The 121,896-nt window shown below is 37.4% G+C and overlaps 5 protein-coding genes and 3 long non-coding RNA genes across 15 annotated transcripts in view; 7 read left to right on the top strand and 1 right to left on the bottom strand.

The window, feature by feature from the left end:
* Nucleotides 1-895: 895 nt before the first annotated feature.
* Nucleotides 896-16,484, top strand: LOC109091212 (pyridoxal kinase-like). Its single transcript, XM_042761404.1, has 11 exons — nt 896-1,269; nt 5,136-5,190; nt 8,716-8,820; nt 11,495-11,578; nt 12,181-12,215; nt 12,348-12,433; nt 12,674-12,719; nt 12,993-13,104; nt 13,306-13,442; nt 13,531-13,597; nt 14,686-16,484. The coding sequence occupies exons 1-11, from the start codon at nt 1,189-1,191 to the stop codon at nt 14,796-14,798; spliced, it is 921 nt and encodes a 306-aa protein (XP_042617338.1). The 5' UTR covers nt 896-1,188; the 3' UTR covers nt 14,799-16,484.
* Nucleotides 16,485-19,722: 3,238 nt separating this feature from the next.
* LOC122134067 (1-acyl-sn-glycerol-3-phosphate acyltransferase gamma-like) lies at nt 19,723-40,337 on the top strand. Of its 7 annotated transcripts, none has more exons than XM_042761352.1 (10): nt 19,723-19,911; nt 31,392-31,450; nt 31,895-32,138; nt 33,126-33,295; nt 34,366-34,527; nt 35,521-35,674; nt 37,364-37,466; nt 37,766-37,840; nt 37,961-38,160; nt 39,077-40,337. In XM_042761352.1, the coding sequence occupies exons 3-10, from the start codon at nt 31,961-31,963 to the stop codon at nt 39,166-39,168; spliced, it is 1,134 nt and encodes a 377-aa protein (XP_042617286.1). In that variant the 5' UTR covers nt 19,723-19,911; nt 31,392-31,450; nt 31,895-31,960; the 3' UTR covers nt 39,169-40,337. The 7 variants fall into 7 exon arrangements, with proteins under 7 accessions (XP_042617286.1, XP_042617268.1, XP_042617289.1 ...); XM_042761334.1 differs by having other exon boundaries at nt 31,892-32,138; XM_042761355.1 differs by lacking the exon at nt 19,723-19,911 and adding an exon at nt 28,534-28,654 and having other exon boundaries at nt 31,892-32,138.
* A 3,198-nt stretch (nt 40,338-43,535) lies between these two features.
* On the top strand, nt 43,536-45,464 carry LOC109067616 (leukemia-associated protein 7-like). The gene is made up of 2 exons (XM_019084531.2): nt 43,536-43,919; nt 44,729-45,464. The coding sequence occupies exons 1-2, from the start codon at nt 43,620-43,622 to the stop codon at nt 44,933-44,935; spliced, it is 507 nt and encodes a 168-aa protein (XP_018940076.1). The 5' UTR covers nt 43,536-43,619; the 3' UTR covers nt 44,936-45,464.
* A 13,823-nt stretch (nt 45,465-59,287) lies between these two features.
* Nucleotides 59,288-61,235, top strand: LOC122145761. The gene is made up of 2 exons (XR_006160561.1): nt 59,288-60,174; nt 60,819-61,235. It is a non-coding gene; the product is annotated as an uncharacterized LOC122145761 (long non-coding RNA).
* A 33,645-nt stretch (nt 61,236-94,880) lies between these two features.
* Nucleotides 94,881-107,651, top strand: LOC109095937. 2 transcript variants are annotated; one of them, XR_006160557.1, is made up of 3 exons: nt 94,881-95,014; nt 105,608-105,662; nt 107,286-107,651. It is a non-coding gene; the product is annotated as an uncharacterized LOC109095937 (long non-coding RNA). The 2 variants fall into 2 exon arrangements; XR_006160560.1 differs by lacking the exon at nt 94,881-95,014 and adding an exon at nt 95,021-99,332.
* Nucleotides 105,273-110,841, bottom strand: LOC122145756. The gene is made up of 3 exons (XR_006160552.1): nt 110,585-110,841; nt 106,490-106,654; nt 105,273-106,047 (listed from the first exon to the last, which is right to left on the bottom strand). It is a non-coding gene; the product is annotated as an uncharacterized LOC122145756 (long non-coding RNA).
* Nucleotides 110,842-111,496: 655 nt separating this feature from the next.
* LOC109095878 (SPRY domain-containing protein 7-like) lies at nt 111,497-116,470 on the top strand. The gene is made up of 5 exons (XM_019109559.2): nt 111,497-112,754; nt 113,174-113,290; nt 113,394-113,560; nt 113,923-114,025; nt 115,314-116,470. The coding sequence occupies exons 1-5, from the start codon at nt 112,649-112,651 to the stop codon at nt 115,409-115,411; spliced, it is 591 nt and encodes a 196-aa protein (XP_018965104.1). The 5' UTR covers nt 111,497-112,648; the 3' UTR covers nt 115,412-116,470.
* A 1,129-nt stretch (nt 116,471-117,599) lies between these two features.
* LOC109095845 (importin subunit alpha-4-like) overlaps nt 117,600-121,896 on the top strand; it is a 17,361-nt gene continuing 13,064 nt past the window's right edge. Inside the window, exon 1 of the mRNA XM_019109511.2 lies at nt 117,600-117,755. Coding sequence (XP_018965056.2) covers nt 117,687-117,755 — 69 coding nt within the window. The 5' untranslated portion in view covers nt 117,600-117,686. The remainder of the gene's footprint in view (nt 117,756-121,896) is intronic.

Raw genomic sequence — 121,896 nt, 5'->3', positions numbered from 1 at the left:
TCTATATCTCCCAATAATGTCTTAAGATATTTATATGCTTAGTATTATGATATATCAATATAATGCAATGCAGTACACAGATAATTGAGAGATGTACAAAGAAACATTACTCAAAAGCCTGATGTATCATATTTGACACTCACATTTTAACATGATTTTAAGAAAATGGATAGTTAAGTAAACTTAAGTTGTCATCTTAAAATATTAATATCAGTTTAAACAATTGTTTTATACTTTATTAAATTTACTTAATTAAAATCAGTAAAGATTTGACAGCAAAATGACAAATGTACTACGACCTGAAGGTAGACATTTTTACAATTATACCAAAAGGCCTTTTACTTTCTAAAAAAGCACAATTATAATTAATTTGGTGGTTTAGGGACATATGAAGTAGGTAGTATTAAACTTTTTGTTCAAGGGAAACTAAACGACAAATTGTTATTTCAAACTATTTACTAAAGAAAAAAAAGAATAAAGCAACTGAATTCATTTCTCATGGATGGACAGAATTAAAATTCAGAAAGAGGCAGATAGACATCACAGACTGCCGACAGTTGTGACGTCAAACATCGCTCATTCACGGCTTGACGTCATCGCTGACTGCGCTAATGATTGGAGGATTCTAGAGCGCGTCTTTGTGTAGAAGGACCCCACTTCTGCAACACTACAGACCTCGGTTTATTGCGCTTATGCATCCCTGTATAACAGGTCATTTCTCAAGGTGTGCACAAACTACAAAAATAAGTGAAAGGCAACAAATACATATATTTATCTTTAATATAATTCCAACATCTGCTAATACTCATAATTCCCAATGCAATCTGGATTTATCGAGGCTTCTCCTCGGTTTACATGATAGATTCACGATGATTTCATCAGCCCATTCTTCTCTACCTGAATGCATGTTAAATATAGCTCACGGTGTTACTAATAGCGGGCTCGAGCGTCGTCGTGATGTCAGTGGACTTTAGGTGCCCCCTCAGGATGCCTGAGTAGATGCGCTCGCCGCCAATGAGAGTCTCCAGTGTGACTGTCCTTCATTTCTCTGGCTGCCTAGAGAACTTGCCGTCACGGATCCTAATTTGGATGTGAAAAGGGGAAGAGAAGCACCTCTCCGGTTCGCCGCTGCCCCTCCGTCGCGTGACATTCTGGAGCGTCTACGAGAGCTTTAACTGCGCGCGCGACATGGAGTGCCGAGTGCTGTCGATTCAGAGTCATGTCGTGAGAGGATACGTGGGCAATAAATCTGCATCCTTTCCGTTACAGGTGAGCATCGTTCCTCGGAGGCTCGCGGCACGATACGCTCGTGATTATCATGTTACAGTGCGTGACAGGCTTGCTGGCGGAGAAAGGGAAGGTCACATGCTCAGTATTCCCTTGCATGCTGTTCTTGTGCAATTTGAGATATTTATGTAGTGAACTTCCCTCATCCCGAGTCTAGACGGTTTCATTCCCAGAACTTGGCATCTTGATTAAAATATGTTCCTATTGATAGTAACTTGGCTAATTGATGGCCACAGACACTCAAAGCTCTGGTCCCCGTTGCACTGAGACCGGCGACTAGCGGCTGTCACTAGTGACTCTGCCGTTAACCATCACCAGAAATAACTCGGATATCATTGGATCTCGGTTTCTGAAAGATAACTTGTTATGAGGGATCGCAACGCGTCCAAACTATTAAACCAGGCTCATTAGATTTTGAATGGCTCCAGCTGTCATACCTTCTTATGACTCGAGCCCTTCTTCTGCATGCTCGCGCTGGCTTACGTTTCCGAGACTGACGTCACAGCCGGGAGGCTCAATTCCAGCAGAATCGTGACTTTTCTCTCTCTCTCTCTCTCTTCAAAGACTCTTCCAGCCGCGTCTAAAACCCACGCTCGTGCATCCTGCATTTAAATGTTTCAATTTTAAACGTCTGAGAGTTTCAGTTTTACGTTTGAGTTCCCATGCAAACACCCCAAATCTGTGCATGTGAATACTATTAATAGAACTAATACTAATAGTAAATGCAGTTAACCTTTTATTTTCCCTCAGAATATGTTCCTGTGATTATTTGACATAACCAAATTCCAGTAGACATTCAGACTAAAGCTTTAACTTTTCTGGCTTATTTGCATAATGCATCATCTTTTGAGATCTTGAACTTGAAACCAACAATACCTGTGTTATTAGAGTGATTTTTTTAAAGAAGCTATTGATTTAAAAGCATATATTAGACACCTAAACTTTATTAATCATTGTTGATTTACACAATGGATTGAACCTAGCAGGATAGAAAAGCAGTTAAAGTTACTCATAATAACCATATGAATGTGGAATATGAATGACCAAATGCTACTTATAGTGCTGCTTCAAAGAGTATGTGAAATTACCCTATTACCCTTCCTTTCAGATTCTTTTAATGTTTCCCTGGACATAACCTAACCTCAGTAGGCCAATATTATAAAAGTGTTTACTTTCGTAATACTATGACTCATTTGTGTTATGCAGCACCTTTTGCGGTCTCTGGCTTAAAAGCAGCTAATATGCATGGGTTGTCATTTAGGAAGTTAAAAGCATATGCTAGACTTTCGGAAATATGTGGTGGTCAAGCACAGAGATGGGACCAAGTCACACATGTGCAAGTCTCAAGTAAGTCTCAAGTCTTAACCTTCAAGTCTCAAGTAAGTCCCAAGTATTTTTTTCTTGGGCAAGTCAAGTCAAGTCAAGTCACAAGCTATGTCAAGTCAAGTCAAGTCAAGTCCTAGTAGGTCAAGTCAAGTCCAAGTCAAGTCACCTTACTATTGTAATTTTACCTGCAGAATCTGATCTTAATAAAGTGAAAAGACAAGATATAAGTAACTGTCAGTAAATTAAAATAATTTGGATTTGCATTGTAAATACTCTTGTTCAGTAAAAAAACATCATGGAATCAAACAAAATTGTAACTTCATAAAATTATTTATTTTTCACTTCTGCCAACAGTGTTTGAAATGTTTTAAATTTTCAATATTGAGTCCATAAAACAAATAACAGCTTAACATCCAACAGACTCCTCTCTGAACACCTCCCTCTCTCTCTCTCTCAAACACAGTTTACATACAACATTAAACTTTGTTACATTTCTCCTCTCTCTCACACACACTCACTCTCTCACACAGACACTCACTCTCTCTCTCACACACACACACACACACACACACACACACACACACTCACTCTCGCTCTCTCTCTCACACACACACTTACTCTCGCTCTCTCTCTCTCTCTCTCTCTCTCTCTCTCTCTCTCTCTCACTCAGAGTATATCCATAAATCATTACCTCTTTTACAAGGTATTGCACTTGCAAAATATAAGATTCAAGATTGTTTATTTTTATTTAAAGGAATTAATTAATTATAAAAGCAATTTAAGGGAATAAAGAAAAAGAAAGAAAGGCTTATTGTATTAGTGAAATAATTGTAACTATCTGCAACTAATGTTTTATTTTTAATTATGCATGCATTGTCTCTAAATTAATAAAGAACATTATAGCATATTTTCAATTCAAAAAGGCAAAATGTAATAAATAAATAAAAATGTTAAATGTTTATCTACTTAAATTTTACTAGGCATTCGTTCACTTTCTTTAATCATCTTGACAATGATGAGCTAGACCGCTGAACTTTTAGTCTTCCTAACAACAAACAGAGCGGTGCATAGTCCTAATGGAGTTCATCAGAGAAGCATCAAGAATATAAAATATTTTGCAGTGAATCTCTTATTTGCATCTTAAGTTTATTGCCAATAATAATGACAGTTTTGTGCAAGTGTGGAACTCGGTGAGCTCGCGCAAAACACATCTTTAGCGCAGCGACTCATTTGCACGTCTTTGATTGGCCAATGCGTTCAACAGACATGTATGTGATTGGCTAAAATGCTCAACGCTGCAAAAGCACGTCGTGAGTACTTTTAATGCAAAGGGAAAATATATATATATAAAACTGTAATATGCACTTTTCATGATTAGGTAATCGCGGCCAGCTGTAGTCTTATTCACATTTGTTTTTCTGATTAATTGTTTTGCTCTATGAGAAAGACAAGGTAACAAAATATTCGGGGCTTTACTATAAACATTAACAAAGCCCCCTTCGCCCAGCCCTAGCGCAGCCCCTGCAAGAAACGAGTTTTTTTGACGGCCTGCTAGCGGATCGTTAGGAAAGATTAGATGAATGTGATCATTTATTTTTGGGCCTGAAATCGCTGATACAACCTTTAATGGCTACTTTAGCTATTATTACATTAGCTAACTACCAATTAACCAGATAACATTAACAAATTGACAAGCACTTACTGGGCAGAATGGCTCTTCAGATGACGGACGAAATTGGAGGTTGTCGTCTGGCTGTCCGAGATTTGTATGTTGCATGTCTTGCAAAGCGCTGTTCTTCTTTTGCCATCTTGCAAAAAAATCTTGAAGCCAAAAGCGATGACCCTCGGTACCCCTCCGGCTGACATGTTGATGTGACGTGATATCTGATCTAAGTGGGCGTGGTGTGCGTAAGGTACGAGAGGGCATGACTGATGATAGTGTCGTGATCCAGTCATGACAACGCTATTCTCAGCCTGCGCTGCAGCCAAGTAATCAACTGTATTTTTAAAAATAATTTATATATTTTATATTCACTACTGAAAACATGATGTGATTAACACTCAAGTCATTCAAGTCATCGTGTCTCAAGTCAAGTCAAGTCCCGAGTCTTTAACTTCCAAGTCCGAGCCAAAGTCTCAAGTATTTTATTTTTTGTCAAGTCAAGTCACAAGTCATAAAATAGCGACTCGAGTCGACTCGAGTCCAAGTCACCAAGTCACAAGTCCCCATCTCTGGTCAAGCACAGACACTTAAACGATATATACAGTAGCTAGATTATTTACAAAAAGGATGGAGCCTAGCAGAATAGAAACTGTGTTAAGGTTACCAGGTGCTCAATAAAGGACTGAGTTGATTTTGATGTTTTGATCTGATAAAATCATATTGTGTAAGAATAGGATATATTCTTATTCTGACCATCACAGGCCCTTGTGATTATTGCATTGAGTACTTTATGTATCTGTGTCACTCTCTGAACGAACTTCTTTTCATGTGTGTGTGTGTGTGTGTATGTGTTTATCAGGTCTTGGGGTTTGAGGTAGACTCGATCAACTCTGTTCAGTTCTCCAACCACACAGGTAGGCTTACACAAACATTCTGCTGATTTTTGGAGATCAGCTTGTCACAGTGATACAGTGTCGTTTGAAAGCATTTTAGATCAAAGTAATTGTGAGGTTCGCTTAGTTAAAGAGTCTCAAAATATGTTCAATGTTGTGGAAGCATATTTGTTACTATGATGTCGCACATGCACTGATGAATAGAATGTGTTACTGTATGATGTCATAATTGGAGCCTGATGGAATGAAAATTTGAAAATGTGTTAAACAGCACAATTGAGACTGGTACTGCCTGGACTGATCAGGTTATGAACATGTGATTAAAAATATACTTATTATAATGACTTTGATTAGTAATGCTTACTAAATAAACAAATTATGAACATTGGCTGAATTGAAACAGTTTCTGAACATTCCAGCCAGTCACAGTGTGCTTAATTTGCATGTAAGTGTTTGAGGTATTAGGGAATTTTTATCCTGATGGTTTTTTTGATTTACGATCGGATATCACTTGTGTCGAGCGCCCAAATGCATTTTCATATTGATTCAGTAAATTTCATTTGCAAATGCACTGTAGTGCCCCTTGACCTCTTTCTTCAACAATGTTAAACTGTCTTACTGTCATGCTTCATTGAAGTGCTAAATGCATATTCCATTCACATGTTGTGACAGTTCATTATGATCTGTGTGTGAAAAGTGTAGTTAGTGAGCTGTCCAGACAGACCAGGCACTGATCCCTGTACATCAAGAGAGTAGAAGTATTGTGATATGTTTTCTCCTCTTTGGATAGTGTACTTCAAATATGATCCTTTAAAACATATCCTGTTATGTTTTGATTGAGACCTTTTTGCTTAAGGGCAGAATACTGCTCATTTCTTTGTTCCTTTTTTTTACTGCCCATCATGCTCTCCAACATGACACAAAAGGTTTGGGGGTTTTTTAATAGTGAAGAGAAAAAGCACTAAAAATAAAGCATTGTATTCCAAGCCTTCTGAAGTATTCACATTCAGATTTTGCAATGGGTTCAAATTGGTCACATAAATTTGGTTTGAAAGTGATTTTTGTGTGAGCTGTGCTTCATACATCGCTGCATGATTGACAACAGACAATGGACCCTTTTTTTTCCACAGAATTTTGTTAATGTTACTGCACCTTGACTTCAGAAGACTTGGACTATATTGTATGATTTTCATGGGCTACTTGCTTTATAATGGTTATTTTCAGTCTGAAATCTCCTATACAGATTCATTTACATTTGATTATGAATGAAGGTGACATCCTTTAAATTTCTTTCTGAACTGTCCCTTTAAAGAAGTCTGTGTGAGAGAGAAAAATTGATATAGTACTAGAAAAGTTCCCTCTGGTGACCCAGAACTGGTATGTATGCACAGGTGTCACATGTTTATTTGTCACTGCTAAATGTCCCAACACTATTTCTGGATCAGCATCTTATAAACGCATCCCATTTCAAAGCACATAAGTAGAATAACCCCTACCGGCCTCGGATCAGTAGTCTTAACAACACGTGGCACAACCTACTGTAGGCTGTTGCCCTGTGACCGGCCTCCCTCTCTGCTTGGATGCTTTCTTCTCCTCAGGGCTCTAACGTTGTCTTTTGCCACTTGAGTTAGTTTTTTCAAAATTATTTAAGCCTGTAGACAGAGGGACACAGACTCATGCGCTGCTGGCTTACTAAGTATTTCCTAACCAGCAGCTAACCGAGTACCAGGAGTCTGACTGCTGCACTGCGGAGAGATTCTTGTTGGGATTTGTGAAGTTGTAGTCATGTAGAACGAGTCTTCAGCAGTCCCAGCAGTACTGTGGTTTCAGCACATGGCTAATTGAAGTCATGGGTAACTGGTTTAGAGTGGAGTGGATGGGCGGGGGGATTGGGGGGGGGGGTCCATGATGTTACTTCATGCTAAAGAAAATGTATATAATTTATATTATTAATCGAAAATGTTTAATTTATCCTTTTATAAAATTTTATAATTTATGGTAGGAATGCAATATATTGGCACCATATGGGTCCTTTGATGTTGGCAGTTTGATCATTATTGGCCAATATTAGATATTTCCCCACGATACTATTATGAGCCCTTTTTTCTCATTCAATTATGATACTTTTTTTTAATAGCACATTTTGAAAGGAAAATTTGTCCAACTTCCATTGCTCACTTTGATTACACCACTAAATAGTAAAATAGTTTTTTAGTGGTGTATTGTGAAATATTACAATTTAAAATGACTGTTTTCCATTTTAATGTATTTAAAAATGTAATTCAATAATGTTACGGCAAATTAATTAATTTACTCAGTTTTTAGCAGCCATTACTCTTTTGTGTCACATGGTCATTCAGAAATCATTCTAATATGCTGATTTAGGGCTCAAGAAACATTTCTTATTATGCTTAATATGTTTGTGAAGAGAAGACTTTTTGCATCCTTGCTGAAAAAAATAATCAAATAAATAAATAAACTTACTGACCCCAAACTTTTGAACAGTAGTCAGTGTAATTATCATTGTATCATTATCAGTGCATCCTTACGTTTTCGAAATTTTGAATTCTATTAGTTTACTCGTTACTTTATAGGGGTGACAGCATCCATTGACCTGTTCATTGGCCATGTCTCGTTAATATACAAACATTAACTTGGTTTATGAAACATCAGACTGAGCTGCAGCACTCATTTTTCTTCCAGCCACATTTAGAATTAAATTCTTACTCGACACACACCATGTGTTAATGATGATAAGTAATAGTAATTATTCAGTGAAATTTTTGGTAATCAGCATCTAAAAGTACTTTCTGCCTGTTGATGTGACAGCAAGGAGATCTCCAAACTGGACCGTCCCTCTAGCACTTTATAGTTTGACCTTGGATATATTTTTACAGGTTATGACGTCCAGAACTTCATCTCTGTACAGAACATCAATGGGCACTGCAAAGCCTTATGGGTAGAAACAGCATGCACCTCATGTGGCATCTTCTCAAAGCTTTCCTGATCGTGATTTGGTGTGAAATAGAGTAACTGCATGATACGTTTGGGTGAAGTGACTGGGATTAGAGGTTTTGTGGTTCCAGCCGAGAGGCTCTGCAGAGTTGCGGCAGCAGAAAATGATGACGACAGACACCCATCTTATCAAAGATTTCCCTTTGCAGTCATCTTCTCCCCATAACACACACACACACATACACGTATCAAGGCTACAATGATGGGTCTTTTTCATCCAGCCCCTCAGGCTTTCCTGTGTCCTGTTTCTTAGCAACTAGAAACATACCATGTGACCAGCTCGGTGACTCACCTGAATTGTGACATCACAGCTGCCGCAGCAACAGCAATGGTGTCTGACAAAGTGGTGGCGCTTCTGTCCGTAGCCCATAGATATGTGAGAGCAGACAGATGATCAGACGCGGGAAGTGACATATGCCCAAATGAGATCTTCATGCTCGTAGCATCTCGAACGTCAGCGGCCTCTCTGAATCACTGCTGGATATTGAGTCTGATTTCTGTGTTTTTGATCTGTGATCTGTCTTTACTCAGGGTACTCTCACTGGAAGGGACAGGTCTTGACTGCAGATGAGCTTCATGTCCTGTATGAAGGGATCAAACTCAACAACGTCAACCACTATGACTATGTACTTACAGGTCAGTTCTTTGACTGTCATTCATGCTAATGCATCTCTGTTTGACACATTACTATGGATTATTTGCATGCTTAGTAATTTATTGAGCGAAGGGATGAAAAATATGGAATGATGTAATTCTGTGATGGCATAAAGTAATGCACACGGGCCGTATGTGGGACCCTAGAGGCCCTGGGACAGCCTGGCACCATATCTAAAGGTCATAATATCATCGAGACGGGCCTATTTGTCTGTGTAGATATCTTCAGCTACAGGCAATTTTGGTTCTTCTGTGGGTTTCTAGAAAATAAACTGTTGAGAGTGGGAGAAAGTGTTTGAACATTTTACATTTCAGTTGATTTAATTTCATTGCTGATATTTTACATATACCAAATATACACATTTTCCATAAAACAAAGTTTTCATAAATTATTTTTATTTTTTTCCAGTATTTCACACGTTTTGCGTAATTTGTCAAAATTACAACTTGATTTTAAGAGATTTGTAATAAAAAGTTTTATTTATCATTATCATATCTCATATTTAATCTCAAGCATTGTAATAAGGTACACCGAATTTTGATATCTTGATATCTATATCTATATATATTTTGATATCAGAATTGTTGGTTGTGGATGACACCACAGCTATACAAACTTTTTTGAATTTTTTTTTAAATACACTACCATTCAAAGTTTGGGTTTTTTGAAAGAAATCTCTTATACTCATCAAGACTACATTTATTTAATCAAAAATACTGTTAAACTGTAATATTGTGAAATATTATTCAAATTTAAATAACTGTTTTATTTTAAGATAAAATGATTTTCAAGCTGATTGTCACATGATCCTTCAGAAATCATTCTGATATGCTGATTTGCTGCTCAAGAAACATTTCTTATTATTATCAGTGTTAAAACAGTTGTGCTGCTTGCTATTTTTGTGGAAACTTAATGTATTTTATTATAGATTTTCATAGCTTAGATTTTGAAATCTGGAACAAGGGTAAAATAATCAAATAAATAAATACAGGTCAAAACGTTTACAGTTTTAAAATGTTCAAATTAGATTTATTAAAATCAGCCTGGTATGTAAAACATGCCAGGCACTGAAGAAGATCCCATAGGAGCCAAATTCAACATTGTGGCATTGAGTATCTCATTGGCAAGCCCCCCCCCCTTTTCTTTAGAAAATCAAATAACTTAGTTGATTTGTTTGTATTGTGCATCCAGTAGGTTTGTGTCGTGTTGTCTGGAGTCAGAGAGGAAGTGAACACATCTCTCACTCCTCCTCTAACAACGCCGGGGGACTGTAGAGGACACAGGGTCATAGAGCTGCAGGTCTCGCACCAGCACCGGAGAAATATTGTGCTCTATTGAGTGCATCAGCAAGCGAGAAGTCTCTGGTGCATGGGCTCTCCTTTACCATCACCTTGAGGAGAGAAGGAAGAGAGGAAAGCACAGAATGGCTAAAGAGGAAAGGGAGAAAGGAGAACATAGGAATAGAGAGCCATGTGAGACCTTTTCACACACTTTTAAACAGTAAAAATACGTTTAGCTCCGCCTGAACTTAAATAAGATATAAAGTGCATATGTATCGGGATTATTTTATTTTGCTTTAGTTGTTTTGTGGCTTTTTTGTGTGTGCGCTTCCGTTCAAAAAATGATTTATTTTTAATTGAAAGAAATTAATGCTTTTATTCAGCAAGTATGCATTAAATTGATCAAAATTTAAAGTTTGTGTTGCAGAAGATTTCTATTATAAATAAATGCTGTTCATCTGAACTTTATATTCATCAACAAATCTTGAAAACAGTATTACTGTTTCCACAAAAATATGAAGCAGCACAACTTTTTTCAATATTGAAATTAAGAAATGTTTATTGAGCAGCAAATCAGCGTATTACAGTGATTTCTGAAGGATCATGTGACACTGAAGACTGGAGTAATGATGCTGAAAACTCAGCTTTGCCATCACAGGAATAAATTACATATTAAGATATATTAAAATGGAAAACAATGATTTCAATAAGTGTAATAACATTTCACAGTATTACTGTTTGTACTGTATATTTGTTCAAATAAATACAGCCTTTGTGAACATAAGAGACTTCTTGTACCAACCCCAAACTTTTCAACTGCAGTGTATTTACTTTTAACATCAAAACCAGACCATTTAAAAATCTCAAGAAAAAGTGCTTCTCTTGTATTGACCGTTTAATAAAATGAGTTGATTTTGGTGGTTGTCTGTCTCTCTGTGTCCCACCTGTATGTTGATTATCTATCCTAACTAATGCCTAGGCTCTATTTCTAGTGCACTATTTCTAATCCCGGGGAGCAGTTGGGGGTTCAGTGTCTTGCTCAAGGGCACCTTAGTCGTGGTATTCCCGGCCCGAGACTCGAACCCACAACCTTAGTGTTTGGAGTCAAACTCTGTAACCATTAGGCCATGACTTCACACATAACAAGGAGTATATTGTGGTGTGCTGATTATATTCAGACTTCTGAGATAAAATAATTTCTTCAAGAATTTATGGCAAAGACGGCATAATTCTGATACTATTTCACCCACAAATTCCCTGTATTGTAGTAATAACCACTGGTGGCCGGTATCGTTCGAAATATTGCATCCACCTTACTGGTTTTAAAAACAGAAGCAAAGTATTGATCAAAGCTCTTCTCTCTCTATTACTGCAGGTTACACTAGAGATACATCGTTTCTGGAGATGGTGGTTGACATTGTTCAAGAGCTGAAGAGGGCCAATCCTAACCTTGTATATGGTAAGTGTTTTTCAGTTTCTTTCGTCCCAGGTTAACAAAAGCTGCAGATAAGAGTGTGTTTATATAACACCATCAATCAAATTTAATTTTTTTTAAACCCAATTAATACTTGTATTCAGCCAGGATGCATTGCATTGCTCAAAAGTGACAGTAAAGACATTTATAATGTCACAAAAGATTTCCTTTTCAAATAAATGCTGTTCTTTTGAACTTTATTGTTGATCAAAGAATCATAATGTATCAGTTTCCACTAAAATATTTAGCAGCACAGCTGTTTTCAACATTGATGATAATAAGAAATGTTTCTTGAGCATCCAATCAGCATATAAGAATGATTTCTGAAGGATCATGTTAAACTTAAAACTATAATAATGATGAAAAAAATACATCTTCACAACACAAATAAAAAACACTTTTTATGTAATATTTAAAATTCTAATATTTCTTATTTTTTGATCAAATAAATGCAGCCTTGGTGAGCATAAGAGACTTCCTTCAAAGACATTAAAAATATTTATTCTTCGCGACACCAGACTTTTGAACGCTAGGGTACGTTAACCTTTCACATTAATCTGTAACTTGATTTACTCTGTTTTTCTCAGTTTGTGACCCTGTCTTGGGTGACCACGGTTCAATGGTAAGTTAACTTGTGTTCTTGTTCCTCTCATTCAGTTCTTTTGTGGTCTGACCCATCCTGTTCACTATATAAGAAATAGAATTCGGAAAAATTGTGACATTTATTTTTCATAGTACTCTTTGTCTTTTGCAGTATGTTCCTCAGAATCTCCATCCTGTGTACAAAAATAAAGTGGTACCTGTGGCTGATATCATCACACCCAACCAGTTTGAGGCTGAGTGAGTAGAATACCTCCTCTCAACAGCTTTGTGTGTGTTATTTTGTGATTGGCTGTTTCTGTGCCGCAAATGTCAAACCTCTAGCTAGCCCCTCACCGGCTTCAGTATGACAGAAGAGTGATATTGTAGTTCCCTCTAGTGGTCAGCTGTGGATTTACCCATAAATCTTCAGTGCCTCACAGCTGTTCACATCACACTGATGTGCGTTCAACTCTTCTAACTCCATCTTCCTTATTCCAGGTTGTTGACAGGGAAGAATATCAGCACAGAGAAAGATGCTGTTGAGGTGAGTTTAAATGCATAATGCCCTCATAACACCCTTAAAAATGGGAGGCAGAAATAAATGTCTGAATATAAATTATATGCAATTTGTAGACAGTTATCTGCATTTTTTTTTAGAACTTTTGAAAATTAAAACAAAGTACATTGCTGTTCATGTGTTACTTGCCCCCGATCGAAGTCTCTGACTGTGTGTGTGGGTGTGTGTGTGTGTGTGTGTGTGTGTGTGTGTGTGTGTGTGTGTGGGTGTGTGTGTGTGTGTGCGTGTGTGTGTGTTCAGGTGATGGACCTGCTGCATAAGATGGGTCCAGACACTGTGGTCATCACCAGCTCTGATCTGCCCCCTCGTCTCGGAGACAGATTCCTGGTGTCTTTTGGAAGTCAGCGCATTTGTAAGTGTGTGTGCTTCCCGTGCAACTCAAAATTGCTTTGTCATGAATTTATTGGAATGCATATGAATTCATATATTTTTATATTTATTTTTTAAATATTTATTTGAACTGCCTACATGGGATTGTGTAGCCTAGTGGTTAAAGATCAGGGCTGGTTCATGAATGATAAGTTCTTGTGAAGAAATAACCATGTTTCTGCAGTGATGCCGGATGGTACAAGGAAGACCCAGCGGATCCGAATAGAGGTGCCGAAGGTGGACGCAGTGTTTGTGGGGACCGGTGATCTATTTGCTGCTATGCTGTTGGCCTGGACTCACCATTACCCAACAGACCTCAAAGTACAGCATATTAAATCAATATGCAATAAATGCATCGCAGTGATCATGCAGCATAGTCTCTTTCTCACTGTTATTCTGTTCTTCGCAGACAGCATGTGAGAAGACGTTCTCCGTCATGCACCATGTCATTCAGAGGACTATATCTTATGCCCATGGTAAAATAACAGCTACATTTTTTTTTTTTATATGTGTATGCATGGCATAGGGTTGTCAATATAACATTTTCGGCATCAGGTGATACCAGCAACAAAAACTAATATATTAGTGAACATACTCTTGTATTTTGAAAAAGGGTAAACAATATAGCATTAACAAATTAAAGCCTTCAAGTACTTTTCATTTAAGTAAACATTGTTTTATTTTTTTCAAGTAATTAAGTCAATAATAAAACAAAGAACAAAAATACAAATAAATAAGCAGTGCTTGATGTTTTTCAGGTACTTTGCAACAATGTGAAGTAATGAAATCCATTAAATAATCAAAAATTGGGGAAAATATTATATTTGTAATTATATTCAGTATTTTTCGATTACTGTTAAACTATTAAAATGATAAAATCTTGATCAAAACAGAATATTTACTGATGCATATGTTTGGTTAACAGTTATGGCCATTGAAAAGTCTAAGCATGTATTTCATACATCACTACCATTTTTATGTCATATACACTACCGTTTGGGTTCAGTAGGATTTTTTTTGTAAAGAAATTAATACTTATATTAAGCAAGAACACATTAAATTGATCAAAAGTGACGGTAAAGGCATTTATAATGTTACAAAATATTTCCATTTCAAATAATTGCTGTTCTTTTGAACTTTATAGTCAATATATCACAGTTTCCAGAAAAATATTAAGCTGCACAGCTGTTTTGAACATTGATGATAATAAGAATATTAGAATGATTTCTGAAGGATCATGTGACCCTGAAGACTGAAGTAATGATGCTGAAAATTCAGGTTCACAGGAATAAATGAAATTTTTTTAAATAATAAAATAGAAAACATTTATTTTAAATGGTAATAACATTTCACAATATTGTCTAGTTTTTACTGTTTTTTTTTTTTTTTTTTTTTTTTTTTTATCAAATAAATGTAGCCTTGGTGAGCATGAAAGGCTTCTTTCAAAAACATTACAAGATCTTACCGACCCCTAACTTTAAGCAGTAGTGTATGTAAATGAATGAGTCACAATAAGCTTGTTTCAATGAAATGCATCTTCTCTCTCTCTCTCTTGTATTTTCAGAGATGGCAGGTCCTGGTAGAAGACCAAGCCCTTCCCAGCTGGAGTTACGGATGGTCCAGAGTAAAGCTGACATAGAGGATCCAGCCATAGTCATGGAGGCCACTGTTCTATAGAGCCGCCACACACCACACCACATCTCATCCACACATCTCACCCTCCGCTCACAACTGCACAATGTATAGATGTTGTACATTTTGATATGTAATGTGACATTGCCTTAGAATCTCAGCCAGAGCACAACAGTTCCATTTCAAGAGATTCAGCAGGGTACAGCCAAACAAGCGAAAGAAAGAGAGCCATCGCGCTCCGAGAGAGTGTAATACAGAGAAAAGAGAAGGGAAGAAGAGAATGGGAGAGATGATCAGCCCTCTCTCATTCACACTTTTTTGTGCATCTTCACCATCTCTGTCTCTCTCTCTCTCTTTCTCTCGAAGCTCCTCAAGAACTCCGGTTCGTCCTGCACATAAAGCCCAGTCTCTGACATTTCCAGACCAGGTCAGTTATATAACTAAACTGCCATTAATCTAGTGAGGACCAAAATTAATTAACATTAATATAGGTGTGTCGCTTTGGACACTCTATGATTTTTAAGTCCGAGCAGTTCAGTAACAAACACAGAAAACAAAACCTGGAGTCTCTCAAAAACTGTCTGGGTCATATTTGAGCCCAGAATCAAAAGATCAAAATAAGATATTTATTGCATAAAGGAAAACGAAGGATATTATTAAGACATTAAGATTTTGTGTGTGTATATCTTTTTTTTATTATTATTGTACTATTTTCCCCAGTTTTCTGTTGCTCACTGAAATGTGAAAAATATCCTTATATCTTTTTTTTAATTTTATATAATTATATATAATGTTATTTATATATCATTTTAATTCTATAGTTATGTTCTTTTCTATTTATATTCTTTTCTATATAGATTTTTTCAAAAAATTTTAGCCAGACAGGATTAAGATTTTTTTTTTTTTTTCAGTGATGAAATGTGATTATTTGTCACATTGCAAACAACGTTGGGGACTAAACATATTTTCTTTATCAAAATCGAATTCTGTGTTTTTATCTTTTGATTTGGGTATTAAGTATGGCTTTGACTTTTCTTTGTGAGATTTACCCAGAAAGCTTTGCTCACTGCAGTTCTTGATAAGATACTTGAATCTGGAAAAGATATGCTGTAGCCAACCTCAAAAATGAACAAGTACGTTGTTAAATGTGTATTACAGACCCAAAGCACTCATCTGTGTGGAAAGTCCTACTTGTGTCTAAAATGTGTATTTTATTGTTTATTTTTTGTGACTATTTTCTTCCGAAAAGGGAGATTTTATTGAAGAGATGCGCTGCTGTATTTTGTGACTTGATGTTTTTGGTGAGAGATACTGTAATGATTTTTGGCCTTGCTCACATGTATGATTTTATTCTCGTTCCATTGATTTCATTTTACATTGAGCATTTATAAATGCAGAAGTCTGAGCATTTCACTTCATGTTTGTTTGTCAGTGTAACTAACATTATCATGTCATCTGCTTTGAACTGATTGTATTTGCATTGATAATCTACTTGTTTTTACAAGCAGAAGAGACTTTAAAGTAGTTTTAAATTTTTATTTGATAGTATTTTCATATCTTAAAAGGAAAAGACTTGTATGAAGTCTAAAGTTCTGGGGAATTAATGCCTTGATTAACAGTAGCTGTGTGTGTGTGTGTGCTAGTCTGGTGACCTGCTGTGTCAGAGAACATGGTGCCTCTCGGTTACAGTGCTGTGAAAGATAATAAAAGGCAGATGAGTTATATATTTAATCCGACTTGTTCTCCTTTGTTCAGTTCATAAGGAGATTGATTCTGGCAACTGTGTGTCGTATGTCTGTTTATATCTCTGTTTGATCCATTCTCCATGACACTCAGCAGTTATATGTGGATTTCTCAAGTTTTATTTTTGTTTTATGTTTGACTAACTAATGCTCTTCCAAAACTAATCACATTTCTTTTATCCATCTTTTCATCATTTCTGAGTTGCATTCGTATTTTAAACACTCAAAATTCCTCCTGACTGAATCTCACAAACACATATCCATGTCACATTTAACTCCAAAATCAAAAGAAAAAAGGAGAGGGAACAAAAAAGACATGGAAAAAAAAAACATTTGCTTGAAGAAACAAAGCCTATTTTAGGACCATTATATTTTGGGGGGATTTGTAATATTGTTTTTGGTGCCAAACATTTTATTGTAATACAATGATTGATTACATTTAAATCAGCATTAATTAGTTCGACAAAAAAAAAAAAAAAAAATGATGTATAAGTATTTTATTACAAGTTTTTTTTTTTTTTTTTTTTTTTTTTGCATTACCGAAATGATATATTTTATTGTCATGGAAATAGTTTTAGAATTAAAAAAGTAATGATTGTAAAAAAAAAAAAAAAAAAAATGCTAAATTTATACAGTATTTCAGGCCTACGAGTGCTCAGAAAGTTTCACCGAAATATGACCAGGATATGTTCTATAATGAGATTCATCCCTCTTCATCTACTCCAGTTTCTAGCTCTTCATATTATTTTCCTTAGCAAAAAGAAAAAAGATGGCCATGTGCAGGACTAATCAGGGGTCAGCAGCATTGGTCTGAGGGGCATGTGCTTCAGCTTTTCATTAGTTACTGAGCTGTAATCAAACTTCTTATGTGTACTTGTACATTGTGTATATGTACGTGTGAATGACAAATGGGTGGTTCTGCTGTGAGTGTGCGAGTATTTGTGTTCTCTGAATAAATGGGGGAGGGAAGTAAAATAAGAAAAGCCAAGTCTAGTCTTTGTGAGGTGAGTATACAAACGATCATGACACCACTGAATGAACTGTACTGGTACCATTTGCTAATGGCACTTGCTCAAGTGCAACTAAACAGGTTTAGTTTAGCACAAAATGTCCACTTCTGCATGAAGATGACTTGGTGAACCTTATCGTCTGCAGCAAAATGTTCATGGTAACTTTATGTAAAGCAAAAGTGTGTTAGTTTTTACCTTTATATTGGTTACCTTTATATTGGTCTATGTACATTTGATGAGTAGGTACGAATTCCCACAAAAATTGCTTTACAGCACCAACAAATACACAAAACTACATACAGTTGCTTTAAATATACCAACAACATGCTTACAATGAAAGCACACTTGTGTTTATTGTTAACTGAACAACGAGTGTGTCCTGTCCTGAAAAAACTAAACCTAGTCAGAACCTCATGATGACTAAAAAGGTAAAGGTAGATGTATCTCACTCTGTTAGTGGGCAGCCAAATATTCGGTATCACAGTGATGTCTAGTGCATTCCCTTAGGGAAGTGTGGCCAAGAACTAAATTTTTGTTTGTTCTGTATACATAATGTTTGTAAATTGTATAAATTGTGTGCTGTCTGTTGTAAGACTGTGGCTCAAAGATGACCAAATGATGCTGAGCTCCTAGTGGACGGAGCTTCTATTGGCAGAGAAAAACTATTCCACTACCATTATTTAGGCCATAAACAAATATAGGTCCCTTCTTTTTTTTTAACTGATGTCCTGACTCCATATGATAATCGTTTGGACCTATACGTCATGTATATGTCGTCATCTGTAGTTCACAGAGTTTTGTATAATTAGCTGCCTTCCATTACAAGGCTTTCAATGCCTTACAGCATGTACAAAAGCATTTCAGGCCTACTAGTGCTCGGAAAAATCCAGCTATTTGTCAAGTTAGTTGCGACTTCCATCTCCGACTTTTTAAGTGAGTGAAGGTTTTATTATTTAATTTTTGTTGCATTTCATTTCATTTTCACATAGACTGAGGTGTGAGACGGAAGAGTTTCCGAGGATGTTCGTGATGTAGGATGAAACAACTTTAGAAAATGATGGAATTTGACAGAAATGGGTCTCAGTGTGAATCATTATTTCATCTGTAAAATGAGTGTTTAAAACCACTGTGCTTGCTGTCCACAACAGTACTGTTTAATAGAAGATTCTACAGCAAGAGTACATGACAATACACTTGAAACTTGTGTCGTCCTGACAGAACGCCAAATATGAATTTCAGTGATATCATAATAGACAGTATGACGTAGGCATCATTCTACTTCTCTGTAAATATGTCTGTCTCTCTTAACAGTTCTTATAGTGACATGTCAGTGCTTCATGATTCATTTTGATTCCCTCTTTGTTGACATGGTTGGTATAGTATCAGAAATCATGTTTGTTTGTTTTTTATGTCCTTTCTTTGATCTTCCATTCTGAATGGGGTCAGAAAAAACAATAAAGAATAAACGTTTGGTAAAGTTTTTAGTGCTTTGTTTTCATATTCTGAATATTTTATATTATATATAACAAAGATTGTAGTGTACAAATCCACATTTATATTATATGTATGTTATAATGCAATAAAGGAAAACAAAGTATTATATTACATTTTGAATGTGTGTTTCTTTGGGTAGGGAGAGGGTTTTAAGAAAAACACCATTTCTAATGAGTCAGGTTAAGGCTGCTCTGTGAAGACTTAAAATTCTGTTTAAAGACAATGCAGCAAAAAAAGCCATACTAAAACATTGCAGCTCTGACACTACTTTGGTAGTGCGGCTACAAACTTTGTTGTTGTCATAATGGTGTATATACAGTATGCCATTGTTTTTCATGTGTATATACTCACAAATTCATTATTAAAAATGAATAATTGTGCAGTTCTGGTGCTGATTTAGGCGTCTTCACATAGCCAAGTTAAGGCTGTTCTGTGCCAGCTCAAAATTCAGTGTAAAGACATGATGCCACATAAAAGCCAGACTAAATTATGCCTGCTCTGAGCCACTATGCAAGTGCACATGCTGCCTCTGTGCAGTAAATCCATGGAATAAATGCAACTGCTGCACCGCCATCGAGGCAAAGTTATTTTAAAGAAGACTAACTGAAAGTCTAAAACACTAACAAACGTCTTTTGTCATTTTATCGATTAGGTCAGGGTCTTACAGGAGGCTGAGAGGAGTGGTGGAACTACTAAACGCCATTGTTTCCAGTCGAAGAGGGGAGGTTATCGGACAGGAAGTCCCATGACTAGATGCAATGTGTGTGTGTGTGGTGCGTGGATTGATAACGACACGTCTGAGCAGCAGCACAGAGTCTTAGATACAAGTTTCCGACAGCTTTATCATATTGCATCGCATTAAGCAGAAGAGCACGAATCCTTCACGCAGATCCACTGATGACATTTAAGCAGGTAATGCACGCGCATGCAATGTACCGCTGCTCGGGCTAGATGATGACTGTACACTGAACCCGGTTAATAACCATCCTGACTGCTGTTGTTAACGTTGACAGGCGGTTACATGCGTCCATTGCACAATCGTGTGTTTTCTCCGCTTATTGTATCATTTTGCATTTGTATTGGATGTCTGTTTTGATGTTGTGCACGGGCTCGAGGGTTCCCCTGTACTGCAGTGGCAGGTGTTGTGCCGAAATTCGACTCTCCCTGCCAGAATTCGACTGCCCTCCGCGTGCACGCGCATGGCGTCATTTGTTGGTGCGGCCAAATAATTTTCATTTCATATTAATTTCATTTTATTTATTATGTAGTTACTGCATCCTTATGTGGATAAACATTATTTGTTGAATTTATTAAAAACAGTGATTTGTTTTATTTGTATGAAATTCAATTTAAAAATGACGAATATAATTAAATAAATTAATAATAATAATAATAATAATAATAAGAACTCCCACGCTGTTTGCTCTGTAAAAAACATTTTCAACCCAAGTTACACCATAGAACGTTCAAGAAAACTGATCGGAGGCTTCATAAGCCTCTTTTTTTTTTCTCTCTTTTTTTTTGTACAAAGCACAATTACTTGATTCATTTATGTGACTCACACTCAGTAGGCCTATGCAGGTTATAATATGTATGTGACTAATTTGCATTTTTGCAGATATATTTTGTAAAATATCTACAGTAAGTGCTATGGGCTGTTATGTGGACTGCAAGGTGTGGGTATGTTGGCATGGATGTCAAAGAGTGGCTTGTATGTGTGTAAGTTACTAATGTGTGTGCATGTAATTTTGGAGAGAGAGAGAAGTTCTGTACCACAAATACTAGCACTGTGTATACAGTGGAGCTTTGCTGGCATCTAATGGGAAAAAGTTTGGTACTTCCCTAAAAAATTCTTACAGAAAGCTAATTTTTTGAGGTATATCAACATGCAAAACACAGTTTGTTTAGATTTATTGCTTTGATTTCCCAGCAGATTTTGAGTTCCATGCGTACCCAACACACACACTTTTTGTTTCACTTTTTTTTTTTTTTTTTTGCGCAATAATCTGCCAAAGGTCAAACTTAAGTTTGTGCTCTAAAGCTTTAATGTTTTATGACCGTTTTTGTCACAGACATTTTTGTCCTCTAAGGACCATCATTTTAAAAATGATGCAAAAATGATGCACAAGGGTTAAATTACTGCAGTATGTCAGCATGTCTGTGGATGGCATACTCATTCCAAAAAAGGGAAACCTGGATTCCAATGTTGAAGGATTTGATTTTACTAAGCAATACAATGTAACATCTATTCCCATGTTTAATTTCTATTAGTGCAATATAATCCCATGTGCAATCAATTCTGCTTATTTCTGTACATATATTATTCTCATTTCTGCTGCATATTAACCCCTGCCAAAGCATAGCAAATGTAAGATCCATTTTACAACAATACACTTGCTGAAATGGGGCTGCCCTCCCCAGATCCACTGTACAGGTTCACAAGCACATCACATTCATGCTGGTGATTTCTGGCTATGGATAGTGTTTGCTGAGAAGATACAAGGACAAGATTTCTGTTTGGGCAGTATTATTTCAGCAGTATCAGTTCACCTGCCAAAAATATACTGCTATTTACAGAAGACATTTCTGGCCGTGAAGTGTGTTTGATGAGAAGATTGTGACTTAAGCTTCAAAGTCTCTTATGGTCACCAAAGCTGTCTTTTATTTGATAAACAGATATTTACAAAAATATTGTAAAAAATCATTACAATACAGAAATATTTTATGTTATAATTATACAAAAAAAAATTAATTCCCATCATCACAAATCCAAACTTCAATCACAAATAATCCATTATAAATCATCACAATAACATTCACAAATCAATAAAATTGTTTCTTATTATTATAAGAAACATTTGTGATTATCAATGTTGAAAACAGTTGTGTAGCTTATTTGTGTGGAAATCGTGATACATTTGACTTCCATATTCTTTGAATAGAAATAGAGCATTCTGTTTAGGGGTGCATGATAAATATCGGCCGATAATTGATGTGCATCTCATCAGTAAAGCCGGTTCTCTAATCAGCGGTAAATTCCATCAGGTGCATGATGTCACATAGAGCAGCTGTTACTACACAGAGCCGTTGTTAACTGACAAGCTGCGCAAATCCACGCTGATAATGAATGAGATGCACATTAATTATCGGCCGATATTTATCGTGCACCCCTAATTCTATTTTTAAATAATTTTAATATAACAATGTAATGTGTCTTACTGTCTTTTATGATAAATCAACTAAATACATTAATTTAAATTATTTGTTGTCAATTCTCATTACAAGACCCATTACTCAACTAGTTTTAAAGCTGACATTTCTTCACTATGCCCATTTAACTAACTTATCATACATATATACACACACATCCATTCATTTACATCCATAAAAAAAAAAAATAACAAAACCTATGGCTGGTTTATTAAAAAAGTGCTTAGACCTGAATGTTTGATGTAACTTGAGTGGAAAAGATTGATTTCAAAAAGCTTTGAAGAGTAAACAGTGCAGAACGTCATTTGTAAAAAATTGAATTAAAAAAAGTTCAGTATATTCTCAATACATTTAATAAACAATTTTTATCCGCATAAGGATTCAATAACTACATAAAATAAATAAAATTAAATGAAAGGGCAACACAAACAAACCGATTTCAGCAAATTATGTCATGCACGTGTTTGCGGAGGGCAGTCGGATTCTGGCAGGGAGTCGAAATTCAGCACAACACGGGTTTATAGTGCACTTCATACAGCTCGCTGGTTAGAAACCAATGTTTGACAGTGCACAGAACACCCATTTAAGATTTTCCTCCATTTGCATGAGCTGATGTTTATCTTGTTCAATCAGCAGTCGTTTGCATTTGCATGGCTTTAAAATTTTTGAAGATAAACAATGTTTATGGCTCGGTTGCCGTGTGTCATTCCCGACCTGCGTGCACGTCATTGTGGTGTGATTTTGGGGGTTAGTAGAGTTCAGATGCATTGCTGGGCTGTTGCCTTCAGTTTAGTTGATGAGTGGTTTTTACTCATGCACAGTGATTAATATTAGTCATATTTTTGTATAATTCCAGCACATATCTCTCATTTTTAAAAGGTTTTTTTTAACTCCAGTTCCGGTTTCATTAACAATACCAGAATATATGCGGCGTTCAGTTATGTTAACAGTTCTCAAACTTGATTTGCTGTACTGAGTACTGAACACCTTACTAAAATATTCCTCCAAATTCAGCCACTGTTGTAGCATACTACCTTTGTTATTTTTGCCATACTGCAGAAATAGTAATAGTAGTATGCTATTCCATATTCAGCCAGTGTTTCCTGCACTACTTGAATTTACAGCAAAACCAGAGTTGCCTGATTCAAGAACCAAGCACTCTGCATCATTTCTTTTTAGTCAATCAAAGCTTCAATCAATTTCAAGTCAAGTCCAGTCAATTTCAGGCTTTTGTTGGCCTTAATTAGCTGTCAGTGAACGTTAAATCAGGCAATAATCATGTAGTGTCTTTATGGACCAGCTTGGTTTCAGTGAATCAAAAGCATGTATGAATCAGTTGGAGCGGTTCTTGAGTAATTCACTTAATTGCATTTCAGGGCTCACTTGATGAGTTTGTATCTACATTAATGTATGAATGAATTTTACCTCTTTTTCTGTGTTTTAATTTCAGTAAAATATTAGGGCTAATGAATTAATGGGTTGCAAAAGCAAAATTTTGTTAAGGGATCTGTTTCAATACTTCAAACCCTATCTTTTACTATGTGCAATTCATTTATACTTTGGACTTAATCCAAACCTGCCATTCTTTGCCAGCCAAATGGAACATGCACAACATTAGTAATCCTCTTTCATTAGAGCAATAATGAATCGGCTCACAATTAAAGCTGTTATTGAATCAGCTCATTTTGACCAGATTCAATTAGAAATCAAGTTGTTTAAAATAAATGTATAGTTCTTTTTAAATTGGAGTACTTTTTGTTTGTGCCAGAACAGTGTGTTATTGCATGTCATTGGGAGTATTTTTAAATAGGATATTTATTTTTTATTCTTTTATGTCACAGTATATCCATGACACTGCTCTGTTTCAATCCTTTCTAACCTTACCTTTAATCCGATACAGGTTGTTAATTAAACCTAACACTATTACTTTGCGCCTGAGGTAGATAACAGCAACCCAATCCACCATCTTAATTGGGGGCATGTAGTCATATTATTTTTGTTGGCCAACTTCGTTTTTCATGATTAGAATGTGGGTCAGAGGTTTGTAACCGTGATGCCTTGACATTATTCTCTTAACAGCTCCCTGCTTTCTTTGGACAGCAAACATGCCATTTATCTTCTGTTTTGTAAAAAGGGCTTGACTGAGATGCACCATAATGGCTTTTGTTTTGTTTGTTTCAGCCACAGGAGGCTCTTATTTTTTATATGGCCGTTGGTCTGTTTCAGGCTAGTTGGGTCGGGGAGGTTTGAGATAATAAGGAAGTAATGTTTTTGTGTGCGGGCGATAGAAACAGTCTCAATTGATATCATCAAACACTGTAAGTGGATCAGTGGTGAGAATTATGTGCTGCTAAATGCCTTTTTACATCATTTTTTAAGATTATTTGCAATACTATGTCTATATTTTAGGAAACATAATGGAGTTGGAAATCTCCTCACCACAGCAACCCAGTTGAACAGATCTGGGGTTTCATCCAAATGTTGTTGAATTGCTGCTGCATTGACCACAATGTTGGAAAAGCCAGTAATGTTGTGCAGTATTGTATTGGTAAAGACTTTGTAATTAAAATCAACACAATTTAATACATTTTGTTGGTTTTCCTTAATAAATGGGGCTTTTTTTTGCATTTCATTTTGCTAATTTTCTCAGTAGAGAAAAGGTTTTATCCATTTGAAATACAAAGACAGCTTCAAGACTGTTGAATATGTGCTTCTGTAGAAGGTGTCCATCCATGTTTATCATCAAGATGTAGATGTCATTCGTAGTGCATTATGGGATTTGTAGTTCATTAATTAATATTCAGATGTTAAATGCACAGGTTTGTATTTTTTTCTTATTAAGCCAATCGATGGTTGACTTTCCAAAGAGTGCAGACACTGTAGCTCGGTGGTGGTAAGGACAACTATTTAGAAATGTCACCTTTAAAAAAAGCATTCTAGCATGAAAGCCCTTTTTGCAGCATTCGTTTCAATTCAGTGGTAAGCCACTGTAGCTGGCAAGTTGGTTGACAAAGTGAGCATATGCATGGGCAGGTAACTTGTTTGTTTGTTTGTTTTTGTTTATAAATGCCAATGAGTGGGTGCTAATTGGCATATGTTTTTGTGCTTGTGAGACTCTGTACTAGGACTGGAAGCACACTGTGCACTGGCCCACTGAGAATTATTGACCACTGAGTCCCTTATAATGATGGTGATGTTCAGTCTGCCAAAGCTAGAGACCAAAAGCACAATTCCTGCCTGTTGTTAATGTTCATCATTTGTATGCATTTTTGATGAGTCTAGAATTTGCCGAGACACAGTAGCAAAGTTAACTGACATTTTCCATTAAATATCTAAGTCAGTATCTAAGGGGAGCTCTTGTAAAAATTGCAGTTGAAAGGATATTAATGTATGTACAGAAGAATATTTATCTTAAAGTGTTTTTGGTGGTTTAAATTTGGAATGATAATGTCTTTGTTCAACCCATAGATAATTTTGGGAACTCTGTTTATTGTTCTGTCAAGAATGTATCAAGTTCCTAGTATTTATAAAATTTTATAAAAATGGAAAGTGATAGCAGACATGCTGTAATATAATGAGATGTATTATTTTTTTCCACCATTGCATTTCTTTTTAACTAGAAGACAACTTAAAGGAATAGTTTACCCAAAACTACAACAATTAAAGTAGTCATCATTTACTCACCCTCTTGTCATTTCCACCCTGTATGATTTACTTTTTCTTCTGTGGAGCCAAAATCTGTGGCAGCTGTACTATGAGTCAGTGGGGTTCAACAATATCTTTGTTTGTGTTACAACATGAGGATGAGGAAAGTATGACTAGAATATAATTTTCTGTCACAGCTTGCCCTGCTCACCCCTGCTATTTCACCAGTTGTTTAAATAATTTTTAGAAGTGTTTGTTTATTTGTATGTATGTGTAAGATTAGGGCTGCACGATATATCGAAATATGTAATATTTGTAAATATCGCAATATGCATATCGCAAGGGCGTGCGATATCTGAATCATTTTAATAATAGGCTATAATCGAGCTTAAGGCTTAAATCAAAACGTTGCAAAAGGTCAAAGTTTTAGTTTGACACATATAGCAGAGAATTGCTTGACGTTAAAAAGAGATAAGTGCAATAAGTTGCAGGAAACAACTCGTTGCCGTCTCGTCTTGCTGTCTGACTCACACCTGAAGCACGCGCATAAGCCACATCTCGCACAGTGTATCTTTAGTTCTGCCGCACACGTGCAAAGCGCCCTCACACACACAGAGACGCGTTTAAATTTAATTCATACAGTGAACACAATGCAGTGTTATTTTACACTTTATTATTACATTTCTGTACCTGAATACTACTGTTTATTTTATCTATGCTTGTAAATTGTGTATTTCTTTTTCTTTTCTTATTTTACTGACTGTTCACTTACCTTTAATCATGTTTGAAATTTCTCACACTATAGTTTTTGCTGTGGTAAATGAAGAAGTACTTAAAGTGTATGGAAAGCAATGTCACAATGATATAAAATTAGTCTCATTCATTTTTTTGTCTGTATTTTCACACTGACATTAAAATTACATTTTCTGATTTGTGACATATTTTATGCACTGCTAAAACACTGCTGGTTGTAGTGATTGTAGCTTTTCCATTGTAGTGCTGGTTGTAGTGATTCTTTTCCAAGAAAGATTGTGAAACAAATTGGTGTTATAATTTTCATTTTTAAATATTTTAAAATATAATTGAAATTGATTTTACACACTTTAAGCAATATCGTATCGCATATCGAATATCGCATTTTTTTTAACAAGGTATCGCATAATCACATTTTTCTTCAATATCACACAGCCCTACAGAGACTGATTAGATTATAGATTTAGACATCTTGACCTCAGCTGCAGTTCAGTAAGCTGCTTTGGTCTAATATGGCTCATAATGTATGGGTTTTATGCTACACACCTTATCAGGCGAAGTCTTTAAAAGATATTGAAGAAGGCTCTTTAGCACAGCTGTGCACAGGACGTTGCACATTCAAGAAAACGTGGACTTTCCGAAAGGGTTTTCCTATTGATTACAGCACAGCAACAAAAGATCAACTCACATCACATAATTTACCCCTAGTTTCACGTTTTGAAGTAAGGCTCTTTTACTCCTTTCTGTCCTCATATTTCCCAGGTGGTCATCACTTCAGAAAGGTGATTATTCTTTGTCTTCTTTTCCCCAAGCATGGATTTAGGAGCACTGAGGTATTTTCCTGAGACCATGCCGGTCTTTTTCATTTGAGAAACCGCCATCATTGCACATAAATTCCTGGATGCAGTTATGCTGACCTCTCTGAAATTGGAAGAATTGAGGAATCGGAGTTATAATGCAGGGATCGCCTGCATAGTACAGACAAGACAGACAAAGATGAAAGAAGACAATAATGCGATAAAAGTGAGCACCAGAAGCAGAACATGTATAAAATAAAAACGGAAGTGCTCTAAGGACTCTATTTTGTGGCACATTGTGTTCTCTCTCTGTGCCATTAATGCAGTTGTGCATTCATGACTTTGGGCCACAACCTGCCTGATCTTCTCTGTCACCACCTCATCTAAACTGGACTTAGGGCCTTGTCGACCTTGGATGCCAAGAACGAGTCCAGCATGCTACAGCACCCACAAGTCGCGAGAACCACTACCAAAACATATCATGCCTCCTTGTACAAAATCTTTTAAATGCCCGAGAGTGGCCTTGTCCCTAGAGGCTCTTCCTGGTGGCTAAAGGAAGTCACCACTGTTCTGTCCCACTTAGCTCAATCCTGAAGTTGATGTAAATGCGATGTGACATATCCAGGGTGCTGCTCCATAGTGCTAATCATTGGTAATCTGATCCAGAGGAGATTAGAGAAGAGGAGGGAACACAGGATGCTGAGAACGGCTCTCTCTGGCTTAACAGAAGGTGGCTGCTATGCCCATGTTATGCTGTAGTATTGTTGCGTCTTGCTAAGGATTCGCTAACCAGAACTGTTTTGAATTTGGGCCAGCGATTCAAGTTGGAGTACAGCATCGGAAGACTCACTTTACCTCCACTGGTGTGTGGTTTTGAGTGGTGCTGCCACCTTTATCAAGTTTTGTTCCTGCTTGCATCATCTTAAAAGTGCTCTCCTTCTGCGGGATTAGCATTAGCATGTGGCTGTAGGCAAAGTGAGACCTGGCGCCTCGTTCAGCTTTTTAAAAGGATTTCTTGGCCAAATATTTTCAAGAGTACTTTCTGTACTTTCATTCATCTGTCTCCAAGCTTGACGAGAACAGAACCACCTGTCCATTTTTGAACGAATCCAGAGGCAGCTAATTTCATAATTATTCTGCTTTGAAGGCCCATCACCAGAAGCGGAGATGCTGAACCAGGGGGCTGTGATGATCTTCACAGGGATCTGTGGGGCGTTAGTGGTCATGGCAGTGGCCTACTACGCCTACTGGTGAGTCCAGCTAACGGTGATCCAAAGCAACAGTGGATTGATTAGGCCACCTGCAGCTTATGTAATGGGTTATTGGATGGGACACAGGCAGAGGTCAAAAGACTTTAATTTGTTAGTTTGACGTTATTTGCACACCTGTCATGTTTGAGGGCGTCTAGGGCACTATGGTGACCTCCTGTTGCTCAGTTGTCTCAAGAATGACTGAAAGGCCATGCGGTGTCTGTTTCATTTTTTTTTGCCTGTATATTCTTTTCTTTAAAGCTTCACAGAGTGTCAAACAGGCTGATAGCAAATGTGCCTGTTGTATAAGAACCACCCTTTTGTGGTAAAAATTCATCCACTCCATTTATTTTCCCCATGAATCAGAAATAGTGTCTCAAGATAATCTGTTCAGGATTGTACTCCAAAGTGACATCACTTTGAATAGGCCCCGCCCACAACTGTTAACAATGTCTTGTGAGCGTGACTGTGATATACATTGTAATCAGATTTTATTTTGGCAGACTATGTGAAGCAGGAGCTGTAAAAGCACAGCCCTCTTCTGGAAAAGTGGGCGGGGAACAGCAGCTCATTTGCATTTAAAGACACATGCATGAAAACAGCATGTTTTTGCTTCTGTTAAAAAAAATATTAATTTTCAGCCTGGAATAATAATCTGTGGGTTACTCTGATCTGAAACTTCACAGACACATTCTAGGGACCTGAGGCTTATATTATAAGATGCATAATAGGTCCCCTTTAAGTATCTTTGATATACCTTTTCAGAGCCTTTTGACACCATTTGATGCCTTTGTATTAGAAACTGGAACATTAAGATAATTTCAAACATAATGCTCTAGAGAGTTAAATAAATGAATGAATACAAAAAGATGTAAACAGAATCTGAAAAGTTAGAGCTAATTTCACATACAGCACACAGTGAATATGACGGGAATATGACATAGTGGCCAACTGGATATAGTGCATCATAGTTTGAAATCAAGGATTTCAAGTTTGTCAGTTGTGCAGACCATTGAACAGGCTACAAATGAACACTTCAGTAGATCTCACCGCTGAATTTGACTGCTGAGTTTGCAAGATTTCTGATACTGGGTATTCAGAGATTGGTTTAAATGGGAATTTGCTGATTACTAACGGTGGATGAAAAAGTAGTAAAACGTTTGCCTTTGTTACTAAAAATACACAATACTTTTTGTGCACTGTTTACTTGTTTATCAGCTCTGTATAGGCTAATAATTTAAAATTTAAACCGAGACAGTAAACTAATAAAGTTTATAATATAATAAATGCCAATAATAAAAAGTTTATCGATCCCGGGACTAGTTTGTGCTCACACAGAAGGCACTCTGGCAATTTTCCGAGATCAAGACGCTGTATGAAAGGGACTTTAGTGTATAAGTCTACTGTTGCTCATATTTCTTATTGGCTGAGAAAGTACTCTGCTCTAAGGAGCTGATCAGGTGATCCTTTAGAAATCATATACACACTCCCCCTCACACACCTAGTGCAACACACCAGCTTGTTACGAGGGTTTTGGCATTTAGAGCACACACACTTTGGTAGGGTTCCAAAGTTTACATAAGTTTGTGCAGTAATAAATAGCAGGACAGAGTTCAACTTCCTTTCGCACCCTTCCTTTTCTTCCCTCAGTCGGTCTTCGTGTGAGGTTAGAGCTGTTTGTGTTTGGTTTGCCTTGGCTGATGTTGGTGCAGGAACCGAAACTTTGTAGGTATACATTTTTACTCTCTGCCCACAGGTTGTAACGTGATTGTTTTGTGTTTATTTGAAAAGGCATGTAGATTTGGCAGATTGGGTTCAGTATCATTGTTTATCATTGTAAGGCATCGTTCAGATTAGATCTCAAAACTCTCCTAATCGGGGATTTTTCAAACAGCAGGTATCTGATTATGTTGGCCTGAATGTATGGCTTGTTGGGCTGAATTGTTGGTTTACACTTTGAAATGATATCAGTTATTGTTGTAGGATGGTTGACTGAACTGAACTCTGTTATCAGAGTCGACACATACTGACAGAGAAAATGATAGTATTGATGGGGTCAGACACAGCTCTTGCAGGTTATGAGATGGCCAACTTCATCCTGAGTATCAGATAAACCTGCAAGGAAGCACTGAGCTTCAGTCCTCTCTTTTCATTTGGTTAAGCAGTGCTTTAAAAGATTATTTGGCAAATAAATTTGCTGAAGCACTCATTTTGTTAAAGTAGTAATCCAGTCTTTTGCATGCAGTTGTTGTGTTGTTATCGGATTAAGCGGTGCTGGGAGATTAAAGCTTGATAAGCTTTCAAAATCGATTTGAAACCCGAGACCTTCAGATCCAATGAGAGCGTTTTTTTCAGAGTGGGATTTTTGTACATGACAAGTCACGTTGAGATGCTGCCTGCTATATAGTAATGGAGTGAGAGATACAGTTGGGGGAAAAGGGGTTGCACAAATGAGGCAGTCATTGCATGCAAGAGAGCGAAATTGGAGGAGGTGTTTGGAGTTCCTCCAACTGGGTGAGAGGGTGTGTGTTTGTGCAGTGCTGGTGCATATGGAGTTTTTTTGGTGCCCAAGGGCCTGTAGTCATGAACTCTCGCCTACTTTACAGTGGATTTTCATATCTTGGAACAGGATGTGGAAGTAAAAATAAACAGGACTAAATGTGTTGCTGGTTACGGTTGCATTCACAGCTGGGGCTGCCTGCAATCTCTAAATGTGCTCTGTCTCATTTTCTCTCAGGTCGGTGGTACTAAGTGAAGGGCCGTGTAAAAGAGGATTGTAGAGACAAACCCGCTGTGGTGAGTAAACATCCATTCATGATATTGATGTGGATAACTGAGATGATAATACTTTATAACAAATTAAACATGAGTTTGAGAGGACAACTGGTTTGACTGATGCAAATTCCATGATTCTCGTGCAAATGCTACCAATAATATATAGATCAGCACTAATATTTGTGTATTTATTCATAAAAGAATGATTGAAAGTTTAATGTTGTGTTTATATGTTAATATATTTTGTGTAACTGACACAATGATTAGCTATGTTGTTTATTTTTGCTTGGTCAACTAAATAGTTTAGTTATGTTGCAAACCTTTGCTTTGAAAGTCTATATAGCAAACTTTTTAAGAATTGTCTGATCAATCCATGTAAATTTTGTGGGGGGGAAAACAATGTGTTTAAAAAATGTACAACAAATCCTGTTTGGTGTCGTCTCTGTCTCTTTTGTCTTCCAGCAGTGTGTGTGGGAGCGTGTGTGTGTGTGGGGGGGTGAGTGAGTGAGTGTGTGGAAGGGGCTCTCAGTCATGGGTGTGGTGGCGTGGCTGAAGAGCCTGTTCATACTGCAGCTCTTGATTGGCTTTGTGTTCGTGGTGAGCGGCCTCATTATCAACTTCACCCAGCTGTGTACCTGTGTGCTGTGGCCCATCAACAAACAGCTGTACCGCAAGATCAACACCAGACTCTCCTACTCGCTATGGAGCCGTGAGTCGTTGTTTTGCCTCAGCTCAGTGTTTTTACAGATCTGTATAGCAAGTTCATTTTTGTTTACCTTGTTAATGAGAACATTTTAGGTGCTCTTAAGTGCATTTATTCCAGAGCTGGGTACCTATTACTGTAATATGTAAAGCATTTGTGAATGGATATCACTTAATGTTTTTAAAAAAAAAATGTCTTTAACCCTTAAAGTGGGCAAGGTCCCACATTTGGGATTTTTATTTCTGTGACCCTGGGGAGTACGGTCACGGATTTAGAATGTTCAGTGACATCACATAACTGCCAAATTCGAGCTGTGCTTTCACGCTTTGGCTGGCGATGAGCCCGAGATGGACGAGCTCAGTGTTTGTCATGTAATCACAACTATGCAGTTTTTCACACATTTAAATAAACATAAGTACTAGTAAAACAATACATTTAGACTTGCAGAATACACACTGATGTCTATGGAGGCAGGAATAACAATCCATTCCAATGTAATTTGTCCACGTGTTTTATTCATATCAGATAAACAGAGTGTAAGTAACTATAAAGTTCACTTTATTATTCTCCCAGTTCACCGGCCACTTACTTGCATGTATTTTGGGAGAAACTGATGAATTCACGTGCTGTAAATTCGACTGACAGTACTCTGAACTGCAGCGCGAACAAACATGGCAGCACCCGTCTCATTATAGATCAAGATAATTTATAAAGGTTTTTATATGACAAACCACACTCACGTGTGAAAAAAACATATTTAAAGCGATACATCTGTCATACAGTGTTATTATGGCTGCGGTGTGTCACGTGACAAGCATCAGTTGAAATTTATTTGCATTTACATTTGTTCATTTAGCAGAAGCTTTTATCTGGAGCAATTTATAGATGAGAATTGGCAACAAATTGCATGGCGCTTGTCACAATATAGATCTTTCTAACGCACCTGGCATCATAACACCTGCTTGACACACTTTTATAATGCTTTCTTAACAGAGTTGGTGATGCTGTTAGAGTGGTGGTCTGGCACCGAGTGCACACTCTACACCGATCAGGCCACCGTGGATAAGTTTGGTAAAGAGCATGTCATTATCATCCTTAATCACAACTATGAGATCGACTTCCTGTGTGGCTGGACCATGTGTGAGAGATACGGCGTACTGGGGGTGAGTCCTGACGAGCAGTGAAGACAACGTAGCGAAGTGGGAAGTTGTGAAGGATGGTGTTAGCTTTGAGGTGTGACAGTCATGTAGGCCTGTGTCTCAAAACTTTGTGAGCTGAATCACTGTCGACTTGCATCCGAACTAAAATGGAAGCTGATGAATGTGTGACTAGCTGCTTTGATGTAGCTTCTACAACAGAAAAGTGTGCAAATGATGCAAAAAGCATTCTGCACACAATTTAATATGGATGTTAGAATGTGGCTATGATACTATTATGAAGAATAAAAATCAGGTCACACATGGATACTGGGTGAAATAATTATTTAATTATGTGGAGTTGTTTCCCATCAGTACGTGCATGCAGTGAAACTAGTATTGAGAACGAAGGTCATCACAGTATCTTTTAGAATTTCATTTGGCTGAAAATACATTCATGAAAGAGCATAATTCTGCTATATACAATATGAGACATTAGACACCTGCATATGCTTTGTGCAGTGCCATTTTATTATATATGTGTGTGTTTGTGTGTGTGTACATGTATTCTGTATTTATTAATATTTTGAATTGCCTTTTTTATTTTTATTTAAAGTAGGCACATAATAAATGTCCTAAATTCTTTGTCCTTTTAAATCTTTCTATTTAGCTTTTATTTAATGTCAGGTTAAGTGATTTTAGTATGTCAACATTTATTTATTTTTATTTACTTTCAAATAAAAAAAAAGTTGCCAAGGTAACATTTAAAATTTATTTAAACTTTTGTTTTTATTTATAATTTTGTTTTATTTAAATGAACTACAATGCTTTTTAGTAGTTTTAGTTAACAATAGCAAAAACTGCAGTCATCATCCATTTTTGTTCTGTGTTTAGAAATCGTAGTCATCATGAGGATCAATCCCAAGAGATCAGTTTGACTTTTCTCTCTTGCATGAGTTCTGATGTTGGATTTATTTGTTTTGATTGAGTGGCTGATTTGAATTCTTCTCTATCCTCTCTCCCTTCCTCTCTGATTCCTTTTTTGCATTTTCAAACCTCCCTTTATTTTGATTTTTTGTTTTTTTTTTCTTATCCAGAGTTCTAAGGTTCTGGCTAAACACGAACTGCTGAAAGTTCCTCTGATCGGCTGGACGTGGTACTTCTTGGAAATAGTTTTCTGTAAGCGGAAGTGGGAGGAGGACAGAGATACTGTCTTCAGTGGGCTGAACCGGCTCCGAGATTACCCAGAATATATGTGGGTGAGTACAATGAGCGATTAGGATGCTCTAATGACCTGATAATTAAGCAGAGCTTTAAGAGTGACTAAAGCCTTTTCTCTTTACCGTGGTGATGTGTACTGAGTATGCGATGAGTTGTTGCTGTCAAATGTAGGGCTAACCACAACCTCAGATGAACCTTGCAAATCTCAAAACCCATGCAAATGTCCTTTAAGGGTTCAGAACAATTGAATTTTTGATAGGCAGTTTTTGGTTAACCAGTACTTCAGTCTTTTTCCTTTTTGTGTGGATGTATTAAATGTTTTAAATTGTAGTTTTTGGTGAATTATATGTTTTCACAGTTTAAAAGCATGTGATGTTGCAGTTCCTAATAAAATTACTTTAACTCAATTTGCATTTGGAGCTTGGTGTTACTTTTGTCCTGTGCTTGGACAACATATGCACATAAACTGCAAACGAAGCTCAGTAAAAGTGTGTTGACATTTAAACAAGGCACAGAGACTGCAAAAAATAATAATAATGGAATGGAAGTCACAAAAAAGTGAGAATGCAAAGCAAACATTTCCCCATATTCAGTTCACAAGAAAACAGTTTTCTCTTTTAAAGACTGCAAAAAAAAACATATTGAAATAATTTCTGACCTTGTGTCATAAAGCACAATTACAGAGGCGGAGTCATGTCTTAATTCATATTTTTCCCTCATGCCTCTCTTGCTAACCATTTTAACTTAATGAAGCCAAGCAATCAAGCTGTACCTCAAACATTTGGTGTCATTCTTGTTAGATGTGGTAGTTTAGTATGTTTATTTATTTATTTATTCTGTCATCATATTAATTGGATGTGGGTCAGTGTTACTAGACATGCACGTGACTCCAGCGGTGAGGTCACTTATGACGTGCTCCGTTTGGAAGTTTCCGATGGCAGCAAGAGGCAGGGATTATGAAGTGATAGGATTAATGTGTTTAACATTGACCCGGGAGTTACAATCCTCTGGTGTGTGTGTGTGTTTGGCAGTTCCTGCTGTACTGTGAAGGAACAAGATTTACGGAAAAGAAACATGAGATAAGCATGCAGGTGGCTGAGAGTAAGGGCCTTCCAAAACTGAAGTACCACCTGCTGCCCCGCACCAAAGGATTCACCACTACACTGCAATGCCTCAAGGGAACAGGTCAGACGAAAGTTTCTGCACACTTCATCACTGTCACAGAGCTGCTGTGTGTTATCCTGTTAAGAGTCAAACATTGCCTCCTGGGTGGGTAGTCCTGGATGGACAGGAGTGAAGAAAATACAAATGGTTGTGAAGTGTCTCAACGGGACATGTCCAAACCCATAAGCTGGCCCTTTTCTTGGTGCTTTTTTGTATTTCCTCATGACTGGTGTCTAATAATAATGTCCAAGTATGAGTGAGTGACCCTAGACAGAGTGCAGTTATCCGCAACATGATGCTGCTAGTGGTTATGGTGATAACTAATAATATTCTTCCTGAAATTTGCATGTCCCCAGAATACTCTTGACACCTCAGTGGTCAAGAGACTCTTCTGTCTGTGACCTGCTATCTGCATCTGAATATAGGCTGAGAGTTTACACTGTATTTTTAGGTATGCACTACCGTATAAAAGTTTGGGGTTGGTAAGATTTTTTATTTTTTTCACCAAGGCAGCATTTGTTTGATCAAAAATACAGCAAATACAATAATATTGTGAAATATTGTTACAATTTAAAGTAACTTTTATATTTAATATATTTTAAAATGCAATTCATTCCTGTGCATCCAAAGCATCATTACTCCAGTCTTCAGTGTCACATGATTCTTCAGAAATCATTCTAATATGCTGATTTGCTGCTCAAGAAGCAATTCTTAATATTAAAACTGCTCAATGTTTTTGCGATTTGCTTTATTTTCAAGTTCAAATCAACTGAATTTGAAGTCGATTCTTTGTACCAATCTAGATCTTTACTATCACTTTTGATCAATTAAATGCTGAAAAATAATGTAAAAATATCATCTTAACCCAAACTTTTGATTATTGTGTAAATAAAACAAGCCATTGTGGTCCAGTATTATTTATGTGATTATTGAGTGTGTAACTCTCTTTTTAGATATGAAACAATATGATGTCATCAATATACATGCCACAATATGATGCTTATTACAATAATTTAAGTGTGTGATGCATGTCTAGTATTGTGACTCTGTTCTGTGATGCTTTATAATTCACCAGTAATTGCTGTTATAGGACATCACTTGCTAATTGCTTGTTTCAAGATTGTTCTTTCCCCTAAAGAGGTGACTGAAATGGACTGGAGAACTTGATTTGACTGCAGATGGGCCATCATGAATGTGTGCAGCCATGCTGCACTGCTTTCCATCATCCTGATTTTCATGCCAATTATGCTTAATTCATACTCTATTGAGCTTTCTCCTCTCTTATGCTGCCATGAATGATATGTGGTGCTCTGAATCTCTAATTACACTAGAAACATTATTTATTTTAGGAGTTCTCCTAAAAAATTGTCATTATTTGCTTGCTATAATGTCATTCCAAACCTGTTTGACTGACTGACTTTGTTCCTTGGAACACAAAAGAAGATATTTTTAAGAATGTATCGGTCTCTCTTGTCCATTCAAAGTTTTCAAGCTTCTAAAAGGATGCAAAAGCTATGAAAAAGTGGTCCGTGCTACTCATTCACTTTATTTACAGTATTTAGAATTTATATGATTATGGCTTTGTGTGAGGAAAAGACAGAAAATTAAAAAAATAGTTCACCCAAAAATGAAAGTTCTTTCATCATCTACACTGTATTTTTGAAACATTCCATTCCATAACATCAAAATGTATTTGTTCTGTTTCAATAGTGAAAGCTGTATATGATGTCACACTGAACTTCAAAGACAAGCAGAACCCAACCCTGCTGGGCATCGTTAACGGGAAGAAATACAAAGCAGACATGAGCATCAGGTGAGTCACAGAGCTGAAGTTAACTATTTTTTAATTCGTTTAATAGATTAGCTGCTTTACTTCCTAAATCTGACATGAGATTTGAATTGAAGGTGGATGTATCATGATAAATGACTGTAAGTGTCCAGGTTTTGTGTCTTACTGCTGACCTGAGATCTCCTTAAATATTTGGATTAAGGTTGGAACTAAGAGGATCTGTACCTAGCTAAGCACCTCCTCTGCTGTGTGCTGCTTGCGGGTACAGCGCCCTCTGTTGGAGTCTGTCATGTGCTGCTCTGACCCCTCTGTTCTGTTGGCAGGCGCTTCCCTGTGGAGGAGATTCCTGATGATGAGAAGGAGTGTGCTGACTGGTTGCATAAGCTCTACCAAGAGAAGGTATAAAGCTCAGGCTTTAGATGAACTGGCCTTTTTGAGTTTGATTGCTTTATTTGAACTTTTATATCTGATTTATTGGATTGATGTGTGCTGCAATTTATCCCACATTTCTGTGTTTCGGATGCATTACAAGAACACTATGAGAAGGAGGGCTGTTTCCCTGGCCCCACCATCAAACCCAAACGTCGAGTCTGGACACTGCTGAACTTCCTGTTTTGGGCTACTCTCCTGCTTTCTCCGCTTATTAATTTTGCCTGGGACGTCTTTGTCAGTGGCTCTCCCCTCCTCATCATTGGCTTTATGATCTTCCTCATTGTCGGTCAGTCGTTGTTTTCTTAGTCATAGTGGTTTGAAGTTTTTGTAGCTTATTCATAAAACCCCATGAATTGTAGATTACAAGGGCTATTTATTCATATCTGTTAGCATAGACATCTGTGTGGTTGTGTACATTTATGATGACAAAATTAGCTTTCAGTACAAACACACATTTAAGTGCCAAAATTCTTTTTTACTGAAACAGAATTCAAAATAACATTTTACATTTAGCTGAAAACCAAAACTTGAATGTAAAATTTGCGTAATTGAACTCCGTCTGCTGTTCAGTGTGTTGTACACTCTGATGATAAACCTGATGTATTATATATATATATATATATATATATATATATATATATATATATATATATATATATATATATATATATATATATATACATATATATTCAGTATTTTAGGCAAACAAATTTTGAGTATTGCTTAAGCATCATTTTTGGACATGATAAAGTGCATCCACAAAAGATGACATGTTTACCTGTTGTAGCTTATCAAAGTTGTATGCATGAAACAGACACAGTCAAAACATATAATATTTTTCAGCTAAAACCATATACATATCGAGATTAATCTGTGTGTCCTTAGCTTTCTTGATGATTGTCCTATTATTGTATATTTTTTATTTACTTGCTCTCACAGCCATTCATTGATTTGGTGGTTTTGCCATGTTTGACTATGGCACAAACTTAAAGCTATTTACTATTAAAAGAAATAACCTTCAGTCTGCACCAAAACATGAAAGTAATCTGCAAGTATATGAGGTAAACTTGCATACTGTAAAAAGAAGATAAGATTAAAACATAAATAAATTAATGACATATATGAGATAAGGGTCAGAGTTGATTTCACTAGTTTATCCCTCGACTGATGTGACTTCCCTGTCACCGTTTCTCTCTCCGCAGCTTCTGTAGCAGTTCGTCGGCTCATCGGTGTAACCGAAGTGAAGAAGACAGGATCCAGCTACGGCAACATAGAGGCCAAGAAGGAGAACTGAACATTTTCACCGTGTCAACACCGTGTGGCCACTGTAACGCTCACCCTGCAGTCCAGCCTCAGGCACAGAGCTGCCCTGTGTGCAGTTATCATTCTTTTTACAAAAAAAAAGTCATTAAAAAAAAACGAATTAAATAATAAAATCTCAGCATTGGGAGGTGTATAGGGATATAACTATAGATTTAACTTAATACGCTAGTCTATAAAACATTATGATTGTTTTTATGAACCAACTAAATGGGAAATAGAGGAGAAGAAACACTCGTCAGCTGTGGATTGATGATGAAATGCTCGTCTTCTCCAGCGGAGAAAGATGAGATGAACTAGAGACTAACCACTGGTACTAATCAACCTATCAGTGACTTATCACTCCTGTTTAGCCCCGCCCTTTAACATCATAAGACCCGCCCATTTCCCAAACAAGCCCACTTGTTGTCATAGTTCTTCATTCATATTTATCATCTCTGGAAGTGGTTTGTAACACTTCCTTCTCTGCATTTACAAAATTAGTAGCAGTTTCTTCACAACATTCCTCTCTGGATCTTCACCCAAAGCCACACCGAGTCACTCAAACTGATTTTCTGCGATCAGAATTTCACATCACGGGCCGGCAAAGCATGCTGCAGTTGAGGAAGACAAACAGCGCAGCCGATCAGCAATGATGGTCACGACGGCCCCCACCCAACAAATGAACTGTTGTAGATCTTTGGTCTGTTGCAAAAACTTGGTCTGTTGAAAACTGTTCAGTGTGGCCAACTTGACCGTAATTGAAATGGATTGAGCAGGATTACTAAGGAAAAGCATGTCTTCTGTAACTTTACTCCCATTTTTGAGACCTTTTCGCAATGGTGTCTTAACCCACTATGTCACCATTGTGTTACTGGCTATGCTGAATAAGCGATATGTGTTTTCTACCAATTCACTTAGAGCATCTCTTTAGTTAGTCTGCAGTTTTGTCAACAAATTAAAAGCCCATGGACCATGATTCAGTTGCCCAACCTCTCTAGCCATGTGTAACTAATGAAATAAAGGGGTTGAAGAGTGAGATTCTGAGAGTAGCTGAATGACCAAGAACTAAACTCTCAGTTTCATTCAATAAAGAAAGATTGTGAAACCTGTTTACTGTGAACTGAAGACACTAATGGTTTGTAAATAAACTCTAGAAGATTCTTCTTGACCCAAATCCATCTGAATTCACAGCACCTTTACACTTAATTTAAATTGATCTCTCAATTTTTGTCGCCCACTGTTTTTAATGTGCAACTTTGTACTTTTTCATGGTGAAACAGGAAACGACCCACGCAAGCCTTAACGGAACAGAACAGTGCGGCTTCGTTTGGTGTGTGCTTGGGCAGTCGTGTGTGGTTGTGATTCTCACATGTTGTGCAGGTTTGCTGACCTTCAAATCGTGTAGATCACAGATACTTTTCGTAAGAAAGAGCTTCAGATGCAGTGATATGGGTTTGGAAGATCTGTGGAAGATCTGCATGACACAAGTGTAGCAAGTGTGAGATAATACTGTTGAAAGACAAAAATCAATGTAATGTACTGGTGAGGTTTTATAGTACGCTTGCTGATCCGGGATTGTAGTAAAGACCAGTAGTACAAACAGGGTGGGACTCTGAGTGAAGATCAGTTCTTGTACTCTAATGCTGTTATGAACGTGACACCTGATCTGGAGCCGGAATTCCCACTGCTTTTAATAAATGTTGCTACTGTATACTGAAGAATAGGACTGACAAGATTGAGTTATTAGAGCACAGACCGAGTGGTGGGCTTCGGAACAGATGCTAAATGTTATTGAGAGAGTGTCTGACTTGCTTTCAAATCCAAAAAAGCGGTATGTGAATGGAGACGGAGTAGAACTAAAAATTTAGTCTGTTAAAATCACCACAACTTTTTTGTGTATTTTCTTTCAGATCAATTAAAGCATTCAGTGTATGAGTGGAACAGGAGTTGTTTCATTTCATTCAATGAATAACCAGGTAGACTATAGGAATGGGCTGTTTATATATGATTATAATGAAAGATGCATTAACTGATCACAACTTTGTAATGAATAGAACCTAAAGAAGAAGAAAAAAAAGTGGTCCACTTATTAATAACTGGGATAGGTTGCTAGACAAGTATACAGGTGCTGGTCATATAATTAGAATATCATCAATAAGCTGATTTATTTAACTAATTCCATTCAAAAAGTGAAACTTGTATATTATATTCATTCATTACACACAGACTGATATATTTCAAATATTTATTTCAAATAATATTAAAGATTATAACTGACAACTAAGGAAAATCCCAAATTCAGTATCTCAGAAAGTTAGAAAATTGTGAAAAGGTTCAATATTGAAGACACCTGGTACCACACTCTAATCAGCTAATTAACTCAAAACACCTGCAAAGGCCTTTAAATGGTCTCTCAGTCTAGTTTTGTAGGCTACACAATCATGGGGAAGACTGCTGACTTGACAGTTGTCCAAAAGATGACCATTGACACCTTGGACAAGGAGGGCAAGACACAAAAGGTCATTGCAAAAGAGGCTGGCTGTTCACAGAGCTCTGTGTCCAAGCACATTAATAGAGAGGCAAATAGAAGGAAAAGATGTGGTAGAAAAAAGTGTACAAGCAATAGGGATAACCGCACCCTGGAGAGGATTGTGAAACAAAACCCATTAAAAAATGTGGGGGAGATTCACAAAAAGTGGACTGCAGCTGGAGTCAGTGCTTCAAGAACCACTACGCACAGACGTATGCAAGACTTGGGTTTCAGCTGTCGCATTCCTTGTGTCAAGCCACTCTTGAACAACAGAGAGCGTCAGAAGCGTCTCGCTTCAAAAAGGACTGGACTGCTGCTGAGCAGTCCAAAGTTATGTTCTCTGATGAAAGTAAATTTTGCATTTCCTTTGGAAATCAGGGTCCCAGAGTCTGGAGGAAGAGAGGAGAGGCACACAATCCACGTTGCTTGAGGTCCAGTGTAAAGTTTCCCACAGTCAGTGATGGTTTGGGGTGCCATGTCATCTGCTGGTGTTGGTCCACTGTGTTTTCTGAGGTCCAAGGTCAACGCAGCCGTATACCAGGAAGTTTTAAAGCACTTCATGCTTCCTGCTGCTGACCAACTTTATGGAGATGCAGATTTAATTTTCCAACAGGACTTGGCACCTGCACACAGTGCCAAAGCTACCAGTACCATAACACCTGAGCAGTGCCACAGATTGATCGACTCCATGCCACGCCACATTGCTGCAGTAATTCAGGCATAAGGAGCCCCAACTAAGTATTTAGTGCTGTACATGCTCATACTTTTCATGTTCATACTTTTCAGTTGGCCAAGATTTCTAAAAATCCTGTCTTTGTATTGGTCTTAAGTAATATTCTCATTTTCTGAGATACTGAATTTGGGATTTTCCTTAGTTGTCAGTTATAATCATCAAAATTAAAAGAAATAAACATTTGAAATATATCAGTCTGTGTGTAATGAATGAATATAATATAAAAGTTTCACTTTTTGAATGGAATTAGTGAAATAAATCAGCTTATTGATGATATTCTAATTATATGACCAGCACCTGTATATAATCCAACAACCAACAGTAAAACGTTTTGAATTTGCGTCTAATGAAACCTTATGATGAGGGCATAGCCTACATTTAAATGCCTTGAGTTATGTAGAAAAACTAACTTATTTAATTTTTTGATGACTTATGAAATGTAGATAGTAGTAATGAATAAGTGTTTAAAATGTTGACACTTTCCATCAAAGAAATGTTGGATACTTTAATTTCCGATCAAATGTCATATTTTGAGTGTTTGTGTTGCGAAATGCAAGCATTGCCTGTTGACGGTATCAGCTGTGATCTCTTCGCGCGAATCGTGTGACGGTCGCATGAGGTCATGTTTTAATGCAAAAAAAAAAATAAATAAAAAAAATAACAGCGGTATCAAGAGCCACACCATTATTAATACATTCACCAAATGAGCTGCTGGTGAAAAACTCTTAAACTAGATCTGGCAGCAAGCTTAGGTTAGGCTTAAGTTTTTTTTTCCCAATAGGGTAAACAATAAATTAAGGCTTTAAAATGCTACCCGTTTCTGTTGTGTGTGTGTGTTTATTCAAAGCGTTTTATCACCTCGGTTAATTGCTTTTTCTGAGCACCTCGATAGAGGAGGCAGGACTATCAGGTCACATTTGCATGTGTAAGCAAACGCTCATCCATTCCAAACACAAACAATGGGGAAGTCGTTAAAGAAACCGTTTGTCCCAAAAAAAAAAAAAAAAAAAAAAAAACACTTGTCGCGTTGTTTCGACCAGAGCCTCGTCTCTCTCTCTCTCTCTCTCTCTCTCTCTCTCCCTCTCCATCCCTCTCTGCAGCTCTCTCTCTCGCTCTCTCTCCCTCTCTCAACAGTGACTCTGCTCAAGTCTGCAGATCTGTCCTTGACCAGGTTGCAGAGATGGGGCTCTGCTCTTTAACGCATCAGATCGACGCTTTAAACATCCTCAATGAACTGCAAGCTCACGCGACGACCATTAATAGAGATAGCGAGGGCCCGTGTTCAGGTGCTTTACCGGCCGGCAAAGAAGCCGTTCGCCCGGGCGATGTGATGATGGAGCCCCGCAGGCTGAAGACGATCGCGGAGAGAGCGCGAGAGAGCTGCCTCACGCGACTGCTCGAGATTCTCACGCGCCTCATTTCTATAGAGGAAGACTTTATTATAGACGCGTCTTACGGAAGGAGATTGCTGAAACGTAAGGTAAGATGTTTTTGATGGAGTCTAGATGTAATTTCTGTGCGGTAACGTCTCAGTTGAGAAATTATCACGTTTATTATGTTGGATTTGTACTGCATTAGCATTTGAATCTAATAGGAAAGGCAGTTTAAACTATCGAATAACGCAAATGTAAGTATGGGAACTAGATAATGTAATATATATATATATATATATATATATATATATATATATATATATATATATATAGAGCTTCAAAGTAGCCCCTCTTTTATCTAGATACCAGCTCTGCAGGTGCGTCCTGGGATGCTTTGTAAACAATAGGAACAGAACTCTTTTGTGTTGTCTGCTTTTTCCTAACCAGTTTGTTTTAACCATTCATATCTATAGCTATATATCAATATGTATACGCACACAAATAATAATGTATTAAAATAAATATTTAGTGAAGTGTCTCCAAACATTTGTCCGGTTCTGTGGATGCTAAACTCATTTGTCCTTGTTTGCATGTGATTATATTTATAGCTAAGCTCTGTTTTAATTAAAAGAAGATTAAAGTTTGCACAGCACAGCTCCAAAATTATTAAAAATCTTTATGTTCTCACCACAGGTGATGTTTTGAGTCTAAAATCTTGTCTTATGAAGAGCTTTTAGGTTAGAAATGTCACGTATGGTGAGAACATTAATAAATATTTTTATACTTTTGGAGCTGTGCTGTGCCAACTCCGATCTTCCTTTATGCAACTATTTGTGGTTGTGGCTTTAACCTGTTAGACGTGTACACTTGAAACTCTTTTTTTTAATTAGCCATATTTGTGTTATCTCTTTTTCAGGACAGTGTTGACCTGAAGAACATATGCTTGAGAATGGCTATTGCAGAAGGTGGTTCTCGCTCGGACAGAGACTTGAGGGAACTTCGGGACTGTCTTCGACTTATTGTGGGTGACCTACTCACATATGTGCGAGAGGAAAACAATCTCTCATCCACTGAAACAACTCACAAACTGAGGGAGCTTTCTAACTCCTTCCCTGATATCTGAAGATTGGTAGATTTCACTTTGTGAACTCTAAGGAACTACCTCAGATGAGATAAAGCAGATCTAAATAACGAGACACTACTTTTTTCTAAGGAAATATAAAAAAGCCCATGAACTATCTGTGAATCATCGATCATTTTTGACAAGTGTGATTATGCTTCATATTCTGGTTGAAGGTGTCGATCTTCACGAGAAGTGTTTTGCCATGAAAGCTGTTCTGTAGAATTGTCAATACTTAAGCAACAACATTCTCTCAACACATACCAGTATCATGCGTCTGTGCTCAGCTGACTACAAGTAAAACAAGTCCAATAGATGATGATGGTGGTGCATTCAATCTCAGCTCAGCGGGTGGGATGGCTGTCACACCCCAGGATGGGCTGGTGTGGCCCCCTTTGTCACCTGCTAAAAAGAAAGTGTTAAGGAGTGAATTGGGTGGGGGAAGATATGCATTTGTATATGTGAATTCTAGTGTTATGACATCACAGTGTAACTATGTTCCAAATAAAATCATTTTCAGTGTTACAACAAACACACTTAGTCCTGAATATATGATTATGAATCAAGGTTTGAACATTTCGAAATCAATATAGGTGTGTGCAAATGATATGAACTGCAGCATGTGTAGAATCCTCTCTTGTCACTAGATGGTGCACAAAACCAGCTTTTCACTAATATAAACATCTCGTGCTCCACTTTCTGAAGATAATTCAAGTGTTTTTGGAAGTCTAATGTGAATGAACAGGGATGCTCTGGGCCAAAAATTAGAATATTAGAGAATTTCATATTAAACAAAATAGCAAAGTAGAACAAAATATAAATTCAAGTGGTATTTATTTTAAAGAAACATGAAAAATGCTAAACGTTGTTAAAAGTTAAAAGTTGTTTTAAATTATGAAATATATGGTTTAGACTTAAAGTAGCCTATTTTGGATGCTTTGTGGTCTAGAATAGTAATTTAAGACTGTTAAGAAGAACTTAAATTATAAGCAATCTTGTATTATTTTTAACAGAAGAACTATTTTGTTATGTAATGTATATTTTAAAATGACAAGTACAAAATCAAGATGTAATCTTAGATTGCATTTCATTTTCGTCTCCCTTTGATTGTAACTATTGTTTTTACTGAAGAAGACACAGTTCTTAAATTGTGGTTCATTCATTTAAATTCATTTAATGCAATCCCAATTTAAAAAAATCAAGAAGTTTTGTCATAACAGATAGCCTATAGTTTAATCAGTTAGCAGAAATACAAGAAATATGTTATATTGTGGGGGGGAATTCGTTAAAAAAGTAAAAAAAAAAGAAAAAAGAAACACTCATTTAGGATGAATAGACTTTCGAGACTGTCGATATCAAGTCTGATCAGTAGAGGACGCCATACACACATTTTATGTGCTCTGTGACTCCACAAAACCACTCAGACAGACACAAAATCACTCAGTTCGGAGAATCCATTAGATGGCATCATGTGTCATCTGAATCACATCTTAAATTGGCTTATTATGTGTGAAAGCTGCAAGATTCCTTTACTCATGAGTATTAACAGAAGTAAACGTTTTTTTCCAGATTTAAGATTTACCATCCAACAGAGAAAGTGTTGATGACCACTTAAAACTGAACTTAAAACAGCAGAGTCAGTTAAAACTTTTCATTTTACCTATAATATCCGTAAATGTTAGAAAACCCTTGGCGAAGTTTTCTACTAGTTTTTAAAGATTTTCTCAAGTGGTTAATAATCTGAATAAATAAACCGCTTTTACTAGCCTATATAAAGATAGCCTACTACTGCAAGTTACTTGTCAAAAGTATTTAATTTCTTTTAACAGTATTTTCCCTCCAAAACATAGCATGTAAGATGCATATTTTGTAAGTAAGTATACCTTCATTCTTTTTTGAGGCCCATCACAAACTTTCTGAGCAGTGTGTTTGAAATCTTATGTCCTAAGGCTGGTCCCTTATGATGTTGTTGTTTGCTGTTGTTTAGCATCTACTTCCACAAGACCGCAAGCCCAGGCTCGTGGAGGTCTGGGTTGAACCACTGTGGGCTCTTGACAGGCCAGTGAGAAGCCAGCGCCGCGGCTACAGACAGTGTCTAGCAGGATGGATGGCTGGGGTATTACATCACTTCCTGGGACATGACGAGAGCAGACTCAGACAGATGAGTAAAAGGATGAGTGCTGTATGACAAGAAGACCAGAGGAGAAGGCCAGGCATTGTTGGGGGTCCGTGTCTTTGTCTTAAGAAAAAACACAAAACAAAAAAACAATGTGGGCGAAAGAGAGTCATTGTTGACATTTAATTCTTGTGTCTTAAATGTATTTCTACAGACTTGTGCTTGATTGTCTTGTTTTGATTTTTCCACAACATTCAAAGACCGATATATTCAAATGGAAAACAGTTAAATTGTAATATATCATAATACAACATTATTACTAAAAATTTTAACACACACACACACACACACACACATACATATACATATATATATATATATGTGTGTGTGTGTGTGTGTGCATATATACGTATGTATGTGTATATATATATATATATTATCTGATTTGCTTAATAAATAAAAAAAATATAACAAAATATCTGATCTTCTTAATATGTGTATGTATGAATGTATATATGTTTATCATTAATCATTCATTACTGTGTGTGTGTGTGTGTGTGTGTGTATCAACAGTGAAAAAGTGTCATGCAAAAATCTTTATCATTAATCAGTCATTACTGAAATTAATAGACTTTAAAAAATTAAACTTACCTATTTAAAATTTTGGTTAAAATCTATGTTATATGTTTAGATTCACTAGCAGCTATACTGCAGGTTAAAAAAAAACCCTTCTTATTTGTCCCTAGGGGGTGTATATTATTACCTAAATTGTCCAATTTCTTTACTGGCCATGGCAGCTTTTTTTTTTCTTTTTCTATCAGTGTGTAACAAATATATGATTTTAGTTCACAAATTTTTCATCATTTATAAATGATCAAATTTTAGGACATATGTGTTTGAAACCAGCATACAAAACCATTGGACATTATGCTTTAATCCGTGATTTAAAGCCTTACATTTAGCAAGATACAGCCATTGTGACAGTTCCATCTGTGAAACTTGCCCTGGTCTTCATCATCTACATTTTTTTTCTTTTTTCTTTCGACTTTCACTAATTCGCCCTCCGTTTTCTCATGGGCTGTCATACAGCAGACATGATGTGTATGTTCCTGTGGGGTCATGTTGTTCCCTCAATTTTTTCTTTCTATTTGTCTCTCCCCTCTTTATTTTTCCTCTGATGCAGAGCCAGATGAGGACTCTGGGGTGGTTGTGAGAGCGGGGGGACTGCCTGGAAATGTGTGTGTGTGTGTATGTGTGTGTGTGTGAAACTGTGAAACCTCACCCTGCGAGTGGGTGGTGGATGATGACCCCTTCCTCTCCAGCACTGTGTGTGTGTGGTGTCCTCGGCCCCTAGACATCTATCTCTGGGGCTCAATCTCACACTGAATAGAACCTCCACTGTGTTTCACTGCGGGGCTTTCCCGCACGCTTCACTCTCAATGTATGATTCATTATCCAATCAGAGGGAGGCTGACGCATCCGTGAGTGATCTTATCGAACCCGGGTGCCCACGTTCAGCCTTCCTTATGCTCCCTCTACTAAAGAAACAGAATTGATAGAGTTATTTTTAGTTCTGAGAATCTTAAAATAGGCTCTGAAGGGTGTGGTGGGACCTCACGATCACGGCCTGCAGCTGAAATGAAATAGGCTTGAATGAAGTCACGAGAATCTTCGTGACTTGTACGTTTCATGGTTTTGAGATTTGTGATGTTTTCTGCTCTGCTTGATGTTTTCATAGAAGCTGAATAGGAGAGATTAGGAGCCAGTTTTGAGGGTTACGCATTCCTAAAGGTTCTTTTTTATTTTTTGCAGTTGTGTCAGCTACAAAGAACCCTCAACAACCGTTTTTGTATAATATATGCATTGACTTTTGGCATCCAATCCAATTCCAAATTTTCCAAATCTATAACTATATGTAAATTCTAATAGATCACATGTCATTATAATAAAATTATTTTAAATTAACAAATTTATATGTATACTGTAAAGTTGGGATGTTTGCATGTATAACCCTGTTACATAAAAAAATAATAAAACATTCCATAAACACTCAAGAATTAATATCATGTGGACACTTTCTACAACATGGCAGAGAGACAAATCATTTATCTTGTCCCTTTTTTCAGTTAATACTCAAATTGTGACTATTTAACCCTGTTATGCAAAAAACAAACAAACAAACAAACAATCAAACAAACAAAAAAACTAGCAAATATATTCTACCAAAGTATGTAAAGTCCTTACTGAGTGATTTAGACCTAATTTGAAAACTATTCTGGTTTGAGTTGACTGTATGGTTCGTAAATATATTTCTGTTTCTGGGTTATTTAAAGCACCAGAGTATAGATGGTTAGACCTATATAATAAAAAGGTCTTTGTGTATAAGTTAAAAAGGCTCTCTTTTGACGTCAGACTGTTTTTTCCCCCCGAAAGAATATAATGCTTGCATTGTGAATTTAAGTCTTACCTTCAATCCAAAGCACATTTGTTTTTCTCTCTGAAATTTGTGTGATAGTAATGTTTCCATTACTATGGGCTCGCTTCCCATCAGAATGGCCTCTGACTCTTTTGTGAGTAAGTCTGTCATTATGAGAAAACAGGAAACTGATGGCCACTATTGTGCTTGGACTCATGAAGGGTCATCACAACACTTCTTTAAATGTTTTATTGAAGGATTTAAAACTAGCAAATATATTCTACCAAAGTATGTAAAGTCCTTACTGAGTGATTTAGACCAAATTAGAAAACTATTCTGGTTTGAGTTGACTGTATGGTTCTTAAATATATTTCTGTTTCTGGGCTCTTTAAAGCACCAGAGTATATATGGTTAGACCTATATTATAAAAAGGTTCTGTGTGTATAAGTTAAAAAGGTTCTCTTTTGACATCAGAATGTTTTTCCCCCTGAAAAAATATAATGCTTGCATTGTGAATTTAAGTCTTACCTTCAATCCAAAGCACATTTGTTTTCTCTCTGAAATTTGTGTGATAGTAATGTTTCCATTACTATGGGCTCGCTTCCCATCAGAATGGCCTCTGACTCTTTTGTGAGTAAGTCTGTCATTATGAGAAAACAGGAAACTGATGGCCACTATTGTGCTTGGACTCATGAAGGGTCATCACAACACTTCTTTAAATGTTTTTATTGAACGTTTATAGGTGTTTAAGGAAACTAGCAAAATATTTCTTAACAAAGTATGTAAAGTCCTTAATGAGTGATTTAGACCAATTAGAAAAACTATTCTGGTTTGAGTTGACTATATGGTTCTTAAATATATTTCTGTTTCTGGGCTCTTTTAAAGCACCAGAGTATATATGGTGACCTATATTATAAAAAGGTTCTGTGTGTATAAGTTAAAAAGGTTCTCTTTTGACATCAGAATGTTTTTCCCCCTGAAAAAATATAATGCTTGCATTGTGAATTTAAGTCTTACCTTCAATCCAAAGCACATTTGTTTTTCTCTCTGAAATTTGTGTGATAGTAATGTTTCCATTACTATGGGCTCGCTTCCCATCAGAATGGCCTCTGACTCTTTTGTGAGTAACTCTGTCATTATGAGAAAACAGGAAACTGATGGCCACTATTGTGCTTGGACTCATGAAGGGTCATCACAACACTTCTTTAAATGTTTTAATGAGGGATTTGTGGCTACAGTACTTTTTAGTTGTTGTTTTAAGGAAAAGTTAAAAAATGACTAAAGTCTAAATCCTGAGTTTTCAGTATATATAGAGAGAGAGAAAACTTAAATTCTCATGACATATATTCTAACTATTCTATAACTTTAGAATAAAAAGTAATGATTGTATAATATTAGTTAATGTTCTTGGTGAATGTTATTATAAAATGTTCCTGATAAAGTGTACCTTTTTTATACTGGGGGTCCCTAAATTGGCTGTGAGTCGGAGTGGGAGGTAAAGATTCAAAGTGCCTGGTTTTAAATGTAAGACCATTTTTCAAATTTAAACTGAATTATATTTTGAGGTTAATAGCTTTTTGAATGGATATTCTGAACTCTGAACTCTAAACTCTGTTGTTTCCAATTGGGATTAGGATGAAATCGTGTCTAAACTGCAGCCGTAAACTGCTTTCAGAGTTATTTGGCCCTGACTTGACTCCATCTGTGCAGGGTCACACACTAAGAACAGGTTTTCTTGTCTGTGTGTGTGTGTGATTGGTTTCATATTTGCATTATAAAAGCAGTGCACTAAAAATGCAAAACAAGTGACACACAGTCATAGTCGCATAATTGAGATTCATTATCAGCATGAGTCAAGCGTAGGGAAGAACCCTTTTCTCTGCTTGAGAATATGATGTAATGCAGTGCTGAGGTCATTCTGTGGTTGCCATGGCATCACCTTGGGAATGTGCATCTGAGGTATCAAACCAAGCTTTTGTAACCCAGTGGCAATACAGGGTTAAAATTACTTTAAAATTGTATTAAAATAGTGTAATATCCCTTTAAGAAAAAAAAACAGCCAAAATAGTGTAATATCCCTTAGGAAGAAATCAGCCAATCAGGAGTGATAGTTCCTCCCCTAGCTGAACATGATTGACAGGAGACGAGGCAAATTGCGTGATTCAACCATGCGCGCGAGTATGTGAGAGAAAGAGAGAAGACGAGCACGATTGATGGCGACGGGAAACGAGAGGAAATTTACAGATATAAAGTTAACAGAGTGATAAAAGTGAGTGTATTAGCAAGCTAAAGAACCAACACAGAAGACAGAATAAGGAGGAGCAACCGAGAGTTTGGAAAACTCCGTTTTCCACCTGTATTTGTCTCGGTAAGCTAGTGAACTGCATGATGTTAATATCGCTTGCTAACTGTGATACAAAGCTTATAAAGAGTACAGAAATAGTAAGCTGATATTTAAGTTACTTGAACACAGCTGTTTATTGTTCATTTGATTTGTTTTAATTAAAAGCTTAGTGAATTACACAGCATTTCTATTGAAGGGAATGTTATAAAAAAATACTATATGGTTTCTATGATGATTTTATTTTAATGTTGTGAGTGGAAATGTTAAACTTTAATGTTTAAATTCTGCTTTGAGTAGATAAAACATTTTGTTTAAAAAGGGTACTAAAATAAGAGTATTAATATTGCAACTACAGCTATGTGTTGCAACTTAATTTATGTAGAGCCTGTATTGTTTACAGTTTTTCTCTAATCCAAGGATATAAGAGTATGCCATTTTTGTTGATTTATTATCAGCTGTTATTAATTAAGTATAAGGTTGTGTATGTTATATTCTAGAAATTGAGTTGAGATTTGAAGTTGAACTAAAGTGTGATAAATAGGCCTGAACATGTGATCATTTAGTGTTATGCAGCATGTGATTCTTAATGTTACATGGTTGTTATGCTTTAGTATGTCTGTTGTACAACATATATAGAACATTATTTTAAATTTCCTGTTTGAAATAAACAGGTCAGGTCTTATGAACAGAGTGAAAACTACTTGGAAGATCCTTCTCTATCGATGGCAAGCCTCCCAGTGTGATTGTGAAGAGACGCAGACCAACTCATCGAACGTTTCCTCTGGTGGTAGGAAAGTATCAGTCGCCTGAGCTGGTACCCACTTTCATCCAAGTGCAAACTTCCTTTTAAAAGGAGGAACTGTCACAGAACTGGTGACACACACTTTTGACACCGAACTATTGACAGGATTGATTAATACAGAAAGTGATCACAAAACAGACTTTACCGACTACAAAAAGGACAAAATCAGAGACTCATTTTTTAAAGGGCCCATTTTTTATTTTTTTCATATACATGTTATACAATTGTGTTTCAACTGTTATTTGCAACTTAATGTGAGTAAAAGTTACTGGTTACTACTTACCTGGTCTGATATTTCCTTTTATGGGTACAGTTTATATCACTTAGCTCCTTTCGAACCTAGCACAGTGTAAGCTTACGTTTAGTGTGTATCACGGTTACATAAACTTGGCGAGCCAGCCAGGAGCTTTGTGAGTAGACTGTTGCCATACAGGAAAGCAAGTTAGAGCGCCACCTGCAGATAACACTTTGAATTGCATTTTTTTTAGTTAAAAGTTAGAAAATTTCAGGGTTGAGTGTTACACCTGTAAAATGGAGATTGTTGAGAACGAAAATATCAAAGTACCAAATTCAGTCATAGTAAGTGGGTTATCCTACACCCCTATAGATGAGGAGATTTTCGATTACTTAAAGCAATGGGGGTCAATCAGTAGGATCTTTAAGATTGAGAATCCTGAGTCTGAATATCACAAACAAGCCATCATCGAGTTTAAATCAGGTGCAACACTGCAGTCACTTGAAACTATACTGCCGCTAGATAGACCCACTTCTGAGGACTCCAATGTCATACACCACGTAAAAACACTAGCTAGTGTTCACAGCAGCAAACTAGGCACTGAAGTCACTCACACTTTTCTGTCTGAACTTAGAAACATAGCCAGATTAAGTGGTGTGTAATTTGAGGACATGTTGCAAGGGGAGTTGACAAGGATTACAGAAACTATTGGAGCACAGGCCCCAGTGGAACAAGTAGAGACAGTTCATGAGCCAACTCCGCCAGTGAGTGAAAGGATAGAGCCCATCTTACCTATGACTCAAGCTCAGCCCAGACCCACACCAGCTCAACTGGGACAACATCATAACTCCACTGAAACTCCACTGAAACTCCACTTAACCCTCACTCCACTGGTGAATTAAGTCAAACTGTTGGTGAAAGACAGTCTTACATTGAACCAACAGCTACATTCACTCCATCTGTTATGAGGGATCCCATGCCTAACTTTACCTTATCTCCTGATCACCTCAGCACACCTGAAGTTCAACGGGTAGTGGTGGAACACATTGTGAAAAAGTGCAGAAATTTCATCTCAATTGCACTCACCGGCCAAATTGAGGATTTTCTCAGGAAAAAGTCCCTTGCCCGAACTATGAGGTGGATTATGAAACCTGGCGAACCAGTGTTGACTTCTACTTGACTGATCCCACTGTTTCTCATTCGCAGTTGGTGAGAAGAATTGTTGATAGCCTTTTACCCCCTGCTGCTAATGTAGTGAAGCCTTTAGATCGTCATGCTACTCCACAAGATTACCTGAGTTTGCTTGACTCTGCATATGCAACTGTAGAGGATGGTGATGAGTTATTTGCAAAATTTCTTAACACTCACCAGAATTCAGGTGAGAAACCATCTACCTACCTTCATAGACTGCAGTCATCCTTGAGTGCCGTTGTGAAAAGGAGGGCTGTTAGTGCCAGTGATGCAGACAGACAGCTTCTCAAACAGTTCTGTAGAGGGTGTTGGGACAATACAGTGATCACAACTCTCCAGCTGGAACAGAGACAAAATAAACCACCCACCTTCTCAGAGTTTTTGTTGTTGTTGCGGACTGAAGAGGATAAGCGAGCCGCCAAGGCAAGTCGAATGAAGCATCACCTCGGATTCACAAAAACAAAAGCCCAGGCTAATGCACAAGCTGTGTGTGTCGATGGAATCCCTGATTATGACATGAAAATCCAAGATAACAGTATACCTTCGACCATGAAACAGATTCAAAAACAGATAGCTGACCTCCAAGCTCAGATTGCTGCTTTCATCAGTTTCCAAGGGAGAGAAAGCAGTGAGAAATAAAGTGCCTAATGCTCAGAGGGCTAAGCCAAAAGAGAGCCAGCCTGTGTCTCAGAAGCAGTCCTCAGCTCAGTTTGTGACCACTAAGAGACCACGGCCTTGGTACTGTTTTAAATGTGGGGAAGATGGTCACATAATTACCAGCTGCAGTAACCCTGCTAATCCTGTGCTGGTTGACGCTAAAAGAAAAGAGCTAAAACAAAATCAACAGGCTTGGGATGAGAAGACTGCATCAAGCAACCCCTCCACTTTAAACTAGAAGCGGTTCCTGTGGAAGGACGATCAGGAACCGAAAAACAGAAAAGTCCTCAAGAAAAGCTTAAAACCAAAGCAATATTGAAAAAACAGGAAGTAAAACAAGCCAGGAGTGTCCCAAAAGGACTTGTTGGACGAAAGAGCACAGCTAATGTTGAAGTTGGTGGAGTCGGGTGCAACTGCTTACTCGATACAGGTTCGCAGGTTACCACCATATCCCAGTCGTTCTACAATGACCATCTGTTAGAGTACATAATCAAACCTGTGAGTGACATATTAGAGGTTGAAGGAGCTAATGGCGAACCTGTCCCTTACGCTGGATATGTTGCGATAAATCTGAAGTTTCCTAAAGAGTTTATCGCTTCAGAACCAGAAGTAGAAACTCTAGCTTTGATAGTACCAGACACTCGCTCAAACAGCAGTATACCAGTACTCATTGGGACGAACACTCTGGACCCTCTTTATGAAGAGTACTGTGATGACAACACTCTCAGATCTACCACATTTTGTGGTTATGCCCAAGTACTCAGAACCCTGCAGCTACGACACCAGCAACGCTTCGGTGGTAGACTAGGACCAGTAAAACTCAGAGGCAGGACACCTGCCACAATCCCTGCTGGTGAGAAGGTCATACTACAAGGAGTTGCTGGTGCAAGAACCATTACCAATGAGTCATGGGTGTTGTTGGAGCCTCCATCGATGTCATCCTTACCTGGTGGAATCTTCACAGACTGTTGTCTTATCACCATGCCAACTCAACATCCTTACAAGGTACCTGTAATACTGAGAAACGAAACGGAACATGATATAACACTACCAACTAACTGTATCATTGCTGAGCTAGCAGTAGTTCAAGACATTTTGCAAGATGCTCATCCTTTTGAAAAACCTACTAACCCAGATGAAGAATCATTTCCTTCTGATAATCAGCGAGATGCAGCCACCTCTAGTCGAAAAGAGAAAAAACTGGAGCTTGACTTTGGCGATTCACCCACTTTCTGAGGAGTGGAAGACAAGAATAATCGAGAAGCTAAATAACTACTCTGATGTTTTCGCTCATCATGACCTTGACTTCGGTCACACAACAAAAGTCAAACATCACATTCGTCTGAAAGATGAAATGCCATTCAAACAGCGACCTCGCCCAATACATCCACAAGATTTTGAAGCAGTGCACCGCCATCTCAAAACCCTTCTTGACGCTGGAGTTATCAGGGAATCTGAGTCCCCCCCTTTTCATCACCAATTGTAGTCGTCAAAAAGAAGAATGGTGATATCAGACTGTGTGTAGACTACAGAAAGCTAAACCTCCAAACTATCAGGGACGCATATGCTCTACCTAATTTAGAGGAGTCGTTTTCTGCACTCAGTGGGTCTCAATGGTTTTCTGTAATGGATCTAAAATCTGGATACTACCAGATCGAGATGGAGGAAAGCGACAAACAAAAAACTGCCTTTGTCTGCCCTCTAGGGTTTTGGGAATGGAACCGCATGCCACAAGGGATAACGAATGCACCCTCCACATTTCAGCGTTTGATGGAGAAGTGCATGGGTGATATGCATTTGAGGGAAGTGCTCGTTTTCCTTGATGACTTGATTGTTTTCTCAAAGTCTTTGGAAGAACATGAAAAACGACTGATCAGTGTCTTGAACCGACTAAGAGATAGTGGCCTTAAGCTATCACCAGAAAAGTGCTGTTTCTTCCAAACATCAGTACGTTACTTAGGGCACATTGTATCAAGGAACGGAGTTGAGACAGATCCAGAAAAGGTTAAAGCACTCAAGACCTGGCCGAGACCTCAGACCCTGAAAGAATTAAAATCCTTCCTGGGTTTCTCTGGTTACTATCGGAGATTTTGTACAAGATTATGCCAAGATTGTGAAGCCTTTGACCAACCTGACTGCTGGTTATCCACCAACTCAAAGGAGAAACAAGCCAACCCAACCACCTGGCAAATACTTTCACCCCAAGGAGCCTTTTGCGGAAAGATGGACCTCTGCTTGTCAGCAGGCTTTCGAGAACATCATAGACAAGCTCACATCGTCCCCTGTGTTAGGATTTGCAAATCCTAAATTACCATATACCCTTCACACAGATGCCAGTACAACTGGACTTGGAGCGGCATTGTATCAGGAACAGGATGGACAGAGCCGTGTCATTGCCTACGCCAGTAGAGGATTATCACGCAGTGAGGCAAGATACCCAGCGCATAAGTTGGAATTTTTTAGCCTTAAAGTGGGCTATCACTGAAAAAATTCCACGACTACTTGTACGGTAACTACTTCCAAGTTGTCACTGACAATAATCCGCTGAGGTATATACTTACCACTGCTAAACTAGATGCCACTAGCTATCGTTGGCTAGCTTCACTGTCCACTTTTACGTTTGACATCACATATCGGGCAGGCAAGCAGAACCAGGATGCTGACGGGTTGTCAAGGAGGCCTCATGGTGATTTAATAAATGACAACCAGTCTCAGGGTGAAAGTCAGAGGATACATGAGTTCACTTCTCACCATCTAAATCCTGAGAGCAATGATTTCTGCTGCAAAGAAACAGTCAGGGCGGCCTGTCAGTGCCATATTCTTGTTTGTGGTGAGGAAGACTTCACTAATCCCTGCTTAGTAGAGTCTCTAGCTATACATCCAGAGGCCGTCCCTACTGAGTTTGAGGAGGAAGGATTCCCAAGTCTTCTTACAGTTCCAAACTACAGCACAGATGAGCTAGCAAAACTACAACGAGCAGACCCAGTTATCAGAAACATCATAGAATGTATTCAGTCCCAAGAACCTGTACCTACCAGTTGCAAGGCTGAGTCACCAGAGTTTCAGCTGATGCTCAGGGAGAGGAGTCGTCTTGAATTGAAGGATGACCTATTGTACAGGAGACGACAGTGTGACAATAGACCAGTTTTCCAACTTGTTCTGCCACATGTGTTAAGGTCATCAGTACTTACCAGTCTCCATAACCAGATGGGACATATGGGTATTGAACGTACTCTTGAGCTGGTTAGGTCAAGGTTCTATTGGCCAAAAATGGCTTCTGATATTGAGACAAAGATCAAGAACTGTGAGAAAAGTCAGCCAGAGAAAGCTGCACCTCTGGTCAATATCCACACCAGCAGGCCAATGGAACTGGTTTGTATGGAATTTTTGTCTTTGGAACCGGATAGTCATAACACCAAAGATATCCTGGTTATCACCGACCACTTTACACGGTATGCAGTGGCCATTCCAACGAGAGATCAAAAGGCCAGCACAGTTGCCAAATGTCTATGGGAGCAGTTCCTCAGTCACTATGGGTTCCCAGAACGTCTCCATAGTGATCAGGGGCGCGATTTTGAGTCGCGAACCATCAAAGAGCTCTGTGTTTTGGCCGCCATCCGTAAAGTGAGGACAAGCCCATATCATCCCAGAGGAAATCCAGTGGAGCGATTTAATCGCACATTACTGAGCATGCTGGGAACCTTGCAGGAAAAGGAGAAGACAAAGTGGAGTGAGCATGTCAAACCACTCACTCATGCATACAATTGCACGAGAAACGATGCCACAGGGTTTTCACCATATGAATTGATGTTTGGTCGGCAGCCCAGATTACCCATAGACATCGCATTTGGGTTACCAGTTAAAGACAGTTCATCTACTTCACATTCCCAGTATGTGAAAAATCTCAAGTCTCAATTGAGGGAAAGCTATCAGCTTGCAACTAAAAACGCGGAAAAAGTGGCTGATAAGAACAAAAAGAGGTTTGATGTGCGAGTAAGAGAATCCACACTTGAGGCAGGAGACAGAGTTCTTGTGCGAAATCTTCGACTTCGCCAAAAGCACAAACTGGCTGACCGATGGGAGTCAAAAGTCTATATTGTGCAAAAGAGAGCAGGAGACTTACCCGTCTATGTGGTGTGTCCTGAAGGTCAGGATGGGCCAACTCGCACATTACATCGTGATTTGCTCCTACCTTGTGGTTTCCTTTCTGAAGAAGAGGAAGTTGTCGAGCCAAAACCCGCACGTAGGCTCAGAACCAAGCAGACATTTTCCCAACCAAGTGAACAACTTACCTGTTCAGAGGATGATGATGATATGGATCCTCAATTTTACCCCATCAAAGTTTCTGAAGTAGAGACAACACTGTTTAAAGTCATGGATATGCCTAAGGAAAATGGTGAGGCAGCTCGCAGGAGAAGCACACGGGTTGGAGCTGAATACTTACCTGTTGATTCTGAAACCCTACCTGGCATGGAACAACAAAGCTTACCTGGAACCTTACCTGACGTGTCCTCTGCTGGAAACGGTCCTAATTCTGTGGAGAGAAGTTCCATGTGTTTGGAGCCTGAGGAAAACTTACCTGTTTGCAGTGGAACCCGAGGAAAACTTACCTGTTGAAGTTGAACCTGAAGAGAACTTACCTTTTGCAGTTGAACCTGAGGAAAGAATTGAAAAAATGGATGGAGATATGGAAACAGAGAGAGTAAATGAGATCAACACATCCCAAATGGAAAAGGAACTATCAGTACAACATCTAGAGGAGTACCTACATGAGCAACTTGCAATGGGAAGAGAGGATTCGCAATGTCAGTCTCAAAAGAATAGCCCCCAAACAGATATAACCAGTGACCCAAGTTCTACTGTTGAAACAGACAATGACATCAATGAGATAACCAGTGAACCTCCTCGTAGGTCAGAACGTCCCAGAAGAGCACCTAGGAAATTTACTTACCCTCAACTTGGCAGTCCCTTGATTTCTTTTGCCCAGACCATTCTAGAGGGATTTAATCGAGCTTTAGTTGAAACGTTTGAAAATAATCATTAGAAAAAGAGAACATGAAGGGACTCATGTTAGTTAAGGAGGGGAGTGTGTAACCCAGTGGCAATACAGGGTTAAAATTACTTTAAAATTGTATTAAAATAGTGTAATATCCCTTTAAGAAAAAAAAACAGCCAAAATAGTGTAATATCCCTTAGGAAGAAATCAGCCAATCAGGAGTGATAGTTCCTCCCCTAGCTGAACATGATTGACAGGAGACGAGGCAAATTGCGTGATTCAACCATGCGCGCGAGTATGTGAGAGAAAGAGAGAAGACGAACACGATTGATGGCGACGGGAAACGAGAGGAAATTTACAGATATAAAGTTAACAGAGTGATAAAAGTGAGTGTATTAGCAAGCTAAAGAACCAACACAGAAGACAGAATAAGGAGGAGCAACCGAGAGTTTGGAAAACTCCGTTTTCCACCTGTATTTGTCTCGGTAAGCTAGTGAACTGCATGATGTTAATATCGCTTGCTAACTGTGATACAAAGCTTATAAAGAGTACAGAAATAGTAAGCTGATATTTAAGTTACTTGAACACAGCTGTTTATTGTTCATTTGTTTTGTTTTAAGGAATAGCTGAGTGAATTACACAGCATTTCTATTGAAGGGAATGTTATAAAAAATACTTTATGGTTTCTATGATGATTTTTAATGTTGTGAATGGAAATGTTAAACTTTAATGTTTAAATTCTGCTTTGAGTAGATAAAACATTTTGTTTTAAAAAGGGTACTAAAATTAGAGTATTAATATTGCAACTACAGCAATGTGTTGCAACTTAATTTATGTAGAGCCTGTATTGTTTACAGTTTTTCTCTAATCCAAGGATATAAGAGTATGCCATTTTTGTTGATTTATTATCAGCTGTTATTAATTAAGTATAAGGTTGTGTATGTTATATTCTAGAAATTGAGTTGAGATTTGAAGTTGAACTAAAGTGTGATAAATAGGCCTGAACATGTGATCATTTAGTATTATGCAGCATGTGATTCTTAATGTTACATGGTTGTTATGCTTTAGTATGTCTGTTGTACAACATATATAGAACATTATTTTAAATTTTCCTGTTTGAAATAAACAGGTCAGGTCTTATGAACAGAGTGAAAACTACTTGGAAGATCCTTCTCTATCGATGGCGAGCCTCCCAGTGTGATTGTGAAGAGACGCAGACCAACTCATCGAACGTTTCCTATGGTGGTAGGAAAGTATCAGTCGCCTGAGCTGGTACCCACTTTCATCCAAGTGCAAACTTCCTTTTAAAAGGAGGAACTGTCACAGAACTGGTGACACACACTTTTGACACCGAACTATTGACAGGATTGATTAATACAGAAAGTGATCACAAAACAGACTTTAACGACTACAAAAGGACAAAATCAGAGACTCATTTATTTTAAAGGGCACATTTTTATTTATTTTTTTCATAAACATGTTATGCAATTGTGTTTCAACTGTTATTTGCAACTTAATGTGAGTAAAAGTTACTGGTTACTACTTACCTGGTCTGATATTTCCTTTTATGGGTACAGTTTATATCACTTAGCTCCTTTCGAACCTAGCACAGTGTAAGCTTACGTTTAGTGTGTATCACGGTTACACTTTCAATCAGTATCTCATAAGTCAATTAACCTTCACCGAATCTCTTTATTTCTTATTGTTCATGTTCTTGCATTAAATTGAGCCTTCAAAACTGGTTTCATCATCAATAAACCTCATTCTGGTTACAACATGTATCACTGTCTGACTAATCTGACCACAATCCAGAGGCTATGACTGTAAACTCTTGTTTTGAACCACAGACTAAATTTGAGCTCAGCACCTGTGAAGGGTTTGAAAAGTTTCCAGGGTTATAATAGAAGAAAAAGAAAGAAAGAAAAGATTGAGATCATTTTGCATCCCTATCACTCTTAGAAATTAAGGTTCTGAAAGGGAGTTTTTAGCAGTGATGCCATAGAAGAACCATTTTTGGTTCCTCAAAGAACCTTTCAGTGATCAGTCCTTAAAGAACCATTTTCTGTAGTGTGAAGAATTTTTTTTTTTTTTTTTTTGAGAGAGAGAAAGGAAACTTTATTTTTAATTGTGATCATTGCTGGCAGTGTGAGCTGGTGGTATTCTTGTCATCAGTCTTTGTCTAAAAACAAGTGATTCAAGGCATGTTGGAACACCAATCTTATAAATGTAAAGTTTATCATATGCCCGTTCAAAGTTCTGCTTTTACAACCATGACTTATTTTTTCACCTCTCTCGACCATTGCAGTGTAAAGAAAGCAAATCAGGTTACAGCAATCCTCTTTTTGGATTATTTTCTTAGGGTTTGGCCGTTATAACTCAAATCACTCCCTGCATGTCTCACACACACACACGCACACACACACACCCGCAGGCTCAGCAAATGTTCGAAGATAATTTATCTCACAGTTTATATTGCGTACACCAGCACTCAGGTGACTGCTCTGAAATGAAGCCTTCATGTCAGAAATCATCCCGGATTGGATTCTAACACACTCCATGTATGTGCAGTGCTGTGTTCACTTAAGCTCATGCAAGAGCATTTAACTGAAGGCTTATGAACACTCAACATTGCCCCTTGCCCCTCTTTCTGACACAATTGGTCCGGCTGAAGGTGTCTCCTGGGAGACATTAGTCAGTGAAAAAGCAAATACTCAATTTTGAATCCATGTTTTCAATTTGGAGGCACATGGTTTGAATTAGGGTCATGCTTAGTGAGGTGGGTGAGTGGGAGGGTTAGCCTCAGGACAGAGGTTTACACCCACAAAACCCTCACACCCTCAATTACACTTTAACAGTCAGCTTTGTTTCAGGTCTTGGGGACTGTTGAATTCAAGATGGTTATGGTTATTTGTTTGTTGAGTTAGCCTATTTATTTATTTTACAGTAATTAAATTGTGCAGCTAACACATTCCAGGAGAAAAATCAGTCATCATTTTATTCACCCTCATGTCATTCCAAACCTTTATGAGTCAATGCAACAATTGACCCCACTGAAGTTTAGAATGACATGAATATGAAAAAAATACAACAAATATTAGAAAAATGTCTTAAAATGAATTTTAAAAATAAAAGAAATGTGTAAACTATTTTATACTTAGAGTGTTTGCACTACAATACATTATATAGGATATATATTCAGCAAGGATTAGAAAAATGGATGCATGGATATTTGAAAACTGTTTATATCAGAATCAAAATGTAGCATTATTGTCCATGTACTTTGCACTTAAAATAATTAGACTTGGTGATTTGCTCCAAAAATCATATATATATATATATATATATATATTAAAAATAAAGCACAATGATAGGCTTTATAATATTATATAATGTTTCGTGCAATATATTACAATATTATAAAATATACATTACTATACATGGGGTGTAAAATGGTGTGCCAGTTGAAGAGAACGACTGTAATGCCTGATTAATGGAATCTATTGGTATTAACTTTATAACTATAGGTAGCCTAATACATTTTATGTATATACACCATGCTTCCAAAGTTCAAATACACTTTGCATTCCAAGACATTATAGAAAATATATTAAAAATCATTTCCAGTGCGTAATGCTGTATTATTCAAGGTTAGCACAAACCTATTCTGTGGTTTCCAGAAAGATTTTCATTGCTTTCACTCATTGGCAAATCAACCGCTTTTGGCATCTAAAATAATTTTTCATTTCCAGTTGAGGGATTAGTTGTGCCTTTTTTTTTCACCCTAGTGCTACTCGTTTGGAAAAGTTTTCTGATTCTGAAAATAGGCACGAGTGCTAGTCTGGAATTCTTGGATTACATCATCCGTTATGATGTCATCGTCACTGGGTGACTTTGGCACGTTACCGAACGGGTGAAGTCAGGCAGAATTTTTGCCGTCGCTGCCCAGTGCAAATCATTTAAAACGGAGCCTCAGGGTCACTGTATAGCCTACGCACGGACAACTGTGATCCCTCCATCCGCTCTCCTTTCCTTTCATTACTTGTCTCTTCAAGTGGACAGTCGAGAGAGGGTGACGTCTTCGTTTAAAAAAATAAAATAAAATAAATAATAAAAAAGGGAATGGAAGCCTGTGTTTTTCTCTTGGGGGACATCATAATGATTTGATTTACTGGCGGTCATTTGATCAACAGCGTACGCTCCACTCCCTAAACACACACTCCTCCTCGAGAAAGAAGCAGAGGCAGACGTCCCCACGAACAAATCACTAACCGATTTTGTGCCGAATTCTTCACCCCTGCCAGATTCTGCATCCCCTCGTTGAAGTCACTACCTGAATGCCTAATCCCAACCCCACCCCTTAATCCTAACCCCTCCCCCACACCTACTCCTAAACCTACCAATACCAAGGGAATTCAATCCGGACACGCCTCAAATTCAGGCTCCAAAACGGACATCTCGGGGCTGAAATCACATTTATTCTCATTAGACTTCGATAGTGTCAGCTGGAGGCAGGGGAGGCGCGAGCCAGGGTCGTAAAAACTACCTCACTACCTTTACCCGCCATTACCTCATACAGATCACATCACACCCATCAGCCCTCCTCCAGTCAACGCCGAAGCTGCACGCTGCCTTATGGTTTTAATGTTCAATCGCTTTTTTCCCCTTTTTTGCCGGTCAGGTTTACCGGCTTCTTGTCAAACTATACTCTCGGTAAACATGAAAAGAAAATGGCCTGTCGTCAACCTTCAAACATAAAGCAGTTTTCAACAGGTTTTGAGGTTGGGTGAGTCATATATATATGGCCTATAGCCTATGCAAGTCTTTACTTGTCTTACGCAACCAGAAGTACACCTTTTGTATTTGTATATGCTTGCATTGCATTAATCTGTTCCAAAATTCCTGTGACCTAATTCAGCTCATCCAGGTTAACAGAATTTTAAGTACTTTAGGATGGCAGAATAACAACACATTTGATATTTTACCATTTAGCAGTTTTTTATTAACATGATTATTAAATTGATAATGACATTTCAAACATCTTGTGTTATGAGAGTTCAGCTTTGAAAAAATGCATTTAAGAGTGTATACATTTAACATATTTTTTAAGTTTAAAAGCTTTTAAGCCACATATTCAACACTCTCAGGTCAGTTTGTAAGTATTTTACATTTTGTCAAATTGGTGACTAATTCATATGAATTTGTCCCATCTCATTTGTACATTTATGTGCGAGCTGTTTACGTCCCACTGACGGTTTGTGGTGGGGTTAGGCAGGAACCGTCATGCTTTATTTTTCTAAAAATCATGTGTCAATGCAAATCACATCATATGAAATTGTTACCATGTAAAATAGTTTCTTTTTAATGAAGGGGAGGAGCTTTCATATTCTAGAGCATTTGATTGGCAGGATGAGTCATCAATATTTTTGGTCAGCTTTCCCTATTTTAAATGCATATATCTACGAGTGAATTTTGTTACATTTAAGGAGTAGCCTACACTATCAAATTAAATAGTCCAAAAACTAAAACATGGACTAAAGGACAAAGAATGGTGACACAATGGGGTTGTGACCTCAGGGTTGAGAACCTCTAGTCTGTCAGTCATCAGATCACCTTTTAGGCCACCAGAGTTTTTATCTCCCAATTATACATCAGTTTCAATCTACAGATGTCCAGAAAGTTTCTATTTCAGTTTTGTCAACGGCACTCAGGCTTTCCTTTGGCCAGCCAAACCCCCACCACCACCACCGCCCCCCGCTCATTTATCATTCACAGTAAATATTTTGTCAGGATGCTTTTTACAGATGGCTGTTTGTTTCACAGCGACAGCAGAGGTCAATAGAGATGGCTCCATGAGATGAACTGGCTCTCTCCCCTGAGACATGCGTTTTCAGTGAGGCCCAGTGATAGATGAAGTGTGCGAGGGATCGGTTTGGGCCCGTGTTCAATCAAACTTCATGCCTTACATTACACTGGATGAGGTACGGGTATTTGATGGGACCTGTTTTATGTACTATAGGCCATGGAGCTTGGCATCGTTTGCACTGGTGAGTGTTTAGTAGCTATTAAAATGAAGATTATTTTTCATTTTGCATGTCGTAAATCCAGTGTAAGTTTAGATGGAAATGAATGACAGATCTGCTGTTTTGCCACAAAACCCTCCCATATCCTTTTTGACTCTGGTTACATTTGTACACTAATTGAGAGCTGGCATAAGTATTTAAACTTTAACAGAACTTTAAAGGAAAAGTCCACCAAAATGAAAATTTGCTGAAAAAGTATTCGCTCTTAGGCCATCTTAGATATAAATGAGTTTGTTTCTTCATCAGAACAGATTTGTAGAAATTTAGCATTACATCACTTGCTCACCAATGGATCCTCTGCACTGAATGGGTGCCGTCAGAATGAGAGTCCAAACAGCTGATAAAACAACACAATAATCCACAAGTAATCAGCATGACTCCAGCCCATCAGTTAATGTCTTGTGAGGTGTAAAGCTGCATATTTGTAAGAAACAAATTCATCAAGACTTTTTAACTTCAAACCATTGCTTTGAAATTGATAGTTTTCTATCCATAATATTGATTTCTCCAGTGAAGCTACCTCATTAGAGAGAAATTTCAGGAGAGAAGTATGCTCAGAATTGACAGTTGCTAGTAAATTTCACAGTTGATTACAAGAAACGGCAAGTAACACATTGAATTAAATGTGAATATTTGAAGTACAAAGAATAAGATCTATATATATTGTTTTTTTTTTTTAGAAAGTCATAAAGGTTCGGAAAAACGTGAGGATGAGTAAATAATGGAAGACTTCATTTTTGGTTGAGCTATTCATTTAATTTTTATCTTAATAGTTATCATAAGGATATTTGGACTTGTAGACATCAAGCTTAAATCAACAGTAGTGAAAAGACAACAACATACACTCCCAGTATAAGTGGCATAAATCAAATGAAGCAGTGAAGGTAATAAATTAAAAATGTATTTTTTCATCAGAACATGGTTTTGCTTACTGATTTGATTTATTGTGTAGCTATCTTTCTTTCTTTCTCGTGCTCTTTTTTGCACACACACACACACACACACACACACACACACACACACACACACACACACACACACAAAGTTACTTGCACACGCAAAAACAAGAAAGCGAAACACAAAAACCATTGAGGTGTTTCTTGGGCTCAAGCCACATACAGTGATGTCACTGTGCTTATTCTGAGTCTTTTGCTCTAATGTATGCTGACTTAAGCAGCCAAGAACACACACACAATCACACAACACACAACACACAACTACTACCCTAAATATATATTCTGTATCTTATAGATCATAGCGTTATGGGCTGCAGTTTAGTGAAAAGGGTTTTCATTTTTGAGATTATTAGTATTTTCAAGCTGTGTCATTGTACTAGATTGCATCTTGCTTTTAGGTAAGGTAGACTGGGACAGTAATGATAATTGTAACACATTTAGGCTTTTCCTCAAACATTTGGGCTGTCATTGCTTGTAATGTAAATACATGTAAAGTAATACAAATAAATGTATTACTTAATATATTAACAAGTCAGATATAATTACACTAGAGGTAGACAAATACAGATGCTGATTTTATAACACCACACCATATTTTTTAAAAGTAACTGAAATAGTTCTGTAATGTAAATTTATGTTTAATTTCCACTTAGAGGAGACTTACATTTATACAGGACTTTCACTGGATTCTTTTTTATTTTTTTATTTTTTTGTAATATTGCTACCCAATCAGACCCCAAAAATTGTAAAAATCAAATGACGACCAACTGAAAATTGCATTTTTAAATTGCACCAAATAATTAAAAAATAATCCATATTACTGCAACTTTCTGCAACTCACATTCAGTGAGCTTGTTGTGCTTTAAATTATTACTCAACATTCTCAACAATTATCCTGCTTTACAATTCTGACTGTAGTATTACTTTGCAATCTCGCATATTTAATGCAAATGTATGTTGTCTTACCAAACCAAGTGGCATTTGTTTCATAGGTGCATGTATTGTGCTTGTTTTCCGGACACTGAAGTTTATTCCTGGTTTAGACTAACTGAAGTGTTTAAAGCACATTTGTGGTGGAGATTTTAGACCAGACAATCACGTAATGACCAAAGTAGAAAATTATTCCTCAGAGGGTTTCTCTGTTTACCTTCTTTACTTAGACAAAACACATACTGTTTAATTTTAAAGGGATAGTTCATCCAAGAAATAAAAATTCTGTTATCATTTACTCACCCTTATGTTGTTTCAAATGTATTTGACTTTTTCTTGTGTGGAACACAAAAGAAGATTTTTTTCAGAAAGTATAAGCTGCACTTTTTTTTTTACAAAATGCAAAAAATTACTTGAATCATTAAAAAAATGTTGTATAATTGCGTAAAAGTGGAAAAATATTTTATATATTGTTCTCTGTTATATTACATTCAAAAGTAAAGCTGGTTAATGTGCTTCAGTTGAAATGTTCTAACTATTTTCTGTCACTTTCATTCTTTTTTTTTCAACATTTGAAAAAAGAAAAGAAAAATCCATGTTACTGCAGCTTTCTGTGATTCTGAATTGAGGAATTATGCATGCATATACCAAATATGGTTGCAGTGAGTGCATTGTGCCTTAAATTATTACGCAAAAATTATTAAGCATTAAAATGATCCTGCTTTCCCCTACATTTCAGTATTTATATATTGTTTCAAATTAAGGCTGGTAAATATGCTTAATTTGAAATGTAGTTTGTCTTGATTATCATTTGGATATTCTAATATTTCAAATTTTCTCTGTTGCTCATCCTCCTTTTTCTTTTTTGTTCCCAGCAACACTTGAGAGTCTCTGAGCTCTAAACAGATTCCGAGTCCCCGCAACTACTCCTGTGGGAGTTGGACACACTGTATGTTTAGTCTACAGTATGACCAAAAAAAGACAACGATACAACAAGCATGCAAACACTCACATACACGTGAAATGCACAAATAAAAACTGGATTAGTATGTTTCTGTTTAACAGTCCATGGACAGTGTGCAGGGTAGTGTTTTGTGCATGTGCGTCTGGCTGTGCTGCGTGTCTTTGTATTCGGAGGTGTGTTATGATGATGACATCATCCTCCCCAGTCTCCTGTGCTATTGTTTTGTCCCGCATCTATTAGGGAATGTCAATTATGGGCATGAACATTGGTTATAAACGTTCTTACTTTTTTGCTATCATGTACCTATCTATTTTTCATGTTTAAAACAGTCGCACGTAATGAACTCGTGGTGTTGTGAGTCTGATGAAATCGTGAAGTTTTTAGTTATACCAGCCAGCCAGTCGGGGTCCTTTCCTCCTTTGTAAGATGATGTTTGGCAGGGGTGGGCAGTGGTTCCCTGTCTTACACTTGTCTGCTGTGGGGTGGCCGCAGATGTGTCAGTCCCACATATGAATCATAGTGATTTACATGTGTCTTTTCAATCCCCCTGAGTGGCTCATTCAGTGAATTAAGAGCAAGGCATTGAGACAATCAATTTTATCACAACGGGGCCCGTTCCAGGGTGACATCATCGCCTGTTCACGGGAATGAGGTGGAAGAGAGGAACAAAAAGAAAATTTAACATGGTAGCCATAGTTTCAGCGAAAGTACCATCATTCATACTAAAGCAAGTATGCTTAGGTTGGGAATTAGAACCAAACCCTAAGTATTAATATTTGGTGTGAAATTCGTCCCACACTGTTTGTGCTACGGACTCGAATGATACCTCCAATTGTTCGGCCTGTTATAGAGAGGTGTGCTGTTATTGTTTTGCGTGAGTAGGCTTACTCAACTTGTCTGCCGGATGATAAAATCAACAAAAAAAGAATAATTATCATTGAGACGGCAATGGACTATGCTGTCTTGTGCTAATCTATTTTATATATGTAGGCTATATGGTTATACATGAATGATGTATAATAATCCACATCTATCTATATGCTGGTCTCATTTTTCAAAATATATATTTTTTGTGTTCCATATGAGCAATGGCAGTGTTTCTTGAAATAGCAAACACTACTGATTAGTTTTTCTTATTTTTCAAATACACTACCAGTTAATGTTTATTTGAAAAAAAAAAATATATATATATATAAATAGAAAAACAGTAATATTTTGAAATATTATTGCAATTTAGAAGAACTAAACTTTATTTTGATATATTTTAAAAATAAAATTTTCTTGAGCTCCAAATCAGCATATCAGATTGATTTCAGTTTTCACTGTAATAATATTTCAGTTTGTATTTTTGATCAAATACAAGCAGTCCTACGTGGAGAGCATAAGAGCTTATTTCAAAAACCTAAAAAAAATTGTACTGACACCAAAGTTTTGATTTGTACAGTGTATGTATAAATGTGTGTGTGTGTGTGTGTTGTGTGTGTGTGTGTGTGTGTGTGTGTGTGTGTGTGTGTGTGTGTATATATATATATATATATATATATATATATATATATATATATATATATATATATATACTGTGTGAGAGAGAGCGAGAGAAGGAAATAGGAAAAGTCATATAGTGACACCCTAATTGGTGAGTCTAGTCTTCGTCTCAATCATACTGCTTTATTTGCCACGGGTCTGGAAACCATAATGTCAGTAAAACATCCCTCACACAAGTTCTCTGAGTGTGTAATGACATCACTCCACCCCTGCAAAGGTGAGGTGGGAACCTCTGTGTAGGACTAACGGGAAAAATGTCTCGAGTGTTAGTCTGGAAATACTTGGGATAGTTTCGCTGGCACTGTTTCACACGAGGATGATGCCTGGTCGGTTGCATTGTTTGGGATGACCTCAGTGGAATGTTATTAAGCAAATTATGTTTTATGTCGTGTAGGAAATGGGAGATACTGGAGTTTGTAAGGTATGTGTGTGTGGAGTATTTAGACGATTAGTCATAAACGCAGACTAAGACCTCACAGAGAGAGACATAACAGTAGCATATTGAGTCGTTTCATGTCTGCATATTTGAGTGATAAACTACTTTCATCGCGTTTCCATTCAGAGCAGCTATGAATCAGAGACTGGAGTCTGTAAGGTAATGGGACCCTGCTAGACATCCAGCATTCTGGCAGACAAGGGCAGAGTCCTGTTCCTCAGCCCACGGAGAAAGCTCTTAGTCAGGCTTGGAAAAGCAAGGGTAACTCCCCACTTTTGGGAAACCACAACTGCAATTCCATTATCCCTGACTGTTGGTTTCTAAACTCGGTTAAGACAGCAGAATCCTGCCAGGCAGCAGGTCAGCGTAAGGTCCAGATGTGGCCCTTCTTATCATATAGCGGAGAGCTCAGATTGTGTTAATGCAGATGTGTTCAGTGGTGTTGTGGGATAGACTTCGCTTTCTCTTTAGCGGTAAACTTTATTAAGTGACAGTAAATTGTAATGTCGAACATTTTATAATAATACACTATCAGTCAAAAGTTTGATAAATGCGGTGAAAATGTTAATATTGTGAAATGTTGTTACAATTTGAATAATTGTTCATATTTTAAGATATTTAAAAATGTAACTTTTTCCTGAATTTTCAGAATCATTACTCCAGTCTTCAGTGTCACATGATCCTACAGAAATTAACCTGATTGGGTATGCAAGAAACATTTCTTAATAAAATATAAATAAAAACAGTTCTTTTTATATTTATAAAAACAATTTTAACAATATTACTGTTTTTCTATATAAATATATTTTTTATATATATAAATAAAGGCAGTCTTGTGTGCACAATCTTTTAAGAATCACTACCATTGCTCATATGGAACAATCTCTCTCGGTCTCATCTCTCTCAGTGTGTGTGTGTGTGTGTGTGTGTGTGTGTGTGTGTGTGTGTTTAAAAAAAATCACACAGGTTTGATGACAGAATTGTATTTTTTTGAGTGGACTATCTTTTTGAGGTTAGGGATTTGAACAAACTCCTAACCTTCAGTATTAAACTTTACCATGTAACTGAAAAGCAGACTTATGATTTTTTTTTTAAATTGAATATACTATATATATAAAATAAAAATCCCATAGACACTGAATGAGGAATATGAGCCATGCCTAGGGACCAAAATATCATAGAAACTTGGGGGTGGATTTTTTTTAAAAACTTGGGCCAGTAAACAACCACTTAGTAACCACATAGCCACGGGCAAAAAAATCACTCAGATCACCTTAGCAACCACATTGCAATGCCCTAGCAACCACCCACATCATCATTGCATGGGAAAGCACCACTCACAGTTCTATTCAGGAAATGTAAAAATGCAATGATATTGTTTAGTGTATAACAGATCATTAATGTACATGAATAGAAATAAGAATATATATATATATATATATATATATATATATATAATATATATATATATATATATATATATATATATATATATATATATATATATATATATATATTCTACTAATATATTAATTATTTTCATTAAACTAATTACAAAGTGTTTTAAATCCCAGTTTTATCACTTTCTCTGCAACCTTAATCACCTTATACTATGCTCAGATTTTTCAGTACACATTGGCTCTGTATGTTTGTCATATGAGCCAAGAAAAGGCCAAGAAATTGTATATGCTTATACAGGTTAATTCTTACCTTTTTACACAAACTCATTGTTAAGATCAAAAACAATAATTCATGCACATCCGGCTAGACTTGAAGATGTAAAAGACTGTTAACACACCATTTTCAGAGTTAGATAAAAGAAACAAACAACACTCTTGAAATGATTTGCGTTGATAGCTCTGTTTAATGACAGCATCAGAGTCTCTCTGCTCTCTAATTTTTGCTGTGCGTGGTCCTTTCTGCATCTCCCATGGGGCATTTGGGTCTGTTTGCTAGCACTCATAATTGCAGTGGTGAAAGAGAGAGAAGGAGAAAAAAAAGCAGTAACAGTAGACAAGAGAGATGTAGAAAAACAGTAATTAAGATGGTAGAGAGCCAGTTAAGACTTCAAGTCACTGACAACATCTTTATGTTATATAGAAGACATACAGGCTGTGTACATGGATCTAAGTCGATCTCAATTCTCAAATATTGATGGAAAACACTTGAATTTGATAGGAAAATCCAGTAACTGGAAAAGTGAGTAACTAAAGTCTTACTAATAAAGCATAAATAAATCTTTATATGATGCTTCTAACAGGTAGGCCACTAATACAGCCTTCCATTAAATTACAGGCGTTGGTGTATGAAGCATTTGGAATTCTGTGGATTTCTGTAAGAATGACTCAGAAGTTTCATCATGCAAAAAAAAAAAAAAAAATCCACATCATTCAGAAACGTCATCTCATTTTTCTCACAAATGTAGCTCAGAGTTGACATCACAGTTCTTATTGCTTTCCACATTGTGTAATCAAGCTTTTTTGAATGAAATACTGGTCTAGACTTGATTAGAATATTGTCTATGATTAAATTTGCATTCAGTAGATGATGTGAGAATCGGAAGGAATGATATTGTAGTCCTGGACTGCTTTTGACTGTTGTTTTTGTGTTCTTCATCTCGTTTACACACATCAGATGAAAATTGCTACCTGCTGCATCCGTCCAGAAGAGCAGCTAACTGTGAAGACTGTGAAGACGTGACTCATCTCCAATCTGCAGTCCAAGGCAAGTCAGACGTGAATGCTATAAAGTCGTCTCAAAGAGTCTAACATTTGACAAGTCACAATATCTCCGCCTGAAGTCCAGAATTAAAGAAAAATATATTCAGATTTTGGGTAAATGAATACTTTTATTCAGCAAGGATGTGTTACATTGATCAAAAGTGACAGTGAAGACATATATTACAAAAGATTGAAATAAATAAATGCTGTTTTTTTTTTTTTTTACTTTACTACTGATCAAAGAATCAAAATGTATCACGATTTCCACAAAAAAGCAACACAAGTGTTTTCAACATTTATAACAATAAGAAATGTTTCATGAGCAGGAAATCGTAATTTTACAATGATTTAATGATGCTGAAAATTCAACTTTGCACCACCAGAATAAATCACATTTAAAATATATGAAAGCAGTTATTTTAAATTGTAATAATATTTCACAATACTGTTCTTATTTTAAGATAATACCTTCAAAAAACATAAAGTAAATATTACTCAACACAGAACTATGAATGGATAGTGTATATTTAATATAAATTCATTTTAAATGTTTTAGTTTTTTTTTATTGCATAAGCTGATTATATTTTAGCAGTGATATAATACCATCCATCCATCCATCTTCTTCCACTTATCTGGGGCCGGGTCGCGGGGGCAGCAGTATAAGCAGAAATGCCCAGACTTCCCTCTCCCTAGACACTTCCTCCAGCTCTTCCGGGGGATACCGAGGCATTCCCAGGCCAGCCAAGAGACATAGTCCCTCCAGCATGTCCTCGGTCTTCTCCGGGGCCTCCTCCCGGTGGGACGTGCCAAGAACACCTCCCCAGGAAGGCGTCCAGGAGGCATCCAGAACAGATGCCCGAGCCACCTCAGCTGGTTCCTCTCGATGTGGAGGAGCAGCGGCTTTACTCTGAGCTCCTCCCGAGTGGCCGAGCTCCTCACCCTATCTCTAAGGGAGCGCCCAGTCACCATATGAAGAAAGCTCATTTCGGCCGCCTGTATCCGGGATCTTGTCCTTTTGGTCATGACCCACAGCTCATGACCATAGGTGAGAGTAGGAACGTAAATCGACCGGTAAATCGAGACCTTCGCCTTGCAGCTCAGCTCCTTCTTTACCACGACAGACAGGTACATCGACCGCATCACTGCAGAAGCTGCACCTAACCGCCTGTCAATCTCCCGCTCCCTCCTTCCCTCACTCGTGAAGAAGACCCCAAGATACTTGAACTCCTCCACTTGAGGTAGGAGCTCTCCACCAACCTGAAGGGGACATGCCACCCTTTTTTCGGCTGAGAACCATGGCCTCGGACTTCGAGGTGCTGATTCTCGTCCCAGCTGCTTCACACCCGGCTGCAAACCATCCCAGCGCACGCTGAAGGTCCTGGCCCAATGAAGCCAACATGACAACATCATCTGCAAAAAGCAGAGACGAGATCATGTGGTCCCCAAACCACCCTCCGGCCCCTGGCTGCGCCTAGAAATCCTGTCCATAAAAGTAATGAACAGGACCAGTGATAAAGGGCAGCCCTGCCGGAGTCCAACATGCACCGGGAATAAGTCTGACTTATTGCCTCCAATGCGAACCAAGCTCCTGCTATTGTCATACAGGGACCGGACAGCCCTTAACAGAGGGCCCTGGACCCCATACTCCTGGAGCACCCCCCACAGGAGGCCGCGAGGGACACGTGGACACGTGGAATGCCTTCTCCAAATCCACAAAACACATGTGGATTGGTTGGGCAAACTCCCATGAACCCTCCAGCACCCCGGCGAGGGTATAAAGCTGGTCCAGTGTTCCACGACCGGGACGAAAACAGCATTGTTCCTCCTGAATCCAAGATTCAACTATCGGCTGAATTCTCCTCTCCAGTACCCTTTCATAGACTTTCCCAGGAAGGCTGAGGAGTGTGATTCCCCTGTAGTTGTTACACACCCTCCGGTCCCCCTTCTTGAAAAGAGGGACCACCACCACGGTCTGCCACTCCAGAGGCACTGTCCCAGACCGGGAAATAATACATTAAATAAATACATAAAACTCATTTTAAAATGCACCTCTGACAATCCTTACCTGATATGTTGTTGTTAACTGGATGAGATTCAAAACTGATGATATAAGAAATGTAGCATTTTATATTTATACACAGTAAATAACTGATGTGGCAGCCAGTAAAGAAAGAAGTCAGAAAGACCTTCAGGTTCATCTATAGGATTAAAACCTGACTGAAACAAAGTTGCTTCTTTGATTCATCTCTCAGTCCTCCTGGCCTGATGTTAGTCAAACAAAAAGACTGGCTTCAGATCAGTCATTCTCATTACTATCGCAGATACTTTTAGATGGCTGGAAGATTTTAATAATGCCGAGCTGAAATGTTTTAGGTAATGATGGTAGCAGTCTGGTATTTTGTGAAGGTGTTCTGGAGTAGTGGTTTTAGATCTGGGCTGGTTGTAGGTTTGAACTCTGCAAAGGGCGATCTGTGATCTGTTATCATTTTGCCCATGAGCAGGGCAGTAAACCCAAGGTTGCACCTTTAATAAGTGTACTGTGTGTAAAGTGTATGCAAAATGACTACTGACTAGAACACTGCACTGTTTATGTCCTTATATATACACTTTGTATTTAAGCAAAGGATTTACACTGTAAGTATCCACTTCAAATGAGCATGAATTTATTGCTGTGACACCTGAAAGGCGACTAAGCCTTACTGGAAATGCGACGTGACTATTTTAAGAGCAGCTGTAATAGAGGTCAACCATGTGGTTCAGACTGGCTAAAATACCTCACAGATGATTAGTCTAAAATACTAGACATTCTTTGTCAAATTGTCCTGATGATTTCCTGGCTGCACAGTGTGAAGCGCGCCACAAACACGAGGCCACAGTGTTACAAATGCATTAGCACACCCCCTCGCCAAGGGCCCCAATCAGCATTCCTTCCTAAAAACACTCCATTCTTCCTGCCAATATTTGGGAGAGAGGGGTAGGGAATCCCTCGCCATGACTCATCGAGTTTCTCCGACTGTAAGGGGAGTTCACTGGATGGAACGAACATGACTTGTTCATTTGTGGATTAAGGGATGGGCAGTGCAAACTCCCTGCTAAGTCATAAAGCAGGAGAAGTTTTAAACGCTGACTGCTGCTTGCTGTGGCAAAACGTGTTTGTGTTGCTTTGTTGTCAAGAATGTCTAGTAGGGATCCTTTGTCTTTAAAGCACTCTGATTGTAAAATGAATATAACTGTCTGTATGGTATATTATACTTTATTCAGAAATGTAGAAAGAAATGATAACTTTGGAGCAAACTTTGACAGTTTGATTTAATTTGCAATTTTCTGTGTCAGTGCACAGTGTTCAATTCAGGTGCAAATATCTCCAAATGTGCTTTTGTTTGCAAACATATGAATGACTGAGTTACATATTCTGTCCCTTCCAGTCCTTACAAACAAACTTTATGACTGTGACAGTAGGTAAGAACAATCCTGAATGCTCTTTTTTCTCCTGTCTCTTTCTCTCTCTCTCATTTTCCACACTTCACTTCTTCCACTGTTAAAACCATAGTGGATTCAAACACAAACAAACAAGCAACGCTAACGATAGCAATCACCACTAATTTAGAGGCCCAGCTCTCCACCCCCACTCTCCTCTCCTGGACACACTCCATCTCAAAAACCCTTGGGGCTCCAGATGGGTGTACTGGATGTCGTGAAGGGGAGCAAAGGACAGAGGAGGTGGTTGGTGTTTTTGGAGAGTGTGCAGATCTTTTCCTCTCTTTTCTTTGAAGTGAATGTTCATAATACAGCTCTCGTCTTTAAAAAAAGAAAGGTTTTATAACAAAGCCTGGTTTTAAATTAGAGATCACATTTAAGATCAGCCTTAGGACTGGATCAATATTCAACCACAACAAAGCATGTCTCACAAAATAAGTATTTTACTGCTTGGCTAGATCTTTGAATTTGCATTGTGTCATACTGCAACCACTGGAAGCACAAATCCTGACCCGAGACCAGTGAAAAATTGCCCCAGCCGAAAGCATAAACAGAGGAGGGCAATGGAGGGAGTGGCAGAAGTTGTCGTAATTGGTGTAAGTTTGGGGGGGTTGCAGCCACACTGCTGGGTTTTGAAAGAGTGTGCAAACGGAGCCCTGTCATTTACCAGACGCCCGTTGGGCTGGGCTGTGTGAACCCAACTCACAACTGTTCTCTAATTAACTCCTGCTCAGAGAGAGAGAGAGAGAGAGAGAGAGAGAGATGAAGCGCTGCTCTGCCAGAGCTGACTAAATGCAGGAGTAAAGAAAAACACTCTGTCAGCGGGTTCAGATTGTTTTTAGTGGTTCCCGATTTGTTATCCAGTTCTGATTTGATTTTCGTAGCAGTGCTTGAAATCAAAACAAACAGAGATCACAGCATGATCTAGCATTTCCGGCCCCAGAAAGCTGAAACAGTGGCCTAGAACAAGAAAAATAAGGGTGCAAAGAAGCACTTTGTTACAAAATCTTGTACGTTTTTTATTAGTACATTTTTATTAGCGCCATAAAGTCAGGATAAAGGAAGTGTGTTTATACATGATGAAAGCAACAGGCCATTGTTGAGGAAGCTAGTTTGAAACTGTGTACATAGCATGTCAAGATAAAAGCTTGTCATACACTGTAAAGTCTGTATAGTGCATCCCAGTCAGCATACTTATGCACTATTCTCTGCTGTTTTGTAGTATAAATAGTGTGAGCAGTGTGTTCACAATGAAAACTGTGAAAGAAAAAGTGCACTTTAAATACTCGGATGATGCATTTAAATAACTAAAAAAGAAATGGAGTGTGGAAATGTTGGACACTTTATGCACTCAATTGTCACAGCTTTGGACAGATATGTATTGAATACAAAGGAAGCATCTTAAGTTGTCGAATAATAATTAATAATCATGGTCTTTAATTGTTGTGTAGATTTACATTGTATATCTGCAAAAATGTGGGGAATCAAATGAATCAATGAATTGTTGTGTTCAGGTTCATTTTAACAAGCCGTTTGAGTGAACAGATTCACTTAAATGAATCAGACTTCTCAAAGATTCATATGTGAGCCATGATATTTTTCAGGATAAACTTAATGTTGATGGTCCCTTTAAGACATTCTGTTGACTATAGGTAACTTTGCAACTATAGTACATATATAGTAACTTTGCAACTCAAAAGCTGTACAAAGTTAAACTGACTCTCGTTATAGTATTAGTAGACAGTTAGGTTAGTAGAATAAGGTAACATGTATTTGCAAAGATACTTACAGTCAGTAGAATGTCTTTTGCGGGACCATCAAAATAAAGTGTTAGCAGATATTAAAGGGACAGTTCACCCAAAAATGTTACCCTCATGTCATTCCAAGCCGTTGACTTCCGTAGTTTGGAAAAATAATAATCTTGAAGTCAACGGCTACCGTCAACTGCTTGGTTACCCACATTCTTCAAAATAACAGAAGAAAAAACTGAGGGTGAGAAAATGATGAGAGAATTTTCATTTTAGGAGGACTGTCTCTTTAAGTTAATTAGCTTAAGGCCGTGAGTGAAGCTGAATCATATTTAGTCTGTTTTTCACAGCCCTCTGGGATCCAGTAGGAATCAGTTTAAGTCTTTTCCTTTCACACATTCACACTCTTCAGAGTGATGTCATTGCTGCTGCACTTTTCAGCAACTCCCCTGGCCCATGTCAAGCTCATGATCAAGCTGGCCAGTGCCAAGCTTTCGTCAAACGTACACGATATGCATTAACTGCATCAATGAGGCTAAAAGCTGTTGAAGTCAAGCTCTGTTCAGCAGACAAATGAATCAGTCCACTTCATCTGGCAGACACGGGCCTCCCTTTAAGAACTATTGTGGGACATAGTGACAAGAAAATGCTTTGTGTTTGATTGACACAAGGTTCGCTGGCCTCACAATGAATGGAGAGGTCAAAGGTCAAACTCAGGCCTCCGACTATAGCGACTTGCAAACGAGATGAGCTCTGTTGGGGAACACTGTCACCAAGATTTTAACATAGCAAAGAATGACTGCCTTTGTTTCGACACAGAGAGAAAATGCTGTATCTTTTTAGGGCATAACAGGCCTGTCTGAGCGCTATCCCTACTGCCATCTTTCTCACTTTTTTATTTTTTGATCCTTGTTAAGAAGTGCAAATATTTTCAGGTAACACTTTATTTTAAGGACCAATTCTCACTATTAACTAGTTGCTTATTATAGCATGCATATTACTAGCATATTGGCTGTTTATTAGAACTTATAAAACACATATAACTCCTTATTCTGCACAACCATATTTGAGATCCCTTACTCCTACCAAATACCTAAACTTAACAACTACCTTACTAACTATTAATAAGCAGCAAATTAGGAAAACACCTAATTAATAGTGAATATGTGTTCCCTTTTGTAATGTGTTACCCATTTTCATATTAAAGCTTCTGTATGGTTTAACATTAGCACTGTAGTTCATAAACGGCCTAATTAAGAGAGATTTTTGTTACATATGTGTCTATATAAAGGATACATTCATTTTTTGACTGGAAAACTATGAAATCTGTTTGTGTTTAGTTTCATTTAAAAATAATATACACTGCTGTTTAATAGTTTGGGTTTGGTAAGAAGTTTAAATGTTTTTGAAAGGATTCTCCTATGCTCACCATGGCTGCTTTTTTTGGTCAAAAAAAAGTACAGTAAAAACAGTAATATTGTGAAATATTATTACAATTGTAAATATTAGTTTCTTTTTAAATATATTTTTATGTTTAATTATATTTTATTAGTAATTTATTCCTATAATGGAAAAACTGAAATTTCAGTCTTTAGTGTCACATGATCCTGCTAATTTTTTTTTGTTGTTGTTTTTTTTCGGAATTCTTCAGAAAGCTCAAAAGAACGGAGAAGATTTTTTTTTTTTTTTACCTTATAAATGTCTCCACTGTCACTTTTGATCAATTTAATGAATTGCTGCTGAATAGTATATTAATTCCTTTAATATATATATATATATATATATATATATATATATATATATATTGGCTGTTTAGTATATATATATATAATAAAAACTTACTGACCTATGACTTTTGAGCAGTAAGTCCTTAGTACATGTATGGCTGTTTAGTTAGCTAGCTAAACATGTGTTTGTATTTGTTTGTATGAATTAACTATGTGGGCTACAATGACAAAACTGAAAATTAAAAGGGGGATTTTCCAAAGAAATTTTAAAAAAATAAATAAATCTATAGTCCATCCTTTATTACATTTACACAGACGTCTCTTTTTGTGCATTTCCAGCCACAGGCGAGACCAAAGAATTCCAGCAGAAGTTCCCTGAACTTTTCAAAGCCTTGACCATAACTCTGTGGTCAGAGTCATTTATACCTTGAAGAGCTCAAATGTTTTCGGAGCACCACATATTAATGATAAATGCTTTAGTTTACTAGCTGCTTTAGTTACTGAACTTCAAAGCAGTTTGGATTACACTCTCCCCCTTGCTCCGTTTTCCTTCCCTCCCCTCCACATCCATGTCTCTTCCCCTCTCCTCCTCCCTGCAGGAATTCTGTGTAATTAGCATGCTGTTAATGGTCCGTGCGATTAGAGCCTTTTAGATAGTGAGGTTTTACACATTGGCCCAAACTAATCACTAACAGGCGTGTGGAGTCGTTCATTTGAAGCATGTGCAGGAGTTGTGGAGACAGAGAGAAGGTCAGATACTGTTTAGTAAAGTGTAGCATGGTTGTCCTGGTTTTCAGACCACATGCTTTTCAAGAGTTACAGTGGATAGTGGAAACTTATTCTATGACGTTTCAAAATACCAGCCTAGTATTTAGATGTGAATATTTGGTGTGGAAGTGGAAGTTGCAGGTTACAAGTTGGTTGCCATCCTTTGGAACAACACAGTCTTGGATTTGGATTTATGTATGTAAGATTAACATAATCAATAAATAAATAATAAATAAATTTAATGTGTGTGTGTGTGTGTGTCCACTGTAAATACTACTTGTCTACTACTACTGTTGATAGAATTTGTTATTATTATAATTATTAACATTTTCAGAGCAGCTTTGCTTTCATTTACATTAATTTTTGATAACAGGTTTTATATTGGTTCTTTTGACTCAGGGTGACAGATGCTGTAGAATCAGGAGTCCTGGCAGCAATGCATCTCGCTTTCTTCCGCTCACTGTATCTCTCTCTCTCTGCCTCCCTCTCTTTTTCCCTTTTCCCCCCGTCAGTCCAAAACCTCCTGCTCCCCTGCTTGGCCCAGTCTGGAGAGAGTTAGTGCCATCCCAATGGACCAGGTCAAGCAGCCCTTTTGTGCTGATCTAGGATCAGCTGTGTTTATTTGAATCTTCACCTTATACACCTGAGTGAATATATATATATTATATATATATATTTGAGTTTACACCAGCCCCATTTGGTTTCATCAGAAAAGAGAGAAAATGTTCAATAGTTTAACATTTTCTTTACAAAATTGTGTGACTCTCTTTCCTCTGGGGAATGTTAAAAAATATATTTTGAGAAATGGTTTGGTTACCAACAATCTTCAAAATAAAAGAAAACAAATGCCATAAAGGTTTGGAATGTCCTGAGGGTGAGGACTTTTTTATATATTGTATTTGTTTTTAATTTCCATAACTATTTAATAAACAAACAAATAAATAAATGCCTCTAGGATATTTAATCAAATCTCATGGTGATGGCAATGGCAGCAATTACAGTAATGAGGATGATAATCATCTTCATTAAATTTGAAATTTAATTGGTCTGTATCATTGCATTTTTCAGGATTTTTTAATAGTTAGCATAATAAGAAAACATGACTGACAGTAGATACTTCAGTGTCCACAGTTTTTACATTGTGTCATGTTTCATGTGTGTTTGTTGCTATCTCTTCGTACAGAACTGAGGAAATGGTTAGCGAGAGACTGTACCACCCCTCCCTGTGTCTTGCATGAGTGTGTGTGTGTGTGTGTGTTAGCTGTTGGTCCGTATGGCAGAAGAGTGGCACTGAGAAATGTAATTAAACTAACCCACCCCCTTCCCATCGCTATCTCTACATCTATGTTTCCTTCTCGCTCGCTCTTTCTCCAAATGTCCAGTCTCTCTCAGTGTCTTCCCACTTTCCTGTCCTCTATTATTTATCTGACATACTGGCCGTACTATCTTATCATTAGTAGTGGTTGATCAAACCTAGGGTTAGGGGTTTTTAACATCCATAAAGGGACAGTTCACCAAAAGAAAATTCTCTCATCATTTACTCACCCTCATTTCCAAATAAATAAAAAAGTTTCCTGTTTGTATGTCCATAAAATGAAAGTCAGTAGAGTCCAGTGTTATTTTTGACCTCACTGAATATAAACAAAAACAGACTTAATTTGAACAATGTTTTATTTTGTGTTAATCACCCTCATGTTGTTCCAAAGATATATATATATATAAGATAATTTGAAGAATGTTTTCTTTGTTCTTCTGTTTATGTTGTATGTTGTTTTCTTCTTTATGTCCATACAATGTCATTAGAGTCTGTTGTTGTTTTAGACTCCATTGACTTACATTAAAAAGACGAACGCAGGTGAAGCCCTCTTCAAAATATCTTCTTTTGTCTTATACAGAAGAAAGAAAGGACAGACTGAGGGATGAAGTAGTCGTGTCTAGGAACCTGGGGGTCCACCCAGAACATAGCAACCGCATACCAACATACTAGAAAACACTCAAAACACCTTTGTGACCTCATAGCAACGCCCCGGCAACCATTCCCAATGCACTAGCACCATGGCAGCGACTTTTGCACAGGCAAGCGCTAGTTTGATTTCATTGTTGTCTTCTTTGTCCATTTCTTCCATCTCTCTTTCTCTCTTCCTCGCTCTCTCTTATATCATTCTGGCTCGGATGAGTGAAGCAGCACCTTCTCTGTTAGGGTGTGTGGAGAGAGAAAGAGAGAGACAGAAAGGGATGCAGGGAAGGAGAGAGTGGGGGGTGGGGGGGGGCTTAGTGATGACACTGCATGGTGAAGTCATACTCCATGACATCATCCTCTGGAGCAGAGCCAGCAGTCTCTCTCTCTTTCTCTCTCTCTCTCTTGCTCTCTCGTCCTCAATCTCTTTCTCCCTCTTAACACGCTCTTTCAGAAGGAGCAGGAGTAAAACTCTAGGAGCCCTTTGTTCCCACAATCCCCCACCACAAACAGCAGCCTCCTCCCTCCAGCACTCTGTCTCTGTCTCCCGGTCTCTCTCTGCCTGTCTGTCCATCCGTCCATCTCTTGTAGAGCCTCAGGGCTTGTGCTTGTAGATGAGTTCTGGCTGCAGCACGATCGATACAAATACGGCAAGTTGTGTGTCCCTGGTTCCCCTCCGTCTACACACACAGACACTGTTCATCTACTACTCGCTTTTATGCAACATGTGGTTCAGCGCTCAGCAGTTTTTGAAATGGACATGGATTTTCTTTGTTAATGAAATGTATGTTTCATGCCTCATTTTTCTGAAGGTAATGTGAGTAGAGCTTGCCAGTGCAAAAGCCACCACCACAATACAAGGGCGTTGCTAAAGCGTTCTGAGTGGCTGCTAGGGCACTTGCTTGCAAGTATATTCCGGGTGGTCGCATATGGTCCAGACATATGAGCCCGAGTCTCTAGGATTGTTTCAGACAAAAAATGGAATGTCTAGTCACTTAGAAATGCATCTAACAAGCTGCTTGATTCATGTACGTAGCACAAATGGTTTAGGGCAAGTTACACACCTAAGTTAAAAGTAAGGTAAGGTTACTTGTTAGATAATGTCCAAGGTATTTGATCAAATAAGTAATTAATTTAACTTATTTACTAACAAATACAACTGAAAACCTGTCTGTTGGGTATTATAGATTTTGCTTTCTGTTGATTGTGCACATTGATTAAAACTGAGCACTCAAATAAGGGAGACATTCTGATTTAAATTCTAAATGCAACTTTCTTCCAAGTTAAGAAATGGAATATTCAGAGTATGATATAAAATAATTAGTTACTTTTGGAGTTTAGAACCAGTTTCTGAGCTTCGGTTTGTAGGATGCTGGCTTTAATGAGGCATATGCTATTGATATATTGTTCAATTTAAAGATGCCGGAAGAAATTTCAGCTATCAGCAGCAGGCCTCTTAACAAAAACCTGTCCTCCAAAGACATGTCAACAAACCTCAACTTGCAGAGAGCATTTCTGATTGGCTAGTTTTCTGTGTACCAGCATACATGTGTGATTTCTTAGGGATATCTGTCAGCTATTTACCTTATAAGCATGACATTCAAAAGATACTCTTACGGTTCATTTAAATACATGTTTGTTTTGCCTCTCATAAATTTGACATAATGAGTGGCATATCACAATACCGTGCTGTCAAACCTGTTCCTCAAAATGCACTTGCAGAACCAGATCACCAAGGGCACTTCCACAGAGACCTGCTATGACGATGGTCACTATAGCAATAGTGTCACCAAGCACCGTTTGTGCTGCTTTTATGTGAATGTGTCACCTAACTTCAGGCCAGCCAGCCCTGTTTGGGGTTGCAGAAAATCATGAAAGCATCAACCAAAACTGATCAAAAAGTGTTTATAAGGATGTATACACTGTAGTATGAATGGTTATTTATGTTTGAGTGAACACATTTCTTCGCGCCCTTGTATAATACTTTGTTTACATATCACTAATGTAAAAATGGACATTTTGATTGGATGTGGAAAAGTCTTACATGCCATTATGGACCTTTTGCTTGAAACGCTTCTTGTAATGATCCTCGTAAAAGAAAGGGGACCTGGCCTGCCTGTGCTACAGTACAAACTCTCACAAACCTGTAATTTTGTTTCGAAATGTCCGGCTGCTTTCTGCACATATAATGATAGAGAGAATGTGAGAATATGCTCAATGTGTTGTGTTTAAAAAGTAGAGCCAAGATCTGAATAAGATCACATGAGGGGCAACAGCCCCGAACACAGGGCTCATCAATAAAGCTCTTGTTAACTGCTCTGAAACATCATATAAGTCAAATACTGCACACAGAACCGCAGTAACGAGACGGTTATGAAACAGGATTACTTAAGATCAAAACACAGATGTGCTTATGCATACAAAATAGAAAGCAATTACAATAAAGTCAGACATGACTACATTATAAGTTTAAAAAAACAATACAATGCATGTAAAAATACTTCTTGTATTCAATATTACATATAAAACCTTCAAATATTATGAATCTGAAATGTAGGATAATATCACCTAATGTACTTTCACTGATATTTTGACAAATGGAAGTTTGTGGAAAATCTTACATTTGAACATTCAACAGAAAAAAACAGGAATAATCTCATTTGTTTGTGTGTGTGTGTGTGTGTGTGTGTGTGTGTGTGTGTGTGTGTGAGTGTCTGTGTGCGTGTGTGTGAGTGTCTGTGTGTGTGTGTGTGTGTGTGTGTGTGTGTGTGTGTGTGTGTGTGTGTGTGTGTGTGTGTGTGTGTGTGTGTGTGTGTGTGTGTGAGTCATTATTGATTGTGACTCATGTGTGCAGTACTTTTGGATGAAGAGCTTTCAAAAATACACGTACGCAGTGCACAGTCCATGTCACTGCAACCACATATCAATACATTTCTTACTTTTATCACTCAAATGCAATTTACAGTCGGGTTACAAGTGTCTTTCATCTACATCTTGCAGTCTGACTGTAGTTCGACCGTCAGTTCTTTTGCTTCTGTAGTTTTTCACTCATAAACTTGCTACTGACTGATTTATTTCTATGACACAAATCACAGCTTATCTCTCTGTTTGCTTTCTATCAGCATTTCAACCAGCGCCGGTGCCGTGAATTAGCATATCTGCCAGTTCACGCTGTCTGGTCTCTCCTCATGTTTTCATGTGTTGGATGTGTGTGGGAGGAAAGGCAACAGGGTGTGCGTGTGACCAGCAGAGGAGTGTGTATCTGAAGTGCTGGGTGAGTACAAAGGGACATTTACGTCTGTGTCCACTGAACACAAAGCAGAGCCTTCAGGCTGCTGGCTGGAGAGAGCCGGAGGGTGCGATCACCCCCTCCTACTCTTAGACTCAGCGCATCATCCACACCTCTTTCTCTCTCTCTCTTCTTCCACTTTAATCCCTAATGCTGGTTCTGGTCCACCGTGGATCCGTGCTTGGCCTCCTCCCGTTGCACAATTCTCATTCTCCACACATGCACACATGCTCACCCTCACTCCCCTATGCCCCTTGACTGACAACACAAAGCAGTTGTGGACATTATACACACTGAGCAGCGGTCACACAATGAGACAATAAAGCAAAACTAGAAAAGTTTCTCAGGATGACGTTGGTTTGACAAAGCCTTGCTAAAAAAAGTTTAAAATAGTTTAATTAAAGACATATTCTGGGTTCAGTACGACTCAGTCGAAAAGCATTTATGGCATACATACCACAAAAATTCATTTTCACTTATCCAACCTTTTGTTCAAACAAAACAAAAAAAGAAAGAAAAAAAGGGTTAGTCAGGCATGTCCAGTGAAAGTGAATGACATCAATTTGTAAACACTCAAATATTTACTGTTTCAATAGTTCAGCCACAAGACATAAACAATGTTACAGTAAGATTTTTGTATGAAAAAACATACTAAAGTTTTCTGTGTAAAATTATATCAAATTTTGACCTAGACAAAGTTACACCATAAAGCCTAAAGCGACAGTCAAAAGTATTATTTAAACAACTTTACAGTTCAAACAATACAAAATGTTAACAAATTAATAAATGTAAGTGCTTTTATAAAATTATAAGCTTCACATTTCTCCTTTCAAATTATCCAAAAAAATGACTTTATTCATTTTTACTGTAAGTGCCTCATTGCAAGTTTTTTAGTTTTGTTTTGTTTTTTTAAGAAAACAAGGGACAAGTAAAAATTATAAAATTATTATTATTGTGGTTAAAAAAGGCTATAAAGGTCTTACATTACCTACATATGCCTTAGAACGATAGGACGATAAACAGATAGATAGATAGATAGATAGATAGATAGATAGATAGATAGATAGATAGATAGATAGACACAGCTTTGTATTTCGTCAGAGGTGGTCTCTATGATTTTACCCACTGTCCTCCACATGGCTGTGCTGTGGGCTGCTGTTAGCATCAGTACTGTGGTTCTGGATCCACAAATGCTGACCCTGGATTAGCCCGGACCTGCATGTGCCTGTCCTTCCTGAACAGGAGATACTAATCAATGCTAGTCTCACAGCGGGTATGAAAAGCACAGTTCTAGCACTGACAGAAAACTGCTCTGTTAAGATGACACTTACTGCTAACCGTATTTATGCTGCTGTTCTCAATAGCTGTTGCATGCATCAACAGGAATTACAGGCCAGTTCTGCTAGAAAAGTACATTTAGACACTTTTATTTAAATAATATTAAGAGTAAGGTGTATTTTATAACACACCTCCTTAAAATGTAAAATGACAGTTGATTGAAATGAGTCATTTAGTCACCCTTGTGTCGTTTAAAACACAATAACCATACAATGAATGACATTCTTCAAAATATCTTCTTTTGTGAATATTCTCTCGCACTCTAAATAAATAAATAAATCATGATTTTTAATTTTTGTTTCCAGCATGTTGCTGTTTTTACTGTGCGTGCAGTGTGAATATTTTGTATATATTTTATATATTATCTATATATGTATGATATTTTGTTTTAAATTGTACACTTTTTGAAACATCTGCATGGTTGGGTCACACTATTACACTAGTGTGTATCATGCTGTGACGATTGTTTTTATTTGATGAGTTTTAGTGCAATACAGTATAACCACTCTGTAGTGTAGTCATAACTAACATACAGAGGTCTACTATAAAGAGACAGGTTATTTAATATATGACCTTTGACCTTATTCCTATACAGTTGTTGTTTTGCTGTAACAGCAACTAGGCGAACTCAAAAGTCCATCACTATAATTATCTCTCTCTCTTTTGTTGTGTGCTAGAGTGGGTTGCAGGCTGATGGAGGGTGATTCAGTCTGAACTGAATGACTGCTCTAACAGAACGGCACCAGTGACCTTATGGAAGCATCATCATCTCACCCTGTGGCCATCTGGTAGTGTGATCCTCTCTCTCTCTCTCTCTCATACACACACACACACTTACACATGCACCTCTCTTTTGAAAGCATGCTTGCTCACAGTCTTACACAAACACACAGGAACACAGTCATAAATGTATGAGCTCATGTACATGAGCAAGAACAAAAACACATGCTTGCACACTAATATTCTTTCTCCCCCTTGGAGGCATCTATACACATTTGAATAAATGTGCAAGACTAAAGACATATGCTTATAAACTATAGCATAAAACCATACGAATACACACTTCTATACAAGTATGTAACTAAACACTGGGTACTGAAGGGGAGCAAAGGTGAACTCATAAAGGAAAAGTACTTCAAAAAATGAAAGATTATTTACACATCTTCATACACCTGTATGCTGTACAGAATGAGAACATTTCATTGGTTTCGTTGGCACCATATTTAATATCTGAGCAAGATAAACATAAATTTCAGTCTGTTCTTTATAGCTATTTACAGCTACTGCTTCAGATGACCTGAAATGTAAAGCAAGTTGTATGGAGTACTTTTATGGTACTATATGGTGCTTTTTGCCAACTCATGGTCACTAAATAAATATATAGAGTACTAAAATCACTGATACTAAAATAACACTGTCTAAAAGATGCCATAATTGGAACTTGATATGTAATATGCCTTTTAAATTCTGGTATTCTGATATTCACCTAAAAATGAAGTTCTGTTAATTATTTACTTACCGTCATGTTGTTCAAACCCCACATGCTGTTTTTGTCTATGAAAGGCAAGAGGTGAAATCAGAAGGAAATTCTTTAGAAAAGGTATTATATAGAAAATATATAATATATAATATTTTAAAAGATGTATAATATTTTGAATTATATTTTATTTTGTATTTTCTGTATTTTATTTATTTATTTTTGAGTAATTTTTCAGTTATTTGTAGTTTTTTTATTAGTTGTCTATATAGTTTTAGTTTTTAATTTATTTAGTACCTAAACTAAAGGAAAAATTATAATTAAAACTAGCTGAAATAAAGTAAGATTAAGTTTTGTATATTCTATTTAATTTCAGTTAATGTTTATTTCAAGTAATTATTTTTTTTTATGGTTTTAGTTTTAGTTAACGATAAGTACCCTGCTGCTAAGTGGCCATTTCTGTTTCATATTTCATATAATCATATATTACACATATACATGTGCAATTCCAAGCACATGCTTAGTTAGAGCTTGCATGTACAAAGAGTTTCTGAATTCATTCATTATTCATATTTCAGTTTTTACCGCCACCTGTGCACTTCTGTCCAGTTCAGTAGCTCTGCCAGTGGAGCGTCTGCAGCTAGTAAGTGTCATCATGTCTGAGCTGAAAACATGTTCTCAGGGTGATGCGTGGTGTGGTTGGCAAGCCTCACCAGCAAGTGCAAATGACTGGGATGCCAGTAAAGCATGCCCTGATCTGCACCAGACACGCACACACAAACATTTGCGTTACAAACAATCATACCTGCACAAAAACTGTGGTACACACACACAGACACATGCACACACATACGCTCACACAGCAGGTGTGACGGGCGAGCGGATCAGAGGAGGAGAGTCAGGCAGTATGTGAGGAGCGCAAGTCTCTGGTATTCACTCTCTTTCGCTTGGAAGCTTTGTCATGCAGTCAGACAGCAGCTGGGCAGGGAGGTTACAGACAGCATGCGTGTCTGTATGATTTAAACAGGACTGCTGTGGGTTCAGTTTTAATTTGGTCAGTTCAATTCTCCTCCAAGTTTTCCTTCTCCACCCCAGCTAGTGTGGCTCAGAAACCATAATGCAGGGCACCTGACACAAGAAATTTTCTTCCACAACGTTCAGTGATGTTGAGAACATGTCCCTCTTGCAGTAGTGACTGTATATAGCATTTCTAAATTGCTGAAGAATTGATTATGTCTTTGATAGTCATTTATTTATTATATAATAAAAAAATCTCTCAAAGTTGCTTTTTCCTATACATTATATCAACTTTTTGTTATTGTTACAAATTATTTTATTGATACAAAGGTTAGCAAGCAGACATTAGATGACACACTCACAATCTTTCTCTATAAACTCTTGTCGTTACAGATGCTATACGGAAGAGTTTGTATTCTTTATTTTTGTTCTGCTCTCTATCCATCTCTTTTTCAGAGGTTATTTACTGCACTGTAAAAAACAAAAACAAAAAACACATTTTGGAATTGCAGTGGTTATTCTTGTAAATTACTTAGAAAATGGCAAACTCATTAACATCTTAATGGGCTTGTCATCTCCTACAGAACATCTTCAGACAAAAATACACAAGACCCACTGTAAGCTCAAGGCCTCTCTGTCTACCTGACAAAAGCCAGGAAACTTAAAATCAATTAATAGTTATTGAATAGGTAATTAAAGGTTATTAAATAGATTGGTCAGTAAATTTTCAGTGGGTTTATCAGCATTTAAATTTTCCACTTTTTTTCTTTGTTATTTACCATACATTTGTGTCTAAAAATTAAAAGTGAGGAGTATTTCAGCCAATTGAGTCAGAATATTTTGGGCATATATTTGGTACACACACAAACACACACACACCCTTCTGAATTCCCCTCTGTGGGCATTTTCTTGTTTGGTTTCACAGCCTGGATACAGTGGGGATCTGTGAGAAGAGGCAGAGGGGTATGAAATCGAAAAGGCCAGCAACTCTGTATAAATAGGCTTGGGTCGCTATCATTGTAAAGTGTGGAGGAATCTGATCCTAGATCGGTTTGCTCAGACTTCCATGAACACAGGCACACCCAGGATGAACCCAGAGAGGTGCAGACAACCGTTTCACTTGATGGTAAGGGAGAAACAGGGAGCATGAGGGATGGAGATGAGGATATAGATAGACAATCTGTGGGTGAGGGACAGCCTCACTTCTTTTAAATGTTCTTCTGTGACAGGTGTGAGACACTGAAAAGAGAGGGTGGTGCAAAACTTTCTGGATTAGATCATCACATTGAAAAGGTATGTCAAGCCTGTACTAGTTTGAAGTTAAACGATGAAAAATGACCTAAACACAGATAAGGTCTAGTACAGCAATAACATTTTCATCAATTCAGCTTCAAAGCGAAAGTCATATAAACGACCCACTGAATTAATAAACATGGATTAACATTGCACAATTTGGCGTTTTTAATCGTTCAGTCATTCGCATTACACTGCAAATATGACATTGGGAACACAAAACAGTCAATGTTTCAGTTTTTTGTAATTTCATTGTCTTCCATTTTTAACAAGCGGTTAAAAAAGAAAGCTCTTTACCTCTGATTCGTCTCTGCTTTTTAAATTCAAGTCTCATCTGTATAGCTAAGTTTTGCTGTCCAGCCCATAAATCAACCATAAATCGATTTAAAGATGTTTCAGGCAGCAAAACATATAATTACGCTAATCCGTGAATGACATAAATTCTTTCATTGTTATTTTATGTTTGATTCGGAATGTAAATAATTCTCGATGCCAATGCCTCCAGTAGTAGTTTTCGTGTTCATAACGAATATAATAACATCAAACCACGGATTTTACATAGGCTAAACAAAGAGAGTGTAAAGTAGCCTATAGCCTATATCTCATTAGGTGTATTGACACGTTTTATATTAATTGCGGTTCTGCTGAGTCTCAGGCGACAGTCCCATGCGGACATAAACAGCTTTATATCTTTAGATAGCGCTCTGATCACACTTTACTACACGTTTAATTCGTCTAAGATATGCTTAAAGGTAGCTAACATTTTCTTCATGAATCTGCGTCAAATAAGAGACAGACACAACATCGTATTTATTAATGGCATTCTCAATAGCCTTATACAATTCCCTGTATCACTAATAAAGTTTACACACTGTTTATTTTAGCGGGTACAATTCAGTTCTTATTAATCGTTTACCTCTAATTATATCTAATAGTAAAAATGGTCATATTAATTTTTAAACAGATTCCAAAAAAGCCATTCATTTTGTTAAAAGAAAAAAAAATGATTTTAAAAACGTGTTATTGTTTTAATCCCCATGAAAACCTATAGTTGTTATAACCTGGTCCTTGTGTAGCTATCAAAGAAAGGTTTCTGTTTCATAGAAATACAGACACAACGCATTTGATGACATTTGACAATGTCCTTCAGCAAACGAATGCACATCTATTCGTTTAATTATGGCAAGAAAAATGATCTTATTCGCAGAGACTGCTGTTGGGATTGTTCACACGGATTCGCGGCTTTCTTAGAGATGCCTGTCCAATTCTTTGAAATTTACATTAATCGCTTTGGTCTCTTCTAGAGCAATTCTGAACTCTGTATACATCGATATTTGTCCTTTTTAAATAACTGATTTTTGCATTAATGCGCATTTAGATAATCCTGTCATAGCTGTCAGTTTACGGCCTTAGAAACACTTGTTCAGTATTTTCATTTATGACAAGACAAAACATGGAGAAAAATGATCACATATTAGTTATGTTAAACTCACATATCACATAGGTTATAACTCACATGTTTCTTATAAACAACTGGAAGAATAGGCTATAGCTATTTAAATTATACTATTAAGCATTTTGTTAGGTGATCGCAAATAATAGCCTATTTAATTTTCTATTTCTGTAACCTGTTGCACTGAATTTTAAATAACCAGAATATTCTATTATAGACTACCTATCACATGAAGATTATTTCGCACTGGGATCCTCAACCCTGTTGTGAAGCACATGCAGATATAGAGAGATTGTTTAGTTCTCGTCAGTTACGTTTACAAGAGAGGTCGCGAGTAATTTATTCTTTTTAAATCTTTACCACAAAATACATTGTCATAAACCACTATAGATGGTCTGCATATAAAGGAACGCGTTTGTTCCGCGGTTGTTCCCAGATGAACTTTTGCGTCCGTGTCGAGAAACGGGTGACAGCTCTCTGAAAGGTTCGTCTGTGGGCCTGTTTCACACGGGCAGAATCCTGTAATTTATCAAAGCACAGTCTTTATTAAATGGCAGACATTTCATTTTGCACTGGGACTGCAGTATGAAAACTTTAACACTTAATTTCAAATTACGTTTGTTACCGTGTGTTTTCAAATGACCAGCAGATATCTAGAACTGTGAAATTAGCTTGCGGCGTAAAAACTTTGCTATTATTATTATTTAATGTGTTGAAAATAGACATTTCAATATAAAATCTTACCCGAATGTTTTTGCACAATTGTAAGTGTAGGTTTTTTAACATGATGGATACCTAAAGAGTTGACCTTTGGTTTAAAAAAAGTTCATTCGCCGTTAAATTTCTAATTGTATTATCCGATTTGTGTGGGTACCACGGTACACAAATGTTCATGTGCTTACTTATTAAGTTGTAACGTCATCTTAAAAACACCCGATAGGTGATAGGGTACGTCAAGTTTTGGGCCAAGGTCAACTCCAGTACACTCAACAGGCCCTACTGTCAAGGCCGATGTCCCCTCGGATAAATAGTATCACTTAAATCTGACTGAAAATCTATTTGTCCCATCAGCAAAATGCTTTGTTTAACTATCAACAACTCTTGACAATAACACTGTCATGAGGACATCTTTGTTCAATATATGATACAACACTTTTTAAGCACGGTACGGATTTCAAATAACATCTGAATTAAATCATGAAGATTGCTTTGTTGAGCTTAATTACATACGATCTAATTGAGTACCGGACTCTTTATTGGCCGTGGAGCGAAGCAGAAAAGCGACAAGCAAAACTCCCTGATGCAACTCTGTTGTAACTGGAGCAATGGTCCGGTTGATTCAGGAGGACACGCATGCATCACTACGTAAAGTAATTGAGTTTACTGCAAAATATATTGTATGCATGCATGTATATATTTAATCTACTTAAATAAAAGAAAACTATTTTAATGTCTTTGTGAATACACCATGGTAACATTAAGGCGTTCCGCCTGAACTTTGTAGAGTAGTATAACTTGATCTCCACCGTGCAATGACAGTACAGATTAAATCTTCCAACAACTCTAAAGGCATGGCAAAATTATGAACGTTGTCAAAACATGACTAAATATATTGTAAAAAGATGTATACAAACACATACACACACATAGAAAAGATATCCGTTTCGCTGTCACTGTGTAAGCTGCTCGAGCTGGTCGCTTTGAGGAAGACTTGCCTGGCACTTCGCGCTTCCTACCCCAGCGAGCGCATATCTAGCCCCGAATGAGTCGAGCTGTGCAGTGAGGGGGGACACGTGATCGCATCTGATCCCGTTGATTTTGTTATAGGGTGGAGGGTCTGGGTTTTGTGTACATAAGGTCGTGTGCTCGATTCTTCTCTCTCTCTCTCTCTCTCTCTCTCTCTCCCTCTCTCTCGTACTCCAAGTGCCACCGCTCCGCCTCCTCTTTTCGCAACATTGACGCAATGTATAAATGCTGGAACAAAAGGACAACTTCCTTGAAGCTTGGCGTAATTGCAATAATAGAGGGCTTCAGTGACATACTGATGGGTCCGGCATTCTACCGGAATATATTTCCCACAGCTTCTCTGTCTCGACGTAGGCTACACGTAAAAGGGATTTGCACTTTCCCAGGTTATTCCAAGCCTGAAGTAAGTATCATAAACCAGCCTTTTCTTTCCCATATCCAGTCTCTCCAGCTCCGCTCGCGCTCCCTTGGTTCATTAGAGGAAATACGACGGAGCGAAGCTTTATTGTGCAGTTGCCATTCACAGTGTGTTATCTATTGTATTGGCTGTGCGATTTAAATGTCTGAGGACGAAAGTTGCTGTGTTGTTTACGATTCATTATCGGGCTTATCTAAAATTCACATATGCATGAGCGGAGGTGGTAAACAACCGCGGGTCGCACATTTGTTATTATTAGGACGGAAAAGAAAGGCGCTAGTTTTTTTAAATTAATGTTTATTTGTGTTTCGTGAAGGGTTTCAACAAAAGGCGATGCACGCGCTCTCGTGGGGGGTGGGATTAAAGTAGAAGTCGCCTAATGTCAATGACACTTTCCACGATTAATTAATTTCGTGCAATCGCTAAGGTTGAATAGCATGACAAAAGAGCGGCTCGAGCGCGTATGCATACACACATCATCGAGCACTAAAAGCTGTAGTGAACGCCAAGCAGTGAAGTGCCGGGTTTTATTATGTTCAACTACGCTGAAGCTGCATTCCGCTTTCATTCCGCCGCTCCAAAATTATACGAGGATGTGGTGTGTGTCTCAAAACCGATATATTCTCACATGTTGCTCATTCTTACAGCTGAGAATAAACAGGCGCGTTCATTTCAGCAACCAAACGATGCCTGCGCTATTGCTGTAAATGCCGATCCGATAGTTTGCGAACAAAGGACCGGGGGAGAATTTCGTGAGGTGGAGGACGACAGTAAAAGAACGGGTTGACTGTTTACAATAATAACAGCATAGCCGTGACGTCGAGTGATAGACAGCGCTCTCAGCCAGAGGAGAAACTTCTGAGGCATCAACAACATTCTAAATTTGGACAGGGGTTACATCATCGAAGTTAACGCTGCTGAGGGGCGGGACTTCCGGTTAGATTTGAGTTCGTACCGCTGAAGCGGCTGCTCTTTCTGTTGTGTCTGTCCATCTGTCTCTGCACAGTCGCCTCCCTTTCACTGTCACAAGCAGAGCAATGCTTAACATTCTATGTTAAAATGTTTTTAGATGCTCGTAAATGGTTAGTAATAATGGCGTTGATGTAGCTATTGTGTGGTCCAAATGATCAAAACGTTTCCGCAACCCAAGCTAACTTAAAAAGAAGTAATGAACTCATATATTATGACTTCAGCTATTCAGAGAGGTTGTTTGCATTGATCAGTTCATTATCTCTGTTAAAACGTGTAATTTTGTGCTGGTACTCTTCATAAAATCCCATAATTATAGACAGTGGTAGGCTAAGTCATATGTTTAGACAGGGTCGATGAAATATCATGTAATGACTCGCTACAAAGTCAAGACAGCTCACTATCACATAAAATCACTACATATAATCACTGAATGAATTTCAGTCTTATGTCATACAACATACTAAATACATGATGCTTTGGATAAAAGCGTCTGCTAAATGACTAAATGTAAATGTAAATGTAATGATGTTAAATTTACTGAAATTGTATTGCCAGTGCACTCCATTATATGGAGTATACATTTTATAGGCTATAATGCCAGAAACTAAATTTCAGATAAAGTGTGTTTCTGCGAGGTGATGTCAAATATTTTAGCAATATAACCTGACCTATTTTAATCTATTTTTTGTTCATACTTTGAGCCTATTCTATATTATATAAGGCATTTAATTAGAGGGTTTTTGTATTGTAAAACCGTGTAATAAGAGACCATTCACTTTAGTAAGATCTCTCCTGCTTTGGGTCACTAATAAATGAACTTAAACCAAACAAACCAGCATGAGTCAGTGGCTGTGTCTTGTTAGGCCGGTCCACTTAACAGGGGTCAAAGGTTGCTGTTTTATTCTCAGACTTGACTTGCAGACATCTATTGGCTTTTGATGGATGTTGTTACTTAAGTGTGTAGGCTCTGGCCTCTGTAAAAGGGGGGGCTGTCCCCTCACATGCTCCCACCCCCTCCCTCATACTAAAGAGATCATGGGTGCAGCTGCCTCAGACAGCTTTGGGGTGGGTTGGGGGTCCGAGACCCTTCAATGAGAGAACAAAACCCTTTCATAAACACACACACTCAAGTTCACCCCTTACAATTGCCCCTATTTTCACACCCCTACAAAAAAAAAAAAAAAAGCTCTGAAGGGCACTGTGTGCACGGCACACGTATTTGTCCTTACTAGTACACAGCTAATTACTAAAATGTTAGGATCATGAATCTGAAAAACAGAAAGGCATGTTTAATTATTATTATTTTTTTATGGTTAGAGTTTATCATCATATATGAGTAATCCAACAGGTCAAGGATTTAATATAAAGGAACTTTATCAGATACTGCATACAACAAAACACAGCTTTTCTACTTTCAGATATCCAACAATTGTAGTCTGCCAAAGCCTACTTTGCTGACTCAGCAAATTTCCAGCTTATTTTTTATTTTACACTGATATCATCTTCAACTCGTAACATTAATTTCCATCAAACTGCTAAATAAAACCACACATCTATTTAAAGACAAGACAGATATATGCTCCACACACCAACAGAAAAATCAAAGAACGAGTTAATCAAATTATCATTCTGTATCTTTCACTGAACGTATTGAATGTAGTTTGCAGCTTTGCAGTGTGTGTCTATTTCAAGAGTTGTTTGAGGTGAAATGTGAAGGCAGAAAGTTTAATTTGATTCAGAGAATCAAACTATGAATAGAGTGTGTAAAACTTCGGTAGGAACCTTGTTGTTACACTTGCATTATGAGATGATGCAGGAGTCATGAAGTCAGAAATTAGTCAGTAGTGATGTGGATAAAATGTGTGAGACGGCCTTAAATATAGGGCTGCATTTGTTGTATGGCTCTATATGTATAAGGGACTTTGAAAGTGTGCATTTGGTTATTATTCATATATGCTCCCAGAAGCGTCATGCTTCATGTATTTGACTGTAATTCATGCTGTATTAGCTCAGCATCTTTTAGCTGATTACACAGCCCTGTAATATGCAATCTAACAATAACAAAGTTGAGGTCCATGATAAAGTTGATTCTGACATCTATTATATACAAATATAAAATGTGGATTATTAGTATCTATTGGCAGCAAGGTGCCATAGGTTTGGTCAGCTTATTAGAGCCTTGATATTGCTGCATATGAATGTTAATAATTAATCACCCAAACTAGAAGAAATGGGTTAAATCTTGTGCTGGTATCTACTACAGAGTATCTGTGTTTGGATAAGTGGGCAGTATTAAGATTTGGGCTTTCAAGTGTGTCACAAAGCAGTTGCTGAGGAAAAACCAGGTCATATCACCCTCTCTTTCTGAGCAGAATGGATATTTTACAGCACCACTGAGACTGAGCTATCAGTTTGCATAGGGCGTATACAGAAGAACACCTTACATGAGTTTCTCTATAGGGAGCTGGAAGGGAAGTAGTCGAGGAAATAGCTTAAATAACAAACATTAGATAGCCAAAGGCTACTTTTTATTTCACGAGGCTGCTTATCTGTCCAGATTTGGGTGCCTCCCCTCAATTGGCAGAGGATTCTTCTCCTTTAAACACATGCACGTCTTTTAACACACAGTTTCACAGAATATTGTAAGATTGTTTCGTGTCCTTTTCAACGGTGATGGAAAAAATGTTTCTTTCAGTAAAATCTTTCTAATCTCCCACCTTCAAAACCGCTCTCCAAGTCCATGTTCCCGGCATGCACACGCGAGCTGGGGGCGGCTCTTACAGATTTGAATGAGGAGAGTCACTTTCGGCGCCATTTTCGAGTGAGCGGCGATAACATCACATCAACGCCGAGCGCGCGCGCAGAGAGGGACAGTGCGCGCGACGCTTCGTCTTAAACATCAGACTTGTTATCTGAATGTGGGAAAAACAGCACGGGCGGACCACGTTTAGAGGGAAAAAACGGCTGGGATCTGGTGTCGACGAGCACAGAAGTGACCAATACGAGCCGATCGAGGAGCCGAAGGAGAAAAGGGGGCTATCGCTCAGCTGCGTAATATGGAAAACATGCGATTTTATAAAAAATAATACATAAAAATAACCCTCGATGCGGGGAAAAATATAGAAAAATTCTGGAAAATACCAGAGGGTCTTAGGATTGGGATTCGGCGCGGCGGTGGTGAAGGTTGTGTCATTTTGGTGCTTTTTCACGTCGCTTTTTGAGCGGGAGTAACGGACGAGCCGCTGGCGCAGATACACGCAGTTCAGTCCGAGTCTGTGCTGCAGCAGACACTGAACTCACATCTTACAGGAGACATCAAGCACTTTAGCCGGTAAGACGTTTGAAACTGTTTATTCGTCGAGCTTGACATAAAATAGGTGACTTATTGTAAATTGTTTTTTTTAGACCACGTTGTCTTGAAGCATTGTTTTTAGGGTAAATACTTTGCGCCATTTATAAGTGCAAGCACGAAAGCCTATACTGATTTTAAAAAAAAAGTTTTTTTTTTTAAATTATTGTAAGATGACGCTGTCACAATGTAACGCTCTTGATTGAGACGTCACAATGTAATATGTTACAATTAGACTGAATGGGCAGCTGTGGTGTTTATGTAACTTATAAAAACTGACACTATTTACACGTGAGGTAGTCTTGTGCTGACGTTACTACTTGGATATTAGAAATCTTCGAGTGTCGTTGTGCTCAGTTGGAATAAAAGTGAAATGTGTTGTGCATCTAGAGCTGGAGGGCAGAGGACGCGTTTGGTCTGCAGGAGAAAAAGAGATTCTTGCTTTTCAGCTTTTCTTGGAAATGTGCATTTGAGTTCAGCAGTATGGTTACAAGCAGGGCAGTTTCACATATTTGTGCAAGTTGATGGATTTACGCACGAGTTTTGCTTCTATTATTAACAAAATAATAATAATAAAAAAAACGTTTATTCTGTCCTGAACTTTAATAGATATCTGATTTTTTTAAAAGTCAGTTACTTGCTACGTTTATTATTAGTTTTCAGTAGCACCACTTACATTTTTTCAGCTTCATTGATGGGTGTCAGAGGCTGTGTTTCCATTTTTGAAACAATAAGTAACTTTTTGTGCAGTTTTTGTATGCAACTGGATGGGAAAGTAAGCATGTCGGATGCAGAATTGCTGAGGTGTGTGTTCCTCTCCTCACATTCAGTCTGTGTTGTGTGTGTGGCATGGAGGGCGTGCTGCACCTGGAGATTCAAAGTTATGACTTTTTTTCCTGCATGGTTTCTAATATTGGTAATTCTTGATACAGTTATGGCATAGGCAAACAAGTCATCAGACAACTTTAACCTAAAGTATACAAGAGATAATTGTTTTAAATATATTTTTAAGTCACACAGACCTTTATTTAAAAAAGAAAAAAAGCCATTGGCATTATTGGTCCACAGCTTGCTTTCTGTAGCTGTTTAAATCAAACAGCTGTAGACAATTGTCAAAAGTGTAATTTTGTTTTGTCAGACTTTAATGTAGTGTAAGTTGTCCACTCACTCTGTAACTATTTTTGAGGCCAAGTGTGACTTAAATAAGAGTCAGAGTTGATATTTCTTTGGTTATTGCTCTACATTGTGTCAGAAGGACAATATTGTTGCCTTGAATGACTTTTGAGTGGATTTTTCTTCACTTAATGCAATGTATTGCAGTTTACCTGAATTATTGGAAAAAATATTAATAGTTCTGAAAAGTTTTTAAAATAAACTTTTATATTTAAGCAGTTATCATTTTCTTATGTAGAGCAGTAGTGGACTTTTTATTGCAAATTAATATATCAGTGTTTTAATGTAGGCCTAGTCATTCAAAGTTGCAGTGTAAAAGCTTGCTCACCAATCATAAACATGTTTTCACAAAAAAAAAAAAATAGTGGGCACAAATCATGGGAATTCCTCATATCTGTTAGTATCTGTACATAATTATATAAATATGATTACTATGTAAAGTCTTTATAATTATAGTATGATTTTACTGTGGATTTTATTGTAAAACTGGTAATTGTTACTTATTAAAATTGGCTACTTACATATTCAACACATTGTACACACACACATTCACTCAAAACTTTCATTTATTAAAAATTAATTAAAAAATGACAGTTGAACATATATCTTTTAATATAAAGCAACAGTAATATTTTAACACAGTGATAAGGCTTCCAGTCAGCTAGAAAAGGAATATAAGGAATGTATAAAACAGATATTGTCATGGTGACATGCCTCAATTACTGCTTGTCCAGCCACAACAACTATTCAGTCTCTTCATTCACGTCCTATACAAAGAAATAAATATGAGTAATTATTTGTAAATAAAAACATACAAAAAACCCCCCAAAACAAAATACAATAACTTGCAGATTTTGCACAGATATTTCATTGTCACACTTGTAGCTTGTCTGTGTGAGGAGGATTAAAAATACTTTCCCTGCCGTGTGTGTGTGTGTGTGTGTGTGTGTGTGTGTGTGTGTGTGTGTGTGTGTGTGTGTGAGTGTATTTATATTTTCATGTCAGTGTGTAATTGTGGTTGAGGTGATCCCTTAGTGGTCTTTTGTGAACGAGGCTGGACATTATGACGATGACCCACTTCGACCACTTTACATAGAGTTTGTCTTCAGGTTAGGACTAATGTTTACAGCATTATACGGGGCTTGTGTTTCTTTGATATCAACCACTCGAGATGTTGGCTGATGTGTGTTAAAGTACGATGGACAATGACACAAGCATGCCAACAAGGCCTAAATTAATGCACATTCTCAGCCAGCCACTCAGTTTGAAATATTAATGTATTTAGTTTTATTTTTACAAGCAGAACAGAGTTTGGGACAGTCCTATATTTATTTAGTTAATTTACAGACAAGGTGTTCAATAACAAGAGGTGACTTCTCACAAGAAAAAAAGTAACATTCCACACAATTTTTTTTTTTAGCACTTTTAGATCCTGATTTTAATTTTAATTAGCATTCACTAATATTAAAAAATATCCTCAAGGCCAAAGATTGTATTGTTATAAGTAATTTTATTAAAAGCAGATAGTTACATATTATCAACAATGTTATATTTTGTAAAACACTCTTCCTACACTTTTCTACTTGAATCTACCCTTTCAAGGTCCAGCTGCATTTTCACACTGTTACAACAAATTTGCTACAAAGAAGAAATTTTCCAAATTTTGCTAACCTTTGATCTTAGTGGGCGTTAGCTTGTTCTCTCGTGTCTCTGTGACCGTGACACTCATCACAATCATAATAGTTAATTATGACTTGTACTAGTTCATTATGATGTGTATTGCAAGTGTCATTCCCACTATATAATATTATAATACACACTTGTAACCTCTTGGCCCAAATCCAAATGGAAGCCCTCATATATGTGTGATCTGTAGTAGCTGTGTGTGTCACATACAGCAAAGACCACTGACCCTGTTGGTCCCTGTTATATGCCCAGTGTTTAATGCATTTTGTGCCTTATTTTAATGGTTATGTAATATTGCATTTGACTCAGCTCCCCGTCCCACACCATATGAAAAACTCTGTACATGCAGGGCCTGTGACTTATCTTGATGATTTTTCTCTAATCAGTATTTGTTCCTCTTAATTTGGATGCCAAAAAAATGAAGAAAAAAATATATATATATATAGATAGATATATATATATATGTATATGTATATGTATATGTATATGTATATGTATGTGTGTGGTGGAACAGCTTTGTCTATGGGCTTACACTCAAGTGGAGGTTTTTTAAACCTTAGCAATAAGATAATGCCCTATGTCTTACACCCTGAATAGCATTTAGTATACTGTGTGAAAAAAAAAATATATATATATATATTGTTCATTGTTTTTGTGCTGCGCATGAATTGAGGCACCATCATGGGTTATATTATCCATGTTGATTCTGAACTGAATAATATTGTGGAATTTCAAATAGTGTGATGATATTGACTTCAATGGCACCACATTTTCATCTTTTTAGTAGCAGCAGCTCCTGTAGATAATATAACAGGCCTGTACTGTTCTAGCTAATTTTTATATCAGTGTCTCTTTGCTTTAAACATAATTGTAAATATTGTATTGTGACTTTGAATTAAATGCGATAGCAGAACTGGTCCCAAAATGAGTTCGAGGTTTCTGCTGTGTTTTTCCCCCCTCTTTGTGTTAGTTCACTTCAACGTGCCTCTTGCCACAAAGTTAAAGAAAGGCCTTTAGGATTCAAAGAAGTTGGTTGATGTAGTTTCAAGTAGTAGCTTGAAGGGAAAAAATAAGAAGAGTCACTTGGCTGTGTTATTATCATGAAACCTGAATGTCAGTAACATTTGGGGCGGGGGCTTTTGATTTCATAACCTCACTTGCTAGTAAACCGATCGGCATGAAACATAATTTTCGGGCCTAACTCAGGCCTCAGTTGCGTGTGTGTTTGTTTGCCCAGCAAGATCACAGGACTCTCGATTCTTGGTGGGTGTGTATCTGTGTGTGTCCTTTTGTAAATGATCATTAAGATGCAAAACACAGAAATGAAAATCTTGATCTGAGTGTCAATTACAAAGCTATCTGCTAAGAGGAACACAGCGCCAGTCGAGCTGTCTGATGCCAAACAGCAGAGCTCTTCATTGTAAGCTCTTCTTAGTACTACATGTGCTGCCAGGGGCTGCCCCTATCTGACGTTACCAAGGCAAATGCACTTGTTATGGGGACTGGCGCTGTTGTCAAGGTATTAGGCCAGTGAAACCGCCACCCCCACCCCCACCACCCACTCCTTCCAGTTAAAGTGCTTGAAGTGTTTTTGCGACGTTAGTTCATTCAATATGAAACAACTTGTATATTGCGTTTGTAGTGTACTGTGATGTTTCATGTACAAAGTCAATATAAAATAATCTGAAGCTTTACTGTACATCTAAGCACACTTTGTAAAGAAATACAAATGAACCTTGCAAAATAAATAATAATAATAATAAAACAGTGGCACTAATTGAAAATCAGAAATGCGGTGCCTTTTAAGACTGCCCAAATAATATAACAGTAACATCTTATAAACTGTGTATTGAAGAATAAATGGTGGATTAAAAATATTTAGTTCATCAATATAGCATCCCCTTTTTGATATTTACAGTGTTAATATTATATTTTGTGTATAGCTCCAAGTTTCCAGTTCTTTGTTTTGAAATCTATTAGCAAATAATTTTTATTTACACTATTTATACTTATTTTTTATTAATTTATGAAATATTGTGTTTTCTAGTATTTCAAGTACAGATGTTTTCAAGAGTACACTGATTATGCACAAAGATTATTATTATTTAATTTTTTATTTTTTTTTGTCAATAGTGTGTTGAGTGGGATTAAAAATGACAAATTTGGTTTCTTTAGTTCCAGGATTGTTTTATTTTGTCCCATTGGGCAGATCTTGTGTGTTTAAATGTGCTTTCACACACACTCGTGTGCTCTCGTGCCCCCTTTGCTTGTTACTCTTGTAAAAGCAAGTGAAATTATGGGAGCAGCTTCCCCTTTCTGTGGTAGGAAGTGAATGTTTCTCTGCTAACTTCTGGCATACGAAGGTACAGGGAAGAACACATTTAGCTGCAGTCTCGTAAAAATACACTAATCAGATTTACCCCTTCACATCACCAGAGTGTCATTTTGGTTAGCAAACAAACTATTGGTAATTCATACACAACTATTATTTTATTAACTATTGTTTATTTAGTTTTTTTGTTTTGTTTATGTACACGTGTGCACTGAAGTGTAACATTCAATGTATATTACTTGAATGCAAAAAAATAACTAAATAAATTTTGATGGGCTTCTATGTTGTTGAATTCATTGTCCCTTCTAGGTTTTATTACCCCATTATATTCAGTCACTGTGAGTCAGTAAATACTGAAACAATACATTTCATGAAAACCATCACTGAGTTTTATGTCTTTATGAATTTGCTATTTGCTATTAGCATAGGACTGTAGAAAGTCACAATTTTATAATTTTAAAATTATTTGTTGGTGTAAAATCATTTTAGTTTGATGTTGCTCAGTTATTAGGCTGAAATGATGAATCATCTTTTTTTTTTTGTAGCATTACATTACATTGTTGCCTTAAAGTTAAGTATTAGTACTACTGCTTAAAATTACATTTATGTTGTGGGCATTATTAAAATGTACTTTGTGGTGTTTGTCCTTTGGTTTGATTTTATTGTCCTTTGTATTTGTATTTTTATTTGACAAGTGTGTTTTTTTTTGTTGTTGTTTTTTTTTATATATATATATATATTATCACACATTTTGTAATTTTTAGAAAACACCTCTCCGTGGTCTTATTTGTTGGGGGTGGGTTTCCTTTCTTACACACACACACAGTCACAAACCATGACACATAAGGATTTATCTCCAAGAAGATTATGCAGCATTCATTTAAATATTTAACATAATGTACAAGTGAAAGAGAACTACACGTCAAAAAATAAAAAAAAATAAAAACACTGCATGCTATGTGAATGGTGTACTTTTGTATTTTTTTATGTACCTTTAATTATGTTAAGGAACATAAAAGCCAGAATTTGTGCTTCATAAATATCCCTTTAATTTTGTTTTCTCCAGGAAAGGAATGTAGAGCACACGGCATGACACTGAGCTGTGACACAGTCAAATAACTGTAAGTACACCACTAAGTGTAACCATGTGTAAGTGAACCATTTTAACTATATAGCTTATAAGAAGCATGGTTCAGTTGAATTATTTTTTGAAATTTGAAAAATACCATAAAGTATAAAGAAAAACAAAAAAATGTTCTATGTTCTCATGAAGTGCCTAAAAAATAGAAAACAACAAGGGAAAGACATACAGACAGAGCAAACAACATAAGTAAATATTATAATGTAGGAGGTTTCAGGCTTTTGTCAGGGAACACTTTTTTTTTTTTCTTTTCCCAGAGGTCCATGGGGCTCTTTTCATAACCTGTAATTTTACCCTTATAGACAGCAGATGCTTCCCTGTCCTCTTGCTTGTGTTACACCAAAAGTTTGTCACTATTGGATCACCTGGTAAAAAAGCACGTGTGCGTTTACTGAATGGAACAGAAACCTGGGGGTTTACATCAGAAATAGAACATGATTAATATTGAAAGTTAGTCATGCGTGAAATTATCGTTATTAGCGTGATTACTTTGCAAACATCATGTAAATTATTTCTTACACTCCTACATAACAGTCATTTCAAAGATAGTTTTAGACACAACTGTATGAAACCTTGTTATTTAGCTTACTCATATGGCTCTTTAAAAATGCATGTCTTGACTGATCTGAATTACCTCAATGAATCTATTTGCAAATCTTATATTGAATATGAAAATAATTTTAGGAAAATACGATTCAGTTCATATGTTTTAACAGTTGCTGGTTTTATAAGGTTTCCTGCCTTTGTCAAATTCCTCTAAATATCGGTTTGGGTACAGTTAACATTATAATCACAGTGCACACTTACCTGGTAATAGTGATTTCATCAGTGAGAGACAAGCAGGTCGTGTAAGCACAGCGTGAATATGTTTTTCTCAGAACAGGTACCAAATTACCACAACTGACCAGAGAGTTAAAAGTATGCACAAAGATTTTGAGCACTGTGTACTTCTCCAGAAAAGTCCACCCGTCACTGTGGAATAGAAATGTGCTGTTAAAAATAGAAGACAGTTTAAAAAAAAAAAAAAAAAAAAAAAAAAAAAAAGAGTTAAGGTCATATAATGAGTGTAAGGTGCACAATGTAACATTATAAAACATTTCTGAAAATAAACATTTTATATCTTTAAAAACTGAGATGTTCACTTAATTTTGGCATTTGTGGACTGCTTTTCATGATGTAACAGACTTTAAAAATCAAAAACAATGCATTTGACCTTGAAACTGGACATGAGCAGCTGCCAATTTTTTGTGGTTGCCATTTGAAACAAAAACAAAATAATTATCTTTACTTGACTCCTAAAATCTTTTAAGATAAATGCATTTTCACTTTTTCTTCATACATGATTATATCAGTTATCTATGTCCTGCTGCATTTGCATAGCAAAACCAAAAGTGAGAAATAAGTCCACAAGCCTCAGAAAGTCTGACGTTTTAATCAAAACTGCCGCTTGGTATTTTATCTCTATTTTTGATTGTAGATTGTAACGTCCTCAACAAGTTACTTGTTTTTTGTCCTCGATGTCATTTTGACAAAATGTCATTAGAGCTTTTAGATATACTGACGCTTATAACTCATCGTCTTGTTATTGATCCTGTGTTTTCAGGTTGCGAAACGAGGAGCGTGTATGTGCGGCTGTGTGGGCGCGCGCCTCGCGTGAGTGCGTGTGCGCGCGCTCTGTGCGGGGCCTGTCGGTACTGTAGCAGCACAGAATGGTTTGTGAGTTATAACGGGGGTGCAGGCCGTACTGTGCTGCGGCAAGAACGACAGGACAGACGTGCACTTCAGATTCAGACGGGTGAAAAGACAGAAGAGAAAGGTCTAGTAGGCGAAGACAACAACAGCAGCAAGACTACGTGTGCCTGCGAGCCTCCTGAACTTGGCCGTGTGACTGACTGACTGACTGACTGGCCGCCTGGCTGTAGCAGCACGTAAATATTGGAGTCAAAGCACTAGCGAATCCTCCAGTATTGACCGTCGACTTTGAACTGCGAAATTTTTTCGGAGTTAGGCGGGAGCAGGTAACGGTCGGATTGTGCTTGTACGTCCTTTTGCGGGCGGCCTGTCTGCTCTCTCGGGATTCCTCATCAGGTTCCTGTTTCCAACTCCACAAGCAGATTTTTTATTTTTATAATCGCCTGACTGAAAATAACATGGCTACTGTCCTTAAATGCCGGTGTTTCTACTGAACGCTTTTCACGTGATGCTGAATTCGCAGGTCAGAGTTCACCAAACTTGAACGCAGTTTTTTCGCACATTCGCATACGTATGAATGAAATGTGTCTGATCTGAGAACCGTTGACATGAAATGTGATAAAACAAAATAAAACCAATATATATATTTTCTTAAAAAAATTAAAAAAAATATATAAAATAAAACATCAAATAAGCCGTTTATGTAATTTGTTTAAATGAATTTAAACAATTTATGTACATGCAAAAATGCAATAAAGTAAAATAAAAAAACAAACATTAAAATCAGCGATTGCATCAAGGCAAATTAATTTTACAGAGTCAGGTTATGAGCGAACTCTGCAGTTTCTGCCCAATACATAACTCTACCACATTCATTTCTCACACCAAACTCTAATAAAAATATCTAGACTATAATGAGCAGTTGCTGTTTACTATTAAAGCACATCGTAGAAAACAGTTATAAAATGTCTCGTATTACAGTGTTGAGCATCATCATATCAGTAATGTACCTTCCATCTTTATTTACACATTTTGAATTACGCAGCATCGCCATCTTCTGGGAAACTTTAAATGGTTTGAAGTTTTCAGATCGCCCCCGTTTCTTTTAGGTTAATATTAAGGGTAGGGGTGCTGACAGAAACTCTTCTAGATCGGCTCATTTTGGTACTTTTCGCTGTTTGCTTTGATTATCGCGTCTCTTGCCCTTGGTAGGGGTCGTTAATATCAAGTATATTTACACTCTCTCTGCTGATACTAATGAAACCATCCTTCAAATCGTGTCCAGCCTCAGGCCAAGACTAAGAAAATGTTGCGTTCATCTGGATCAATTGTACAAAAATCTGTCAAATAAGCGAATGAAAGATAAAAATGCGAATCTATATAAAACTTTTAAGGGCGCTTCGACTTGAAACACTGAGTTGGCCTTGTTGCCTCAAGGGATAGCCTACGAATGACCAAAAATAACTGAGACAAACCTAAATTTTAGCTCAAATTTAATTGATTTGATTCTGAAGTTACTAACTGAAGTTACTAACTTACAATATCTAGCCACACCCTGATTCGCTTTTGAATTAACCTGAACCTGAACTTAAATGACAGAACTCAAGAATGGACATGAAGGCGACGAGTCATGTTTTGGGTCGTTCAGTAAAAGCAGATTTTCTTGCCTTAATAATGAAAAATAATAATTTATTAAAAGAAACTCTGATTATCTTGAATGACGAAGCGCAGCGCCGGGACACACGTTTCTGATGGCAGTTGTTCTCACTCCCAAAAAAATAAATAAGTAAAAAAGGAACATGACAGTAAATGTGGTTGAACTCAGCCTCAGAATAACTAAAAATAAATAAACATATAAATACGTGCAACTGGCCATTAACTAATTTAAGTTGAGCATTTACTCAATATCCGCTTGACACTTTCATAGTGAATATCTGTCAGTAGAAAGACCTTAATTGTATTAGTATTTGTATACTCTGACTACACGTACCATTAATTACTAAAACTGCTCTGAAAAGCTGCACTGATTGTCCTTAATGGTTATTGATTGTATTTAAACATAATAATAATAAAAAAAACACTTTTTAGATTTTCAGTGTAGGATGCCGTAAAAATCGCCGGAGGTGGCTTCTGTACAAGGAAAAACGTTATTGGTGTGGACTAGAGCTATGCACTATGACTCTTACTGTTCAGGGTAGAACATAGGCTACATAAAACGTAAATTTTGTGTCATTTTGATTGGTAAATTAAGATTATGTAACACACTGTTGTTGTTTTGAATATCGTGAAACTTTGGTTTAAAAAAGGTTTGGTACCACTGGTATTCTTGGATTTGTTGTTTTCTACAGAATCTGAATATAAAATGATTCGTTATAACAATAAACCAAAGCCGAAACTAGGTGCCCTAGCTTGACCGATTATGAGTGCTTCGATATCATATCCACCTCTGCATCGTATTACGTAATAAAACGTGTGTTTAAAAGCAGGTACATGTGAAATAAATTATACTGTCGAATGACATGCATGACGACATAATTAGCGAACCGAGAAAACAGAGCCGAAACCACGTCACTTTCTGTTGCTCTCACTTCACTCCCTTCTCACGTCACTGAGGTTATTCCTTCCCTAAACTCATCTAGAGCTTAAATACTGTACTTATGAATTCGCACTGAACACTTCCTGACGCGGAAACTCATAGTGCACCCAAAAGGGCTGCATAACGGGGGTTTTTTTTTCGTACTGAATAGAGACTGTATAAGCTATTCTTGGCAGGTAAGGCGAGATCATAGCCGGTAATTGCCACAGAAACATCATCAGGAGTGTCAGAGCTGAGCAACGCGCAGGTTAGTGGTGGAATCTGATTGGGCAGTTCTGAAAATAACGGTTTTGTTATCATTCGAAAGACTAGAGGCGAGCAGAGAAGTGCATTCAGCATCTCGTCGTTGTTTCTAAACTAATTTAAACAGCAAACAGACATCGCTATATAACATCACCTCATTTGTGATTTTGATTTCAAAATCAAAACATGGCGAACCCGGTAAAGTTAGTGTAAGTCTGTACAAAAGTAGTAAATATAAACGTTCTCTCGCCATTACAAGACAGCGTCTATTTATGAATTATTAAACTAGCTTAAGCTAAATCAGAATATAGGATATAAAATATATATATAATGTCGACAGGAAGAACATAATGAGACACTGTCTACTTTACCTTCTTTTCGTCCATTTACCTCGACCTCTGCTTACTAGTCACCCCAAAGGACAAGAAGGTGATGTCAGTCGAAATATATATATATATATATATATATATATATATATATATATATATATTTACAACAACGCGATAATCCTGTGAAAAGTAGGGATGTTGGGTAAAACAGTTCCTCCGCAGAACTGCGAACACAATCACGCGCTCTTTTATTGGATAGAAACCGCGCGCGCCAGTAACCAGGGCACTCAGAAAACGCAATCATGGCGCTTGTTGCTGTGCAGATTTCAACACCAGCAAACTTCAAAAACGACAACAGTTAATATCGAAGTGACGCATTACTAGTAACAAACAAACGTCTTTCAAAACGTTTATTTTAACCTGTCTCTGATATGAGGGCGAGAAAACCTATGAACACAAGTAAAGATATATTTTCGTTTTTGAAAGAAGTTGGTCAGATATAGATCCGCCCTTACTCTGAGCGGTGAGGTTGTTGCTATGCAAACCTTCACAGCTGTGACCGAGTGGCGCAGAGCAGGGTAAAAGCCTCACATCGACCCTCATCCCTCGCACATTCTGCATAATCGCACACATATTCAAACTTGTACACCTAATGCCATAAAGTCAAAGTCTAACCAGTAGTCTATCGTATCAAACTTTCTTCCTGTTACCTTTATGGTCTGATAGTTGACAAATTGCTGTAAACGTTGTCTCCCAAACACAACAAGGCCAACAATTACCTGTCGATTAAGTGACAGTGTGTTTAAAGGGATAGTTCACACTAACATTTTTATTCTGTTGCCATTTACGCTAAGTCCACTTGTTCCAAACCTGTATGAGTTTATTTCTTCTGCTGAACACAAAAGAAGATATTTTGAAGAAGGCTGGTAACCATGCGGTAGCCATTGACTTCCAGAGTATTTTCCCCCATACTGTGGAAACCAATGGCTACCATAATCTTTGTGGTTACACACATTCTTCAAAATATCTTATTTTGTGTTCAGTGGCTGTAAGAAATTCATACAGGTTTGGAACAACTTGAGGGTGAGTGAATCATGACAGAATTTTAAACTTGGGGGAACTTTACAGGGATAATTCGTCCAAAATTATAATTGTTTGTCATTGTTTACTCACTCGAATGCCAGACTCGTATATGGCTTCTTACACAACAGTCTTGGTAGCCATTCATTTAGACAGTATATGAGAAAGATGCAATGAAGGTGAGTGCTTGACATTCTGCATAACATCTCGATTTGTGTTCCACGGAAGAAAGAAAGACATAAGGGTTTAACTTCTCTGAAGACAGGATTTTCATTTCTGGCCGAGTGAGTCCCAGTCTGTCGTCTGCTCACTAGAGGTCGCCGTTGAACTATAACATTTTTTAAAACAGTGAAAGGAAAAAAACTTTGACAGCTTTTACAAATATGTGGCAAGAGAGGTGGGACAGCGGATGTAAAGGACGGCATTTGCACAATACACAAAACAAGTTGGTTTAGTTAGAGGTAACAGAAAGAAAGATACAGTAATACCTCGTCTGAGAATCGGTCAATTCTGCCCTCAACAAATCACTTCAGATGACTGGAAAACTTATGATTCTGGTCAGTGTTATAAATGTGGACTCCCAGAAGCCGCAGAGCATGTGCTGATCAATAATACTGGTATGAAAGACAAAGACTACGATTTAATATCTGTTGGCATAAGCTCTTTAACTTTGCAGAATGTACTACTAAACAGTTCTTATAAAGGTTATAAAGCTAATTAAATTTTTTTTAAAGCAATAATGTTATATAACAGAATATAGGAGGATATTTTTCTCTCTCTCTCCTGATATCAAGGTCTCACACTTCTTCAGTAGGTGGCGAAATATGCAGCAGACGCTGGTTCGCCAGCCGCTTTTAAACGTTGAAGAAGAAGGACCTTCACGTCATATCCTGTTAGCTTAGCATCTCGGGAGAATGAAAAAATGACCTCCCATGATTTGTAGCACAAATAACCTCGTATAACAACTAAATAGAACATAACCACATCATTTAACTCTAAGGGTATAATTGTGAAAGGAATACTATTATGGCGGCTTTGGTTTCATGCTGTTTTGGCTGCTGTGAAGACAATAACAGGGGCCACGTAACCCTGAAGGAAATGCCCACGGTTCAGCTGGACACTCATCACATGGGTAAGTGTTGCGATCTGACATTTCAGACATGTCATATTCATGGAAAAGATTTTGAGTCTGGCAGTTTGATAAACAAGGCTGTCCTTCTTTTTTTTTTAAAAAAAATAGCCTTTTTCGCCATACGATGAAGTGTTATGATCATTTCAGTGCTGCCAGATTTGACATAACAGTTTATCAACAGCTCTTTAAGTTTGAAATTTGTAATGACATGTATATAATTCAGTGGGACGAGGCAAGAGGACTTAATAAACAATAGTTAAATGACACAAAATGTAAAGCATGTGTGAATAAGGATGAATAAGTGCACAATTTCAGAACGTCATGAAGCAGGAAAAAAAATGGTAATAAACTATTTTGGTCTCTGTTATGCTGTTAATTAAGTATGTGAAAACTGGATTTTTTCCCCTGTGATATTTCAGGTACTGACGTTGTCATTGTAAAGAGTGGAAAGCGCATATGTGGAACTGGTGGTTGCATTGCAAACGCCCCTCTCCATCAAAACAAGAGCTACTTTGAGTTCAAGATTCAGTCCACGGGTAAGACATGATGTGTGAAAGCATTTACATGTAAATTAGACAGATTGCTCGATACTTTGTTTTAGTCATTAGGTGTGACTGCTGTGAACTTCGGCTCTTGCAGGTGTCTGGGGAGTAGGAGTGGCAACGCAGAAAGCAAATCTGAACCAGATCCCTTTGGGTAGAGACCCGCACAGCCTTGTGCTCCGGCAAGATGGTACCGTGTACCACAACAATGAAGAAAAGAACAGATTACCTGCAAACAGCTTACCGCAGGAAGGAGACATTGTGGTGAGTCTTAGCAGCATTAAATAAATCATATTTGTTGGTAAATAAATCTATCTATGTGTGCTTGGTAAAGGGAGAAGCATTTAATTTTGGACTATGCTTCCATTTGGGTTTTGCTGCTTATAATAACGAGGAATCTTAACTGTGTTGTTACAGACTCATTAAATACTGGTGTTCTGTTGTCAACATCATTTTGGTTTACCACCTGACTGTAATTTCATACTGAGTTTACTGGGTTATCTGCAAACTGGAAACCTGTTAGCACTTATATGTATGCTGACAGGAGCTTTGATGATTTTCATGAAAGCAGTGATTAATTTTCAGTGTAAAAGCTTCATGTATCTCACCCATTTTTGTGTGTGTAGGGTGTTACGTATGATCATGTGGAGCTGAATTTGTACCTAAATGGGAAGAATATGAACTGTCCAGCATCAGGCATTAGAGGAACTGTTTATCCTGTAGTTTATGGTAAGTATTTTTCAGCATTATTTCCTTTTTTTTTGATGACTATAACTAACCACTAACATCTTCTATGGTTGCCAGTGCAGTTGAGACAGGAATTGCTCTGTTACGTAATAACACAATTACAAAATTGCCTTGATTTGTATTCTCTGTTACCTAGTAGTTAGTGATGAACTGCATAGAGATGATCAGTCTTTTAAAGTTCTTTGATTCCAGTTTTGCACAATGTTTACACTGGGTATAGAAAATAATCCCCCCCCAACACACATTTTAAAAAAATCACATTTTGTTGCTTTGCAGTATGAAATGAAGATAGACACAGTTTTTGTTTTATCTAGCTGTATTTACTCAGTGCAACTTATAACATCCAAGTGAAAGATATAACACCAACATGTCAGAAAAAAATTAAAAAACAGAATCACTGAATTAGAAAAAGGATCACCCCCTTCCTAAAACTAATTTGTAAACTCAGTCAATATGTCTGGTCGAAATCCAATACAGCTCACCATCCAGATAACAGCATTCCTACAGTAAAAAATGGAGATAATGGGGGTGTTTCTCTGCAGCAGGGACTGCAGCACTTGTCAGGATAGAAGGAAAAATGGATGGGGCAAAATACTGTCAAATTCTTGAGGAAAAACTGCTGCCCTCTGCCAGAAAGTTGTCAATGGGAAGAAAATGACCCAAAGTACAGAGCAAAACTGTCCTTGCATATCCAAGTCAGAGCCCAACATTGAAACCCCAGTGAAAATCTGTGGAAGGCTTGAAGACTTTAGTCCACAAATGCTCACCATCAAATTTGACTGAACTTGAGCAGTTCTGCAAAGAAGAGTGGGCAAATATCGCAAAGTCTAGATGTGCAAAGTTGGTAGAGACAGAGACATATCCCAACAGACTAAAGGCTGTAATTAAAGCAAAAGGTGGTTCAATAAAATACTGACACAAGGGATTTATCCTCAGCGAATCTGTTTTTTTTTTCTCTCTCTGACATGTTGGTGTTTTATCTTTCACTTGGATGTTATAATTTGCACTGAGTACAGCTGGATAAAACAAAAACTATGTCTGTCTTCATTTCAGGCTGCAACAAAACATGATTATTTCAAAATGTGATTTTATATAAAGTGTTCAAATAGATGACAACCTTTTTTCTTAAATAATTCCCCAAATTGAGTTGCCTAAGAATTACCTAAAACATAAGTCTTTTGATAACTTTTCGTAATTCTTGCATTTTTAAATAGAATTTATTGTTTAATAACACATCTGAACTTGTATGCCTTCGTCTCGTCCCTCACAGTTGATGATAGTGCAATACTAGATTGCCAGTTCGGTGACTTCTACCATTCTCCTCCGCAAGGCTACCAGAAGATTCTTTTTGAGCAACAGATCTTCTAAAGTTCATGATGTGCTACTCCATAGCCGGGATTTGTAGTGCTATGGTTATGACTGACTTCTAAAGATTGTGTGGCTCAGCCTACTGAAAGCAGTTAAAGTAATGTCATCTGTGATTTTGACTCGTGTAAAACTGTCACATATCCGGCCATTACTACTTAGTTTAAAAAGTCATCTTATGTTTTTCAGATGAACTCTGATATATCATCTGCCCAGTAATGATCTGTGCACTGATCTCAAAACACACTCAGAGCATACATCTTTAGTTTACACTTCATCAAACATTGTACATTTACTGATGTACAGTATTAACAGTGTACTTTTGTGAACATATGCCCCCGGCTTCGCAGACAAGGCTTAAGCCTAATCCCAGACCAAAATGCATGTCTGTTCTGTTTCAACTGTAAGAAACTTGCACTGACGTATCATAAAATATATACTGTAAGTACTATGACTTGTCCCCAGATGCATACCAGTAATGTTTTTTCTAAGGCACGTTTATAAAATATACTTTAATGTCCTAATTGATGAAATGAATTTTTGTTTTAAGGCTGGTTTGAATACAAAAACGGGTAATAATGGAGTCACAAATCACAGCTGACAATCATGACTTTATACTTTATGCATTTCAAGAGAACTAAGTGATGCTGACCTGAAATGCTGATACTGACTTAAAATACTGTCAGAGCTCTTTTTATTGTTATTGTTTGCCTGATTTCATTGTCTGTCTGATGTATGACCTACAGCTGCACTCACCATATACATCATAATGACTTGGATTTATAAAAGCTCTACAAAAATACATATATTTAAATTTCATGGCGTTCATATTTGGTTGTATTTTCCATATTATGTTGCGGTTGATATACATTGTCTTCTCATTATTGCAGTTTCTGCACAGCATTAAGTGCGACTTATATATTAAGAAAACGTGAGACATACAAGAGGATAAGAAGTGTAAAGATTGTTTACCTTAAATATTTAATAAATGTCTTTCTTCTCTGATTATGAATTGTTGCAACTGATCACAAAACTGTTTTTAATAAATAAGTGAATATTGAATATGATGTTATGTTTGTATGTTCTAAGCTGACAGGTCTTAGTTGTCTCGTGTCTTTTAGTAATTAAGATTTTGCTTTTGTCATTTGTTCATAAAGACTTTGTATTTACCTTAGCATAATATAAGACTTGAACATGTCCCCGTTGTTATTAAAATGTGGATTTCTGCTTAACGACTCTCATCTCACTGGCCTGTCTAGAGCGCACTGTACTGCGCGATGACGTATTTTTACGTACGTTGCTGGCGTACACATCGTGTCAGATGAGCAAACTTGCGCAATCTCTAGTCTACTCACAATGACGCACGTCTACTGTGCGGGTCGGGTCCAAAGAAACACCTCGCCTTAACTCCAGTAATGTTTCACTACAGAGTAACTGCTCCTTTTATCGTGATTTACCGAGAACCCCGTAATGAAGTGGCCTAAAACTGTAGTATGCACCCAGAAGACCTGTTAATTGTCAAAAAAATAATATTAGGAGTCTGTGTCCCGTCTACTCTGCACCACCTCGGTTCTACGTACATAATCTACTCCCCCGACAGTGACGAGAATCCGACTCATTTCCGCGATTCGGATCTTTCCCGAGATAAACCAGGCCAAAAATTGAAAATGATAAAATAAATAAATAACGATCCAGCAATTTTTTAACTAATCACGGTCACTAACATTTATCAGTGGCATATTAACTGTCTAAAAAGTTAAAGTGAATCAATACGTAAATGCATATTTTATCACAGTTGACAGTTCAGAAGTATTAATAAGCAATTTAATGTATCTCGTTCAATTTGTTGCACTTATGATTCAGCTTAGAATGTGCATAAAGTGATCTAGAAGTATGATTTGCATATTTGCACAATAATCAAAACTAAGATTCACTCGGCTGATTTTTGTGTTTTAATGGAAATCCCACTAAAATAATAAATAAACTAAAATAATAAACTAAAACAAATAAAAGAAAACGCTCGTATGCGTGTTTATAAAACTGCCATACAATCAGGTCATAAACAATATGTTCCAGTACAATATATTTACGAAAAGTAAGGTTCAATGACTCAATGAAGGAGACAATTGACTCGTGAACCGGTTCATTAAAAAGATCCGACTCAAACGAACGATTCAATCGCGAGTCGGACAGCGCTACACCCCCGCCCTCCGCTTCCTCTCTGAGCGGAGCTGCGCGCGGCGCTCGGGACTACAGACACACACATACACACAGAGCCATGGCCGAAAACGCCGGCTTGGAAAACCATCGCATCAAGAGCTTTAAAAACAAGGGGCGAGATGTGGAGGTAAGCCCGCTAGAGACTTTGACCTCTGGGCTTTTTGACATTTCGGTTTCCTCGTTCTGCGGTTCTGGTTTTACGGTATCGGAGCGGGTGTTTGTGGATCATGCGGAGCGGGCGCGGCCTGCACAGAGGCCTCTTTAAACACACATTTGCCTTCAGTATTCACCAGCTCATCGCGGCTTATACACGGGCTTGAGTTGTTATAGCGCATTATTTAGTCGTGTAATATTAAGACTGGTTTGTCTATAAGGTCGGTTTGGTGGCTTGGCTGTTATTTTTTCATTTTAAAGTATGCTGGGCCAAAAACATGCAGATTTATCGTGTTAGCATGTGTGCTAACGGCTAACTGGTTAGCAGGCGGCAGATTAACCGCCCAGCAGCCCGTTTATACGTGTTTTTTGTATTCATACTTTTAACATTCATGTATAGAAGATAAACACCCAAATCATTATTACATAATAATTAATATAATTTGCGAACCAGATAAATGCGACAGAGACAGGTGTGTTAAACCGGCTTTAGCAGTCTCTCCAGAACTGAACTAATGATGACCAGTCATACATCAACAGCTGACCTCTTTATTGCTCGTTTGGTCACGCCAGGTTAGCAAGCCTGCTGTAGTAGATTTTAATAGACCTGTTCATTGATTAGAGCTGATTGTGGTGTTTTAATAAAGATGTCATTGTGAAAAGACTACTGCTTCGTATATTTTCCTCTTCAATCAGATCGTCCTTTGGTGTGGCAGTTAGCATCTAAGCATCACTTATAGGTACACCAGAGTTAAATAAACCAGATTTTAATGCCTTCAGACTGGAATGAAGACCTCCAGACGGGGTCTGCCGTAAGATTATAGAATATACTGTATAATGCAGCAATGAAGTTTTGTGTTCTTTGCCATTGTTTGCTTGAACACTATGTGACTAAAGATATAATGTCATTTTATACATTGCTATGTTTAAGTTTTATGACATGACTTTCAGTTAACTCCTCAGGGATGGGCAATATAATTGAAATTTCAGCCCAGGTCATTTATATTCATCACTTACCATGGCGGCGATACACATCAAGGCTTGTGACTACGTGAGTGAGTGACGTGACATTCAGCCAAGTATGGTGACCCATACTCAGAATTAGTGCTCTGCATTTAACCCATCCGAAGTGCACACACACAGAGCAGGAACACACACACACACTGTGAACACACACCCGGAGCAGTGGGCAGCCATTTTTTATGCTGCGGCGCCCGGGGAGCAGTTGGGGGTTCGATGCCTTGCTCAAGGGCACCTAAGTCGTGGTATTGAAGGTGGAGAGAGAACTGTACATGCACTCCCCCCACCCACAATTCCTGCCGGCCCGAGACTCAACTGGCTTGTGACTACACCTAATTTATAAATTGAACAAAACTTTAGATGTTTCATAAACTTTAATATCGCCACAAAATAAATTACACCTAATTTATAAATTGAACAAAACTTTAGATGTTTCATAAACTTTAATATCGCCACAAAATAAATTAATAACTCCTACCTACAGCTACTATATCAAACTTTACCCGCATATACACAGTCCACTCATGTAAGCAGTATATACTATGTAGCAAATCTCATCTGTTTTCTCAAAATTTTAACTATATTATCTCCCAGCAATATGAAGTTAATATATAAACACACACACACACACACACATATATACATATAGATTTATCCACATACATACAGCATACTGACATAAAGTAAATTTGTTTAAATTTTAAACTATAAATTGTTTAAATATAAACTATAATATTAGCAGCATTATATTTACAGTTGCCTATATAGTACATCCGACTTTATTTCTTTATATAAAGTACAATCATGTAAAGCACTATATAGCGAATGTCAACTGCTTGACTGTTTATATCGCTGCAAAATGTAAACTATATTATTGCCCAACTCTATATATGAAGTATATACAATATTTGGCTGAGATGCAACTATTATTAAAATCTGAGGGTGCAAAAAAATCAAAATATTGAGAAAATGGCCTTTAAAGTTGTCCAAATAAAGTTCTTAGCAATGCATATTACTAATAATTTATATATATATATATATATATATATATATATATATATATATATATATATATATAATATATATATTTACAATAGGTAATTTACAAAATAATCTGGAACATGATCTTTACTTAATGTACTTAACTTAATTGGCATAAAAGGAAAAATCAATAATTTTGACCCAAACAATGTATTTTTGGCTATTGCTACAAATATACCCAAGCAACTTGAGAGGTTTTGTGGTCCAGGGTCACATACAGTAAATCCCAACTGCTTGATTTTTTTTAATATCACACAAATCATGTATTATTGCCCTTCTCTAACCTGCGAAGTATGACTATAAAGCAATAAAATATTAAAAACATCAATGATATACTGTTGCTGCTTTGAAAAAATGTGTATTGTAAACAGCAAAATTGATATCTATAACCAAACACAGGCTGTTAAGTTGAAACATAGCAGCTATCTCATCAAACGTCACGTCTGACCCAGAGGACCACCATAATGAGTGTTCAAAGTCACTTTCAGATGAGTAGAATGAAAGTTAAGGTGCTGCGATCACATTTATAATGAACTCATTTACTCTCATACCCTGTTGATACTAGACATCATTATCATCTTCTGCCGTGGGCTCATGCGAGTAACCCCAGAGGCCTCCTTCAATATTAATGGTGTGAATTGACTTCGACTGTAGGGTGCTGGTGTGACTCAGCCGTCAGACACACATGGCTTTGGATGAGGTCGGCAAAGCTGTCGCCCTTTTGCAGCTATTCCCGGAATTTGCAAACCAGATTCAGATTTCTCATCTTGTGTTCCCATAAGAGCGAATGGCTCGTGCACTGTGGCTCAGCTGACTTATTTGATGTGGTCAGCAATGAACTGTGGGATACTTTGTCTCATTAGCTGCTAGATTTAGCCCATAACAAGGATGTAATCGTAGCTAACTGAGAGAGTAACAAGTGCTTCTGTCTGTGTTTTGCATTTGCTAAGTGGCTGTGGAAAAAGAAACAAAGGCGTTCGATTAGTCTGCCATGTCACGTACTCTCTTTATACGAAGATCAAAGAGTTTGTTCAAATTTGCACAATATTAAAAAAACATTTGTGATCAAATTATAGGGCTGACACATTTCACTATTTGATTTGCAATCATGAGCTCATGATTTGACTGATTTGTAATACAGTGCATATATTTATTGAAATGGTCCTCTGTAGTAATTTTTATGACATTGTTTACAAGTGCTATAGCTAATAATAGGAACGAAGAAGAGATGATCACTGACATTATAAAACGAATAAAAGGAACAAAACTTGAAAGCTGAGACTGTTTCTTATCAATACTGAGAAAACACCATGCTTATTGGGATTATTGAATTACAGGTGTGCTAAATAAATGTAATGTTGTAGTGAGGATTTGTTTATGCGTTAACGTTAAACAGCATAGTTTTAAGACTCAATTTCGAGATCATTAAAATGAAGATCTATTCAAATTGATAGTCAATGTCAACCCAGCTAAATTGAATTACTTGAAGTCCTTCCCTCAGTAAGCCTACATCCTGCGTTTTTGCATTGTGGGTATTTTTTTTATTATTTACACTTTTTTTTAAAAAAAAGTGACTGACTTCGAACTAGGGCTGGGCAAAAAATCGAATGCGATGCGGCCCTAGAGCGGCATTTACATTTATTGGGAGCGGAGTGATTATTAAATGCTCAGAGCATGGAGGGGAAATTGTTGCCGCTCCACTCCGCTCACATACTCTGATCTGAACGCACGTGGTGGAGATTAACCACTAATCACAGTGGAGGCTTTACTGACAAGACGCACATGAAAATCGCATTCGATTTTTTTGCCCGGCCCTACTTTGAACACATAACCTTGCTGTTGCAAGCTGCATGTTCTACGAAGATAGTCAAGCCTGATGTTTGTGGCTATTATGCGGTTAGCCTATTTATTAGTATGTTGTGGATCTTACAGCAGTGAGACAGCATGTCCTCAGACCATGCTGGCAACCAGACAAGCACATGCACACATATGGTGTCATTATGGTGGTCTCTAGAGTGCCAAGCTGTCATGTCACCGGCGAAGCAAGGGTCCGC

The sequence above is a fragment of the Cyprinus carpio genome, chromosome A1 (assembly GCF_018340385.1).
Source record: "Cyprinus carpio isolate SPL01 chromosome A1, ASM1834038v1, whole genome shotgun sequence".
Classification (NCBI taxonomy): Eukaryota; Metazoa; Chordata; class Actinopteri; order Cypriniformes; family Cyprinidae; genus Cyprinus; species Cyprinus carpio.
The sequence above is the reverse complement of the archived record's forward strand: the minus strand, read 5'-3'. Positions and strand labels throughout refer to the sequence as shown.

Bases quoted from the DNA above. Each gene is read 5' to 3' on its own strand.
- LOC109091212 (XM_042761404.1), top strand. From the start codon at position 1,189: ATGGAGTGCCGAGTGCTGTCGATTCAGAGTCATGTCGTGAGAGGATAC. The intron at 13,105-13,305 runs GTAAGTGTGTGT...ATGTTTCTGCAG, and splicing joins TTTTGGAAGTCAGCGCATTT to TGATGCCGGATGGTACAAGG. The intron at 13,598-14,685 runs GTAAAATAACAG...TTGTATTTTCAG, and splicing joins GACTATATCTTATGCCCATG to AGATGGCAGGTCCTGGTAGA.
- LOC122134067 (XM_042761352.1), top strand. From the start codon at position 31,961: ATGGGTGTGGTGGCGTGGCTGAAGAGCCTGTTCATACTGCAGCTCTTG. The intron at 32,139-33,125 runs GTGAGTCGTTGT...CTTTCTTAACAG, and splicing joins CTCCTACTCGCTATGGAGCC to AGTTGGTGATGCTGTTAGAG. The intron at 37,841-37,960 runs GGTATAAAGCTC...TTTCTGTGTTTC, and splicing joins CATAAGCTCTACCAAGAGAA to GGATGCATTACAAGAACACT.
- LOC109067616 (XM_019084531.2), top strand. From the start codon at position 43,620: ATGGGGCTCTGCTCTTTAACGCATCAGATCGACGCTTTAAACATCCTC. The intron at 43,920-44,728 runs GTAAGATGTTTT...TCTCTTTTTCAG, and splicing joins GGAGATTGCTGAAACGTAAG to GACAGTGTTGACCTGAAGAA.
- LOC109095878 (XM_019109559.2), top strand. From the start codon at position 112,649: ATGGCGGCTTTGGTTTCATGCTGTTTTGGCTGCTGTGAAGACAATAAC. The intron at 113,561-113,922 runs GTGAGTCTTAGC...TTGTGTGTGTAG, and splicing joins CGCAGGAAGGAGACATTGTG to GGTGTTACGTATGATCATGT. The intron at 114,026-115,313 runs GTAAGTATTTTT...CGTCCCTCACAG, and splicing joins TGTTTATCCTGTAGTTTATG to TTGATGATAGTGCAATACTA.